The sequence below is a fragment of the Prionailurus viverrinus genome, chromosome C1 (assembly GCF_022837055.1).
Source record: "Prionailurus viverrinus isolate Anna chromosome C1, UM_Priviv_1.0, whole genome shotgun sequence".
Lineage (NCBI taxonomy): Eukaryota > Metazoa > Chordata > Mammalia > Carnivora > Felidae > Prionailurus > Prionailurus viverrinus.
The window spans coordinates 210,216,049-210,350,280 of NC_062568.1; the positions used below are offsets into that span (position 1 = coordinate 210,216,049).

Sequence of the window (134,232 nt, forward strand, 5' to 3'; positions counted from 1 at the left end):
GTCCTGAATTGTAAAAATCCTGTCTTTTGAGATCTGCCCGGCAATAAGGTTAACTAGCAACCCTCGGAACTAGTGGAATTCAAAACAAAATAAAAACAAAACAAGAAAAAGGTACTGTAGCGAGCCGCCCAGGGGCTCAGGGGCCGCCGACTGGGTAGGGAAGTCTGGCGCGAAAGGGGTGGCTCGGGTTCCGGGCGCCGAGCTCGCCCCCGCCGGCTTCGGCCCCGCAGCCCGGCCCGGTGCGTCGTGGGCGGGCCCTGGAGGCCCCCGACCCCGGACGGAGAGGACACACGTCGCCCGGCGGGCCCGGCTCGGGCGGGGGGCCGCGGGAAGCCCCGTAAGGGCGCGGGCGGGCGGTAGTGACTCAGCCTCGGGCGCTTGGGGCGGGCGGCGGCGCCGGGCTCGAAGGGGTTAAGTAGGCGGGGCCAGCGACGGCCCGCCCCTCCCGGCCCGCCCCCGAGGCCGCGGCGCCCGGCGGTACTTATAGCGGCGGCGCGGGACGCGCGGCGTTCCTCCCGCTGGCCCCGGCCGCGGCGCGCCCTAGTTACCCCAACGACGGCGCCATGGAGCGGCCGGCGCCCCTGGCCGTGCTGCCCTTCTCGGACCCCGCGCACGCGCTGAGCCTGCTGCGCGGCCTGAGCCAGCTCCGCGCCGAGCGCAAGTTCCTGGACGTGACGCTGGAGGCGGCGGGCGGGCGCGACTTCCCCGCGCACCGCGCCGTGCTGGCGGCCGCCAGCCCCTACTTCCGCGCCATGTTCGCCGGGCAGCTGCGCGAGAGCCGCGCCGAGCGGGTGCGACTGCACGGCGTGCCGCCCGACATGCTGCAGCTGCTGCTCGACTTCAGCTACACGGGCCGCGTGGCGGTGAGCGGCGACAACGCCGAGCCGCTGCTGCGGGCCGCCGACTTGCTGCAGTTCCCGGCCGTGAAGGAGGCGTGCGGCGCCTTCCTGCAGCAGCAGCTCGACCTGGCCAACTGCCTGGACATGCAGGACTTCGCCGAGGCCTTCAGTTGCGCCGGGCTGGCGAGCGCGGCGCAGCGCTTCATCCTGCGCCACGTGGGCGAGCTGGGCCCCGAGCAGCTGGAGCGCCTGCCGCTGGCGCGCCTGCTGCGCTACCTGCGCGACGACGGGCTGTGCGTGCCCAAGGAGGAGGCCGCCTACCAGCTGGCGCTGCGCTGGGTGCGCGCGGACCCGCCGCGCCGCGCCGCGCACTGGCCGCAGCTGCTGGAGGCGGTGCGCCTGCCCTTCGTGCGCCGCTTCTACCTGCTGGCGCACGTCGAGGCCGAGCCGCTGGTGGCGCGCTGCCCGCCCTGCCTGCGCCTGCTGCGCGAGGCGCGCGACTTCCAGGCGGCGCGCTACGACCGCCACGACCGCGGGCCCTGCCCCCGCATGCGCCCGCGCCCCTCCACCGGCCTCGCCGAGATCCTCGTGCTCGTGGGTGGCTGCGACCAGGACTGCGACGAGCTGGTCACCGTCGACTGCTACAACCCACAGACGGGCCAGTGGCGCTACCTGGCCGAGTTCCCCGACCACCTGGGCGGGGGCTACAGCATCGTGGCGCTGGGCAACGACATCTACGTGACGGGTGAGGGGACCGGGGACCGGCCGGGAGGGCCCCGGGTGTTAGTCTCCTGCGGCCTTGGGAGAGTGCGTTTTCCGAACCTGGAATCCTAGAACCGCCCCACAGTGCGAGCGCCCCTTCCCTTCCCCCGCCCCTTCTTGGCCAGTGGGTACGCTTCGAGAGCTGGTGCTTTCGACCTGGAAGTCCGTTGTGTGAGCTGCGACAAGCAGCTCCTTGTGGTCTCTGTGTTCCCCGATGTTGGGGGGGGGTGGGAAGTGTAGGCAGCCTAGATGACAGATGAGCCCACTCCTTGCCCGGGAGGTGCCCCCACCCCCATTTGGTTAGAGGATACTGGGGCATTCACCCCGCACAATGGGCGCTTTCTTCTTCTCCCTAAGGAATCCAGGGACAGGCGGGGGACTGGCGCTCGATGAGACACCCATTTCCCGTCCTGGGGATTTCCCCCACACAGCTGAGCCCCACAGGCCCCTTGACACGCTCATTTTGTCACCAGTGACAGGGTTTCCTCAAGCTTGCACCTAGGCTTGTCACTGGGGGGTCACATGGTGTTTAGGCTGCTCCCTAGTCAGCGACTGTAAACATGGTCACATGCTAAGAGGTTTTCTTCCAGTTACTTGGCTCAAACCCCAAAACACTGCCGAGTCATGCTGGGCGGGTCCCATCCTGCCCCGGTCCTGGGCATCTCCCACATTTTTCATTAAAGATAAATCCCAGTTCAGACATGGGGCTACCTCCTTCCCTGGGGTGAGGAGGGGCGGTCTCAGTGACAGCTATATAAGGAAAGAACCCAACTCTCTCGGCAAGCAGCCCTGGGCCCTGCGGAAGGCTGTTATCAGTGAACTGAGGCTGTGCCCCTCATGGCACCTTCAGGAGAACGCCAGCTCTGAGCTCTGGTGTTCCCACCCCCCAGCCCCACACACACCACCAGTTGGCGAGTGGAGAAATCTTGGGTTAAGGATGTGCTCAGCTCTTGGCCTGCTGCTCTGTTCCAGCGTTTGCTGGAATATGCTGGAATTGGTCGCTTTCCAGTTTGGGGTTGGTTGGCCCTGTGTTTGGGAACTGTGTGCCCTCCCAACACATGAAAGTCTGGCCAGTGCACTCCCTCCCAGAACTGGTTAGACTCGCCCCAACTTTGTACACCCTTCCATAAACGTCTCAGTTGAGCAGCTAATCCTTCGGGGTTAGACAGGTGGCTGGGTCATTCCATACAGCTGCCTGGAGGGAATTTCACAGGGGCAAGAAAGCTGGTTTCAGCTGCCTTGGACGCAGTTATCCTTTAGGAGGAAGAAAGCAGGCAGAGTGCACTTTGTAAGAGCTTTGTGTTTTAAAAAGCTCAAGGCTGTGAGACAGGATGTCATGCGTGCTTTGCCCTGTGGCGCCAGCTCTGGGGAGGGGGGATGTGACCCCGCCCCTGGATTCTGGGGATCCCTTCAGGCTGTGGGAATTCTAATGTGCTGGGTTTAACTTATGATTACAGCCAGCACCCCGGGGGGCAGTGAGTGGTTGGCTCTTTTTTTGAAAGAAATATAGAAAGCACTTGATTGATTTTTTTTTTTTTTTCCCCTGGACGAGGCACATGTCGGTAACTTGTGCCTAAATCAAGAACTGGATCCCCAGGATTCCCCCCGTAGAGTTTCTTTTCATGCTGGGCTCTTGCTTGCAGTGTGAGGTAGATTTCCTATCGGGTTGTGCTGGCCCTGCCTTGTTTGTGGCTGCCCAGAAAGGCCAGAATTCCACAAACAAGGCCGTGTGTGCCCTGCCACATGCTTTGTGGCCCCCCAGAAGTTTTGGCTCTGAGACCCAGGCCCTGGTGCAGTTGGGGTGTTGGACAGTGTTTGTGGGTGTCCAGACCGCGATTGCTGTTTACTTAGAATTCTGGCTCCAGGGCCCTTGTTTGACCCACACGGACTGGCGGTGTTCTTGTGGCAGGAAGCTCTTACACCCCTGGGCGGCACCTGCACTGCACTGCCTCAGCCCCCCCCCCCCCCCCCCCATGGAGCCCCTCTAGCCAGGGCTTTGGTGAGAGAACCCATGTGTTGACGCTGAAACCCAGTGAGGCTACTTCCTGCCCTGGGAGGCTCCCTCTGGGAAGTTCATCGAGGCCCGCGTGGGTGCCTCACCCCCGAGTCCGCACGGGCTGACCTGTGCGATGCACGTCCTGGCAGGTGGGTCTGACGGCTCCCGGCTCTATGACTGCGTGTGGAGGTACAATTCCAGCGTGAACGAGTGGACGGAGGTGGCGCCCATGCTGAAGGCCCGTGAGTACCACAGCTCCTCCGTGCTCGACGGGCTGCTGTACGTGGTGGCCGCGGACAGCACGGAGCGCTACGACCACACCACCGACTCCTGGGAGGCCCTGCAGCCCATGACCTACCCCATGGACAACTGCTCCACCACCGCCTGCCGCGGCCGCCTCTACGCCATTGGCTCGCTGGCCGGCAAGGAGACCATGGTGATGCAGTGCTACCACCCGGACACGGACCTGTGGTCGCTGGTGGACTGTGGCCCGCTCCCGCCCTGGTCCTTTGCCCCCAAGACGGTGACTCTGAACGGACTTATGTACTTCATCAGGTGAGTATCCTGAAGCCGAGGCCCCTCCGCAGCCTTTCTTACCAGGCCCCGTGCTAAAGCGCATCATCACTGTGCTCCCATTTCACAGATGAGGAGGCAGGCCAAGCTGGCATCCGAGGCTAGGTCTTTCTCACCTGTTAGAACAGTTTCTGTGGGCTTCTAGGTTTTCTTGATCAAGGGATCCTGACTGATGGAGTTAGATCCTTGGATTATTGATTGAGTGGAGTTAGGGCCTTTTAGAGAGCTGTCTGAGACTCTAGAAGCTAAACCACATGTTGCTTTGTCTGTCCTCCACCCTGAGGATCCCGCTGTATAGACCCTGGTGGTTCCCATGTGGCATTTATTAAGAAAGGAATCTGTCCTGGGGCGCCTGGGTGGCGCAGTCGGTTAAGCGTCCGACTTCAGCCAGGTCACGATCTCGCGGTCTGTGAGTTCGAGCCCCGCGTCGGGCTCTGGGCTGATGGCTCAGAGCCTGGAGCCTGTTTCTGATTCTGTGTCTCCCTCTCTCTCTGCCCCTCCCCCGTTCATGCTCTGTCTCTCTCTGTCCCAAAAATAAATAAACTTTGAAAAAAAAAAAATTAAAAAAAAAAAAAGAAAGGAATCTGTCCTATGTAAGGGGGGTTTTGCATCTTAAGAAGACTAGAGGAGGGGCATGTGGGTGGCTCAGGTGGTTGGGCGTCCGACTCTTGGTTTTGGCTCAGGTCCCAATCAAGCCCCACATCGGGCTCTGCGCTGACAGCGTGGAGCCTGCTTGGGATTCTCTGTCTCCCTCTCTCTCTGCCCATCCCCTGATTGCACTCTCAAAATAAATAAACATTTAAAAAAAAAAAAAAAGACTAGGGGAGGCTTTTTGGAGACTTTGGGTCTTTGGGGAAGTGTTGCTTTGTCAGAGGGACCCTTTGCTCACCCAGCAGTATGTCTTCACCCTGCCGCTGGGTGCAAGAGCCGGGGGTGGGGGGATCAGCTCCACCCCCCCTTATTTATTTATTTATTTATTTTTTTTTTTTCTCAACGTTTATTTATTTTTGGGACAGAGAGAGACAGAACATGAACGGGGGAGGGGCAGTGAGAGAGGGAGACACAGAATTGGAAACAGGCTCCAGGCTCTGAGCCATCAGCCCAGAGCCTGACGCGGGGCTCGAACTCCCAGACCGTGAGATCGTGACCTGGCTGAAGTCGGCGCTTAACCGACTGCGCCACCCAGGCGCCCCTATTATTTTTAATGTTTACTTGTTTTTGAGAGAGAGTGTGTGAGCAGGGGGAGGGGCAGAGAGCGAGGGACACACAGAATTGGAAGCAGGCTCCAGGCTCTGAGCTGTCAGCAGAGCCCAACGTGGGGTTCGAACCCACAGACCGTGAGATCATAACCTGAGCTGAAGTTGGATGCTTAACCAACTAAGCCACCTGGGGGGCCCCACCCTCTCTGTTTAAAAAAAATTTTTTTTTTTAACGTTTATTTTTGGGACAGAGAGAGACAGAGCATGAACGGGGGAGGGTCAGAGAGAGGGAGACACAGAATCCGAAACAGGCTCCAGGCTCTGAGCTGTCAGCCCAGAGCCCGACACGGGGCTCGAACTCACGGACCGCGAGATCATGACCTGAGCCGAAGTCGGTCGCCCAACCGACTGAGCCACCCAGGCGCCCCGCACCCTCTCTGTTTAAAGCAATACTTGGGCATTCAGCACATGTCTCTGCAGGTCCCATCTATGCCTTTCCCGCCTGAGCTGCACAGGAAGGGCCCACGGCCCTGGGATCTAAGGATCCCACAGCCACTCGGGACCAGGGACCACTCCTAGCAGGGAGCCGGCCCTAAAGCTGTCTGGGGGGGAATGATGAGGATGATAGTTAGCATGCGTCAGGGCCCCCGAGCTGGGTGTGGTCTGCCTCCTGGGCAGGAGTCCATCTCTATGACTGTGTGACTCTCGAGATGGGCACCACTGTCATCCCTAATTCATAGACGGCAGCAGAGGCTTAGAGGGGTAAGGAATTTATGGGACGGCACGGGGTTTGAGTCCAGGATATCCAGCCCAGGGCCCAGTGCGGTGTTGCTATATCGTGGTCTCCCTGGGCCAGGCTGTGGCCTTGGGAGCATGGGGCAGACATGGAGTGGCCAGGGAGTCACCATGCATCTGTGTGTCTTGACTTGCCACAGCCAAATATCCCCTCCTGATGGGCCAGCAGTCATTCAGGGAAGTAGGAGCTCCTGTCTGCTGTGCACAGCCTGTGTGTGTGTGTGTGTGTGTGTACATTCATGTGCACTTGTAGGTGTGTGTCCCAGTTCCTCCCTTCCTGGCCTAGAGCCTGTCTGAAGCTGTGGGATCAGGAGGGAAGAGTAAGAGCTGTACTGTGGTTTCCTCTGTCCCCTCTTAGGAGCCTCAGAGGACATATGCACTTGGCTTCTCAGCCCTTCTCTTGCGTCCTCAACTGCCCTGGCCTTTGTCTGCTCCCTCCACTCTGCTCCCCCAGACTAGAGGCTCCTTCCCAGGCTTTCTTGGTGAGCACATGCAGGGCAGAGGTAGCACATCATTGTATGTCAGGAAACCTCTGGAGTGCTCAGAGAAAGCCCTGGAATCTCGGCCAGCTCCTGGTCCTGTTATAAAACATCATCTGACCCTTCGCCCAGCTCCCCCTCCCCCAAGTCAAGGTAGATGTCTTCAGAGAGGGGGTGGAGACAGCTATAAATACTTCTCTCAAGAGTGCCAGAACCTTGGCTTCAGCCCCTCAGAGTCCGTTCCAAGTTGAGCGCCTTTGAGAATGTCCTCCCCGCCCTGTGGTCCTAGAATAAGACGTGCGAAAAGGCCAGCCTGTCCACAGAAGGCCCCCTGTGCTTTCCTCATCCATGTCGGGGTCTCTTGTCAGGTGCTAAGCCCCCGCAGCTGGAAGCATCGGGGTGCCCCCCACACCCCGTGTTAGCCTTTGTGTGGGTTCAGCTAAGCCATGGGAGGCTGGGGGTGGGGGGTGGGCCCAGCTCTGCCCTATCCCAGCCCCCAACCACGTGGAGATAGTGAAGGGTGGGGAAAGGCGTCCCGATTGACCTCCAGGGGGGTGGTGTGGGCAAGACCTGGGGTCTGGTTCAGATGCACTTTCACGTTTGTCCCAGAGTCACTCATTTCATGCCTAGTAAGCCTCGTGTCTAGTAAGCCCCGTCGCACCCTGCTCGAATGCCACCTGTCAGGGCAGCTCCTGTCCACAAGCTGCTGTTTGCAGGGGCACCTGGCACTGGGTGGAGGCCTCAGCCTCTCAACCGCTGCGGCCCTGACAGTTTATACGTCTGTGCTGGGGGAGGGCAACCCAACGGCCTCTGGCACTGTCATCCTCACATGGGCCATGAACTAAGATAGGTTTTTACACCTTGAAATTGTTGGAGGGGGGAAAAAAAAACCCAAAGCAGGAGCCGCATTATGTGGTATGAAAAGTTACACGAGATTCAAATTCTGTCCACAAATAAGGTCTTTTCGGAATGCAGCCAGCCCGTTTCCGAACATCGGTGGCTGCTTTTGCGCTACAGCAGTCACGTTGGGGAGTAGGTACAGAGCAGGCTCTGGGGGCCTGAGATGTTCACTGACTGGCCCTTCTGCTGACCCCGGACTCCTTACTCTCACTGCCATCTGGGGCTAGTGTCTGTGCTTTTCAAGGCTGTGCCTTTGAGCCTTTCCTTGCAGGGATCCAGAGCGTGTCAAACAAGGTGGAAAGACCCTGACCCCAAAGGGAGGGGCAGTGCTGGTGCCTTCTTTCCTATGACTGTGCCTATCCTGCTGGGCACCCAGGACACAGCAGTGAGCGGGAAGAGACTGGGGGGCTGACAGCGGTGGGGAGGGCCCAGGAATAGTCAGGGCGCGTCAGGGAGTGCAGGGGGGCAGGAGGGCTGGCCTGGACTGGTCAGCCGTGGAAGGCTGTTGTGAGGAGAAGACACACAAGTGCAAGTCGGAAGATGGAGAGGAGACTGGTGGGCAGGGATGTGGGAAGTTCAGATCTGGAGCCAGCCAGGGGGGCCGTGCTGGTGTAGAGCAGCGTGTGTGTGTGGGGGGGGGGGGGGGGGGTAGGGTGGTTAAACCTGAAGGTGTTTGATCTTCAGGTTTGAGAAGTAAAGTCTGCTTCTGGCCTCAGAGCCCAGGCCGGATAGGTGTGCGGGCCTGTGGCCCCTACAAACCAGGGATGAGGGCTCACTGGCCTGTGGACTCCAAATGACATCAGAGACATTCCCAGAGGAGAGGGGCCTGTGTGGCCCTTCTCTCCACACAAGGATGCTTCCTCCTGCCTCTGATACGTTCCCCCCCTCCCATTCACAGGGATGATTCTGCGGAGGTGGACGTATATAATCCCACAAAGAACGAGTGGGACAAGATCCCATCTATGAATCAGGTAAATATGCGGCTGTGTCGGCATTGGTAGCACAGGCTGGTCCTGTTTTCTGGCCAGAGTGTAGTCATGACGTGTTTGGGAGATGGTCCTGGTGGGCAGGGCCCATGCTGAGCCCTTTCCTGGTGTTATTGCACTTAATAGAGGGCTGGGTTTTCCCTCGGTTTGTACTTCAGGGGCACTGAGACCTTAAATAAATCCCAGGGTTAGACAGTTTAGTGAGTTCATCCATTTGGACCAGCATTTGATGAGTACCTGCTGTAAGCCAGAGAGCATAGGGAGAAGAATATTCCCCAGAGGGACAGCAAATGCAAAGGCCCTGCGGCAGAGTATGCCTGGTATGGTCGCAGAACAAACCTCACAGTCCAGGGTGGCTGGAGCAGAGTGAACAAGGGGACAGCGGAGGCAATGAAGTCAGACAGAAGGTCTTTGGGGATTGACCCTGGGGAATACAGTTATTTATTGAGTGCCTACTGTGTGCTCTGAACAGGACACTGCTACCACTACCTGATCAGGGTGTCTCCCCTCTGCTTGTCGAGAAGAGAGGTGCTGAGTCTGACCCTGTGATGGAGCTGGGAAGGCTCGGTGGCATTTGGCCACGTGAGCAATCTCCTTAGTCCTAGTAGTTGTATATCTCCTCAACATCTTTTTTCTTCCTTAAAGTTCCCAAACCTGCTCCCATGATACCTCTGCATGGCAATTGTCACAACTTACAACATCCCAGTTTAACATTTGCACTTAACAGATGGGACTTCTCTTCTCCCCGTGATGACCTACACGTTACAGCAAATTTGGGCAAGAGGAGAAAGTCCAGGGGTGTGGTTCAGAGCCCAGATGTGAGTCAAGTCCTGGCTCAGCCACCGTCAGCCACATGAGGCACTGCTTTCCCACCTGTACGATGGGAGGACAGCCGGGCCCGCCCCAGGGCTGGTGCTCCTCACCGGGAGAGTCGCTGCTTCAGCAGCCTCCCGGCCACCCTAGGAACCAGGCACAGTGTGTGGCGCGCACCACCCCCCCCCCCCCCCCCCCCCCCCCAGCCCTGGTTCTGGAGCCGGGGTGGAGGAGGGCATTGGCCTGGCCTGGGGAGCGTGCAGAGGGCCGCTCTCATTTCTCCAGGAAGTGGCGAGGGTCCCAGGCACCTTCTCCATGGAGAGAGGCCGTAGGGTTTCTGCGCTGGCCTGGCTGCCGGCCTCCACTTGCCTGTCTCCCTTGACCCGCAGGTGCACGTGGGGGGCAGCCTGGCCGTCCTTGGAGGGAAGCTCTACGTCTCAGGTGGTTACGACAATACGTTTGAACTCTCTGACGTGGTGGAGGCCTATGACCCAGAGACTCGGGCATGGAGCATAGTGGGACGGCTCCCGGAGCCCACCTTCTGGCACGGCAGCGTCAGCATCTTCCGCCAGTTCATGCCCCAGATGCCCTCTGGTGGGCGCGGCTTCGAGCTGGACAGTGGCAGCAGTGACATGGATGTGGCCCGACCCCGGCGGCCACAGAACCCTGACGAGCTGCACTAGCCCTGGCCTGGCCCGGGGAGGGCCTCGGTGCAGGTAACACAGCAGGTCTGGGGGCGGGGCAGTGAGCCCCTCCTTCGTGCACAAGGACGGGTTGGGTTCACCAGGTGGAGCTCTTGGGTCGCCGAGTGAGCCTCAGGATGTGACACCAGGAGAGCCTCTGCATTTAGAGCCGGACTCACAGCTGCTGGGAGCTGCCTCCCTGCCAGCACAGGGCTCTGGCTCTAGCAGGTGATCCCTCATGCTGCCTCTGCCTATGCCTACTTGCTTCCATGTCAGAGAGGACGGCCTCTTGCGGGGACAAGTCCTCCCACGAGAGTCTGAGAGTGGTCCAGGCCTGCTTTCCTAGGCCCGCGGGCTCTGCTGGCCTGGACCATCGGGAATTTGGCAGACGATGGCTGCAGTGGGGTCCCCAACTCCACGTCCGGTGCTGGACATCCCAGGGGCCAGCTCCCTGGATGGAGGCGGTCTGCCTGCCTGGCTCCTCACACCTGCTGGGATGTCCCACCAAAACGTGCCTCACAGGCGCAGGGCAGTGTGAGTGGACGGGAGTGTGGCCTTGAAGTGGGCCCCAAGGGACGTGCTGAGTAAATCCTGTCTCCAGTGAACCTGGGTTGAGGCAAATGCTGGGTGCTCCATCCGCCTACCCCACCAGCTGGTGTTGCCACCTGACTTGGAGGCCTCCAGGACCGTCCCAGGTGGATGCACGAGAGGGCAAAAGCCTGCAGGTGCAAGGTCGTGGCTCCTCCCTGGGAGGCCCTAGGAGTTTCTCATTGAAGCCCAGCCAGGCTGATGGTTGCGGATGCCCTTCTCTCCCCTAGGAACAAAGAATCCTGCTGCTTCCAAAGGAAGCCCTGGACGGGGTGGCCCCCCGTGATTGGCTGCAAGGTAAATGCAGTCTGGCCCTTCCTTAGAAGAAGGGTAGGGTGGCCAGGGATGCAGCCAGAAAAGAGTCTCTTACGGTGCCATTGCTGAAGGTCTCTGCAGGGCAGGGGGACAGCCACGCTCCTCCCAAGCCTGGGGCATCCCCGGGAGGGTGGCGGGAGGAGCTCCCAGGAAACTGGGGCTCAGGGGTCCCCGGTTCCCTGTTTTCTCTGGGGAGTGAGTGGTCTGGCCTCCTCAAGGTCCCCAAGGATCCCTTGGCTGGATGTGTCTCTCTTCCAAAGAGGAGGATGCTTGCATTTCCCTCACTAGAAAGCTGGAAAGCAAATGTTTGTTGAGTTGCCTTTCCCAGTGAACCGCCTTGGAGATGTGTTCTTAGCAGGAGAAGAAAAGTTCTAGATGTCGCTTCACAAACAACACTTTTTTAAACACTTTCTTTGGCCAGGTGGCAAGGGTTGTTCTGGGGGAGGAAGTCTTGAGGCCTAAAGAGCTGTTGGCTGGGGCCCCCACCTTCTCTGCCATATGCCATCACTGTCTGGTTAGACCTGTTGCAGGAGCAGCTCCGGTCCACAGCCAGCCCTTCCCATCCCCTCAACTGTCACTCACTGGGTCACTCCCGCACACCCACTGCGCCAGGCGCTGCCAGACAGCCGGCCGGGTGGTGGTCCTGCCTGGGGCTCCCCCGCCAGGCGGGCCTGGCCGTGGGATCCCTTGGGCCCCGGGGGACTCCTTCATGCCCCAGGTCCCACCTTCACCCCTCCTGGCGTGCGTGTTCCCCCTCGATCGGGACTTGCTGCCCCTGTCCCCCAGCGATGGTCTGACCTCCCCTCCTCGGGGCTGGTGCTGCCTCCTCCTGCTCTGGTGCCTTCCCAGCAGGCTCACTCCGCGGGGGTTTTCCATGCCCTTTGGTCCCTGTAGGTAGAGGGTGTCCTGCCACAGTGGCTTGTCTCCTGTCAGTGGCAGTGGGGAGGGCAGGGCAGCGCTGCACAGGACCGAGGGAGCCCTGATGTGCACCAGGCACGGAGCTCTGCGCCAGCAGCTGCGGCCTGCCCGCTCGGTGTGGGGACAGGCCACGCAGATAGGTGTCACGATGCCTGCTGACACGTCACCTGCAGCCACCCCCCCACCCCTCCCCGGAGCAAGAGTGCAGGCCTTGATCTCGTGAGGAAGGCTTTGGCGCCCTTCCTGAGGGCCGCCTCCGTGGAGGGTCCCTTTGGCAGCCGGAGAAGGTGGGGTGAGGAGGTGCCAAGGCTGCTGGAGCTCTCCCCACCTCCCTCCAGTGGGGCTGGGCGCTGTCAGGGTCAAGGACTTCCCGTGGTCAGCGACTTCCAGGGAGAGGTATCGTGTAACACTTTTTTGTCGGGACGGGGCGCTGCAAACATGTTTTTCTGACAAAACCAGCCTCTGTGGACCGTACAGCAGGCCTGGTCCGTGCTGAGGGCTAGCGACCACTCTGGCCTTCACCTGGCCTTCCCTGCAGATGCTCCCTTGTGGCAGGGGGCCCTGAGTCCTGGGTTCCTGCCCTTGGTTCTTCACCGTGACCAGCTGGCACACCACTGGCAGCTGTTGGTTGGCTGGTTCAGTGTGCACCCGTGACGTCCTCCTCCACACTCGCTCTCTAGAACTACGCGGGTCTCCTCCACCCGGGCCCCATCCTCTGTCGGGAGCACCAGGGCGGGGAAGGGGAAGCAGCAGCCTCAGCAGCAGCGGGTTCCTGCAGACCGCAGCCGGGGGTCCACGGTCAGGGACGGCCCTTCGGCAGCACCTGCTGCCCTGCCCAGCCCTCCCCGCTTCCCCCGGTGGGGGCTCTCGCCTGGGGACACCCCCCCACCCCCACCTTAGGAATGTCTATACACTGACCAGGGTCAGAGATGGGCCAGCTGGAGGTGGAACTGTGTTTGGATATACGGAACTTTTTAGTCTACGAGACAGTTTAAGTTATGAAAATTCAGTGACTCATATTTAATGCTGATTTGCTATAAAGTATTCTATATTTATATGACTTCAGAGACTCTTATGTACTAAAGGACACGCCCCTTTCAGTGTCCCAGCTATCTAGTTCCAACCCCAGACGGTGGGGCAGATTTGCCTATTTATTTGTCCTATAGGCCTAGGTGTCCAGAATCCTGTTGAGAGATTTTAGGATGCCTTCGATGTATACTTTTTGAAATAAAACTATTTCCTATACACTTGGTGTCCTGGTCTTCATCCTGCCGCTGCTGTCTTGGAGACCAGGCAGAGGCGAGGCGGGGCAGCGGAGGGCTGCCCCCGTGCCCACAGAGGAAGAGGACAGACCGGGGTGCCCAGGGCTTGTGCGAACGGTCTTGGAGCAAAGCTTCTGAGGCCCTTTCTTGTCTCCGATCGTTACAAGGTGGCAAGTAGTGGGAAGCGGAGGCTGAGCCCAGGGCATGAGGAACACGGGAGTCCTAGCCCCACGTGCTGCCCCACGGCCAGTTTGGCCTCCCTGCCTCCACCCCTTCACCCGGTCCCCTGCCTCGCTCCCCCCACCTCCTGAAGGTGGGCTCTCCGGTGGTGAGGAGACCCCCATCTGCAGGGGGTAAACCTCAGACCTGGGGCGGGGAGTGGGCCCTTAAAGGAGGATCCTGGAAGAGGCCGTGAAGTTCAGAAAGGTTCCTCGCGTATAACCCAAGGCATAGGCCGGTTTCTTTGTGGGGCAGGGAGCATTTTGAGGCCATAGTTTATTGTTTAATAACCTCACTGAAATAGAGCTGAGGCAGTTCGTAGTCTGGGCATCGGCTGTTGTGCCTGAATATGGGCCTTACCTCTAAGCACCCCAGTGGTCGAGGAATACAAGGAAAGACGGTTAGATGGGTTCTGGGTGTAAAACAGATCGTTTCCTTCCTCAGACTCCAGGAGGAATTGGGCAGTGTGGAGCTCGTGTTTCAGGAGTCTTCCAGTGATAAGATTTAGGTGGTGCCCGACTTGAGCACTTGCTCGTGACTGTCACTGCCCCAATTCAGAGCTCGTTCTGTGCCGGGCACTAAGCAGAGCACCTCTGCTGTGTGTCAGGCGGTTGTAGAATGTGTGTGCAGAGCTGGACACCCATCAGCGGGTGGGGCCTATATCCCCTGCCCTTGAACCTGGGCAGTGAGGTTCTGGTGTCTGCCTGGACCAGCACCACGTGGCAAAGGGGACACTGTGACTGGAGGGCTAGGTCATAAGGCCTCACAGCTCTGGCTGGAACATGGGTCCTTGGCACACAGCCACCATGCTGTGAGGAAGCCTGGGCGGCCCGTGGAGAGGGACCCAGGCCCACAGCCAGCACCGCCTTCCCAGGCACAGACACCCTCCTCCCCCCAACCGCGCCCTCGCCAGCCTCCAGGGAAATACTGGGGCGGCTTGCCATCTGGCGGGAGGTAACCGCGGGCTCTCTCACTGAATCCTTGTCTACAAAGCGGGTGCTATTACTAATTCCGTTGAAGGGGAGGACACGAAGGAGTCGCCTGCCTCGGGCAACAGGGCTGTCAGTGAAGAAGCTGAGGGGGAACGTGGGCGCCGGCACCCACACGCTTTTCCTGCAGGATGCGCACCCGGCCCTGCCGGCCCTGCAGAACCCGGGGACCAGCAAGGCCTCTTGTCATTCTAAACTTGGCCTTGCCGGCACTCCGGGCCACCTGCACCGGCAAAGCAAGTGAGGACCCTCCCGAGGGAAGGATCCTGTCGGCCGTCATCTGCCAGCCAGGGTCCAGAGCCCGCTGACCACCAGCCCTACCTCAGGCTCCCCGCTGGGATCCGCAACAGGCTGGCGGGGCGAGGTCATCGTCGGGGGCCCTGAATCCCATCCCCACTAGCTGGCAGCACCACAGCTGTGAAACAGCAACGCCATGGCTCCCAGTCCTAGAACCCTGACAGTGAGACAAGAGCACCCGGGCCAGGGCCTGGCCCCTAAAGACACCCGCCTAGAGTCTGCCTCTGCTGAGGTCTCCCAACAAGGTGGGGAAGCGGCTGGCCGAGCAGCACCCTGAGGCGCAGAGATGGCCGGGCGAGGCACCGTTTCTCCTAGAAGATTCAACGGGAAAGCAGCACACCCCGGACACCAGGTTACTGGGGAACAGACCGCCAGATAGGCTGAAACGATGGAGTCCCAAACCGTGTGATTTATTGGGGGCTGGGGCCAAGTGGGCTGTGGTGGCAGGGGTGCTACGTGTCACAGTCCTCAGGGATGGCTGCCGTGATGATGAGCGAGGGCTCCATGACCCCGGAGCTCACCAGGCTCTCTTCCGCACAGAGTCTCTGGCTGGGCAGCTGGGAGGTCAGGCCGCCCTGCGCCAGGGATGCCACGATGACCTCGGCCGAGCCCACCTCCAGCTCAGCGGGTGGCTGAAGTGCCACCACCACCATCTTCTCGTCCTCAATGACCAGGTTCCGGAGTTTGCGCTGCCGCGGGTTATAGTTCTCCACCCGGTCGTGGATCTCCATGTGCCTCCGGAGGTGGGCCTGGGGGGCGAGGGGACTCAGGGCTGGGCAGGGAGGGGCCCGGGGTGGGGGGCAGGAGGAGGGACCCCGGCCGGCCCCAGGCCTACCTGCCGGGTGAACTTGTAGCCGCACTCGGTGCATTCGAACTTCCTGACGCCCTTGTGCCTTCGGACGTGCACGCGCAGCTGCTCCACGGCTGTGGGAGGGAGGGGACCCCGGTGTTGAGGGGAGGCAGGAAGTGGGCACCACGGTGCCCAGATGAGGGCGGTCCGTGGTCTGCAGCTGCTCCGAGGGCCCTGCCAGGCTCCAATGCCACCCTGAGGGTGCCACTGCACGAGACCCTCCAGGGCTCCCGCCCTGCCCTGTCACCGCAGCTCCAAGCTCCAGTCTTTAACGCACAGGGAGAAGAGATTCTCTGGTAGGAAGACTGGCACCAAGAAGGAGCGTGCGACAGCCACCGCCACGCCTGACCTCTCCCCGCGGACGCTCTCTGGCCCCGGTCAGCGGGATATGGCCCACCCTCCACCCCACGCAGGGCGTGCCTGGGGAAGGGTGAGCGCCAGGGGCCTCCCGCAGGCCCAGGTACCTTTGAAGGTCTTCCCACAGATCTGGCAGAAGTGGGGCCGGCCTTCCTGGTGGCGGCTGGCCACGTGCCTCAGCAGGGGCCCCTTCTCGGTGAAGCGCTGCTCGCAGAACTCACAGCCGAAGGGCCTCTCGCCAGTGTGAGTACGGTTGTGCTTGTCCAGGCTGGCTGTGGGGACAAGGCGGGGGCTCAGCCGCTGCGCCGCGGCCTGGGACGGGGAGAGGACAGGCTTGCCTCACCTTGGGTGCGGAAGGTCTTGCCGCAGAGGTGGCACTGGAAGGGCTTCTCGCCCGTGTGCGTACGCAGGTGCATGTTGAGATTAGCTTTCTGGGTGAAGGCGTGGCTGCAGAACTCACACACGTACGGCCTCTCATTCCTGTCCGGGGCAGGGGGCGGGGCAGGAGCATCACCACGGGAAGCAGCCCCCTTCACCCCGCGACAGCGGGGAGCACGGCTGGCCCCGGAGCCAGGGAAACCGGCCAGGCCGAGGCAAACCCGCCTGAGCCGTGGGACCGGGCGCAGGCCGAGACCAGCCGTGCGGCACAAGGGCCCGGGCAGTGACAGGAGGGGCACCGGCGCCATCCCGGGAACCACAAAACTAAGAATCTGCCATCATGTTACCCTGAGATCCTCTCCTTCAGCCTTTCTGCCTGGCAAGCCTACTCCCCCCTCAGGCGCCCCCACCGAAGAGGCTACAGGCACCGGACTCGGGGTGGAGAACGCTCTGTCCCACGAGAGCATCACCTAGCTGCCTTCTGGACCCTCCCGGCCGGCAGTGAGACCAGGCCCCGGTGAAGCCCGGCCAGCCCGCACCTGTGCTTGGCCTTGATGTGCATCTGCAGGCCGTTTCGGCTTGAGGCCCTGTGCCCACACTCCTCACATACGAACAGTTTCTCCCCTCGGTGCTTGAAGGCCTCGTGCAGCTGCAGTTCTGTTCGGGACAGGAAGCACTTGGCACAGGTGGGACACTGTGGGGCAGAGGGAGTGAGACCAGGCTGAGAACGGGGAGGGGTTCCCTGGCCCCCCGCACGACAGGAACCACACAGCCTGCCGGGTCTGACGCGGCTGTGGCCACCTCTCTACGGCCAGCTCCCAGTTCTCAGCACAGCCTGGCACTTACGGCGTGGGGCTTGGGGGCTCCGTGGAGTTTGATCAGGTGGCTCTGCAAGTCCTTCTTCTGCATGAACTGCTGGGAGCAGGAGGAGCACTGGAAAACAGGCCCGAGGTCACCTCGGAGGCCACCCACACCAATGGGATCCTGGCCACCCCTAGGCTATCGGGGCAGCAACCCACAGGCAGGGCCCAGCCCGAGACGACAGGAGGCTCCTTGGTGTGAAGGACGCTCCAGAGAGGACCCCCCCCCCCCCCCCCGCCCCGTGCCGTGCCCACGGAGATGCCGAGCCTGCCCTCCACAGAAAGAAAAAGGACCCAGAGAGGGCCAGGGGCACTGCCTGAAGGGAGGGGACGCTGGATGGGTCCAGAAGGCTGGGCGTCTTGACAGCTGGCGAGAGGGAGGTGCCTAACATCACCCCACGTACAGGGCTTGGCAAGAGGGATCTAGGGGCTGTCCCTCCACCCACGGCCCCGGGGACAGGCCGAGCCTGACCTTGTAGGGCATCTCCCCTGTGTGGGACACCATGTGCACCCGCAGCTCCATCCTCCGGCGGAAGGTCTCCTGGCACACGGAGCACGTGAAGACCTGGCAGTGTGAGGGGCAAGCAGGGCCGGCATCAGGGGGGGGCCTCTGCCTGTGACGGCAGCCTCTGACCGGGCTTCCACTCGCTGCTGGGAGGAGTCTGCCCGAGGGGGGGATCGCTAGGGTGGGAGAGGGCAACACGTGACCTGCCTGCCCTGACCCTGACCGTGGCTGAGCACTGCAAACCCACCACACAGGCTGGGGGCAGGAGCCGGGAGACCTCACCCGCAGACCCCACACTGGCGACAGGCCTCCAGGAGGAGAGGGTGGGGTTCAGCCGGCCACGTCACGTGGGCCGGCCAGCAGGGTGGGGGCAGCAGCCCGTCCCCACCAAGGCGCCCCTTCTCCAGAGTCCAGGGACCCAAGCAGGCAAACTCAAAATGCTTTCCAAAAAGTCCCTCTGGGGCCGGTCCCTTCCACCCTCGGGACCAGTGTCCCCACCTGTAATACCAGGAAGCGGACTCAATGGCATCCGCTGGAGCGGACACTCCAGCTCTCTTGAGTTTACAGTCCTAAGACGTCTTCCTGAGGGCCCCTCTCAGATGGCAGGAAGACGAAGGCCAGCGTCCCCTGCCCACAGAGTCCTGGGCCAGTGCCCGCAAGTACCTGTTCCGAGCGGTTCATGCAGTTCCGGGCTTCGTGCTCCAGGAGGTTCTCCTTCCGAAAGTAGCACTTGCCACACTTGGGACATTCAAAGGGTTTCTCCCCAGTGTGTTTCCTGCCAGGAAAAGCCACGGCGGGCGCGGGAGACTGAGTAACTGCCCGCCTCCCCCTCACCCGGTGTCCCTCTGGCTCCCCCACCGACAGCGCCGTGCTGCACAGTGCAGCGCAAGAGCGGTCCTGAGGCCGGCCACGGCTCACCACGAGGCTTGTTCGGGCCTGGCCGATGCACCTGCACGGGGCAACCCAGAAACCCTCCTCTTGTGGGAGCCCGCACAGCTCCCTACAGCGGGGCCACCGCAGGGCCACACAGGCCCAGCTGGCTAGCATCTCTGCAAAGACAGAAATGATCCCTGGGTCCTGACTTCCTAGAGAAAGCACCCGGTCTGCCTGGAAGTTCTGCGGGCTTTACCTTCAAAACCGTAGCCAGAATCTGAGCACTTCACCTCACCTCCACTGCTATCACGGAGCGCAGCCATGCCACCCCTGGGTTCCCGCCAAGTCTGCCTCCCGACAGACGTGAAATTCAGCGGCCAGAGGCGCCCTCAGATATAGTCAGACCTCATCGCCTCTTTGCTCCCAACCCCGCGATGGTGCCTGTTTCACCGAGAAGGCCGGGGGCCTAGCCGGCCTGCTCCTGACCGCGGGGCTTCGCTCCCCAGGTCTGGTCTCCCTGACACTCACCGGCCCCTGGCTCACCCCAAGCTCTCTGCTCTGGCTCTCCTGGACCCACAACCCCCCTCCCCTTCGCCCCCCCCCCCCCCCCCCCCCCCGCTGCCATGCGCTTGGTGGAAGTCCTCATCTCCTTGGAGTCTGCTCAAAATTCCTTCCTTTAAAACTGCAACCCCACCCCACCCCTAGGTGGGACTCTCCTCCTTTCTTCCGTGGCACTTCCCACCTTCCAGCACCCTGTCAAGTCGCTGTCAGTTCCAGTCTGCTCTGCCCCGCTGAGAGGAAGGCCCCACGAGGCCCCTGCTCTATCCGCTAAGGTACACCAAGCGCCCAGAACAGTCTTGTCAGCCACCCAGCAGAAGACCGGAAGAGCTCTTACGACTTCGCAGAGGCCATCCTCCGCCACTCAATTAACTGTCCTTGTCCTCATCCCAATGACCTCACGAGGGCACTATCCCCTCACAGTTCTCAAGGCCAGTCCAGCGGCCTGCACCAGTGTCTTCTGCCGGGGGAGCATCCAGGCTGACGTGGGTCACTCCAGGGTGCCTCCCACACGGGTCTTCCCCAGACCCCACTGGCCGCAGGTGCCTCACAGCAAGGCGAGCAAACAGGCATCCCCCAGCTCCCGTCACTACTAGCTTCCCAGAGCGTCGCACTGAGAACATGTGTGTGGCCCAACCTGGCCTGGCGAGAAATCAGACTGGTGACATCTTGGACTATGAAGTGGCAGGACTGGAAGGCATGTCACCTGGCTGCCACCCCCAGAGGCCTTGCAGAGACCTGGAGCGGCACTGTTAAGAGAACTCTCTGTAACCAGGGAAGTGTCCTGTCTGTGCCGAGTCAGCTGCCGGGGCCCACGGGTGACTACCGAGCACTTACAACGTGACTACTAATCTGAAAAGCCAACTGTACTTTTATTTTAAGTTAACGTAGCTTCATACGGCACCTGGTTACCTTTTCGGACAATGCGGTTTTAAACAAATAGTCCTTTAGGCTCCACTGACACCATGGGGCTAACGTTTCCCCCAGAATCACAGGAGGCACCGACCCTAAAGACTGACACCTTGGCCCAAAGCCCACCTTGCTGGGCTTTAGAAATACCTAAGGTGGCGCCTCAGCCACAGCACAGAGCCATGGGTTTCTCTCATCCCCTTGGCAAAAGGCAGCTAGCGGTCAAGGTCCACAGTGGGTGGAACTTATTGACAAGGTGTCTACAGACCCACTCCAGAAGCTCAGAGTAAGAGAGAGACGAAGAAAGAATCTGTTCCACCACTAGATTCTTACTCCCTGATGATGAGAGGCATGTCAACATCGGGCACTACGAGTGTGAGACAAAGCCCTCAGCCCCCACGTGGCCCAGAAGCAGGGAGTGCAGGCCCCCTCCCCCAACAAAGGAATAGCAGACAGGAAAAAAAAAAAAAGAAAAGAAAAACAGAACGTTTACCTGTTGTGGACTTTTAGATAATATTTGCTGAGGAACTTTTTATGACATGTGGGGCATTCAACCGGCACCGCTGTACCTTTTCTGCTCTCAGCCGGCTCGGCTGCCAGGGAACCTGTGCTCAGGGCTGGCTCTGCAGCACAGGGCTTTCTGATCATGTTTGATTTCCTCCTGGTTGGCAAGGCCTCACTCTCAGAAACATAATCACCATCCCCGTCGTCCTCAACTTGAACCACCACTTCCCACTAGAGCAGAAAAGGCAGCAGGAGGCAAGGTCACCAAATGAACCATTAGGAGTTCTGGGAGCAGATCTACAGGGCAGTCGGCTCATTCCAGTTCCATCCCAAGATGACTCCCTTTATCGGTGACTGTTCCCATCAAGCTCCTAGGGCAGGCCTCCTCGGAATCTTGGATTTGGAGGGCAGTGACTCTGTGGTGAACTGGAAGTTTGGCTGGACTTCACTACCCTGGGGAAACACCTGTAACCCTGAAGCCAGCTGCCCAACCCCAAGAAGCTGCCAACCCTGGACAGCTGTGACTCACAGGAAGGTTAGCCGGAGGCTGCAGGATGGAGCCGGATTCCTACGTTTGGAGGAAACCTATTCCAGCCCCACCTAACAAAGATTGTATCTTGGGGTCCAGACTATCCCAGAAAAGTGTCAGTGTCTCCACCACCACCCCCAACTCCTACCTCCCCATTCCCAGCACCCTGGGCACAGTACCTCATTATTCCCGCCCTGCAGCTGGACACCTTCAGCCTCAAAGGGTCTTGGAGGTGCTTTGCAATCCTCAGGCTCCTTGTCTTCTGGGGGACAAAGCTTCAAGGCTTGCTTGAGTTTCCCACGGTGGAAGGAGGGGCCCTCACTCGGGGCCGGGAGACCAAGCTGGGGCCTTTCGGGGCTGTGGCTGCCACTGATCTCCTGGTCTCTGGGGACTTGACCCAGTGTCTTCGAAACTTCCTCTTCCTCCAAGCCTGCCGGCTCCTTGAGGTGGCTGTTTACATTCCGGGGGGTAGGTTTCCCCAGCCCACTCTGGCCACTTGATGCCTGCCCCACTGAGGCTTTGGGCTTGAAGCTCTGGCAAAGCTCCACAGCCTCTGGCACTCGCAACTCCCTTGCTGCCAAAAGGACCTGATCCCGGTTTCCGGAGGTGAGAGCAAGGTGACCAGTATAGAAAAAGTCCAACAGGAGACCAAAGATCTCAGCAAAGCCGGCAGGGAGGACAACACTGCCCCCTGAGCCATCCCCATAGAGGCTCTGGAAGAAGTGGCTGCAGCAGGCAAGGACACTCCAGTGTGCCTTGAACACCAGGCCTCCCACGTCCAGGGTGGCATCGCAGTACTGGCCCTTCTCTCGCTGCTTGTTGAGCTCCTGCAGAACCCTCACACTGTGCTGGATGAAGGAGCCGTCCATGGTCTGTCTGGAGGAGAGGAAGGTAGAAGTGACATCCTGGCAAGCCTAACCCAGGAGGAGCAAGGGGAAGCCCCTGGACTGGGGAGAACAAAAGGGGAGGTGGACGGTACTCGGTTATGTTTATCTCAACGAGGGCTTAGGTCAACGTTAGAGGAAGTCAGCTCAGACAGGAATGGACTGAACACCTCCCTGGGAGTGGGAGCCAGGTGAGCAGGCCATACTGGGTGGGCCAGAGACAGTGTGTGGCGGGGGCACAGACGGACTACGTTGGGGACGGAAGCATGGCTTGGCGGAGAACAGGACAGGATCGTGAAGAGGTGCGGGTGGAAGGAATCAGTGTGGGGGAAAGAGACGGAGAATCAGAGCGAACTGATCGGCCTGGCAGAGCGAGAGGACCCGTGGCAGGGAAGCTGCGGGTGCGGACAGGTGAGCAGAACCCACGCCGTGCCCACACGTCCGGGGCGGCCGGGCGGAAGGCGGTCGCAGTCACACTCCAGTTGGCGGCCACGGCGGCCCGCAGCCCTTCCCTCCCACACCCTGCTGCCTCCGAACTCCTCACCCGGGCCTGTCCTCCCTGCGACGGCCCCACAGACCCCGGACCTCGTCGCCTCCAGAGCCCCACTGACCAACTGCCCGGGCGGTACGTGCCCGGCCGACCGTACAGAGACGCCGCCGCCGCCGCCGCCGCCGCCGCCGCCGCCGGACGTGACGTCAGGGAGCGCCGGACGCGCTGGGAAACCAGGAGGTACAGGGCTTCTAGCTCCGCCCCTGGGGCGGGACCAGGCAGAGAACGGCCAATGGTATGGGGAGAGGGGGCTTGGCCCAGATCGCTCGGCCAGGGCTGACGTCCCCGAGTTGCTTAGCAACGTCAAGCTGCGCCCTCGGGGCTGGGGCCGAGTGCCGGGGTTCCGGCTGCGGTCGGCTCCCGCGGCGTCCGCAGTTGAGGAGGCAGCGCCCCACCCTCGCTTCAGACAGCTAGAGCAGCCAGGACGCATGTTTCACCGCTTTATTGGCAGCTCGGAGCCTGGACTGGACTCCCGTGAGCGTACACTACCCGAGCCAAGACAGGAGTCCAAAAGGCCTCCCGGAGGGCGCGGGGCCCGCTCGCCTCGCTCGACCTTCGACCCTCAGGGCAGGGGAGGCGCCCCTACCCCACCTTCTACCCCTTCACCCCCCCACCCCCCACCTCCCCGGCTAGGCCCTGCCCGCCCCACTGGTCAGGTGGAGCCGCAGCGCCTCGTGTACTCCTGGATGGAGGCCTGGAAGTGCTCTGTGCGGTTGAGATCTGGGCGGCACAGGATCACGTAGCACTTGGGGAGGAAATAACCGCTGAAGCCGCCACTCAGGCTGCTCAGCGCCGCCAGCACGTTGACCGCGGGCAAGTACTTGCCCTGGTAGACGCTGGCCGTGGTGAAGAAGGCAATCCAGGACACGAAGTTGAGCAGCAGACTAAAAGTGACACATTTGGCCTCGTTGTAGTTCTCTGGCAGGTCCTTGCCCAGGTAGCTGCAGGCAAAGGCGCTGACGGACAGGAGGCCATTGTAGGCGAAAGCCAACATGAAGCCCGGTGAGTTGGCCTCTGTGCAATCAAGCACCACCAGCTGAGGGAAGCGCTGGTACTCCCTGGTGGGCAGTGGGGTCCACACCGCCAGCCAAGTTAGACAGATGAGCAGCTGGGCCATTGAGCTGATCACCACAAATAGGCCAGGACCGTGGTTTTGGACCCAGGCACGGTAGAAGGTGGGTACCTTGGCAGAAAACTTGAAGATGAAGACCAGTTGGAAGGAGCGGATGGTCAGGCAGGACAGGAAGATGGCAAAACCCAGGGCAAGGAGGCTTTGGCGCAACAAGCATGTGGGCAGCGTGGGCTCCCCAAAAAAGCCATAGAGCCCACAGCTGCCCCCTGCCAGGGAGCCCAGCATGAAGAAGCACAGTCGGCCCCCAGCAGACTTCACCACAGGGGTGTCTAAGTGCCAGGCAAACAGGCCAGCAGTCCCAGTCACCAGCAGCAGCAGCAACGTATTAGCTGCCAGCAGCACCCAAGAGATGGTCTCGTGCCAAGTCAAAAACACCACGGTGCGTGGAAAGCAGGTTTCACTTCCCGCAGGTGCCCACTCTTCTTTCCCACAAGGCTGGCAGCTGTGGAGGTCTGGAAGAAAAGGGGGAGGGGGCTCCTGAGAGCTAGATGAGCAGAGCAGGAATGAGGAAGAGAAGCCATGTAGGCCTGCAAGGTGCTGGGAGCGCTGTACCACAGAAGCCGGGCTCCTACTGCACACCGCGAGATGGGGGTAGCCCTGAGTGGGGCCCCGCGGCCAAGTGTCTCCTCCAGATGCCTGTGTTAATTGCAGATTCTGGAGACCCTTGGGTAGGTTCTGTATGGCTTATGATCCCAGAAGGGGCTTGCAAACCAAGAGATCCTTAGAGAGGGCCTTACTCTGGTAGCTCTGCCCACATGCCAGTGAGGCTATGATCCAATAGGAGCAACCAGCCCCAAAGGAAGGGCATTTTCATCTCCCCGGCACTTCCATTACCCAAAGCCCCCTATCTGTGCTGCCATTCTGTGGTTTCTCTGACTCTCTGACAACAGAAGAGATGTGTTCTCACGCCCATAGAGATAGTAAAAGGAAAGAACGTGGCTCACAGAGTCCAGCTCTGGGCTGAGCCCTTAGCTACCTGAGTTTGCTCTCTGATCTTGACCTTGCATCATCACTGGGTGGAGTATGCTATGTTTCTTGTCTGCGGATACAATAGTATCTGCATCAAGGCCAAGCTGTCCAAGGTGCTGGCTGTCTTTGGCAGGGGCAACGGAAGGGACTTCACACAGACAGCATGGGAGGGGACAAGGGAACATAACTACATCTGTTTGCATAAAAAGGTTGAATTTAGGATAAGATTGCGTCTGCAGGGATTGCATCAGGAGCCCTCTAGTAAAAGACATAGGGGACCTGAGGATTTCAACTGGTTGTTGGTTTCTGCTTCATCAGAACTCAGTCTGGTGGCAAATATTCTACAACCTGTACCTCAACTGGCAACAGAGGGAGCAAGGCTCTGGTTCTGCACATGCGTGGCCCAAGGGAGATCCCCTCATCTGCCATACAGACCCTGGGAGTGCCCAGTCATTCTCCCACTCATTTGGACACTCACCGCTCTTGTTGAGGAAGCTCCCGGCCTCACAGGGCACACACTCAAAGCAACAGTGGTAGAAACCTGAAATCACTCGCTGGTGCCCTTCGAGGCAGTCGCTGGAGCACACAGACTTTGGCACCTGCAAGAAGCCACAGGTGTTCTGGAACCACACGGAGTGGCCCAAGTCAAGGGATGCTCACATGGCGAATGGGAATCTCCGTGCATCTGCCTTCACAGCTCACTCCCAGGGCACAGCCCCTGGTTGTGTATACCAGCTGCAGCCGGCCATCTGTGTGCGGTCTGTGGGGCTTCCCTGGCAGGGCTGGATAGAGCCACGTTGGCCTGGCACCCGGGGCCCCCTCCTGCTCCGTGTGAGCTGCGTCGACAGTGACTTCAGGCTCCAGGCTGCCCGTAAGGCGGTGACTTGGTGAGTGACCATGGCTCCATTACCTGGTTGTCCTTCCCGTGCCACCGGATTTTGGTTTTATTTACGTCCAGCTGAACTGGAGGCCACATGGAGGAGCCAATGACCCTGAAGTTCCACTTGGGGCCACTCCAGTCCCAGGCAATTATGTCGTAGCCACTGAGAGGGTCCCCGTTGTCATTAAAGCTCACGGTGTCCTTGTGGAGGAGGAAATTCACCTTGCGGATCTGCTCCAGAAGCTGAGATAAACGGGGACCATGGAGCAGCCACAGATGACGCAGGCTGCTCCTCCTCAACTCTCCCAGACCCGGAAGGCTTAGGAAGCAAATGCTTCCATTTGGGTGGTTTCAGTCTGTCTGGAAATTCAGAGCCCCCTCCCTTCCAAGGAAGCCCCTCAACCCTCCCAACTGGCCTCCTGAGTGAGAGGAAGCTTCTAAAAAGGCCCCTTTCTCAGAGATTTTTAGCCCTGGGTCTGGAGCATGGTGGTGGGAGGGGCCGAGGTCAGAGAAGCGAAGCCCAAGAGAAGGAATTAGCCTTCTGATGGGTGGCCTTTGTCCCCCACCCCCGGCACTCAGTTGGCCAGAGAGGGATCACTCTGTTTGCCTTAGGAAAGCACCCCGTTTCAGGGTGCCGGGGTCTGGGCTACCTTACCTGCCAGGGGTAGACTCGGTCCCTGGAACAGGCTCCAGAGGCACAGCCCAGGAGCTGGTGGAGGCCATGGGCCACTGCGTAGACTGCCCGGTAGGCGTTATAAGCAGAGCTCATGGAGAATGCCCCGAGCGTGGGCATCTGCTCTGCCGTGAAAGCCCGACACTCTCTACAGAGCTGGTTGCTGCTGCACTCGGAGGTCCTGGAGCAAGGCCCAGGGGCCCCCTTATCTGCCTGGACATAGGCCTCTTCAAACTCCTTCAGGCCAGGGACAAGCCTCTGCTGGATGGCCACACCCAGCACCGTGCCAATGCCCTGGATCCCGGGCACATTGCTGATGTGTCTAGAGATGGCCCAGTCTTCTGAGGCGATCCACACCTTGGCAGTCAGGTTGGCCAGCACCACGGACTCAAAGAACACCCTGGCCAGCTGTCTGCTGGAGAAAACGACCACAACGGTGGTCCTCGCTCGGGCCAGGTGGTGCATGATGCCCTGCATCCTCTCGTCGCCCGGCCGGGCAGAGAAGGGGATGATGTCCTTGAAGGCAACGCAGATGCCCTGCTGGGTGGCCTGCTCCTCCAGCGCCTGCACTCCCAGCTGCCCGTAGTCGCCGTCGCTGCCGACCACCGAGATCCAGACCCACCCGAAGCTCTGCAGCAGCAGCACCATGGTCTTCACCTGGTGCTTGTCGCTGGGGATGGTGCGCAGAAACGAGGGGTAATGCCGCTTCACTCCGAGCGTCACGCTGCTGGCCTCGTAGCTGATCTGCGGAGGGGGCCCGGGGGGGGGGGGGGTTCGGTTCAGCGACTTCAGTGGCCTTGGCCTCAACTCAGGGCCTCCAAGTGCTGGCCCTGTGCTGGGCGCGGGGACTCGAGGAGGAGGGAGACATGGTCCCAGCCCTGGCTCTCAAGGAGAGCTCTGGTGGACTAGGAGGCTGACCAGCTACATCTAAAGAAGAGGCAGAAACCCAGGGGGAGGTTTGTGGGAGAAGAAGGGGAAGAGAACAAAAGCTACACCCAGTGAGAGAACTGACCCAGGAGGTTGGAAGCCGGAAGAAGGAGCACAAAAGTAGGCGTGTCTGGTCAGGGCAGGAGGCCTTACTCCTGGCACTAAGGTAGCTAAGATACTTGGTCTTTATCTGCAGGCCCTGGGGAGCCCCTTAAATGTCTAGGCAGAGAGGTAATCTGCCCAGACTTGTGTTTCAGGGGTGTATCTGATTTCAGTGAAGAATGTGTTAGAAAAGGCTCAAGACCAGAGTCAGGAAGAACTCCCTAGGAGACTGCTGGAATCATCCCGAAGAGACAGCTTGGCAGCCTGAGTTTGAGCCGTGGCAGCGGTGACGGAGAAGAGGGATGGGCCCGGCAGCTCATAGAAGGTAAAAGCAGAGGCCGTGGTGGTGGGCTAACTGTGGGGGTGGGGGAAGGAGGAATGTAGGTGGCCCACCGGGTTCCTGGCTTGAGTGGAGGTGGTCACTCTTAAGGCAAGTGGGCAGGAAGCAGAGAGGCTTGAGTTGTATAGGGAGGTAGGTTCAGCTGGGGGGTCCGCTGGATGCATGAAGTGGAGACCCCGGAAGAGCAGCCAGAAATGAGGCTCAGTGCTTAGAACTCAGGACAGAAGCTAGGGAACGGGCGATGGAGCCGTGGGGCCACGGCCTGTGAAGAGGTTCTGAATGAACTGCCCCAAGATCTGCCACCTTGGCGTGTGGGTTAATTTCCAGTTGAAAATCATTAAGGCGCAAAAGACCCAGGGGGAAACTTTGTCCTTTCCCCTAACTGCCCAAAAGAATTTAGAGAGCTAAGCTGCCCCAGGTTCAGGAGCTTCACCATAGAGAATTACATCACAATAGGAACTAGGCGAGGTAAGCAGGGGTGGGGGTGGGGGGAACCTAGCAAAGTCCGATTTGTTAAAATTCCTCTCCATGTCCCATAGTTTCTGGATGGCCCAGCAAACATTGTGTAATACACATTCACTCTCTCTTCTCCTATGAATTGTCTTCCTTTCCTTTGAAGTCTGACCCCTACCCGCTTCTCCATAGTTCAGGATAGCAGATAAGCCTCACTTTGCCTGTCTTTGAACCTCTCGTGTTTATGTAGATTCCCTGTACATACGTGATTTTGACTTTCTCCTGTTCATCTGTGTCACATCAACTTAATCTTTAGACCAGCCAGAAGAATCTTGAAGAGTAAGGAAAGTTGTTTGCTCCCAGCACCTGCCTGGGAAAGGGAGCGGTCCTGCACTCTGGGAATGATCCACTTTTTCAGAAGAGGCGGGGAGGAGATTCTCCAAAGGAGACTGAGAAGGAGGAGGAGGAGAAGGAGGTGCCACAAATGAGAGGGAGGTGGCAGGTCATAAATGCCGAGGCAAGAGCGTCACTGAAGGACTGGTCAAATTTGTCACAAAGTCGTCATGTCAAGCAAAGAAGGGCTGAAAAGCATTTGCTGGACCTGGAGATCTAGAAAGCCCTGGAGATCACAAGAGCAGGAGTGGTGGTGCAGCAGTCAGGGCAGGGGCCCGGGAAGCAAGTGATGAGAGGGAGAAGCAAACAAGAAGAGAGAGCTCAGTGCACAAGTTTCCACGGAACGAGGGCAGAGAGAGGGCAGGGCTAAGACCACAGGTGCCTGGAAGACAGAGAAGGGTAAAGCCAGCTTATAGGCGGAGGAGGAAGCCTAGGACAGGCCTACGAGCAGAGGAGAGGGTGAGGCCCAGGAGGACAGCATTGGAGGGGGAGGGGGACCACACCTCTGAGCCTGAGCTGGGAGGGAGGGAAGGAAGACCGGAAGGAGGAGGGCGGAGAGAAGTGGACAAGTGTGTGAGGTGGGAAACAAAGGGTGTTCCATTCTTCACAGAGGAGATGGAACGGAGAGGGCAGAGCAAAGGGCAGCAGTTTCAAAGGAGACGGTTTTTCTCAGGACATTGAGGCAGGGAGGTCTGGATGCAGCACTTGGGGAGGAAGGGATGCTGGGGCGGGGACTGTGAAGGGGGCAGGACCCCCTGCAATGTGACCATCCAGGAGACTCAGAGTGGGCATGGCAGCTCTTGCCCACCCCCCACCCCCCCCCCCCCCCAGCCCACGCTGGACCTGCCGGCAGGGGAGATGGACAGGCCCCCGGGCTCCAGCTCACCAGGGGCACCAGGAAGGGGCTCAGCAGGGCTGCAGTGGTGGCTGCGTGGTTGGTGGTGTCAGGCCCAATGACAGCCAGGGCGGCAGGCGAATAGTGGGAAGGGTCTGCTCGGATCTCTATGTGATGTGTCCCCAGCAGGGAGAGCACGTTTAGTGTGGCATACACGTTGGCAGACTCCGAGCACACGTCGTACAGCTGGTATCCCAGGGTGATGTTCGGCAGGAGGGCCGTGGAGTTGTTTATCTCCTCGATGCCAAACCGCATGGCCTGGAAGAGGTGGTAGCCGTGACCGTTGAAGCTGTCGGGCCTGTAGAGAAAGCCAAGCTGAGAGCTCAGAAGAGCAAGGCCTTGCCGAGACCCTCTTGGCGTCGGGGCTGGGGGGAAGGGTAGAAAGGAAACTCTGAGGGCATCTGTCCCGTCCCCTACCACCACGACCTCACTGTGGGCCCTGTACCATACACTCAGCTGTGTTAACAGGCCTTTGGGTGGGTGGGGGTGGGGGGGGTGGGGAGGGGCGGTTACAACTTGGAGAAACCACAAACCATTCCTCCCTGGGTGAGCATATTAGTGTTGAAAGGCTGATGAAGTCCTGTAGCAGGGAAACCTGCTGCGTGAGTCAGGGTTCTGCAGAGAAACAGAACCAGTTGGATAGAGAGAGAGAAAGAGAAGTTTATTTTAAGGAATTGGTTCACATGATTGTGGGGCTGGCAAGTCTGGCGTTTGCAGGGCAGGCTGGAAATGCCCTCAGTGGTCAAAGCTGCAGTGTTGAGTTCGAAGGCAGAATTTCTTCCTTTTTGGGGGGACCTCAATCTTTTCTTTTAAGGTCTTCAACTGACTGGATGAGGCCCACCCACACAATGGAAAGCGATCTGCTTTACTCACCCTGTTGGTTTAAATGTTAACCTTCACAGCCCCATCTAGACTGGTGTTTGGCCAAACAACTGGGCACCATACCCTAGCCAGGTTGATGTATAAAATTAACCACACACCTGTCGAACCTCGTTTACTTAGTATCTCTCTCATCAGGACACTTGTGAATGTGGTGAGGGTCTGTGTTCCTCAGTGCCTCTCGGGAGCTGCTGACTGGATCCCAACAGGAACACGGTTCGGCTCTGCTTGAAGAGTGTGCTAGCACGTTTCACTTTCCAGCCCTTCTGCTTGTTAGAAGGGTCGTCCATCATTTCTATCACTTGTGTCCATGAGTCCCTCAGAGGGTGCTCATTGCCTCCCACGGTGACACCTTCAGAAGCGGACATCCATGTGTCTCCTCTTCCCCAAGTCTCCTCTACCTGGGCTCCTATCTGTAGCTCTTTGGACCAGTCCTCATGCGCCAGACTCTCCAGAACCTTCTTCCTCGAACCCTGGCTGTTTGCCTTGGCCTTCCGGGCCTGCGGTCCTACTCAGGAACTGGGCAGGGTGAAGGCACAGGTGCAAGCCAGGTGGCGGCCGCTGCCCCTCCCTCTGGATGGTTGTGGGTTCTGCTCTCGCTCTGGTGCCTGCGGCTTCACCTGGCTCAGAAAGGGAGCCCAGGCGTCTTGAGGGTAGAGGTGACTGTCAGATGTGCGTCATGTTTAAGGCATCCTGCCACTGAGTCCCAATGCGTCCTCGAGCCTCCCAAGCCTGTGACTCGCACAGATGGCAAATAACTATCTTCTTTAGGAGGGAAACATATTTTTCTCTATTAGGCTGTCAACTTCCCAAAGGCAAGGCACCAATCTCAGGTATCTTTGCTAGGTTCCCAAAGCATGCTCCCAGTGCCTTCCCTCTCCTCCTCACTTGGCATCGGGGAGACACAGGAGTTTGAACCTGGAGAGGAGTGGGGAGGACACGAAAGCAGGGGAAAACCTAACTGCCTATTTACGTCCCAAAGCCCAGAAATGACCGGAATGGGATTATAATACAAAGCACTCGAACAGCCAGGACAAAATCACGTATTACAAAGCAGAACCTGGGCAGAAGTGCCAGGGAAAGTCCAGCCAAGGCTTGAAGGTGGTGACCATAGGATGGGGAGGGATGGGAGGTGGCTCGGGAGGCAGAAAGGGCAAGATCCTCACTGAGGAGGACAGAGGATGGGCAGAGGTCCTAGAGGCACAGGACCCCTCACTCACCTGTCACAGAGGGTCACCGTGGGCCGGTGCCTCACGCCCGGACAGTCAGAGTGCAGAGGGAACAGACCTGCGAGGAGGTAATCCCCAGGGAGGCTGAAGTCGGCAGACGTCTCTGTGCTGTGGCAGCTGAGAGCCCAGCAGCAGGAGAGGGAGAGCTGCAGGCCGACCAGGTGAGCCGCCGGGAGTGACATGCTGGCCAGTCCGTCCTGTGCCTGGCATGGCCAGCCAGCACCCTCTGACCAGCTCGGCTGTTTAAATAGAATAGACAGCGGCTGCCCAGATGCTTCCCAACTTCACGCCTGTGCCAGGGGTGGGGCTGGAACCCAGTCGTAGGAACCAGGCTGTTTGCCTTGGCCTTCCGGGCCTGTGGTCCTACTCAGGAACTGGGCAGGGTGAAGGCACAGGTGCAAACCAGGTGGCGGCCGCTGCCCCTCCCTCTGGATGGTTGTGGGTTCTGCTCTCGCTCTGGTGCCTGCGGCTTCACCTGGCTCAGAAAGGGAGCCCAGGCGTCTTGAGGGGTAGGGGTCAGAGGAAGGCAGGGACACTGCTTCTCTGGGGGACAGAATGTGGAGGGAGCTGTGGGTTTTAGAACTTTTTACCTGGGCCTCAGTTTACCAAATGAGACTGACTTTAAGTTGACCTCCTCCCAGTCCTCAGTTTTCTGACCCTGAAATTTTGGGTGAATCATCCTGGGTTCGCCTTCTTTTCCAGGGTGTCCCCCTTCAGCCCAAAGACAACTGCATGCAAACACGGTATGCAAATAGACTGGTTTTGTTTAAACTGCCAATCTTGGCTCTTTTTCTGCCAGAAAAAAAAAACAAAACAATTCCAAGTGGATTTCCGGAGATGTGGCCCTGGACTCCGAGTGGGGTATCTGGCCGGGGTGGGGCTTTTGCATAATGTAAATAGGGCCCTCGGTGGGACGGCCCCACTAGGTGTGACCTAGGCTGCCGCCCCTGCCGCTCCAGGTCGGCAGGAGCCTCCCGGGGGCCTGCGGGAGCCCACGTGCGCTGCCGCGGGCGGCCGGCAGAGGGCGCCCACCCCCCCCCGGCCTCTACTTTCCGCCTCACGACGGGCCGAGGGGCGGAGCGACCGGATCTCGGGAGATTCTCGCGCGGCAGGCGCCCGTGGCCAACATGGCGGACGCCCAGTTGCTTCTCAAGCGGGGTCCTTCCCGCTCCACGTGGCTGCGGGCCCGCAAGGCTCGGCCCCAGCTCGTCCTCAGCCGCCGGCCCCGCCGCCGGCTCGGGACCTTGCGCTGGTGCGGCCGGAGGCGCCTGCGGCGGCGGCTGCTACAAGCCCAGGCGGCCGGCGCGGACTGGCGGGAGAGCGGCTGCCTGGTGTCGCGCTCGGCCGCCCGGAGGCCCAAGACCGCGGCCCCCAGCCCGGCCCCGGCCGCGGCCCCCGCCCCGAGTTGCCCCACGACCCTCCCCATCCCGCCAGTGCGGCCGGCCGGCCCGGGCCGCGCCTTGCTGCTGCTGCCGCGGGACCAGGTGGGTCGCACCGGTGGGGGGAGGCTGGCCAGCCGGGATCGGGGGGGGGGGGCGGGGGAGGGAATGGGGAGCAGCTCCGGGACCCGCGGGCTGGGAGAAGACCGTGCGGGCTCTGCGGCCCCGGGTCGAGAGCGTTCCTCCTGGCGGCGGTGCTGAGCAGGGGGTGACTAGGGACCTGTTGTGGAGCTCTAGGCTTTGAGAGCCGAAGGGAATCTAATAGCAGGAAATAACAGAACCAGCTCACGTTTACGGGGTGCTTAGAGATGCCGGGCTCTACGTTCTAAGTGTTTTAGGTTTATGAACCCTTTTAATACTCTCAGCTCTATGGAGTCATTACCTTCATTTCCGTAAATGTTTACGGACGAAGAAACTGAGGTATAGTTTGGGTAACTTGCTGAAAGGCGTAGAGTAGGGGCAGAGCTAAGACTCAAACCGAGGCAGCTTAATTTCAGGACCTGGGCTCTTTGGATGCTGGTGTGGGAGGTCTTCCTGCAGTGCCGGGGGGATGTGAAAACCCAGGAACGGGAGAAACTTGGCAGGCAGTGGGCCTTGGTAGAGATAGGTCTGTGACAGCTGCAGAGCCCAGTTCATGGGACCCGCTTGTTTTTCATGTGTCTGTATACACCAGCCATCTCTGTAGCTGTGGTGGGATATGAAATTAGGTTAAGGATAATCAGTACCCGATGGCCACCTATTACAACGTGTTGTTACTTAGAAGTTACTTGTTATGTGAATAGCAACTAAGAGTTTAGAATTTTATTTTATTTTGGAGAGAGTGAGTGAGCACGAGCAGGGGAGAGGGGCAGAGGTAGAAAGAGAGAGAATCCCAACCCAAGCAGGCTCTACACGAAGTACAGAGCCTGATGCTGGGCTCGATCTCCCGAATTGTGAGATCATGACCTGACCCAAAATCAAGAGTCAGAGGCTGAAACCAACTGAGACACCCAGGCACCTCTAGACGTATTTTTTATTTTTTATGTTTTTCAAATTTTTTTTTAATGTTTATTTTTGAGAGAGAGAGCCCGTGCGCAGGGAAGGGGCAGAGAGAGGGAGACCCAAAATCCGAAACAGGCTCCAGGCTCTGAGCTGTCAGCACAGAGCCCGACGCGGGGCTTGCATTTACAAACCGTGAGATCATGACCTGAGCTGAAGTCTGATGCTTGACCAACTGAGCCACCCAGGTGCCCCAACACATTTTTTTTTTTTTTTTAAGAGGAAGGGGATGCCTTCCTTAGTGGGTGGTGCATGCTACTCTTGGTCTCAGGGTCATCAGTTTGAGGCCCATGTTCAGCACAGAGTTTAGTTAAAAAAAAAAAAAAAAAGTTTTGAAAATTTCAGTCATGGGGACACCTGGATGGCTCAGTCGGTTCAGCGTCCAACTCTTGATTTAGGCTCAGGTCATAACCTCACGGTTCATGGGATCAAGCCCTGCGTGGGGCTCAGCACTGACAGGGTAGAGCCTGCTTGGGATTCTCTCTCCCTCTCTCTGTACCCTTCCCCTGCTCATGCTCTTATGAGTATGCTCTCAAAATTAATTAATTAAAAAATTTTTTGCAGTCATTAGTAACAGGATTTGTCATGTTATTTCTTCTTTTTTGCCCGCCCCCCTTTCCTTGTAGGGTTTTACTTTTAGCGGAATCTGCCGTGTGACGTGCCTCTATGGCCAGGTGCAGGTGTTAGGTTATACCATCAGCCAAGGCCACCCCGCCCAAGATGTCTTCTCTACCTACACTCATTCTCGCCTTACTATCAACGCAGTTCATTATTCTGTGCCTGAGAAAAGCAAGAAGGAGGTGAAAAGGGAAGCCCGAGCTTTGCTCAGATCTCATCTTAACCGGGGTAAGGAAAGTAAATGGATAATTTACTGAGGGTATACTATAATAAGGCTAGTGTTATTATTTTTATCTTTTTGTAATGTTTATTTTTGAGAGAGAGACAGAGCGCAGGCGGGGGAGGGGCAGAGAGAGAGGGAGACACAGAATCGGAAGCAGGCTCCAGGCTCTGAGTCCTCAGCACAGAGCCCGACGCGGGGCTCGAACCCATGAAGCGTGAGATCATGACCTGAGCTGAAGTCAGACTCCCAACCGACTGAGCCATCCATGCGCCCCCAGTAATATTTGTATTTTTGTTTTTACTTTTGTTTATTTTGAGAGACAGCACGAGTGGGGGAGGGGCAGAGAGAGAGGGAAAGAGAGAGAATCCCAAGCAGGCTCCACATTGCTGGCCCAGAGCCCAGCACGGGGCTCAAACTCACAAAACTGTGAGATCATGACCTGGACCTAAACGCTTAACCAACTGCGACACCCAGGTGCCCCCAAGGCTAATATTTTTAGATGCTTCCTGTTGCCTAGATATTGTACACTTTTCTGTGTCTATTTAAACCTTCACATGGGTCCTGTGAGTGAAACTTATTTTCACCATTTTTCAGATGAGAAAAGTTACCCAAGGCCACACAGCTAGAGTGTGGCCAAAGCAATCCTGGATTGACTTCTCTCTCCATCCAGGTGTGTTCTTATTATGCAGTATGGTTTCTTGAAGAAGGCCCTTAACGTAATTACTGCTCTCAAAAAGTTGACAATTCAGCTGAGGAGAAGGTGGTCCTAAACAGTGTAGAATTTAACGAAGTTACTATTTTTTCTTTTTCTTTTTCTTTCTTTCTTTTCTTTTCTTTTCTTTTCTTTTCTTTTCTTTTCTTTTTATTTTCTTTTTATTTGTTTATTTTAATTTATTTTTAAAATTTTCATCCAAGTTAGTTAGCATATAGTGCAACAGTGATTTCAGGAGTAGATTCCTTAATGCCCCTTACTCATTTAGCCCATCCCCCCTCCCACAACCCCTCCAGTAACCCTCTGTTTGTTCTCCATATTTAAGAGTCTCTTATGTTTTGATCCCTTCCTGTTTTTATATTCTTTTTGCTTCCCTTCCCTTACGTTCATCTGTTTTGTATTTTAAAGCCTTCATATGAGTAAAGTCATATGATGTTTGTCTTTCTCTGACCGACTAATTTCGCTTAGCATAATACCCTCCAGTTCCATCCACGTAGTTGCAAATGGCAAGATTTCATTCTTTTTGACTGCCGAGTAATATCCCATTGTATGTATGTATGTATGTGTATATATATATACCACATCTTCCTTTTTTTTTTAAATTTTTTAAAATTTATTTTTGAGAGAGAGAGAGAACACGTGCAAGCATGAGTGGTAGAGGGGCAGAAAGAGGAGACACAGAATCTGAAGCATGCTCCAGGCTCTGAGCTGTCAGCACAAAGCCTGATGATACGGGGTTTGAACTCACCAACCGCGAGACCATGACCTGAGTCAAAGTCGAACGCTTAACCCACAAAGCCACCAGGCACCCCAATATACCACGTCTTCTTTATCCATTCATCCATCGATGGACATTTGGGCTCTTTCCATACTTTGGCTATTGTTGATAGTGCTGCTATAAACATTGGGGTGCACGTGCCCCTTCGAAACAGCATACCTGTATCCCTTGGATAGATACCTAGTAGTACGGTTGCTGGGCCCTTCAGTAGTCCTGTTTTTAGTTTTTTGAGGAACCTCCATACTGTTTTCCAGAGTGGCTACACCAGTTTGCATTCCCATCTTTTTTTTTTTTTTTTTTTTTATCCTAGTGTTTGTTTATTTTTGGGAGAGAGATAGAGTGCATGCCTGCTTGCACAGGGGAAAGGCACAGAGAGAAGGAGCCAGAATCCCAAGCAGGGTCTGTGCTGTCAGCGCAGAGTCCAACTCAGGGCTCGATCCCATGAACTGAACCATGAGATCGTGACCTGAGCTGAAATCGAGAGCCAGTCGCTTAACCAACTGAGCCCCCCAGGCACCCCTGGAGTTACTATTTCTAAGGTACTTAATTTTTCTTTTTGCAGATGACAGATGCTGGTTGATGAAGAATTTTTCTCCTCTGTGTTCCATTGTGATGTTGGAACAGCTGAGAACCTCCACCGTAAACTTCTTAGTCAGCCACCCGGGTTTATCTTATGTCTTTGTACAAGAGGTATGACCAGTTTTTTTTGTTTTTTGTTTTTTGTTTTTAAATTTTTTAATGTTTATTTATTTTGGGGACAGAGAGAGACAGAGCATGAATGGGGGAGGGGCAGAGAGAGAGGGAGACACAGAATCGGAAGCAGGCTCCAGGCTCTGAGCCATCAGTCCAGAGCCTGACGCGGGGCTCGAACTCATGGACTGCGAGATCGTGACCTGAGCTGAAGTCGGACGCTTAACTGACTGCGCCACCCAGGCGCCCCACGACCAGTTTTCATTCAGTTGTGCTCGTTAGTTTCACCAGAACAGTCCTATCAGATGACTGTAGGATGCTCGCTTAGAGAGCAGCGTGGCTGTTGTGCTGTGCTGCGGGTTGTACAAAATGTCATACGTGTGTATGGTGAAAAGGTTTGTGTAGAACAGTCTGTCATGAAAAATGTCTCCCCTTCCCCGTGTTGTTCCCTAACGAAAGCCGTTCTTTCATATTGTAAGTGGTTAAATGCCTTTTGGAGTTGTTATTTATTTTTTCGAAGTTTTGTTTTAACCTCCCTCTCAACGTGGGGCTCAAACACAGAACCTGAGGGTCAGGAGTTGCATGCTTTACCGACTGAGCCAGCCAGGTGCCCCGACTTCTGGAATTTTTTAAATGGCTTTCTTTTTTTTTTTTCTTTTTAAATGATTATTTTTGAGGGGGTGGAGAGAGAAAGAGAGGGAGACAAAGCACATGCGGGGAGGGGTGGCAGAGACAGAGAGAGAGACAGAATCCGAAGCAGGGTCCAGGCTCCGAGCTGTCAGCACAGAGCCCGACGTAGGGCTCAGACTCACGAACCGTGAGATCGTGACCTGAGCTGAAGTTGGAAGCTTAACCGACTGAGCCCCCCAGGCACCTCAGGATGGTTATCTTTTTATCTTAATTCATTCACTTGAGACAGTGAATAAACTTTTCTCTGTGAATGTACGTTGATGCACTTATACTTTCTGTCATCTCCCTGTCGTCTCCAAAGTTTTGCTGGTCACGTTCTTAATTTCTTAACAGTCAGGCTCTGTTTCTATAATTGTTTCCCATGAGCCATAAATTGAGCCTAACCTGCAGGATTTTTATCAGGCTGACTGGATGTGAGGCATGGGGAAGAATCAGGGATGACATCAAGCTCAAGCTTGTTAGCCTAACCGCCCGGGTGCGTGGAGTTACTGACCGGGGTGTGTGTGGGGGGGGGGGGTGGTGGGGGGGGTGGTGTAGGGGTTGCAGATTGAGATGTTAGCTTTGAGGTGCCTGTTAGACCATTGGAGATGTCAAGTGGCCAGTTGCATGTGTGATTCTGGAGTTGGGAGCTTTCAGCAGAATGGTCTCTGGGCCGTGAGACGGGATAACAACACCAAGGGAGTGGATACAGAGAGGCAGAGAGGTTCGAAGTCTGAGCCCTTAGGCGCTGAGACCAGAAGAGGTGTGGATGAGGGAACAGCAGAGGCTGAGACAGAGTGGTCACTGATGGTAGAGAAAAACCAGAGTGTGGTCAAGAGGTGTTCAGAGGAGCTGGACGTGGGCGGTTGTGGCAGATGCTGATGGTAGGTGAGGCCTGAGAAGGGAGCTTGCGTGTAGGCGTGTGGTCTGGACTAGCGTGTCTGCAGTAGACCGCTGGGGCGCGGTGGGGCAGACTGATTGGAATAAGGTCGGGAGCCTGGGCAGAGAGCAACTCTCAGGTTTAATAGTAAGAGATTTTGCCTTTGTAGAGTTAAGTGGTACGGGGAAGGAGAGAAATGACACAGTATTTGGAGGAGTGTGGTCAGAGTTTTGTTTTTTGTTAAGATGGATGAAAAAGCCCCAACAGGTTTGGACACAGCAGGCGCGAATGATCTAGAGCAGGGAGGGTGCCGAAGATGCGGCAGAGAGAGGTGAGGACACTCAAAGTGAGGCGTCCCGAAGGAAGGCTTCTGGTTCTGGTGTCTGCAGGCCTGGGGCAGTGGCCTTGGGAGCACAGGCAGCTGACCTAGAGTAGGAGTAGCAGGAGGATATGGCGGGATGGGCTGCAGGGGTGTGGGGGGGGGGAGGGGGGGGCGCCAAGTAGAAGTTCTCTTCTGAGTGGTTCGTTTTGCTCCAGGAAGCAGATCAGGATCATCACTGAGTGGGAGCAGAGCTAGTAAGTAGGTGTTGGAGGTTTGAGTGACAGAAGGTATGAAATGGGGGCAGGACAGCGAATGCACTGTTGTGGTTGCATCAGTTTAATCTAGTGCAGAAGCCAGTAGCTTGGTGAGGACCGTGGAGAAGGAGGTGGAGGCCCCGTGTTACCGAGCTTTGCTTCTTGTAAGCGAAGATTCTAAACGCCTTGATTTTTTTTTTTTTCCATTTATTTTTAACTTTATTTATTTATTTTTTTCTGGGACTTCACCACCACCGTTTATATTCCTCATGCTCTTTCTTGGGTAACTTTCCTCCCCCAATGTGTGTTACTACCTTCTAGCCTTATTTCTTCATATCCGGCAGATGGTGAACTTTATATGATCTCATAAGATGTTCTTTTTTTTTTCTCCCCAGGAGTTACTCTTATTTTGCTCTCCGTGACTGATAGTTGAGCAGAGTATAGAGTCTTTTCCTCAAAACCTTGAAGGCCTTGCTCCATTGTTCTCTAGAATTCAGAGTTGCTGATAGGAAGTCACACACCAGACTGATTCTCGTGCCTTCTACGATGTCTTTATCTTGGGGGTGGTGAATTGCACGAGGATATGATCATGCATGGGGGGCTCTTCCTGGATCTTCTTCACCTTCACCCCAGAGGCCTTATTCCCTCCGAACCCCACCTGCGTCCGCGAGGGTCTGCTCTTGATGCTGTGGGTTGCTTCCGTGGTTTCCTGTTGCTTCCGCTGGAGCACCAGTGGGTTAGCGGGCCTGTCTTCCGCGTGCTCTCAGCTCTGTGCATGTTCTTTGTCTTTTTACTTTATGTTTTTGGAGACTGCCTTGATGTTACTCTAAATCACCAACCTGTTGGACAGCTGTGGTCTTCTGTTGAATTGTTCTTGGGGCAATCACTTTTATATTTGCACAGGTTTTCCTTTCCTGGGGGGGCCTCCTGCAGAGGTGACAGCAGCCTGGAAGTATGTGTGAGCTAGGAGGACAGGTAGGGGTGACTGCAGGGACAGCTGATGAGCATTACGGAAGAGTTGGCTTTGGGCGTGAGAGAAAGGAGGGGCCAGGTTTATCTTTTGTAGCTCACAACTGTTTGAGGTTTACTAGCCTAGAGCTAGACGAAGAAATGTGCACTGTGTTCATCTTTTCTTAAAGCTTGCATTGTTAATTTCAGAGCCCAACCTTCCAGATTAACTCTGAACATTTAGCCCTGAGGTCTGTTGGCATCAAAAGAGAGAAGAAGAAGAACGGCCTTCGTTTAACTGAGAGTGCCCTGTCTGCCATGGAAGAGCTAGTCACTGTGTCCTGTGGTGAGTGGCGCGCAGTGATAAACGGAGTGTTCGTCCACCAGAGCCTCAGAGGGTTATGATTTGCGATTAGAGCCCTAAAGAAGGTGGCTAATCCTGGGCGTCGATGTTTCTTTTGCCTCCAGAAGAAGTAGACGGCTGCCCTGTCATTCTGGTTTGTGGCTCTCAGGACGTTGGAAAGTCAACATTTAATAGATACCTGATTAACCAGTTGCTAAATAGGTAAGAGTGGGGTTTTTTTTTTGTTTTTATTTTTTGTTTGTTTCTTAATTTTTTTTTGTTTAGACACGTTATTAGATTTGGGGCATGAAATAGGATTTTTGACTTAAGAAACTAGACAGGAACGCATCTTGACGTCTAAGTAGAGATTGTCTACAAGTCTGTGCAAAGCCGCTCAGCTGAGCGATGACCGTCTCTGTTCTGCTGTGTTTGGGAGCGAGACAGTGACTGACCTCACTTATCAGCGAGGGGGCAAGAGGGGCTGCCTGTCTTAGATTCTGTATTTGTCCATACCCAGAGGCTCAGAGTAGGGGAAATTCCGTTGTATTTCGAAAGTAAGATTTTAGGTAGTACCAAGTTGTATCCATATTGTGAGTGGACACTGTGACCGTGCCTGCACATTTTCTTTTCGTTGATTGTCATGTTTGGAGCATCCAACCTAAAAGACTCTAAAAGGGTGGATTATGCCTGTGTGTTGCATAAAATCTATGAGATCTTATGTATTCATTTGACATAGTAAAGCTAGCTAAGGTTTTCTTTATTCCTTTCAAATTTTCAGTATTTCCTGTGTTGACTATTTGGAATGTGATCTGGGACAGACAGAATTTACGCCTCCAGGTTGCATTTCCTTACTTAATATTACAGAACCAATTCTAGGTATGTATTACACGTTTCTTTTTTTTTTTTTTTTTAATGTTTGTTTATATTTGAGAGAGAGACTGAACACAAACAGGGGAGGGGCAGAGAGAGAGGGAGACACAGAATCTGAAGCAGGCTCCAGGCTTTGAGCTGTCGGTACGAACCCAACAAAGGGCTTGAACTCACGAGCTATGAGATAATGACCTGAGCTAACGTAGGATGCTTCACCGACTGAGCCACCCAGCCTCCCCCCCGCCTTTTTTTAATGTTTGTTTATATTAGCGAGAAAGCGTGTTGTATATTTCTTAAATGTCTTGGTTTTATAAAACTCAAACATAATGATAGAAAAAACTAAAAAAAAGTATAAATATGAGAAAAAAAAGGGTAAAAGTGAATATTCCCCCTTCCACCCAAACTCCTGGTCTTCTTATAACAGTTCTCCTAGCTTCCAAAAAACAAAACTATGGTAATTTTCTAGAGTTCCATTTTGGTAAATGGAACTAATACCCACTTTGTTGTGTGTAAATCAGAAACATACCTTCCTATAGTATTTACATTTTATGTAACCATATATAATGATTTAAACCTAGAAATTACATTGACACAGTACTGTTAACTACAGGTTTTAATCAAATCCATCAGTTATCTTACTAACATCCTTTTTATGGTTCAGAATCCAACCCAGAATCCCATGTTGCTTTTTTTTAATGGTAAAATATACAAAATGTGATACTATTTACTGTTTTAACCACTGATAAGCATACAGTTCAGTGACATTCAGTACATTCACAGTGTTCCGTAGCCATCACCACCTACATCCAGAATTTTTTCGTCATCCCAAACTGAAATGCTGTCCCTGTTAAATAGCACCTGTCCTCCTTCCTGCTCCTGGTGACCTCTATTTTGCTTTCTGTCCCTGTGAGTTCACCTACTCCAAGCCCCTCCTGTAGGCGAGACCTTAACAATATCTGTCCTTGGGTGACTGTTTTTTTCACTAAGCATAATTTTTTTTTTCTTTTTGCTGATTTTAAAAGATTTATTCATTTATTTGGGGGGGGGGGTGTGGAGAGAATATAAGTGGGGAAGGGGCAGAGAGAAAGGGAGACACAGAATCCGAAGCAGGCTCCAGGCTCTGAGCTGTCGGTGCAAAGCCCAACACGGGGCTCAGACCTACAAACTGTGAGATTATGACCTGAGCCGAAGTCGGACGCTTAACCGACTGAGCCACCCAGAGGCCCCAATGATCAGTCTTCTTTTTAAAAATAATTTTTTTCTTAATGTTTTTATTTATTTTTGAGACAGAGAGAGAGCATGAGCAGGGAAGGGGCAGAGAGAGAGGGAGACACAGAATCAGAAGCAGGCTCCAGGCTCTGAGCCATCAGCACAGAGCTCGATATGGGGCTCGAACTCACAGACTGAGATCATGACCTGAGCCGAAGTCGGACGCTCAACCGACTGAGCCACCCAGGCGCCCCATGATCAGTCTTCTTACGAACACAGGGTGCCTTTCCAGTTTTTTAGCTCTTTAATTTCTTTCAGCAAAATTTTGTGATTTTCGGTGTGGAAGTCTTTCACTTCCTTGGTTAGATTTGTTCCTAAGGATTGGATTCTTCTAGCTAATACTGTAAGTGGAATTGCTTTCCTAATTTCCTTTCCAGATTCTTCACTACTGGTATATTGAAACACACGTGATTTTTGTGTGTTGACCACATACCTTGCAACTTTGCTGAATTCCCGTATTACCTCCAGTAGGTTTCCTACGGATTTCTTTGGATTTTCTAGATAGAAGATCATCATCTGTGGATAGAAATAGTTTTACGTCTTCCTTCCAGTTTGGATGCCTTCAATTCCTTCTTCCTGTCTAAGAAAAGGCTAGGACCTCCAGTACAGTGTTGAATAGGAGGAAACATTTCTTACTCCTCATCTTAGAGGGAATGCGCTTCACCATGCTGTCCATGCTGTCAGCTGTGGGTTTTCATTGTCAGTTGCGTTCCTTCTTTAGGGTGAAGAAGCTGCCTCTTTTCCTAGCGTGTGGAATGTTTGTTGTCGTGAAAGGGCGTTAGGTTTTCGTCAAGTGCTTTTTCTGTGTCTGTCAAGATAGTTGTGTGATTTTTGTTTGGTTGACTTTTAAATTTTATTTATTTAAAAAATGTTTTTTTAAGTTTATTTATTTTGAGAGAGAGAGAGAGAGAGTGAGCATGCACATGAGCAGGAGAGGAGGCAGAGAGAGAATCCCAAGCAGTCTCCAAGCATGGAGCCCAACATGGAGCTTGATCCCACGAACTTTGAGATCGTGACCTGAGCTGAAATCAAAAGTCAGACGCTTAACTGACTGAGACACCCAGGCACCCCTGTTTAGTTGACTTTTAACAGGTTTAAGATTTGAGTTTTAAAGTGATCTCTGTACCCCATGTGGGGTTTGAACTTGTAACCCTGAGATCAAGAGTTTCACTCTCTATTGACTGAGCCAGCCAGGCATCCCTGTTTAGTTGACTTTTAAGAGAAGCAGATGATATATCAGGTGGCTGGATATGTTCTAGATTTAACAGACTTTTTGACAATGAGAATAAGTAGAGCATTCACGTTGCTTTTACAGTTTTATCAAAACTAATTGTTTGGACTTCGCTCTTTAGCTGGTTTCATTGTTCCTTTGTTTCTTTTATGTTTTCCCCAGTGCATTTACTTTTCTTTTTTACCCCTTAATATTTCAGTAGGTGTTTCCCCAAACAAGGACACTCCACTGTATAATCCTAATGCAGCCACCAAATCAGAGCAGCTGAACTGCTGGAGTACTGTCCCTCGTCCATCATCCAGCTGCCTGCCCCGGCCCAGCGTATATTTGCAAATCTTTAGTCCTCGGTCTGGAGCAGTTCCTCCAGCTTTCCTTATCGTTCATGACCTTGGCAATTTGGAAGAGTACCTGTCGAGTGCCCCTCATGGCTTGATTGAGATGTGGTGCTGTGTTCTCAGTGCATCATGTCAGCAAGCTGTCAGTTGGCCCTGTCACCAGAGAGGTTGCCTCTGATCATTTGGTTTAGATAAGTGTTTGCCAGGGTATTCCACTCTGTCTGTAACTAGGTGTATTATTTGTTACTTCTTCTGGGGTGTCACTGCTTGTAGATCCCCTCGGTGGACAGAGCTAGGAAATACATGCACGTTTAAACCCATACGTGTATATTACGTGCGTACATATTCATACATACATATACACTACGTTTACACTTCTGTGTACGTGTTTTCTATTTATTAAGAGCCACAAGTTTACTGCAGTCATTCTGATTCTGGTCTGACACCCTGGGTTTATTCTAGTTAGCCTTCCTCCTCCCTCCCGTATCTATAAGTTCCATATCTGATGATAAGAACTCTGGCTGTGATTGTTGTCAGTGTATTTACATATTTACTCAGTCTCTTTGTATTTGTTCAATCCCTCTGCTATGCAGGCCACTTCCTCAGCTGTGGGCTGCCCCAAGTCTCCTTACTCCACCTTTGAGGGGAGCCTTGCCAGCCCTGTCCCAGGTGGCCTGGCACCAACCACATTAACCAAGGCCCTCACCCTGCTGACCGTGGTGCCATGTGGTCCTGGTGACCAGCCAGATAAGGGAAGTAGGTCAGTTTTGACGGACTGGTGCTACAGTTAGGAATGTTTGCTCTGGGGGCACCTGGGTGGCTCAGTTGGTTAAGCAAGCGTCCAACTCTTGATTTCAGCTCAGGTCATGATCTCGCAGTTCATAGGTTTGAGCCCTGTGTGGGGCTGTGTTGACAGCACGGAGACTTGTTGGGTTTCTCTGTCTTCTCTCTATCTCTGCCCGTCCCCCATTCACGTTCTCCCTCCCCCTCCCCCTCTTTCTCAAAAAATAAATAAATAAACATTAAAAAAAAAAAAGAAAAAAGGAACGTTTTCTCTGGAGCTGAATCATCTGAGTTCAAGTGCAGTTGGTATCTACTAGCTGTATGACCTTGGTCAGTTAATCTGTGTCCTCCTCTATAAAAATGGGTGTAGTAACACTACCTACCTCATAGGATTTTTATGAAAATTAGAGACTACTTGTGAAATAACATGGGGCATAGGAAGTGCTACGTGCTAGTGAGTGATTGCTGCTTACTTGTCCGAGGATGGGGACATGGTTTTGTTCACATGTGTATCCTGAGTATCTAGAAAGATAACTGACTTGGCTCACTGAGCATCAGTGTCTTGTTGGTGCTCAGTAAATGAATGGCCATATTAGGACATAATAAGAATTGGGATTAATTATATGTGACAATGAGGGGGCGTGCCTGGGTGGCTCCTTTGGGTAAGTATCCACCTTCAGCTCAGGTCATGATCTCACAGTTCGTGAGTTCGAGCCCCTGTCGGGCTCTGTGCTGACAGCTGGGAGCCTGGAGCCTGCTTCGGATTCTGTGTCTCCCTCTCGCTCTGCCCCTCCCCCACTTCCACTCTGTCTCTGTCTCTCTCAAAAATAAACATTAAAAGAACATGAAGATGTCTTTGTATTAAATTTAAAGCTAAGATCTTTTTTTTTTTTTTTTTTTTGAGAGAGAAGGCACAAGTGAGCGAGGGGCAGAGAGGGAGAGAAAGAGAAGTGGGGCTCGCACTCACCTGATGTGGGACCTGAACTCACCCTGAGATCATGACCTTAATGACTGAGCCCCCCAGACGCCCTGAAAGCTTAGAATTCTGAAAACGAGATACAGCTATTCCCAGTGGTAGGATAGATAATCTTGAACTTCTTGCGAATCTTTGTCACTGGCAATGGCCGACACGGAGCCCTCGCCTCTTTTTAAATAGCCCTGCAAACTCTCACCTTTATCTTCCTAGGACCACCTTTTACTCACCAGAGGACACCGCAGAAAATGGTATATTATGGGAAACCTTCTTGTAAAAACAACTATGAGAATTACATTGAGATAATACAGTACGTGTTCAGCTCCTACAAGAGAGAGGCCCCTCTCATCGTCAACACGATGGGCTGGGTGTCAGGTAAGCCTGCGGAGGTGCATCTCGCGGCAAAGGGTGGGCTATATGAGTAAGCTTTTGGCTTCAGGCAGTAACGCTGAAGCCCCGGTCTTGGGAAATCGTTCTTACTGATCTTTCTGTGTCGCAGACAGATGTGCCGTTTTCTCGTAGAAACGTGTCCTTGCATTTTAGTGTGCCAACTGCTCGTGTCCCCTTCCTCACAGACCAGGGGCTTCTGCTTCTCATCGATCTCATCCGGCTGCTGTCTCCCAGCCATGTGGTCCAGTTCAGTTCCGGGCGGAGTAAGTACATGCCAAACCTCACTCCTGACTATGTAGACGACATGGACGGCCTGTACACAAAGAGCAAGTCCAGAATCCGGAACAGAGGTTTCCAGCTGGCGGAGTTTACAGAGAGTTTGGAGTTTGCCGATGAAGAAAAGGAGAGTCCCGTCGTGTTCACTGGACATAAGCTGATTTGCGTCCAGTCAGACTTTGCATTTAGAAAAACGCCAAGAAATAGGTGAGTCAGCCACCGTGGATGGAGGATGGAGTTCTGTTCAGTGTAATAAGCCTCTCTGCTCTCATTTCCTTAAAGGGAAGAAGTTCTCTACAAATGTTCAAATCTCTGCCACAGCTACATGTTTATGAAGGAGAATCGGCTATTTTCTGAGCCATTATTTTCCCAATGGAAATACAGACAGTCCCTGATTTAAGATGGTTTGATTTCCAAAAAAAATTTTTAGGGGTGCCTGGGTGGCTCAGTCGGTTAAGCGTCCGACTTCGGCTCAGGTCATGATCTCACGGTTCATGGGTTCAGGCCCCGCGTCGGGCTCTGTGCTGACAGCTCGGAGCCTGGAGCCTGCTTCGGATTCTGTGTCTCCCTCTCTCTCTGACCCTCCCCTACTCATGCTCTGTTTCTCCTTCTCCCAAAAATAAACATTTAAAAATTTTAAAAAACTTTAATTTTTTTTTTTTTAAGTTTATTTATTTATTTTTGAGAGAGACAGAGTACAAGCAGGGGAGGGGCAGAAAGGTAGGGAGACACACAATCCGAAGCAGGCTCTGGGGTCTGACCTGTCAGTACAGAGCCCGATGCGGAGCTTGGACCCATGAATCCTGAGATCATGACCTGAGCCAAGTCAGATGCTCAACTGACTGAGCCCCTCAGTCGCCCCAGTGTGCGAGGTGTCTTAAAGGCGTTTTCATCCTTCCATATTTTCAGCTTCCGGTGGGTGTATGAGGATGAAACCACGTCATAGGTTGAGGAAGACCCATAGCCAGAAGCGGCCTCCAGCTCTGGTTGCCAAGAGCCTTTATTTAAAGGCGAGTCTTTAGGCGTCATGTTTTTCCAGTGGGTTTACAGAAAGGCAGGGTGTGCCAATGTCAAGGTGGGAGTGTGTGCTCGTGTATGTATAATCTGCGTAATGACCAACGTACTGTGTTGCTGAGCGCGAGGTGGATGTGTAAGGTTAAATCTCTATACTTCGTTCTGATTTACTTTTCAGAGAGTCGCATAACAAAGTTCTTCGTGATCTGGCGGTACTGGGTTACCTCGGCCAGCTGCAGCCCCCGGTGCCAAAACCACTTTATCCTTTACATGGTCTGACACCCTATCAGGTAACCTGAACTTGTACGAGGAATTGTCTTTGCTTACTTAGCCAACACTTGTATGGCTTCCTGTGAGCTGGGTGTTCTTCTGGCCTCTTACCCCAGAACAGCCCTGTTCTGTGGCTTCTGTAACTGCCTCACTTTACAGATGGGAGGTTGAAAGCTCTAGCTTGAGAGCCCACGCTCTTAGCTGCTGCCCTGTGCTGGGCATGACTGTGCTTCATGCTGGTTAAGAACGTTCTTCCTGGGGGTGCCTGGGTGGCTCAGTCATTTAAGTGACTCTGGATTTCGACTCAGGTCATGATCTCAAGGTTCATGAGTTCGAGCCCTTCATCAGGCTCTGCACTGACAGTACAGAGCCTGCTTGGGATATTCTCTCTCTTTCTCTGCCTCTCCCCTGCACACACTTGTGCTCGCTGTCTCTCTCTCTCTCTCTCTCTCTCTCTCTCTCTCTCTCTCTCTCAAGAATAAACATAAAAAAAAAAAAAAGAAGAAGAACGTTCTGCCTCATCCTGGAGGTGGCGCTGGGGAGCCCAGCTCTAGCATTTCTACTTTTGAGCTGCGTGTTTTGGTATCTTACGCGGAAAACAGAGGCTGGGCCCGACCTCCCAAGACGGTCATTTGGAAGCAGTGAGTCTTCACAGTGGTCAGAAGGGGAGGCTCACCCCGCTTGCATTTGCGTCTTGGAATCCCCCTAGACTTCACCCCATTCAGGTTATCTTGAGACTTGCTTGAGTCTTGTGTGTCTGTTCAGATAAGAAAGTTCTAGACATCAGTTTAGGTGTCTAGCAAGTGTTGGCTGGCAAAGAACTTCTTTTGAATTTCTCTGTGTTAAATATTTAGCCAATGTTTGTTAGTGTTTCCATTCTGTTTAGATACTTTTTGGTAAGCACTTTGGCCAACATAACTAACTTACTAATCTCCCTCTCTCCTTCCTTTTCTTTTCTTCTCTTTTCTTTTCTTTTCTTTTCTTTCTTTTTAATAGTTATTTTTGAGAAAGTAAGAGAAGGGAGAGACAGAGAGAGGGCGGACAGAGGATCCAAAGCAGGCTCTGTGCTGACAGCAGCGAGCCTGATGTGAGACTTGAACTCACGAACCGCAAGATCATGACCTGAGCCAAAGTCAGATGCTCAACCGACTGAGCCACCCAGGTGCCTCTGGCCAACGTAACTTTAGATAGCTGGTTAGTCAACTTTTAAAAATTAAAAGTAATCTTTCCAGTTGAATTAATTGAGGGAGATGCACATTTATTTTCCAGGTCCCTTTCAATGCAGTTGCTCTCCGAATTACTCATGCTGACGTCGCTCCTACCCATATATTGTATGCTGTGAATGCCAGCTGGGTTGGTCTTTGCAAGATCCTAGATGATGTTAGAGGGTACGCAAATGGACCAATCCTGCTCGCCCAGACTCCAATCTGTGATTGCTTGGGATTTGGTGAGTGAGAGTAAACCATGTCTGTATATCAACTGAAATTGATCCCCTTCTCCGCCTGTAAATGGCTGGTCTTGACCTTGTATCAGTCTCCCGGCTGGAGTGATCAGAGAGTGCCTCTGGCTTCTATACAGTGGGCCTGGGGGCTGGTGGGCAGGAAGGAAGCAGCATTTTCTCTGCTTCTCCTGCCAGCTCTACATCTAGGATTCTTGAGGGCCCGGTCATGACCTTCTTCTCACTTGACACATTTTCCCTAGGCCACCTGTCCCCATGCTGGGACCCTAGATCTACCTTTAGGCTGATCTCACTGGATCTCTGTAGCCTGACTGCGTGTCTGAGTTCCAAGCCCACGTTAGCAATGTGTGTCTTCACTTGGGTATCTCACTGGCATCTGAGTCCTAGGTCCATGACTCAGGTCCTAATGTTCTCCCCAGAACCCCTCCCACCCGGCATCCTCTCCTGTTCCCAGGCCTGTGAAGAATCCTTGGAAGATTCACCCTGCCCTGGGTCCACCTGCCCTGGGTCCACCTCTGCTCACCACATTCAACCTGCTAGCAGGTTTTGGTAGCTCGTTTCCCAGGGACGTCAGATTCCTCCGTCCGTCTCATTTCTTCTTACTCTGCCAAGAGTCTGGGCCACTGTTTCCGTGCCGGACTTCACGGTCGGGTGGTCTGAGGACAGACATGATCATGTCACATCCTGGTGGTCCCCATCACATGGGCCCAGGACCATTGGCCTCGTACTGCTTCGGGGCCCTTCCTCCTTCGCCAGGCCTACCTCATGTGATTGTCCCCCTGGCTCACTGAGGTCAATAAATGTCAGGGTATGATTCTAGAAGGGTGCTGGACTTACGTAACCCGAAATTAGCAAAACCCTTAAATAATCACAAATTTTTGCTTCATATACTACTGCTCCGCAGAAGTGTTTCCACAGAAACTGTGTCACCTGGTACCGAGCCTGAAGGAGGAATTGGTGATGGGGAAAGATTGTGTCGTCTGTCTGTTCCTCATGGTGGCTTTTCTCCCTCTGGTCTGTGTGCACCTTATTGAAGACAGTCCGGGACTCTGGCATATGGACCACTTTGGTTCCTCACAGCTAAACAAGGAGAAGGGGACTAAGAGTCGTCAGATACTCCTGTCTCTTGGAACTTTGTATTTTCAAAGCAAAACACAGTTGAAATGGAAATTAATTTTTTTTTTATTAAAAAAAAATTTTTTTTAATGTTTATTTATTTTTGAGGGAGAGACAGAACATGAGCGGGGGAGGGGCAGAGAGAGGGAGACACAGAATCTGAAGCAAGATCCAGGTTCTGAGCTGTCAGCACAGAGCCTGATGTGGGGCTCGAACCCACGAACCGTGAGATCGTGACCTGAGGTCAGATGCTCAACCGATTGAGCCACTCAGGCCCCCCTGAAATTCTTATTTTAAAAGCCATTCTTTGATCCTCAGTGGTAGGGAGATTTAATATTTTCCAGAAAGGATATCTTAGTGTTTTGTGTGTCTTCAAGGAATTTGTAGAGGGATCGACATGGAGAAGCGGCTGTACCACATCCTCACTCCTGTGCCCCCAGAAGAGCTAAGAAATGTGAATTGCCTATTGGTCGGAGCCATTTCCATTCCGCAGTGTGTCTTCAAGAGCCAGGTGAGCACTCACACTCCCAGGGGCAGCCCTGAAAGTTGCTGGTCGTGTCCATGGCGAAGAGAGTCACAGAAACACGTTATTGTGTGGGAAACTCACACTTGGTTGTAGAAGCTGGATGAGGCAGATAGAGTGTCAGGGTGGCCTCATGGTCCAAGACCATGAATTGCCGCCATTTGTGGTCAGGGGTCCAGTGGTAGAGCCATCATCCCAGGAGTAGCTTGTGGGAAAAGAGAGCAGAGGTGATCTCTCCAGAGTTACCCCGTCCTGAGGACAGTCTTTGGGCACATTGATGGGAAGGTCGTGTTGGCCAAGGACATCTGTGTGGTGGCCTGAAAGCCAGACTGCAAGGCCTTCTGGCGGCCTGGGGAGGCCATGGACGTCCCACCCCTCCTAGCTGCTTGTCCTAACTTGTGTGAGAGAGAAACACACCCACGCCCACTTACTCTCGGTTAATGTGTTTGTGGAGTTGAATTGGACAGAAAGAAGGCAGTGACCTTTGTGACTGGGCCAGTTGCATCAAGTGAGCTGTCTGGGGGGAGGGGGACCAGAGGCCTTAGGAGTGTGAGGGCCTTTCTCAGACTCTCACTTTTAACAGTATTTTCTGGAGAAGAAAAGAAACACTACAAATTCCGACTGGCAGGACTTGGGACTTTCCCTCATCCTCCTTGTGTTTGTTTCTGTTTCAGCGTGGGCTTGAAGGGACTATACCTTACGTCACAACAGATTATAATTCTAAACTTCCTGGAGCATCAGAGAAAATTGGAGCAAGAGAAACCGAGGAGACCCGTGAAGAGAAAGTACACCCAAAACCTAAGCTCTATCGAAAAATAAACTGATGCCGATGTGGTCCATAGGGGCAGGAGCTTTTCTACCAGAAAACTCGTCTCGGTCTGCAGCCTGACGTCAGCCTGACGGCGATGGCGGGAATTGTGTGGTGACGCAGCAAGCAGAGCTCCCTGGGTAACTCGTGGATCTGTTGTGTTGAGAGTAAATTTAACTCTTTTTTTTTTTTTTCCTTATGTTTTTCTTATTTATTTTTGAGACAGAGAGAGACAGAGCGTGAGCTGGGGAGGGGCAGAGAGAGAGGAAGACACAGAATCTGAAGCAGGCTCCAGGCTCCCAGTTGTCAGCACAGAGCCTGATCTGGGGCTCGAACTCACAAACCGTGAGGTCATGACCTGAGCCAGAGTCAGACACCCAACCAACTGAGCCACCCAGGCACCTCTAAATTTAACTCTTTTCCAAGCTACGTGATCTAGAGTTCTGCCCTAATGTACTGTATGGTTCATCGTACTTTTTTATTTTCTAAAGGGTTAAAACAACAGGAAAAAGGTTGAACATCATTAGAACAGAAAGAACACAGTTGATGCCTCAAAAAACTCTTTAACGTCCTGGTTTTGGGAATCTGAATAAAAATAGGGAAACTGGGGCCACAGAAATCTACCAAAGAGGAAGGAAGGCCGGCCAGCGGGGTCACAAGCATAACAGGATGTGGGGGCTCCCCTCGTCCTCGAGCAGCGATGGCAGACGGGCAGGAGGTCCAGCAGTGGGCTCCACTTGTGGACGGTCAGGGCCAGGCAGTCGTTCTTATCCCGTCATTTGGTGCTGTCCACGTTCTCTTCCATTCCTGTGGCCTGGTGTGTCCGGTGTTAAAAGATCATGTTTGGTCTGCTCAATTTAATCAAGGCTTAATAGTTAACAAAGTTTGGACTCAAAAACCCTTTGTATTTTGGGTTTTTTTTTTTTGTTTTGTTTTATCTGATGACTGTAAGCTGAAAAAGTTGCTTTGAAATCCAGGAAACCTTTCCTGTGGCCTCTTTACAACTCTGTCTGTCCTAATTGACTTCTCGTCTGAGGTTGAAGACCCAATGTGCACAGAGCTGCACACCAGGCTGTTGGAAGGACAGACAGGGCACCTGTGGGAAGCCCCATCTTGCCTTTGACAGCTGGACCTGAACTCGTATATAAGGACGGACAACTCTGTGTCATGAGCGCTTTCTCCTAGGGGCACTGGAGGCCGGCGATGACACCATTCTCCCAGGTGGCTTTGGGGAAGATGACGGGAATCCATCCTTTGCCTTTTTCCCGGTTATCCCGGTTCCTGATCCCCCGGGGTTGGAAGTGGTTTCAGTAAACAAGGGTGTCAGGTGGGATCACGTCATTTGTGCACTTAGATCAGTGAGAATCTGATGGAGGTAGCATTTCAAACTAGTCTTGTGAATTCCAGCTTCCTACGGCTCGTGTGGAAGGCAGGTCGTTCCGATGTGAGTTTTAACATCTGTGTTCATCTGTGTTCATCGGTTATCACCGTCCTACTTCCCCTGGTGGCCCCTCGCATCTCGGAGACCCGCACTCACAAATTCTCACTGGAACTCTGCCACCCTCCAGGATTGGTTTTGATTCCCTAGACTGTTTAAGGTCTAACTTAGTTGCCTCTTATTTGATTCTAAATTTACCTTGTGTGTGTTTTTCTATCTTGGCCTTGCCAAGAATTTGAACAGTCTGCCATCATCAGCTTTCTGCCTCCTTCCCTACTTCCTTGTGTCTTTACGGTGGGCCCCACTGTAGGTCATTGGCAGCAGGGGTCCAGAGGAAGGAAAGTGGGGCCCTGGCACTTGAGTTTTCATTCCATCTAGGCCTGCCTTTGGCCCGATTTCCCTTCTGCTCTTCAGGGCTGCCCACGAGTGACGTAAACAAGCGTTGCCGCTAGAGGGAGCTGCCAGCCACCGGTCAGATGGCCATCGGGCTAGCACGGGCCCAGGAACCTGCCTGGGACATTCTGGAGGCTGAGACCCTGGGGACTTGGCTCTCTGGCCAGCTCAGTGGGCCTGCTCAGACTGGCAGTGGTGCCATCTGCCCCGGATGTCAGTCCCTTTGTCAGTGTCAGCAGTATGGTAGGAAGTTCTATACTCGAGTTATTCTCAACAAAAACTCCGTGTGTGTGTGTGTGTGTGTGTGTGTGTGTGTGTGTGTGTGTGTGATTCCATGCTTATTTAAGAAAAAGAAATAATGTGACTCAGAACTTGAAACCCCTAGTTGCTCCTTTTGTGGTTGTTTTAATGAGATTCCTCTACAGGAAAGACAGATGTGAAAATAGATAACAAGATTCTTGGATCCTGGGGTTTTATTTTGTAAATAAAGTTCAGCTCCCAGCTGTCCTCTGTTAGGCCTGGGGGTGGAAGCGGTGACACCCCCGGAGAGCTGGCCATGGAAACGAGGTCTGAGAAAGGGGAGAGGGCCAGTTGAGCTGGCCCTTCAGGTGCCTTGAATGTTTGCGAAATCGGTCTGGAAGAGGCCTGCGGGGGTGGGGGGCCCTGGGCTGGGTGGACGGAGCCCAGCCCTCTGCTGGGACCCCTGTGACAGGTGGCTGCTTACCTGCTGGACTCGGGTTTCTGCCCAGCCATGTGAGCACCAGAGGACACGGGAGCAGGTTCCTTCCGTTGTGCCAGACGGTGATTTTTTTGTTTTTAATTGTCCGATTGCTAGCTTCCTTCCTTAGGCTTCTATGTGGCCGTATAGTGGGTAAGGCGGCAGGCTTTGATGTCCGAGCTGAGTTGGAATCCCAAGGGGCCACGGGCCAGCCGAGGAACTTTGCAAGAGATATTTGACCTCAGCCTGTTTACTTCTAAGATGGGTTGGTGGCTGTTCCCTCGGGTGCCTGTGCGTGGGGTACATGAGACTTGTCTATACGTGGCGGGGCAGTGTAGACGGGGACCAAGATCGTGTTCCTTACGGTCACACTGGGTCGAAGAAACTAAATGTTTAAATCCACAGCTGTCTTCCCTTTCTAGCCAAGTGTACTGTTGTCACAACCAGGGACGTGGGTTCCATACCCTCCACTGAGTCCCCGTTCCTAGAAGTTTTTCATAGACTTCCACTGAACTGCTTTTCAAGTTGTATGAACGCGTCACACGTGTGGTACGTGGCTTTAGCCACACCACGTGGGTGATCACTGTCTCGTCTGGTGTTTTTCTAAACGGCACGTGTGTTCTACAGAATTGGGGGTCCTGCCGTATGTATGGTTTTCTATGCAGCTCTTTTCAGTTAACACGTGAACTTCTGTATCATTAAAGATTTTTGAGAACATGAGTTTAATTGTGTACTTTTATTACGTATGCACAGATAGACCATTTTACTCCAGGGAGTTATTTGAACGCAGGAGATGTTGTGACGAACACTGGGGAGAATAAAGCATTGGGACGTGGGATCTGGATGCCAGAGCAGGGAAGACAGGAAATCCTAGCAGATGCCGGTGCCCTTTTCCGGCACGATATTGAGCGCAATGGGGAGTTTAAGTTTTGTTTGGGCCCGAGGATGTAAATTAAGAGAAAACGCTATGTCCTTTCCGCCCCATCTCCGAGAGTGTGTTGCTGCCAGAGAGGTTCGAATTAAAGAGGAAAACCAGCCTGGGGTCTGTGCCTGAGCGCAGTGATGCGAGCCCAACAACTCCCAACTCTGTCCTCGCTGTCCCCACGCTGGCCTGGCGGAGGGGAGGAGCCTGGGCCAACCAGCGGAGCCCGAACCAGGGAGCCAACTGCTGTAAGGGGGAAGGAGTCCTTTTCAGAAAGGCTTTGCCCGGGAAAGTGGGGCAGGGGGTAGCTGCGGGCAGTCAGCAAGACCCACGTGGAGGCGAGGGGCGGCAGGTCCGATCTGGGAATGCCGGGAGCTGAGGAAGCAAAGTCTTGGGAGTCAGCAGATAGAGCTGAGCCGGCAGATGATGTGTTGGGCTGGGAAGCCAAGGGTTGCCATGGCGACGGGCCCTGATGCCACTGTGGTGCTCAGCGGACCGTGGTGTGGGTTTTCCCCGAGGCTTTGGAAGGTGTCTGGGCTGTGAACATCTGTCGGGCGGGGAGAGGCCACCAAACTGAGAACTTCATCTCTCTCGAGGAGGCCGGCCAGCTGCTGGCTGTTGGGATTGCAGAGATGAGGGTCTTCGTGGAGTTGCTTTCCAGGAAAGGAGGGAAGGCACCTGCCGAGGCAGCCGGCACCGCGAGAGCCCTTTTCCAGGGAGCAGATGCGTACTTGGGAATGGGAAGGGAGAAAACCAGCAAGGAGCCGGTGTGAACCATGGCCACAAAGTCCATACCATCAAATATGCAGCTCCCAGGGGGCCTGCGTCCAAGGCGAAGCAGGTTGGCGGGGCTGAAAGCTCTGGTTTTCTGTGCAGACGATTCAGTTGGACGGATTCAGCCTGGGGCTGAGTCTGGGAGAAGCCCTCTGGTGTTGGGTCTAGGTGGGCAGAGACGTGTGTGTGTGTGTGTGTGTGTGTGCGTGCGTGTGCGTGTGTCTGACACGTGGCTCAAGGACCAGGCAAGGTGCCACCAGAGGGCAAGTGTGAATCCAGTCCTGCCAGAACGTGGGTTCTGGCTCAGCCTCCGCCCAGGAAGTGGTGAGTGCTTTCTGCCTCTTTGTCCAACAAGGAGGGTTGACGACCCAGAGCAAGAAGAGGAGGCTTTGAGGCTTTGCGGGTCTCAGAGGGGCCACCACCCCACGCTTGCGGAATTAGTCTGAGCCCTGGAAGAAGCTCTCGGGGCTGGGCACTTCTGTCCTTGTTAATTGGTGAGATGATGAACTGAGAACATGGAAGGCAGGGGTTGTCCAGCCAGTTTTAGCCGTCAGCTTTGATTTATGGCTGCAGGTAACGTCCTGTCTTCTGAGAAGGCGGGAAGGGGAGGCTTTCTGTCTCAGCCATCCAAATCCTGGCAGGGCGCCTTGGTGGCTCAGTCTGTCAAGCATCCGACTTTGGCTCAGGTCATGATCTCATGGTTCGTGGGTTCGAGACCCCCCCGCCCCGTCTGGCTCTGTACTGACAGCTCAGAGCCTGGAGCCTGCTTCGGATCCTGTGCCTCCCTCTCTCTCTCTCTCTTTCTGCCCCTCCCCTGATCATACTATGTCTCTCTCTCTCAAAAATAAATAAACATTAAAAAAAAATTACTCTAGTAGTGGGGCGCCTGGGTGGCTCAGTCGGTTAAGTGTCCAGACTCTTGGTTTTGGCTCAGGTCATGATCTCACAGTTTGTGAGTTCGAGCCCCGCATCTGGCTCTGCGCTGACAGTGTAGAGCCTGGTTGGGATTCTCTCCTCTCTCTCTGCCCCTCCCCTGCTTGCTCGCTCTCTCTCTCTTTCTCAAAAATAAGTAAACATGAAAAAAAAAAATGCTCTTGTGGCAGAACTGACAAGTTGCCTCAGAAGGGCCAACAGTGACGGATGGTTATCCAGCTTCCTCTGTGCGAGATGGAAGGTGGGGGGTAAACGTGCTCCAAGACCCTCCAAACTGCCACGTTTTGTGCATTACAGTTGTGTCCCCACTGCTAGAATGGTCTGGCCCAGGTTCCTGGGCCTGGTCTTTGAAGCTCTCAAGAAAGGCCTTGAAAGTCCTCTTAAACCATCAATATTTTTAAGTACTCTTTTGATACACGCCGTGACACATTTTGGCAGCGGGGTCAGGAATGTGAGCGTGGAATCAAATGGCATTCCAGCACCCCAGAGCCGGAGCCCTGGCCCGGGAAACACCCCGTTCCTGGCCAAAGAGAAATGGCTTGGGGATGCGTTGGCCACTGACTTCTGCGTGCTCAGATGAGAGCACCCATTCTGGCCCCCGACCCCTGTCACACCCTTGGCTGGCCCGAGGCAGGTTTATGAAGCGGGCAGTCGTGGAGAATTGCCCCTAATACCTACGTAGGCCCTTCATCGCAGGGTATCCCCTACTAGGAAGGGCTCTGCACTGTTGACGTTTCCTTCCTCCGGCTCAACCCCGCAGCAAAACTCCCCTATCGTGGCTGGTGTCTCGGGGCGGGGGGGGGGGGGCAGCCAGAGAGTAAAATACAAGTGTGCCGGCCACGTTATACTGATATACGAGTCCCCGTGACTGATGTCCAGTGAGCTCAAGGTCCATCACCGCCTTCTCATGAAGGAGATTATCTCCAGACATGAGTGAAATGTAGGCTACAGGCCATAGGCGGTGTCCCCCAGATCATACCTGCCACACATGGACGGCAGAGAACGGCCCCCTTTTCGGCCTCAGAGTACTCTCGATCGTGCCTTTAAGCCCTTTAACATGTTTTTCCCTTTGGGGAAACCCTTTGGGTCGCTCAGCCTCTTGGTCGCATCAGACTCTTGATGTCGGCTCAGGTCATGAGCTCGTGGTTTGTGGGTTTGAGCCCCACGTCACACTCTGTGCTGACAGTGCAGAGCCTGCTTGGGATTCTCCCTGGCCCTCTGTCTCTCTCTCTACACCTCCCCTCCTCGAAATAAATAAACTTAAAAAAAATGCTGATACATAAAAATTCTACCTCGTTCTTTTTAGTGGCGTCCTGATATGTATTGGCTACACCTTAATTTTTAAACTGGCCTTTTGTGAGAGGACATTTGGGGTGGTTTCCAATGTTTCACCCTTGTAAATGACACCATAGCGGATGTCCTTACACCTGTATCTCTGTGCGCTTGTGAAAGAATATGGCAGCTCCTGGAAGGGAATTGCTGGGTGGTAGGGTGTGAGCATTGGCACTGTAATGCCTGTTTCCAGACTGTCACCCAGAAAGCCACTTGTTCTCTCCTTGGTGGAGTATTTTGGTTCTTCATCTGCTCCCATGTGCGTTCATCATCCTCCAAGAACCTGTCCCTGACGCGTGAGGGCAGGTGGCTGGGCAGGTGTCCCTTTGTGTGATCCCGGGCACGTCTGTTCTTTGTTCCCTCCCATGATGGAGATGCTGTGGCTCTTAGCCGTGGCACAAGGTCAGCTTTAGGCTCTGTTCTTGTGCCTCTAGGACTCTCTGAGGAGAGCACAGAAGGCACATCAGGCATGATTCCTTTCTCCTCATTAGTTTTCCTTTCTTTTTTTTAAGATTTTATTTTAAAAAAATTTAATGTTTATTTTTGAGAGAGAGAGAGAGAGAGAGACTGTGGGCAGGGGTGGGGGAGGGGTAGAGAGGAAAACAGAATCCAAAGCAGCTCCAGGCTCTGAGCTGTCAGCACAGAGCCCGATGCCGGGCTCGAACTCACGAACCCTGAGATCGTGACCTGAACCAAAGTCGGACGCTTAACAGACTGTGCCACCCAGGTGCCCCTAAGATTTTATTTTAAAATGATCTCTGCACCCAATGTGGGGCTTGAGCCTACAACCCCAAGATCAAGAGTTGCAGACTCCACCGACTGAGGCAGCCAGGCACCCCTCATTAGTTTTCCCTTCTAAGGACCCTCTCGCGTGGTGAGTTTTTAGGGACACAGATGAGAGGCAACTGACCCGTGCTGAACTATACCCCTCTAGTGGGGTGATGACCTTCGGCAAGTCCCTAGCCTCCACACCTCCATTTCATGATCTTCAAAGTGGGGGTAATAGTTGTGTCTACCACCCAGAGCTATTGTGGAGATCAGATAAGGAGGTATTTGAGTCAGTGTCTGATAATTCCAGTATTTCGAGTTTTTGTGGGTTTCTGGTGGTTTTCAACCATGGAGCCTTTTTTACTTCTGTGCCTCGTTATCCTTGATTCTGTATTGGACATTGTATTTTTAAAATTATTTGTAGGAAAAATTTGAGGTCTAGGCGGATAGAGGATTTTCGTGCAATTCTGCTATATGCCTGCAGACAACGCCAGTCTGGGATGCCCTTACTCTAAATTCAAGTTGAAGATTCTCTTCAACTTTGTTCCCCAGACCCCATATGGCCGTTAAAAGTGAAGCGCAGTTCCCCAGCTTTTTTGTTTTTTTCATAAATAACCTGAGGGTAAGACCATCTGATTTGACTTCCCTAGATCTTCCTTCTCTTCTGAGTTTTAGCTGGGTTGATGTTTTTAAGATTAAAATATCTTAAAAAAAGTTTTTTTAATGTTTATTTTATTTGAGAGAGAGACACAGAGACAGAGCACGAGCAGGGGAGGGGCAGAGAGACAGGGAGACACAGAATCCGAAACAGGCTCCGGGATCTGAGCTGTCAGCACAGAGCCTGACGTGGGGCTCGAACTCACGAATGGCGAGATCATAACCTGAGCCGAAGTCAGTTGCTTAACCGACTGCGCCACCCAGGCGCCCCTAAAATGTCTTTGTTTTAATTCACCTTTTTCTTTGTCCCAAGTGGGAAGGATGATCTAATGTATCTAATCCACTGTTGTAGGAAGCAGAGTCCCCCCTGTAGCCCCTAGGGTCCCCACAATTACTTCTGTGACAACAGCTTTTTAACTAAGTCAGATCACATCCCTCCTCTGTTAAAGAACGAAAACAACAACACAACTCTTACGGCTTTTGTCTCATAATAAAAGACAAAGTCCTCACGGGTCTTCATGGGACCTGATGCCCCATCACGTGTCTGACTTTATCTCCTCCCCCCTCCCCTGCTCCAGCCACACCGGCCTCCCTGAGGCTCCCTAGCTAGGGTGACCAACTCATCCTGCTTTTAATACTCAAAGTGCAGGGAATCCTCTCCGCCTGGGGCAAACTGGAGGAGTTGGTCATTTTAGCTTGAACCCAGGATACGTCCCTACCTGGGGGCCTTTGGCTTGCTGTTTTCTCAGCCTGAGATGCTCCTTCCTCAATATCTGCATGGCTAGCTTGCTCATATCATTCCAATCTCTGCTCAAAGTCACCTTCCTCAGAGAGGGAGACTGTAAAATACTGTGCATGTACCCACCCCCCAACACTCTCTCCGTTACCTGCTTTGTATTTCTTAGATACCAGTGAACAGGACCCAGGCAGAACCTCGCCAGCTCCATATGGAAGGCTCTTGAACACCAGCGTCTGCTACAGAGCCATGACAGCCTAAGACCCAGCAGCTGCCCTGCCCAGAAATTGCCTGTGTAGGCTGGGCTCGTATCCTGGGCTCGGAGGAAGGAGGGGTCCTTAGCCTCCATGGGCCAAAAAGGAGACAAGGCCTGTCCGAGGCAGCCTGAGTCACTGGGGATGTGCAAGGGGGCAGTAATGATAGTCTCCAACCATCAGGATCGGTGTTTCAACGATGGACTAGATATTTTGAAATCCCAGCTGTCCTGGAAGTCTGGCCGGTCTTTTCTGTGGTTGGGAACCTGGCCCAGAAGCCTTTGTTCCTTGGACAGACTTGGCCCTTGAGGGGGCCCAGCCTCTCAGTCTGTCTGGCCAGGTTTAGCAGTCTGCAGTGGCCAGCGGCCGGCAGTGAGACTGGAATGTGGCCATCCTGCCAGGGCCACGGACAGCCGTGGCAATTCAGACCCCCAGCTCCTCCTCTTCCCCCTTCCCAGGCCGGGAAAACCCTGGCACCCCAGCTGCCCGAGCTCCTGGGTCCAGCAGGGTCTCAGCTCCTCCCAGGGGGTAGCCGGATCTGACCCCAGGCTGGGTGTCCCAAGCCTGCAGGCTGCCCTCTGAGCTGGGGTCTTCCTGTGAGGAGCCCTGCCGCCTTAACCTTGGAAGATGAGCTGGAGCCCAGCTGGACCAAACTTTGAGGAATTCAGATGTTGGCCCCAGAGAGAGAGATGGTTGACTGTGAATCGATCCAAGTCCCAATCAATAAGCATTTCCCTGGCACCTTTTCTGGGCCAGGCTGGGCCTGGGCCCTGCATTTGGGGGAGAAGGAAGCCAGTGGTTGCTTCAAGGGGCTCCCAGTCTAGATGGAGCCTGGTTTCCACCATTCTGGTGTGGTCACGTGCTACGGGGACAGGGGTAGGAGCCAGCCCGGCAGCCATCGGCTCAACAGGGAGCAGTGGGTGGGGTGGGTCTGGAGGGTCAGAGTGGCCATGTCAGGGAGGGTGGCCTCGCCCCACAGGTGAGAGGAGCAGGCTTTTAATCAAAGCAGTGACATTTTCAGATCTGCGGCGTGTTCTCATCGTGACTGAAAGTCAGTGTCCACAGAGCCCATACCAGGAATGGAGCCTGAGTGTGAAGGCCGCTCCCCTGGATTAACTCACTTAATGCCCACAGCAACCCCACGAGATAGTGCTATGAATACCCCTGCTATCTGGGGGAGGGAACTGAGGCCCAGAGAGGCTAAGCAACTTTCCCAACGTTCCACAGCTGCAGGAGCTGGGATCTGGAAGCCAACTAGGAGGGGGTAGAGTGAGGCAGGGAACCAAGACTGGATGGGGGGGCCTGAGGGGGGCCAGGGCATTCCAGGGGCAGAGCTTAGAGTGGTGTGGGCACCTGGTCCATGACCAGCCCGGACTGGGCTCGACGCCAGGCTGCAGTGGGCGGACAAGTGGGTGGTGACGGTTGGGCCAGATGCTGGACAGTGACTGGACCTCCCCTCCCATCACCTCTGGGGAGCGGCCCGGGTCAGAGAAGCCTGTTGTCTGCCTGTCTCCCCCACACTTGGGAGCTGAGTGAGGGACCCGCCTCTGTTCAGGCCTGTGGCCAGTGGGCTCAAAGGTCAGGGAGGCTTGTCCCAGCCTGAGGTCCTCCCAGAGTCCCGAGGCAGGGTGCATCCAGGGCAGGAAGGGCCTCAGGACTCAAGTCACCCAGGACAGGTCCACCGGAGTCCCCATGGCTTGGGGCTTGGCCTAGGGCGCTGAGCAGCAGTGGGCAGGAGGGGCCGTTAACTAGATCCTGGCAGCATGTGGAAATTGAATGTCTTGGCCATGGAGGGAGCAGCAGGTGGCATGGAAGGTCATAGGGAAATGGGTGGCATCCCCCATCCAGCCCCTGGCTGACCTGGGCAGGTCTCTAGGCCCCTCTGAGCCTTGGCTTCTTGCTCTGCAAAATGGGCGTGATGTTGGCACAATGACAGGATCCTTAGGCAGATTGAGGGGCACCCAGCCCCCGTGGCTCTCGTCCAGAGAGCCTAGCACACAGGTGTTCGCCAGGTGTTCGTGTCCCTGTGTGAGCCGGGCCCGGAGCTGGAGACAGAGGGACTGAAAGAGGGGCTCCAGCTGAGCAGGAGCCTCTGCTTCTGAGGGGTCTGTGTCGGAGCACCTGAGCGAGAGCAGCACAGGCTTCCCTGGCCCTGGCCACTCGGGTCCAGCCTCTCCCGTGCCTGGCACGGGGCTCCCTGACAGCAGAATCTGTCCCCAGGCCGTGGCAATGGGTCACGCCCATTCACATCCCTGAATGTCAGGGCCGCCCGGCTCAGGGGGTAGTGTTGACCATCAGCAGCCTGCCGTGCCCACCCTGGGGATGGAGTGGAGACCCCCTGCATTGTTCTGCCCGTCTCGGTGCTGGGCTCTGCAAACCCTCCTGGGCCTGGACAGCATCTCACGTGTCACAGTCCCAGCCGGGGATTGGAGAAAGGGGTGTGTGGGCAGCAAAAGAGGGTGGCAGTCACCTCTTAGAGCCCTCCTGTCACGGTGAGGGCAGCATGCCCTGGTGGGCAGTGTCCCACAGAGGCTGTGGGCCACGAGAAGGTGTTCTGGGAGAGGGCATGGGGCTGGGGCCGGGTCAAGGCTCAAGGGCAGGATTGGCTTGTGGCCAGGTGGCTGTGCCCCAGCTTTCCACCAGAACCTCCCACATCGACGGGACGTGGACGACTGAAGCTTCAGGCACATGTGTCCAGGCTTCGGAATGGTTTACTCTGCAGGGGAGGGTGTATGCCGCTCATGCCAGAGACCCCACTGTTTCACCCCTCCTGCAGCTGCCAGACTGGATGACGGGGGTGGGGCACTGCCTCCTGGCCAGGGGTTGGCTTCCATCATACCCTGGGGCCACCCCACCAGGGAGTGGTCCTGAAGGGTCCTTGGCCTGGGCCACCAGCAAGCGTGGACAGATTCTTGTCTTTACCTGGAGCTGGAGGTCGAGTGTGTGGGGGGGTGGTCATGCGAACCATCTCCTCTCAGAGCTGGCTGATGGGGCAGAAACAGAACGGCGGAGGGCCGGGAGGTGGCCAGCGCCAGCCCCCCACTGGGTTATGTAATGGGCCTCCGGCTGGCTGGCCTGACTTAATTCCTAACAGGCTCTGCAGCCCGAACTGAGAGCGCTTATGCAGGACACGGCCCACGAGGCTACTTCTCACGAGAGCCTTGTGGCTGGCCCTGGCACGGCCCCGGGGCACTAGCTCTATTCCCGGCCACCTCCACCAGCCCACACATCTGGCACTCACTCCTGGGCTGCCCTGGGGGTCCAGAGAGGCCTCCCCAAATGCCAGAAGAGGAGGAAGGGATGTGACCCCCTGCTTCTGGGGGGGCTTAAGGGACTACAGAGTGTCATAATGGATCTTGCCTGGGAAGGGGGAGAGGCAGGGCCCGTCGGCAGGATGCAGGGACCCTCCGTCCCTGTGGGGCTCTGTGCCATACTCCTTGCTTAGTCCTATGCGGGCAGGATGCCATGGAGACAACACTGTGGGGGCCTCTTTCCTTAACCCATTTCACAGATGTGGAATCTCAGGAAGTGTGTCTGGGGCTGCCTGGCTCTTGAGGCAGAGGCGGGACCTCGAACCAGTCCTACCTCTTAGGGAGCTGCCCTCAGGGAGCTGCAGGGCCTAGCACAGCGGGGAAAGGGATCAGCCGGGGTGGCTGAGGGGGAGGGGACATCTAGGGCCCAGGGACCACCCCTCCGCCCCCAGTCTGCTAGCTGAGGCAGGGAAGATAACTCCAAGGCCAAGGTGTCTGTTTGGCCAGGGCCTGCTGGGAGGTGGCCAGGGTGGGAGCTGATGGCTGGTTTGGACCACCTGCCCCTTTTCCTCTTTCACTCCCTTACTCAGCGGGCCTGCGGGCCACTCAGGCAGGGTTCCTGCTTGGATCCTCACGTGGCACTTCTGCTCTCAAGGGAACAGCTGCAGTTTGCAGAGGGCTTAACCCTTTCCCACATCCAAGGCCATTGCCAGGCACTGGATGGAGCAGCCCCCAAACCAGCAACTTGTCCCTCTGTCCATCCTGGCCCCTGCCCCTGGCCACGGGAGCCTCCCAGTGGTGGGGACAAGAGGCACACCTCTAGGTTCTCCCTGCCTGGGGCTGAGGCTCCAACCCCAACAGGGCATCTTGAGAGAAGAGCATGAACCATTGGTCTCCTGGCTCTCCTCGGGCTGTCCTGCCCAGAGGTCGTGAGGTTCCCGCAGGGTGGGCCTGGAGAGTAGGGCCTGGGACTTCGGGAGGACAGGCTTCCAGCTTGGGACTGTCCTGCCTCCCTCCGGGCCTCGGGCTGCCTGCCTATAACGTGCGGTAACCGTGTTGCCAAGGGCCAGGCCGAGCAGCCCAGGGGTGAGATGACAGCTCTGGGGCTCGTCCCCCTCCCACTTGACCTCTTCCAGCACCGTGTGACCCCTGGGCAAGTTACTGGCCCCTGGCCTCAGCTTCTCCAGCACCATTGTGGGGACAATGGCACCTGCCTCATGGGCGGCCGGGAGACCTAGGGGAGAGAGCATATGAGGGATGCTCAGCTCGGCATCTGGCCTACGGTCAGTGTGGCCGTCCTCACTCCTGACCTTCCTCGGGCTGGAACACAGCAGCATGCGAGACAGACGTGCTGTACCCCAGCTGTTTCAGAAGCCACAGAACCACCCCCCCCCACATTTATAAGTAGTGTCACCAGCCATCTATTGTCCTGGCTGCCCCCAGACTGAGTAAAAGGCCCAGGTGTGTTGGTCCACCGCTGCTACAGACACCGACTGCCCCTCGGAGGTGGGGGCTGGTGCGGCACCTGGAACACTGTGGGGGCTGTCTCCCCAGCCTGGGGCTCCCTCGTGCCCTCCTGCTTGGGGAGGATGGACGCAAGGCTGGGGATGCGGGCCTCTCGCCTGGACAGAAAGGGTGTCGATGGGGCGATGCTCCATGGGAGCCAGAGAGGACATCCAGGTGGAGAGGTGGGAAGCATGGACACATCTGGGGACAGAGAGAACCTGGAGAATGACGTTGAATGTGCCCTGGACAGCGGGAGAGGGAGGCCCAATCTCTCTGCAGCATCAGAGGCCTGAACACAAACAGCCGCCCAGTGGGGCCTCTGCAGGGAGTGGGGACTCCTTGAGCTGAGGGTGGGAAGAAATCCCCCCGCCCTGCCGGGTAGGGCCACTTTGAGGCTGCCTGTTCTGAAACCAGAACCAAGTGTGGCCCCCGCCAGGCCCGAAAGCAGAGGGATCTGGACCGGGTAACTGCTCTGTGACCATCCCCACTCTGTAGCCCTGGCCTCTGTCGGATGGTCCCTGAGACCCGCCATGGCTGCTGGGGACAGGTTGTTTCACTCCCCTGAGCTTGACCTGATACCCCACACCGGCCACCTGCTCATCAACACGAGCTGGGGCGGGCGCCCCCAACCTCCTGTGCACCCAGGCCTTGTGGGTGCCAGTGATAGAGGACCAAGGGGACCCAGATTTGTCTGTCCCTGGCCCTTTGCCAGAGAAGGAGGGGGTGCTGGGCAGGCAGGCAGGCAAGCATATGGTTTGGATTACTGGAACTGCCTCTTGGCACCTCAGCCCTCAGCTGGGGGCGTGCAGGCTGCTCGGACGGCCACCCCTACCACCCTCTCACCAGACACAGCCCTGGAGTGACACCCCCCACCCTCAAAAGCAGAGCCTTCTGCTGACAGCTGTGTTCCAGCTCTGCAGCCCCCCGGGGCTAGCTCCTTCTCCGTCCTGGCGGCCTGGGGAGCCAGGGGAGGCTCAGAAAGGGAGGCTCGGCAACACGGCAGAGGCAGGCTGGGGGGCCCAGCACCGTGTCCTTCCCCCTCCCGTCGGGATTTCCAAGGGGCTGCCCCACCCCCCCAGGTGGCCGTCCAGGTCCCTAAGCTGGCTCTGAAGCCATACAATCCTGGGTTCAAATCCAAGTTCTGCACCTTGTTAGCTGAGTCCCAGTCTCCTCATCTGGACCACGGGGTTTAATTCCACCTCCACGGGGAGAACCGAAATGACCAGGCAGGCACGGCTTTCCTGGATACGAGGGCAGAGGACTCTCCCCAGGAGGGCGACCATAGGTTTTGGTTTTGATTTTCTAACTAGATAAAAATGTACACGTTTCACGGGGCTCTAGAATAACTGGGCCGGGGACCTTCACCTTCTGCGTAGCTGGTTTTTTCTCCTTCTCATGGTTCTCCTTGCGGGTGGCTCGGTGCCCCCAGCTCCTCCAACCCCCCACCCCCCCACCCTTCCAACCTCCTCGATGCACCCACCCCGGAGCCCACCTGTGCCGGGGGCAGTGAAGCTCCGTGATGACAGCAAAGCCTCTTTGGGTTTGGCCCGCCCAGGGCTCCATGCGTGGTGCTGCCATTAGTGTGGGTGACCGACACATAGTCCAAGAAGGGAGACGGGGTGGGTAGGCAGCCTGGTGAAGTGTGGCCAGCCCAAGGAGGGGAGAGGCCCTTGGGGAGAGCCCAGAGGGCAGAGTTTGGGCCTCACTCGCACCCTGGGGCTCAGCTTGCCCAGCGGCTCCTGCTCTCTGGCCCCTGAATGCCCCCTTCAGGCCTTTGCTTGGTGGAGCTGGGAGACAGGCCTGGAGCTTCCTGGGGGAGGGGACCCAGTCGGGCAGCTGAAGCAGCTCTGGGAGCCGTCCCGTAGCACCCCCATGGGTGCTTGCACTCCTCGCTGAGAGACCCTACGGGCCCCAGCTAGGGCTGGGGGCTGGGGTCAGAAGTCAGGGGTGGGGGGGCTGGAATTGCTTCTGGGGCAGCACATTTTTCTCCTCTGAAAATTTATCTTCGCAAAGAGACCACGGAACAATTGCAGTCTTTTCCGGGCTTCTGCCGGCCCCACACGGCCTGCCCATCCCCTTGGTGGGGGCTCCGAGGGGGCCGGGAAGTTGAAATTTGTAAAATGTCTGTAGGAGGGGAAGAAAGGCGCTTTGTGTGGGGCCGGGGCCCCGGCCATTGGTCAGCTCCAAGGCCCCCAGATGCTCCCAGCATGCTCCCTTCCCAGGGGAGGGCCGTGCTTGCCGGCCCAAGGCCAGCCCAGGGTCCCTGCAGCCCCTCCACAGCCCCTGTACTCGCTGTGTCCAGGCCTCGGGGACCTGGGTCCCCGGGGCCACCCAGCCTCTGAGGGCACGGGCCTGGTGGGGGAGCCCCCTCGGGCCTCAGCATGTTTCTCTACTGGAAGAAGCGGGGCGCCTACGAGCTGGAGGCCCTGCCTGGTGCCCTGGCCGAGCTGGAGCTGGGGGCCGTGGAGCGTTTCTCCTGGAGCTCCACCCTGGACATCATTGAAGACCTCAGGGGTAGGTACGGGCCCACTTTCCCGGGAGGGCTTTCGGGAGCCTCTGACACCCGATCCACCTGGCCACCTCCCTCTGGTCAGGGCCTGTGGCCCGCTTACCACGTACATGTTACTCTTGGTCACGTACTCGGCAGTGGTGTGGAGGCCAGAGCCCCTCCTGAGAGCCGCTGCTGGTGGAGGAGAGGGGCCCGAGGACCCTGGGAGCCATAGGAGAGGTGAGGGCGGGCCAAGGAGCTTCTCCTTCCTGGGGGCTTGCCTGACAGGCATGTGGGCCCCACACCTGGGCCTGGAGCAGGGCAGCTAGAGCGGAGGACAGCAGCGACCAGTGCCGGCCTTCGAGCCTGGGTTCTGCTTCTGTCCTCTGCCTCCGAGATCAAGGCCATGTGGTAGGATGAATCCTTCTGGAATTTGTATGGTCAAGGCCCCGGGACATGTGTCCACGCAGACGAGGAAAAGAAGCAGAGAGAGATTAAGGTTCCCAAGAGACAGGACAGGTAGTGGGGGTGCTGGGCCCACAGCCCGCGCTTGGATGCCCACATGGCCACTTCCTTTCTCAGAAGTGAGATGTCAAGAAAGCCCTATGAGTGGGAGGATGATGCCAGTGGCACCGTGGAGTGGCCGACGGGTGGTACGCACGGAGCACTTCAAAGCTCTACGTGGCCCAGGTCAAGGGCACCGTTACCTGCTGTTATTACTGCCATTATTTCATCAGAGCTCAACTAATCAGAGGTCCAGAAGAATATTCAGCTTCCGGGTGGCAACTCCAGTTCTGTGGGGTCTGGCCTACAAAAGCCGGGCCTCATCTTGGGCCCCAGGTGGTGACCTCCCCAGGCCACGGGCCCAGAGGAGCATGGGGAGTGATGGGCAGGCCTGTGGTCCACCGCAGAAGACCACATGGGGCGTGGGTTCCACAAAGCTCTCTGGGAAATGCTCCTCTCAGAGAACGGATGTCTGGTGGGCATACATGACAGGTGTCTCGTGTGTTATCAGTCCCCTTATTGCTTCCAGTCCCACCAGCCAAAATGGATAGGAGCATGTGGCTGCTTGGAGGGGAGGGGCAAGGACTGCCCACCCAGACCCTGGGAGCACCGGGTACCTTCAGGGCACGTGCAGGAGACCGAGGGTGCAGGACAGTGTGAGGGAGAGCCTGTGCCACGAGGCAGGGTGTGGAGCAGGAGGTGGGGCAGGCAGTGTGTGGTTGTGGGCCAGCCTAGAGGCAAGCCTCCCTTTTCCTTCAGTCAGACACTGTTCTGGAGCCAGAGGGTAGGCTGGGTGGGGGGGGGGGAGTGAGCCTGGGGCGTGGGCTGTGGGAGTCCTGTTTGCTTGTACTGACTCACCTGGCAAGTTCCCATCCACCTGAGGCAGGTAAAGTGGCCGAGGTCCCAACAAGGGCTGGAGATGTGCCTGAGCTCATCCCACCTGTCCCGGCCACAAGCCAGGCAAACCCAGCAGGGGCTGTGTCCCCCACTCCTATTTGTTCTCTCTGTCCCCGTCTTCGAGAGGAGCCCAGACTTTGCTGCTGCTGGAGACCTCTGCCTGGGATGCCCTCGCCACTCAGCGTGGCTCCGGGGCACCGTCTGCGAAGCCCGCCCTCCCCGCGCCCTCCCCAGGCAGACCACCCCTCCCGCCTCTGGGATTCCATAGCCCACCACAGCGCCCATCTGCTTCCAGCTCTGAGCCCCAGCAGCTAACACTTAGAGGGGACCTTCTCCTGGCATCTTCATGAGTACCCTTTGGGGCAGGGATGATTCTTTTTTTTTTTTTTTTTTTTAACACTTATTTTTGAGAGACAGAGAGAGGCAGAGCATGAGCAGGGGAGGGAGAGAGAGACACACACAGAGAATCCGAAGGAGGCTCCAGGCTCTGAGCTGTTTGTTAACACAGAGCCCGATGAGGGGTCCGAACTCACAAACCGAACCGCAAGATCATGACCTGAGCCGAAGTCGGACGCTCAACCACCCAGGCGCCCCAGGGCAGGGAGGATTTTTGATGTCCCCTTTACTCTGGAAGCAGGGTCCTGAGTGGCGGGGGTGGGGGGGGGGGTGGGGGTGGGGGGGTGGCGGACACACAAGTCCCGCCCTCACACATGGCCTGCTCACAGCTGGGAGGGCGGCCCTGGCACACAGTGGGTGGTTCCAGGCGTGTGAGCAGACGTCAGGAGTGAGCCGAGGCAGGCTGGGTGGGTGAGCGGGCACACAGCTGTCTGTGTGGGCTCTGTCCTCTGCAGCCAGCTGGCCCCTGGCCTGGGCCCATTGGGGTGGGTGTTGAGCCGGGCGCCAGCACAGCCCCGTGATGGGGGTGGGGCTCAGGCACGGAGTGTGACCGTCCTGAATTGGAACCTCAAACGGGGTTCTGCAGCCCCGCTCCGATTTCTCCTCGGTCGCTCTCGGTTCCTCCAAGTCCGTGGTGGGCAAATGGGCAGGTGCCCACAGCAGCCTCAGCCGGAGGAAGTGGCTGGTGGCTCCAGGCCTGAGTGTTCTGTCCACATGGTTTCTCTGGCCCCAGAAAGGAATTCTGAGTGGGTCCTCCCACCCCTTCTCACTGAGCCTGAGGAGTGTGGGCACGCACGGCAACGGTTGGGGTCTCCGGACTCCAGGAGATGAGGCCATCGATGGTTCTGGGCTTCAGGCAGGGGCAGCGTCGGAGGCCACGGTCCATGTTCCTTCCTCTAGCTGGGTCCCCTCTTTACCGCCCGACACCAAAATGCTCCACGGGGCTTTGGGGAGGGTACCACATGTCTTTCCTGGGCCACCTGTGATGCTCTGACCAGGGTAGGGAGTGACAGATGGTTTCTGGGGCCAGAAGCCAGGTGCCCGGGACATGCCCTCTGGCTCTAAGCCAGCTTTGGGCCAGATCAGGCCCTTCCACAGGCTGCCTGGTGAGGGGGCTTTATGCAGCCTATGGCGGCTGCCCCAGCAAGGACAGGCTCCCAAGAGGGCTGGGTCTGCGTGGGAGCGGGCATTTAAGGTCACAGCTGCTTCCTGGGAGGGGCAGCCTCTGCAGGGCCAGGCCTGGGTTTGGGAGGTGGTGGGCAGGAAAGGCATGGCCTCCTCGGGGCCGAAGGGTTCATTGAAGTGGGGGCTCACAGTGAGGGGTGTCTCTGAGGAATGAAAAAAAGGTGGTTTCTTATATCCTCAGGCCAGCCTGGGGCCAGCTGGGAAAGGGGGCACTTATGTGACAACGGGGGCATGAATTCATGTGTGCCAGGTGCCATGGGGGCACCCTGGGGCAGTGCTGCCTAATGGTTAGGAGCCGAGACTTTGAGTCTTCAGCCTTACCACCCACACAGCTGTGTGACCTTGGGCGAGTCCCCCGATCCTCTGAGTCTTAGTTGCCCCGTCTGTAAAACAGGCAAATGATCGTACCTCCCTCTCCATTGTTTAGAACGGTGCTCTCCAGGGGCGCCTGGGTGGCTCAGTCCGTTAAGCGTCCAACTTCGGCTCAGGTCATGATCTCACAGTTTGTGAGTTCAAGCCCCATGTTGGGCTCTGTGCTGACAGCTTGAGCCTGCAGCCTGCTTTGGATTCTGTGTCTCCCTCCCTCTCTGGCCCTCCCCCACTCGTGCTCTGTCTCTCTCTCTCTCTCTCAAAAATAAATGAACATTAAAAAATTAAAAAAAAAAGAGCAGTGCTCTCCAATAGAGCTTCCATTGTTGCAATTTTCTTTTTTTTATTAAAAAAATCTCTTTTAATGTTTATTTATTTTTGAGAGAGAAAGAGAGACAGAGTGCGAGTAAGGGAGGGTCAGAGAGAGAGGGAGACACAGAACCCAAAGCAGGCTCCAGGCTCTGAGCTGTCAGCACAGAGGCCGACGTGGGGCTCAAACCCACGAACTGCAAGATCATGACCTCAGCCAAAGTCAGACACTTAACAGAGTGAGCCACAGAGGCGCCCCATCATTACAGTTTTCTAATAGCCACGCTAAAAAACAAAACAAAGACGAAAAACCAACAACCAAAATTAATTTTAATGATCTTTTCATTTAACCCGCTGCATTCCAAACATTACCATCACAACTTGTAATCAACGTAAAAAATCATCAATGAGATTTTACACTCTTTTTCTTCCCCCCGTGGAGTCTTCCAAGTCTGGTGTGTTTCACACGTACAGCGCATCTCAACCTGGACTGGCCTTGTTGCAGGTGCCCGGGAGGCACAGACCGTGTGGCTGCCATTTGGGGTTAGATCACACCGCAGAGGGTTGGACAGTGAAAGGAGACCAGGTCTGGAAAGCCAAGAGCGCTGAGCAAGTCAGAGAGCCCTGTGTGGGCAGTTGCTCCTAAAGCCATCGGGTGGGGAGGAGAGGTCAAAAGTAATAGGTCATTTCAGAAGCCCATCCCAGGATAGTAGGATCTAGCAGGCAGAGAGTCATCTGGAATTTGGATATGTTGAGACACAGAGGCCTTGGAGAGTGGGGGGGGGGGGGGGGGGGGGCATCAGTAGACAGTGATGTGAAGGACGTGGCAGGAGGCAGAGGGAAAGAACCAGGAAGGGCAGGGCTGGGGTCAAAGCTCAGTTCCCTTGGGGTGGGGGGTGGGGGGGTGCTGCTGTGAGGTCATAGGGAGTGGTAGCGATGGGGGTGGGGGGTGGAAGGGTGGGTGCCTGTTTAAGGCACACGCAGCTCGGGCCCTGGAACCGTCAGGGATATGGGTCCAGAGCTGCCAGGCTCCTCTGGTTTGTCCATAGAAGCCAGAAATCCGGATTTTTATGTGAAATCTGACTTTTCAAAGCTGGCAACCAATTCAAATTCTTTTGAGGCACCGTGCTTGGCCAAACAAAACATGTCTGCCGGCCGGCTTCTGCCCAGGCGCCCTGTCGGCCAGTTGTGGTAGAGATCATGTTGGGAGAGACGCAAAGGCGGCATCCCATGACTAAGATAGGAGGTGGGGGGAGGGCTGGAGGGTGGGCCTGTCTGCCTGGCCGAGGGGGCCCCTGGCTTTCCAGGACGGAGGGAGCTGGAGGGGCCAGGAGGGCTGCTGGGCTGTCTCACACCCAGGGGGGCAGCCTCTGGCACCCTGGGTGCGGGGGGCAAGTTCAGGGCTCCACGTCTGCCTGAGGTTTGGCTCAGGAGTCGCAGCCAGACACCCACTCAGGTTGACTCAAATCAGAGGGGGTCCTACAGGAGCAGGCGGTGGAGACAGGCCCCGGGAGCTGTCCCACGGTCACAGGGCTGTCTTCTCCCCTCCCTCTCTGCTCTAGGGCCCTCCCCACTGACCAGCTGCTTCTATGGGTCCCCTCATTCTTGCTCTTCAACAATCACAGGGCTCTGCACCCATGTACACTGACTTCCCATGATGGGAGGGCTGCAGGGCTGCAGGGCCCCATGGGTATTGCCCGTCTCGATTCAAATTCTCAAGAGAGCAAATCCAATTGAATGGGCTAGGCCAGGTGGCCACCTCTGGCCTGATCTATGTCCAGGGTATGATGTTACCTGGTACAGTGTCCCCCTCACCAGGCCCACCCTTCCTCCAGGTTGTAAGTGGGCTGGCTTGCTGGGAGAGGAGCTCCCGGCAAGCCTGTGGTGGGGATGGCCTATGCCTGTGCTGAGCCCTCTCCAGGCCCCAGAAGCCCCTCTTACCGGGACCTTCACTGATTTTCCTGTGTTTGGGGTCTCTGGGAGAGAGAAGCACACCCACAGACCCCAGGAGGTTGCAGCTTTAGCACGGAGAAAGCTAGCCCCCAGGTGGGTGAAGAGCAAGCAGTCCAGAGAGGGGGTCTAGAGAACAGATGGAGCATCTCGAGAGAGCTGAAACCGGGGGCTCAGAGGCTAGAGAGTTCAGCCAGGTAGAGCCCCAGCGCCTGGAAGAACCAGGACAAACAACTCCAGAACCACAAGTCAACAACTCAGCGGCAGCTGCGGGCGGATCAGGCTGTGCAGGGGCTGTGGCCTGACCCAGTCATGGCAGGACATAGAGAGCTGGGAAAGCAGTTCCAGAATGTTGTGGTGGAGGAAATAGCCCAGAGCCCCCAGAATTTAGAGCCAGAACCCAGAAGTCTTGGGGCAAAAGGTGTTAGAGCCTGACCCCAGGCCTGGAGTTATGACCCAGGGGACCTGAATTTGAGAACTCCCTTACAGGGCACACGGGAAATACCCTCCCAATCCCCAATATGGCTGAGGGCCCCAGGTCCCCATGGAAACCCAGAAGGCAGAGGGGGGTGGGCAGGGCCCTCGGGACCCCTGACCCCCAGGGACCCTGTCAGGACAGGCCTTACTGGCCCTTTGTACATCTGAGACCACAGAGCTTCTGATGGAGAAACCAGAATTGTGTGTTTCTGTGAACCGAGTGAGCAGCACAGGCCTCAGCGCCCTGAGAATTAAGGCAGGCGGGCCTGGCCCTCCTCAGAAGCCCCAGCTTCAACTGCACCAAGAGGAGACTGAGGCCCGTGTGTCATTGGCGCCCTCACCCAAAAGCCTCAGGGCACCATTTAAGCCCTCAGGATAGATGCTTCCCGTAATCCCTCAGCCTCTTCCGGGAGAGCCCCCTCCCCACTGCATGCAGATGTACTATCCCTCAAAGGGCCCACGGGAGCTCCCCAAGGCTTGTCAGGGTCACTGATGGGTCCCCAGTGCCCAGCCTGGGGCTTGGCACGTGGTGGCCCCTCAGGGGACTCTCGATGTGTATTTGCTGAGTGAATCTAGAGAACCCAGAAGACCTGGACCAATCACACTTCCCTCTGCCAGGAGTCCTCGAGGGCAGGGGCTGGGTTCTGGTCACCTGTGAGTCCCCAGGGCTGGCCCACGTAAGGGATACATGCAGGAAGGCAGTACCCCACTCTGGCTGAGATGAGATGAGATGAGGCTAGAGGCCAGGGGAGCCTTTGGGAGAGGGAATCCCAGCCCCACCAGAAACCGGATCTTCCACTCCTGGGTCGCATCCACGGAGGGCCTCCTGGCACTATCTAGCCCATGGGGTGGGGTCTAGACAGGCTTGGGAGCACCTTCAGTCCCTCGGGGCAGTGCTGGCCACCTCCCGAGGCTCCATTTCTGTAGTGCAAAGTGTTTTGTAACCATTAAAGTGCTGTCCGGGTATCGAGTGATGCCATTTACATAAAGTACAAGACCAGGCAAAACTAACCGATGCAGTTAGAAGTCAGGACAGTGTCCTCCCCTTGTGGGGAGTTCCTGGCAGCCCCGCGGGGTGGGGGGTTGGGGAAGGGATGGGACGTCTGGGGGGCTGGTGATGCTCTGCTTCTTGAACTGGGTATTGGTTATTTTGTGAAAATACATTTTGTGAACATTTATTGAGTTGTGCGCTCCTGCACTTTTCTGTACATGTTCATACTTCCCAAAAGTTTTTAAAATGTTGGGGCGCCTGGGTGGCGCAGTCGGTTAAGCGTCCGACTTCAGCCAGGTCACGATCTCGCGGTCCGTGAGTTCGAGCCCCGCGTCAGGCTCTGGGCTGATGGCTCAGAGCCTGGAGCCTGTTTCCGATTCTGTGTCTCCCTCTCTCTCTGCCCCTCCCCCGTTCATGCTCTGTCTCTCTCTGTCCCAAAAATAAATAAAAACAACGTTGAAAAAAAATAAAATGTTAACCAACAAAACAACAGTAGCCACCAAGCCCACTCCATTTGCGGAGTCCTACCCCTATCCGTGACAGCATTTCCCAATGCGGGTACTCTGCTGGGGGTGGGAGATGAAGGGCCAAAGAGCTGTTCCGACCTGCGTTCCTACCTACAGGAAGGTCCCATTTCCACTTAGATGGTAGCTTTCGGGCCAGGGGAAATGGCAAAGTTGTCTAAAATGCCTTCATTCCCACCTGCCAAGAGATTGAGAAAACGTCTCCTGAGCACCAGAGGTGTTTTCATGTGAAGTGTCTGGGAGGCTGAGGGTGTTGGGGAACGGGGGGGGGGGGGATCGCCTCGCACCCTCCCGGCGGACACCCCGCGTGGCAGGGTGCAGGCGCCGCTCAGCCAGGCGCGGAGTAAGCATCGCAGGGCGGGAGACGCGGGAGGTGGGGCGCGGCGCAGAGGGGCGGGGCGGCCCGCGGAGCCACGCCCCACGTAGGCGGGGTCTTCCATCGGGCTCCTCCTGCCGCCCACCTGCCCCGCCCCGCCTCCCGCCACCGAGGGTCCCGCGGCGGCGGCGCTCCGGCCTTTCCCCCGGCACCCGGCTGGCGCCCGTCCCCCGCCGCCGTCGCCCGCCCCGCCGGCCGGCCCGTGGCGCCCCCCGCCCCGCCCGCCTCCCCGGCCGCTCGGCGCCTCCTCCATGGGTGAGTGCGGGGCCCCGGCCCGGCCCCGCCGAGCAGGCCTGCCGGTCGGCTACCTCCGCGCCGGCTCGAGGAGGGGCGCGGGCGGGGGGCGCCGCGCGCAGGCGGGCCGGGCGGGGGGAGCGGGGGGGGGGGGGGCGGCAGGGCGCGCTCCTTCCCCTGCTCTGGGTAAGGCCTGCTCCCGGTGGGAGGTGGACGCCGGCCTCGGAATCAGGGCGGTGGGGTTCCAAACTCTGTCCCCTTGTTGGGGCCCGCTTTAGCAGCACCCCTTCCCCTGGCCCTGCACGCTGGCTGGCGCGGGCAGCCTGTCTGCCCCTTCCCAGCCCCCTCCGCTGCTGCACCCCAGCCCCTAGGAAGAGAGGCAGCTTGGAGGGGGCCAAATTCTGGGTCAAAGATGGACCGCGGGGTAAAGGGGACACCCCGGGCCTTTGAAGAGGAGTCCATCCACAGAGGCAGTGATGTGGAGGTCAGGGGGTCAGAAGGGACCGCGGACCCGGCAGCCCTCTGGGGATCCCCCAGGAAATCTGGAGCCCCGCAAGGTCACTGAGCTACCCCGCCCCCCACTAGTGGGACAGAGGGAGGGAGCAGCTCATTTCCAAAGACGTTTTCTCCCCGTGGAATCTGGATAATTTCCCTGGGGAACTGCAACAAGAAAAGGGCTCTGCAAACAGATTCCCGTGCAGATAAGTTGGCATTTAAAAGAGAAAGGGACACTGACCTCCTTTGAAGGGAGGATTGAGGAGACAGCTCCACCCATCCTCTAGTCTGGAGGCCACTGGGGCCCCAGGGCCCTCCTGGGTGCCCTGGCCTGGGGCGCAGCCTCCCTGGACCCCACCCGACTGATAACCCTCTGCTTCTCTCCTCTGCAGATGACCAGAGCCTGGCGGAGGAAAAGGGACTGCGCTGTCAGAACCCCAACTGCATGGACAAGGGGCGGGCAGCCAAGGTAGGGAGGCTGGAGGGCCTGGGTTGCCGGGGGCAGAGAGGACAGGGCTCCAACCCTCTCTCTATTCAGGCATGGATACCCACAGTGTCCTCTGGGTTCAAGGGTGGGCAGGGCCACAGGGCGGCTTGTTGAAGAGGCCAAGGGGCCGCCCTTGGCTCAGAAACAGCAAAATGGAGGGGACTTCTGTAAGAACAGGGGGCAGGGGTACACCAAAGCCCTTTCCTGCACTGCAGTCCTTGTGGCCACCCTGAGGTGACAGGAGCTGTGGCCCCATGTCACAGATGAGGAAGCTGAGACCCAGGAAGAGAAAGGACGCCCCGCCCCCCCCCCCCAGCTCAGGCTGTGCTCCAGTGCCCAGCTGGCCCCCTTCCTGGAGCACTGGATCACTCTTCAGGCCTGGGCATGGGTCAGGGACACTTTGAGACTTGGTGAGAGTGAGGGTGCCATGGGAATGACAGAGGGAAGAAGGGACAAATTGGTCCTGAAGCGCCAGGCCTTGGGAGCCAGCAGCAGGGCAGAACAAGAGGGAGAACGATAAATATCGTCGCCGGGCACCTCTGTCCATTATGCGCCGGGCTTTGTGCCACATGCTCTCTGTGCCTTATGTGCTGTTTGTGGCAGCTCTGTTGGGCCGGCCTGCGTGCCCCCTTTTCCAGATGAAGATACCAAGGTTCAGAGAGGTCCTGTGACTTGGCTCAGGCCCCACAGCTCATGAGAGACCAAGCCAGGGCTCAAACCCAAGCGTGGCCCCTTCCAGCACGCATTTGAGTGACCATGGTAATGACTGCCAGCTCTTACTGTGTCAAGCTGTGGAGCTGAGGACTCGCTGTCTCCTCCTTCTGGCCTTCTGAGATCTGTCCTGTCGTTATTATTTATAGATGAGGAAACTGAGGCTCAGGGAGCTAATGGCTCACCCAAGGACACATGGCCAGGATATAGTAGAGCTGGGATTCGAACCCAGAGCCCGGCTCTGTGTAATGTCAGAACCTGTGTTCCTAACCACCATGTAGCTCAGCTCTGCCAGCTGCAGGAAATTAAAAATGCCACCCTCCCACCCCCCCAGCTCCCTCTCCCACCCCCCTCCTCCCAGACACATGCTCATACATTCTGCACAGGAAGACCAGGTTAGAAGGAACACGGAGGACTGTTCTGGGGGCGGAGACAGGAGGGGGAGGCTTTCAGTTGCCGTGGTCACCGGGCAGGGGGGTGGCTGTGATGTCAGACACAATCTGCTGGCACGGATGGTGCCTGGCATTGGGGCTCTGGTGTTGGCTGGTTGCCTCTTTCCCAGATGGGGGCTCCTGGCAACAAACTGGCCTCAGCTACCCCCAACATACATCCTGCCAGGGGCCTGCAGAGCCCTGGGGCCCCTCCTTGGGTAGTTGCTCCTGGGGCAAGTCCCCGAGCTGCTGCAGGCAGGGGCAAGGGTAGGAGGGCTCGGACCACGTAGAGGTGAGGCCTGTGAGTTGAGAGCTGGTCTCAGCAAGTGGGGGGCCTCCGCAGCCTCCCGGTCCTAGCTCCAGCCCAGCCCCGGCCTGCCTGGAACTCGGCATGACTGCCATGGGCCAGAGGGTCACCCAGACTGCCGTGGGAGACACGAGGCCCTGGCACTCGTAGGACCCACTTTAGGACAAATGGCACAGACTCACTTTGGGGCCAAGGATGCCTGAGTGATCAGAGAGGCAGGGGGGCCAGTCTTGCCAAGGGGTCGAGCAGGCTGAAGCAGAGAGCGAGAGAAGAGGCAAATGACATCCTGCTTTGCTGAGGAAGAGGAACAAAGAATGTCCTTGATGGTGACAATTACCACCACCAACCAAACGCACTTGTGCCCTAGGTGGGGTGTCGGGCCCTGATGCTTGTGTCACTGAACCCTCGAGAGCTCAGGAGGAAAGTGTTATTCTCGCATGACGTGAGGGAAATGGGGCTCAGAGAGGAAAGAGCTTTTGCCCACCTTGTACAGCATGGCCGGCAGAGCTGTTTCCGGAGGGGGGATCAAGGGCCTAATTCTTGTTCTTCCCCAGCCACGCTCAGAAGGCTAGCAGGATAGGACTAGCTTTTTATTTATTTATTTATTTTATTTTTAAAGTTTTTTGATGTTTTTATTTATTTCTGAGACAGAGAGAGACAGAGCATGAGCAGGGGAGGGGCAGAGAGAGAGGGAGACACAGAATCCGAAGCAGGCTCCAGGCTCTGAGTTGTTGGCACAGAGCCCGACGTGGGGCTCGAACTCACGAGCTGTGAGATCATGACCTGAGCTGAAGTCGGACACCCAACCAACTGAGCTACCCAGGTGCCCCAGGACTAGCTTTTTAAAGGAGATGATGTCATTCATGCGTTCACCAAATGAGCTTGTAGCGTCTGCTGTGCAGGGCCCACTTCTAGGCCCAGGACCTCCTGGAGCGGACATCCTAGGAGGGGAGAAGTCAGCACTTGGGTTTGACAAGCCTGTCTCCAGGCTTTTTAAATTTCAGCCTGTCGTGGGTGCTGGGGCTTCTGAGATGAAGCAGCTGCCCTGCGCCTACCCCCTGCCCTGGAGGTTCCGGGGCACAGGCTCCTGGAGGAGGCTGCTGGTGTCCTGAGGAACGAGGAGGTGTGGAGATGGAGGGAAGCTGAGTGAGCAGAGGAGCAGGAGCCCCCCGAAATCAGGGCCTCGGAGATCACAGGAGAGAAGTTGTACCCCTGCCCCTGCTCTGGATGAGGATGTGTAGAGTGGCTCCAAGGTCAAAGCCTACTCCTTTCCAGCTGTGTTACCCTGGGCAAGTCACTATACCTCTCTGGTCTCCGTTTCTTCATCTGCAGACTGAGGCTTCTTGAGTTGTAGGTAGGATTAAACAGGGCTTAGATGTGAAGTGCTTGGCGTGGAGTGTGGCATGATGTAGGTTCAAGAGAATGCTAGCTGTTCATCCGCCATGGAAGGGGAGAGAAACCCCTAGGCTTTGGGCGTGCCCTCCTTCCCCTCCCTGAGATCTGAGACCTCCCCAGATTCCAGCCCAGACCCCAGCCAACCCCACCCAGCATGGCAAATGTTTATGGCACATCTGTCCTGTCCCCAGGGCAGGTGGAGCTTGGAGTCTTGGGAGGGGTGGAGATGAAGGGAGTGTTTGTTCCCTCTCTCAAGGGGGGCCTGGTGATGATATAGTGAGTATCCAGCCCTCCTGCAGATTAACCACAGGACAGATGGTGTCCGGACTCCCCAACTCCTCGCCGGGCCCCCTTGAGCTGGGTGATCTGGTCAAAGTCTGCAGGGCACTCCAGGTCACAAGGGGACATGGTGGAGGGCTTTCGCTGGCCCAGGGGACATTGGACCATCACTTCAGAGGGAACTGAAGACTCAAGGGTATTTATCCTGGAGATGGGACCCTCAGGGCATCATTCTCAAAGGTGATGCTTCTAGCAGCCACCGCTCATGTATTCAGCACCTACTGTGTGCCAGGCCCTGCTTTCTATGCCTCCCCAAAGGGACCTCCTCTTGTCCTCACACCCTCCCTATGCCATAGGGACCACCCCATCTCCACGTGAGCGATAGGATCCCATGAAGCAGGGGGGTAAGTGACTCACCAAGGCAAGGCCAGGACTTAAACCAGATCTGTCTGTCCTCAGAGCCTCCCATTTCTAAGGAGCTATCAGGAGGAAAGGGAGGTGACTTTTTCTGCTTGGCTCCAAGGGCCCAGGCAGGATGGGAAGTTTCCAACAGCTGAAGCTGCTCCCCAGTGTACAGGTTGTGAGCACCCCATTCCTAGAAGTATTCAAGCAGAGTGGACGTTGGATTTGATGACCTTAGAGTTCCCTGCCGGTTTAACAACAGGTTGTGAGCTGGCAGGGATGAGTCAGGGGGAGGTGTGTCTAGGGGAGTGGTGGCCAGCTGAAGACCAGCGGACACAGGGCAGAGGAAGGGGTGGATTTGAGATCCTTGTGGGGAAAGAATGGGCAGGATGTAGTGAATAATGGGAGAGGGAGTCACCTATTCTCCCGGGTGGTGCTCTGGGAGTGAGAGGTGGGAGGCCAGGGTGCCCTTGAGAACGGCCAGACTCTGGGGATTTCTGGGGGTGACTTTTAGATGCTGGTCAGCTGTAGGCAGGTGGCAGTCCAGTCTGCAGCTGGAGGAAGCGGCAGAACCAGAGTAGCAGGGCAAACAGAAGTCCTGGGCTTTGGCTAAGTCATTCTGGGGGCAGCGGGTGACGGCATGGGGCGCCAGGCCCAAGAGGCAGGGATAGAGGACCCACCATGTGTGATGTGGCCAAGATGAGCCGTCCTGGAGTGGACCCAGCCCCAGTGAGGTCAGTGCTGCCAAAGAGGGCAGAGCCTTCTAGGAAAGAGAACCGGCAGCCTAGAGGCCTTGGCCTGGTGACAGGCCTGTGGGAGGGGGTTCTAGGTTTGGAAAAACGATGGTGGGCCTGAGCCCAAGATCGGCCCCAGGCCCACCCCGTAGTGATAATTAGGGAAGGGGGTTGGTGTGCTGGGGCCAGTTCCTCTCGCAATACTCCTGTATCCTCCCCGGTATCCTCGTGCACTCCCCGAAACCCCCGTGCCCAGCGCGGAGTTATTCTGAACTTAGGCAACCGGGAGAGGGAAGCTGGGAAGCACCAAAGGGCCGAATGGCCCCCTTTTCAGCCATGCCAGGCACGGGCTAGGGAAAAGGAGGGGGCAGAGATAGGCGGCTCGTTTCTCAGGCGCCGTGGACGGCACAGTTCAGAATCCAGCGGAAGCGAGCCTGGCTTGGGGCGATGCCCGGCCGGGCTCGGCCTGCGGGTCTCCGCGCCTGGACCCCCCGGGGCCTCCCTCTCTCAGGCCGGGACTGCTTCCCGCCGCGGGCCCTCGCCGGGGACCGGCGACCTCCCGTCTTCAAGCCCAGGTTAAAGCCTAGGGACTTGGAACTTCCCGCACATTTGTGAAGAGCCAGCCCCCTCGGGGACAGTGACGACCCCTCCCTCCCGGCCCCGCAGCCCGGCCCCTAGATTACCCCCCAGCGCCGGCCGCGCTTCCTTCCCGGGCTCCCCGCGCTCCCCCTCGCCAGCCGGGCGCGCCGATGGTACGTCCCGGCCCGCCCAGGTGGTAGCGCCCGCGCCGGCCTACCGTAATTCCCCTACGTCCCGCGCCCCACGGCGGCTCAGAGCCGACTGAGCCCGCCCCGCGGCTCCGGTCTCCCTGGCTCTGCGCGCCCCTCGGGGCTTTGGCAGCCTTGGCCCGAGCCCCAGCCACAGGGGAGGAGACCCATGTCCCTAAGGTGAGTCTCAAGGGGAAGCTGGGGACGAGACGGGGCTGGGATCGGGACGGCTGTGGTTCCGGCGTCCAGGACTCCCCCCGAATTAATGGACAGAACCGGGAGTAAAGGGACCGACGCAGTCCCAGGGCTGCGGGGGGCGGGGGTGGGTATCGATGGGCTCCACTGGCTCTACCTCCATTTACCTGAGGGTGGAATGGGCTCAAGCTCCCGCCCCCACCCCAGTGATTCTAGGGTGGGGTTGGCTCGGCGCTAGGGCAGTGTGGAGCCAATGGGGACCCCTCTCCGGTGTGAGGATTGTTGACTGGGCGAGAGGATCCTGGAGTGGGGCTTGGCGCGGGGTGGCTGGGAGGCTCGGGCGACCCTGCCCAATCTGGGCGTCCGAGAGTTGGTCCGAGGCGGAAAGTCGTTTCGAGGCCGGCAGGGGGCGCGCGAGTCTGAGCCTCAGGCAGTCTGGGCCGGCCGGGACCCGATTGGGGGAGGGGAGAGGGAGAAGACCCATGGACCTGGAGAGTCCTTGGCTTGCCTTGATGAAAGACGAAGAAATGGAGACCGAGGGGGTCCTGGACCCTACAAATTCCCTAGTAACCTTCCCCAGGTTTGTGGGGCTGTAGGAGGATTTTACTGTTCTTCTGCCCCTTGGCCAGGGTCCAGGCACATATTAAGGCCCAGGAGCCATCCCTAGGTAGAATATTCTAGAGAACTGGCCAGTGCCCTCTTTGCACAGATGGGCAAGGGCAGGGGTAAGTGGGACCCAGAAGCAGGTCTTCTGTAGCCCAGGCATGTGCCTTCTTCCTCATTCCCTCTCAGGGAGACTTTTATACAGTGCTGGAGAGAGAGGTATCAGGAGAAGGCACTGGCTTCGATGCTGGCATCTGGGGCTCCAGGACCTGGCACATTAGTGCAGGGACTGGGCAGGAGGTGAGGTTCACTGACCACAGCTTCTGCCTCTGTCCCTAAAACTGGGTCCCAGCTGGACTGCTCCCTGGGGTGGTAGGGGCCTTGCTGACTTCTGGGGCCCACGTGGGTAGCTGGGCCTGCAGAGAGGTCCAGCACAGGGCAGGGCCTTAGGGCAGGCTCTGCCTCCAGGTGGGCCCCAGAATCCAAGGACAAGGGGTGAGGCCCAGGCCTAGGGGAAGGGAGGGACTGGGTGGGCTGTTTGGAGAGCAGCCTGGCAGAGTTGGCCCCACCCTGGCCGACCTGCTCAAACATGCAGCCTCCACCCTTGGATTTCCAAGGAGCTAGATGGGGCCTTGGGGCCAGTAGGCTCCCAGAGAAGCTCAGCCCGGATGGGGAGCCCCTGGGCAGTGGTGTCCCTCTAGCCAAGGTGCTCCAGGCTGGTTGTTGTGGGAAGAACATGGAGCTGGCCCCAGATCTATGGTCTCTCCTCCTAGACAGGGAGCTCCTCTGTCTTACCAAAGACCAGGCCGGGTCCCCCACCTGCTGTGGGGGTGGACTGCCCACAGTCCCCTGCTTTTCTGGGTTTGGGAGATGGTGCTGCGGCGGGGGAGCGGAAGGGGGGCTTCTGCCTTGGAGACTCCATTATTCATCAGCCCCAGCATCTGGTTTCTGGGTATCAGTTTCAACAAGCCAGTCCTGACTCATGAGCCTGGAGCTGGGGCTGGGCTGGAGAGGGGCCCCCTCCCCAGGGAACCAGGGCCGAGGACTTCTTTGTCCTGGGCATGGGCTATTTCAGTTCCCTCCTCTAGAGGAAGTGGGGACCCAGGAGTCTGCTGAGGCCTTCTCCCTCTCCTGGCGTGAGGGCCAGGGGCTCCTTTCCTCCCCTGACTCTGCAGCTTCCTTGACCCTCCTTCCCTCTCGGCCCTGGGGCACTAGGGCCCTGGCCTTCTGAGGAGCAGGCCCTCTGCCGTGGCTGGAGGAAGCAAGCAGCAGCATGACTGGGGAATGGCCAGGGCCTGGTCACTCAGGTGACCTCCGGTGACCTACCTGGCCCAGCCCCCGAGGTTTCTGCTTGATGTGACCTGCTAACCCCAGGCCAGTAGGATCCCCCTGAACTGGCTTTGGGACCTGCCCTGTTCCCAAGCCGGTAGAACTCAAGGCCCTGCTGTTAAACCACCACTTAGCTGGTCTCCATGCCCCCCACCCTGCCTGAGGCCCCTGGATAGTGGTCCAAAGCACAGGCATTCTTCTGTTTCCCCACTTTGCACCCGGGGCAAGCCACTTAACTTTTCCAAGCCTCAGTGTCCCCATCTGTTAAGTGGAGATGGTAACCGTGCCTCTTCCTTTGAGAGTAGTGAACAGGATACTGGCACAGGCCTGGCATTTGGGAGTGCTCAGCTGTCAGCCTGTAGGGCAGCAAGAACAGAGAATATGTGGTAGAAACCACCGCCCAGGCCAGCAGGCCCGAGGTCACGTTTGCTAGCAAAAAGAAGCAATCCTACGGTCAGGCAGTGGGGAAGGTTTTGTCGACCACTGGCAGCAGGAAGGGACACCCTGGCAGAGATCTTCCCTGCCGTCGTGGCCTTCTCTGGCATGAAGACCCTTCCTCTGCTTTCATCCATTTGTTCTCCTAGTCTACACTGAGCACCTGCTGGGTGGAGGGCACCGTGTGGGCCAGACAGCTAAGGACCCTGGCCTCTGGAGAGGATATTCAAGTGGGGAGGGGTGGTCATCAAGAAGTGAACAAGGAAGTCAAACAATTTCAGGTAGTTTTAAATGCTTAGGAGGAAAGAGTTTAGTTCAAGAGGATTGGAAGTGAGACATGTAAGGGGCTTATTTTGAGAGGAGGTTAAAGCCTTGTTGAGGAGGTGGCATTGAAGCCGGGATCCAGTGCCAGCCGTGGCAAGGTCAGGGGCACAGGGTTCCAGACAGAGAACACAGAGGTGTGGGTGCTGAGCTTGGTGAGTCGTGGGGATGGCGAGGCAGGCTAGCATGGAGACCACCATGAGGGACCTGCCGGGAGGTGAGGTCGGGGCTAGCCACGTTGGGATTTTATTCCAAATTCCTGGAAGGTTTTAAGGGAGGAGCGAGGTGTCCAGGTTTTAGTTTTCAAAAGATCTATCTGCCTGTGGTGTGGACAGTGGATGGCTTGGGCTTTGGGAGTGGAGGTGGTCCTTGAAACCTCCTGATTGGAGTAAACTGCTGCCTCCTCAGAGCCATCTTCAGAGACCCTGCCCTGTCCCTCCCCCCCCACCCCATGGAGGAGGAGCTGTGTAGGGGATGGGTAGGGTGATGACATCATGTCCCCCCTGCAGCACCAGAGGTACTGAGATGGGGTACCAAGGAGGCCATTCCAGAACAACAGAGTCCGAAGTCTGGGCTTCAGTCCTGCCTGTAGACTTTTGAGTCACTCCATAGTAGTGCCCGCCCCCCACCTCTTGGGAGTGAGTGTAATCTACAGCGGGGACCCCACCATCACCCCCCCCCCCCAATCCTGGTCCCTCTAATCTAGTGCTCTGAAGAGCGCCTCCCTGGCCGTGGGGCTGGTGGAAGGGACCCAGACCCAGCCTGGAGCAGCAGAGATCTGGGGGGAAAGCCGAGTTGGGCTCCCAGGTTTTCTCGATGCTCCGGCTCACCCAACTCCTGGGGGCTCCGGAAGATCTACCATCACTGCCCTTTGCACCCACGTGCCTGCCTATCGCCTGCCGCCTCCACCAGTGGTCGCCTGGAGCCCTCCGCTCCTCTGCCTTCACCGCTGGCCTGGGCAGTGGGAGCAGGGTCCCCCAGGCCCAGGCTCTGAGGCTGGGCTCTCCAGGACTGTGCGCGGGCGCCAGGGTGACGCTCCGGAGGGGCTCTGAGCGCTGGATGTGTGGCCCGGCCAGTTGGAGGTCAGAGCAGAGACAGGTGTCCCCGTTCTGCCCCCCACCCCCTTCTGCCACCAGCTTTCGGAGGGCTCCCTTGGGAGAGGGAGAAAGGGTCCCGGAGCTGAGGTTCTGAGGCGGGGTCTCCAGGACTGAAGGGAGGGGCCTTTGGGCCCCAGACGTCGGCGTTGGGGTTGGGGTGGAGGGCCGGGCGGAGCGGGGCGCCAGCGGGGCTGGGCGGGGGGTCGGGACTCCGCAGCCGGGGCGGGCTGGCCCGGGCGCCCTAGTCCTGGGAGCTCCCCGAGGCCCAGAGCAGGTCCGACGGGGACGCCCGAGCCCCCAACCTTTGCGCCGGGGGCGGGGCTGGGGTCGCAGCGGAGCCGCCCCGGGATGGCCGAGGCGGGCGGGGGCCCCGGGGTCCCGGCGCGCTCAGCCGGGGGCGGGCGCGGCCGCACAATGGCAGGAAGCGGAGCCCCGCGCTTTGTCCGGCGGGCGGCGCAGACCGCCGCTTCCTCCGGCCGCCATGGGGACGGGCCCCGGCGTCTCCGGGCGCCGCGCGGCCTCCAGGCCGGGCCCCGGGCTGCCCTGTCCGGCGGAGGGTCGCGCCCGCGACGGCGAAGGCCAGGTACGGGGTGTGGGCGGCGGGGCGGGGGTGCGCGCGACGGCCCGCCCCTGGGGATGTTTCCCCACCCTGCGACCGAAGGGCCCCGGGCGGCGAGGTGGCCCGCCAGCCCTTAGCCTTTTGTGTCTGGGGCTGCCTCCCGACTCACCTGTGGGTGCCAGGCCCTGCGCTGGGGCCCCAGCTCCCTGTCCTTCCTCCGCCCAGGCCCTGCCCACCCTCCCCCCATCCCCGCTCCAGCCTCTGGCTGGTGTGCGAGTGGGGAAGTCTGACTTCTGGTGCCCCATCCCCACCGTGCTCCCCAACGGGCCCCCTCTGTTATTCGTAAAGCTGGGGTCCGTTCGCTGCCTTTGGAGGTGCTGGGTGATCCGGCTGTTCCATCCGGTGGGCTCTCCTCTCGGTGGGTTGAGTCCCGGGAACTTTTTTCCTTGGACCCTGCTGCCCCTCCCCCACTGGCAGGGGTGGTGCCAGCTCTCAGAGGGTGGCCGTGGTGGGCAACAAGGAGGTGGAGAATAGGCACCTCGGTCTGAGAGAAGGTCCAAGAGTCTGGCTTTGGGAAGGGGCTGCCCTGTTTTAGCGCAGGGGAGACCCTCGCTCCCAGAGGGAGCTGCGGACATCCAGCAGTTTGGGGATGGAGGTACGAGAAGGGGTGGGGGAGCAGAGTCAGAGCAAGGGGCCTCTGCCCACCCCAGTCTGAGCCTCCCAGTTGGCCTTGAGGTTCTCTCTGGGGGCTCCTGGAAGCCATCATCAACCAGACTCGTTGAATTAAGTAAAGAAACACCCACCTGGTTCAGGTCCTGGGCCTGACCTTCACATGCCCCTGCTGTCCCTGAGCCTGGGGGCTGCTGGGGGGATGGAAGCAGAAGAGGTCACCACGGTGGAGGGGCGCTGGCTCCCGTCACCATTAGTAGTGGTAGTAGTTACGGGTAGTAACGGGAGGAGGAGCGGCGGTGGTGTTCACCAGAGCCCAGGACAGAGCTGGGAAGTGAGTCCTCCTGAGCGCCTCAGGGAGACCAGTGCCTCCACAGGGCGGGCGCCTAGTAGGTGCTCAATAAATGTTCGTGGAATGCTGAATCTGCTATCAGGAGTGACTCTGTGTACAATCTGCCGCCCGTACGTTAGATTGGTTTAAAAACAGGATTGTGGCAGAGAGCCAGGGACTTGGGCTGGAGGGGTCCCGGAGGCCCTCCGCAGGACCCTTCGAACCTAGCATGGCCCCTGCCATGTCACCTCCCACCCACTATGAGACTAGGGCCTGGGTAACCCGCAGGTCCGCAGTCCCACCGCTCTGTGCCTGGGCGCCAGCAAAATGAAGCCAGCGGGGAAATCACAAGAGGCCTGGAAGGGGTGGGAGGGGCCATCTGTGCCAGGCCGGCTGCCAGGCTGGATGCAGAGGCGGGGGATGGCCGCCTGGTTGGCAGACTGCGGGGCTCCTCGGGAAGAAGGGGCTGAAGTGGGGTGGGTGCCTTGCCCGGAGTCATTGTCAAGAGGAGATGCTTGCAGCTGGTGGGGGGAGGGGTGGGAGGAGGAGGGTCCAGAATCTGCAAAGCCAGGGCTGATGTCTGTCAGCCGGGCAGGCAGAGCCATGGTGGAGGATAGCGGTTTTCACACTGTTTGGGAGTAGGTGAAGTGAAGGTAGAAACAGCTGCGCTGGCTGAGGGGCGCCCCTCACCCCTGCCCAAAACCCCACGGACACACTTGAAGACCGCTGAGAAGGGTGTGGGAGTTGGGCGCATGTGGTGCTCAGGCTGCCTTCGGGAGTCTGGGCCATCGTGTCCACGCCCCGCCGCTCACCCAGGGCCCAGCCCTCGAAACGTCAGACCCCCTGGAGCCAGAGGAGTCCCCAGTCTGCCCCCTGCTGGCTGTCGTTTCTCTGCCCACGTTTTTGGGTGTTCTTGTTTTGTTTTGTTTTGTTTTGTTTTGTTTTGTTTTCTCTCTGACCGAGGCCTAGGAGGACACAGGAGCCCAAACAGGCAGCATCAAACTATGACTGCTTCCCCTTCTCACTATAGCACTCCCCCACCGGCCGCCCGACTGCTGCCCCCGGGCCGGCTTCCCCCGCTCCTCTCTCCCTTCTTAGCCACCCAAGAGATAGACGGCATGAATATGCTGGACATCTAGGCGCTGGAGCTACCCACGCTGGGTTCCAGTCCCGGCTCCGCTGGCTGTGTGAGGCCCAACAGGTTACTCGAAACCTCCCTGAGTCCCACTTTCCTCGTCTGTAAAATAGAGGCAGTCGTAGCTCCTGCCTCCTCGGGGGAGGGGCCCTCCGTGCGGCCCCAGGCACACGGTGACCCCGAGTTACAGCGATCAGACTTGTTCTTCCTCCCTTTGATTACTTTCTCTGCTGTCTGTCCTCACCCTGTCTGTCACCTTGAAAATCTCTGATGGGGCTCTCCCCAGACAAAACTCTTCAGTGACCCTGCATCACCCTGATTAGTAGACCGAACAAGTATTCGCTGAGTGGCTAGGACCTGAGCTAGGGCAGTGAGTCGGACAGACTAAAATCACTGTCCTTGCAGGGCTGGCGAGCTGGAGAGGCACCAAAGTGAAACAGGCTGGTCCACGCAGAAAGGACACCGAGGGGACAGAGAGTGTGGAGCGGCATTGACTTTAAAGCGTTGTTGTTGTTTTTTAAGTTTACTTATTTATTTTTGAGAGAGAGAGAGAGAGTGCAAGAGCATTCCAGCCAAGGGAGTGGCAGATGGTCAGGGCTCGGAGGCAGCGAGTCGGGGTCGCCAGGGGGCCGTGGGTGGAGCAGGGTGAGCCAGGACAGGAGGGCAGGGCAGGAGGGCCCCTGCAGTCACCATACGGGACTCTGCCCTTTCCTGGAGGGAGATGGGAAGCCATCGAGGGTTCTGAGGAGGTGAATGTGACTCCTGGTTGAACAGGGGCCACTCTGGCTGCTCACGGAGATGATGCTCAGGGCAGGTGGAAGCAGGGAGACCGGTTATGAGGTCACTGTTGGAATCCCACTGGGAGGTGACCGGGACGGCCACCAGGGGGCAGCAGTGGGCTAATGAGCCTGGCCGGGTTGAAGCCACAGCTATTGAAGGGAGAGCCGCAAGCGTCGTCCCATCATCCCATCGACTGGATGGGGGTGTAACAGAACGGTCAGAGGTGACCCCAGGGATTTGGGCCTAATGTATTCATTCCCTGGAGCTGCGGTGACAGTGAACCCCGATTGCGTGGGAAGTTTATTCTCCACATACGGAGAGCCACCCAGTGTAGTCTAAGCCGGTTGCCTCGTTCCCACGTGTCCCTGTTTCTGTCTCTCCTCTTCTTGTGTGAGGACCCCAGTCACAGGATTACCCCATACGCCACTTGGTGACAGACTCCAGCATGACCTCATCTTAACTAAAGGCATCTGCAATAACCCTATTTCTAAATAAGGTCACATCCTGAGGGACCCGGGGTTAGGCCTTGACCTGTCTGAGGGACGCAATTCAGCCCATACACCCACACAGCTGGAAGGCACTGCCATTGACTGAGGTGCAGGGAGCTGCAGGGGGCAGTCCGGCAGCACACCAGAGGACGTGGGCAGTGGGAGGTGCTTCTGGGAACCCAAGGGGGGCATGGAGAAGGTTGGTCTGGTGTCCTGGGTGAGGACCTGACTGAAGATTTACCTCCGGGACCCCTCGGCACGTAGATGGCTTTTCGGGTCACGAGACTGGCTGAGTCCCCAGGGGTATGGGATGCAGATAAACGTGGGCAGGAGGCAGGCAAGGGAGCCAAAAGCTGCGGGGAAAGCCGCAGAACATGGGGTCCTGGGGCCCACGGAGGAGACGGTGTGCAAGAGACCACCTGTGGCAGTGCTGGGTCCTACGCGTGGACTTAGAAACATGGTGGGAGGGAGGGAGTGCTCTTGGGTGTTGGTTAAGTGTCCAACTTCAGCTCAGGTCATGATCTCACGATGTGTGGGTTTGAGCCCCGCGTCAGGCTCTGCGCCTGCTTGGGGTTCTCTCTCAATCTCTCTCTCTCTCCCCCCCACCCCAAATAAATAAATAAACAAAACAAAACAAAACAAAACAGTTATTAAAAAAAAAGAAAACATGGTGGGGGCCCGAGATGGGAGAGGGTCTGCGAGAGAAGGGAAGAATTAGAAAATCTTCCGTTGCAACCGTCGTAGTCATGTTTGATTTAGGCAGACGTCACCAGTGGATGTGAAAACCCTGGAGTGTGAGATTGCCGGGAACAGGATGTCTCGAAGTTATCTCCCCACGGGCTACTTATTCATTACAAAGAGAAAAGGGGCCTTTACGCAGTACCGCGAGGCCCCCAAGGGAGCCAGCCGCGCTGACGGGCGCACTGAGGAGGGCACAGTCCACTCTCTCGTGTCGTTGCCCCAAATGCTCAGCCTGAAACCATCCAAGGACCTCCAGAAAGATCCCCGTGGAGGGGCTTTCTCCCAGACTGCTGGCTTGAATGCTTCAAAAACGTCAGTGTGATGAAAGAAAAAACAAAAAGGACAGAGAACTCTTTCTTAAAGGGATAAACAGATACAAACGAACGCATGCGCGAATCTTGAATTGGCTCCCGTATGGGGAAAAAAGCTATAAAGGCCATTGTTCAGACAGCGGACCTTAGACGGATCATATACCAGCGTTCGGTTCCCCGAGGGTGCCCATTGTTTTGGGGGTTTGTAGGAGAACGCCCACGCCCTTCTGCGCCAGGGGAGAGGTAGGTGACAGAGAAGGCCAGTGTGACAAAATGTTCGTGACGGGGGAAGGTAGAAGGTGTGTGGATGTCATTGTACCGTTCTTACAGTTTTCTGTAGGTTTGAAACGTTTAAAAATGGAAAGCCAGGGAAAATAAGGTAACGAGTACTGGGAGGGAAAAGTAGGAAGTGGTCAGGATGGAGACCTGTTTCACCGGGCTTCGCAGAAAGGGCTTCGCAGAAAGGGAACGGGGGAAAAGGGAGCCGCAGATGGGGAAGAACCTGTCTTGAGCCAATAGACGGGGAGCCTGACACTATAGGGGAGGGGAGGGCTCGCTGGGAGGTGGCTGGGACCGGAGCACGGTGACGCCCCCAGTGTGGGGCAGGCGGGTGGATGTGTTGTGCTGGGGTGGGGGCAGGGGACAAGGAAAGTAGGAAGCGGAGGGGTCAGAGGTAGGCTGTGGGAGCCGGAGGGCAGAGGAGAAAATGGGACAGTTATCCACAGGGATGGGGGAGAACGTGTACAGGGTGATACGGTAAATACAGTAAATACTGGTGTGTGTGGGGGGAAGGGTACTGCCTGATCACCCAGACTGCCAGCACCTGCCCCTAACTCCCCCAGAACCCCCTCCGTCCCATGCGAGTTTGGCCATGCAGGGGCCAGACAGGTCACAGAACTTAGAGCAGAGGGTCTGGAGGGGAGGACAGGAAGGGCTTGCCGGTTCCAACACTGAGCTGGCAGAAGCAAATGGCAGCGTTGAGCATTTTGGGGTGCCCTTCATGCCTGCACCCCAGGAAGAGACCCTGGTAGCAACAGCCTCGTGGTTCCTTACAGGAAGTCTCCCCTCCACCATCTGTTCCTCGAGGGCAGGGATCTGCTTTTCTCTGCACCCCTCAGAATGGAACCACGGTGGAGTTTGGGAAAGGTCTGCAGAGTGAATTCATCAGCACAGGGCACCCTGTGGGGAATGGGCGGTTGGAAAATGAAGAGCAGCCCTCGGACAGACCACAACCCCACTTGTGCACTGCAGTGGTCGGGCCACAGGCCCGCCTGCCTGACCCTCTATGGGGGCCCGGCCCGACCCACCTTTCCCTCCTTCCCCACAAGGTATGCCACCACGCTGACTGCCAGCAGCTGCACCGCCGGGGGCCCCTCAACCTCTGCGAGGCCTGTGACAGCAAGTTCCACAGCGCCATGCATTATGATGGGCACGTCCGCTTCGACCTGCCTCCCCAAGGTGAGCGTGGGTAGGGACCCCGGCTGGGCGCGTAGGGTTCCCAGAGCAGCTCTGAACTCCCTGTTTAGGGGCACGGTGTCTTGGTAGCTGTTGGAGCTGTGACGAGCCATCAGAAGGACAAGAGTTGGGGCACCTGGGTGGCTCAGTTGGTTAAGCGGCCGACTTGACTCAGGTCATGACCTCACGGCCTGTGAGTTTGAGCCCCGCGTCGGGCTCTGTGCTGATGGCTCAGAGCCTGGCGCCTGCTTTGGATTCTGTGCCTCCCTCTCTCTCCACACCTCCCCTGCTCGCACTCTCTCTCTCTCTCTCTCGAAAATAAATAAACATAAGAAGAAGAAGAACAAGAGTTAACTGTAAATCATGAAACCCAAGTACGTTGTGGCTCCTTCTGTGCTACAAGTTTTTAAACAAGAGAAAAGGTTGGGGGACTGTGCCCCGTGTTGAGAGCAGGCCTGTCTCTTCCGGGTTCTGGGTCCTTGTCGTTGGTTCTGCACATCCCATACCTGCTCCTGCCTTTCGCCCTGGGCCAGCATGGAAAAGGCCCCTTTCTTTTCCTCAGGGTAGGGGACTGCTGGGCAGATCCTCCAGCCAGGCTGCTGGCGAGCAGGGGCCGTAGGGGTGGGTGTGGGCAGGTCAGAAGGAGCTTGTAGAAAGGAACCAGAAACCCTCCTGCTGAGTGGGGACCTGGCCCGGGCCCAGCACCAACTGGCTGTGCTGGGGTGACTTACAGGCATCTGAGCCTGGCCAGAAATGCCAACCCTGTGTCTCCATTTTTAGCTGGTCAGATGGACAGAAGGACTCTCCCCCTCTACCAAGGCCTCCTGGGACTCCGGGTGTGTTCACAGTGGTGGGGGGGTTGTGTGGAGAGGAGGCCTGAGAGAAGGAGCCATAGACTTTGGTTCCTTCCTGCAACAATCCCAAAGGCAGAGCTTCCTTATCCCCATTTTATAGAAGGGTAAACTGAGGCCACAGGTTTGGGGGCAGGGCATCACCTGGGGTGTCATCCCAGGGTGCTTGTGTCTTTTTGAGTCTAGGGATGGATGGGTGATCAGCAGTGACTGAGCCCCTCTCTGCACAGACCTGAAGGGCCCTAGTTTGTTGGGGGTGGGGGGTTCCCAGGACTGGTAGCAGGCTAAGAAGGCAGCCAGGGAGGGAATAGGCATGACCTTTCCTCCCACTTTACCCCAAAGGCTCTGTTCTGGCCAGAAACGTGTCTACCCGGTCATGCCCCCCACGCACCAGCCCTGCAGCGGACTTGGAGGAGGAAGAGGAAAGCTCTCTGGATGGCAAAGGGTAGGTGGGCAAAGCGGACACCTGAGGGATCCCAAGGCTGGATCTCAGATCAGAGATCCAGGGACAAGAGGCTTCAGAACACCCGACTGGAGACCCCTCCATGTCCCTGTGGATGCCCTGATTCCTGGAGGAAGCTGCCCAGCCTGGGCCAGCCTCCAGCCTGGCGCAGGCAGACTCCTGTCTAGGTACCACTGGGTGTGGCTCCTGGGTTGGCCACCAGAGGGCACTCAGCCCCTTGTGGGCCCTGGCCTGCCTGAGCTGCACCTGAGTTAGTTATCTGATCGCCTGGGGTGAGCAAAGAGTGGGCAGCCGGGGCCTGTTCACATCCCGCCCTGGTGAGGGCCTACCCGTGCCTCCAGCCTCTGCCCTCTGTCCTGCAGGGACCGGAAGAGCACAGGCCTGAAACTCTCCAAGAAGGCAAGGAGGAGACACACAGATGTAAGGAGCCCCCGGGCTGTCAGGGGGGGCTCCTGTCAGCCCCTGCCCTTCCTGGGCCCTTTCCTTTCCATCCCCAAGACTGGGCCCGTCTGCTCTGAGCTCCAGGACCAGGAACGGGGCCTGGAGTGAATGGGTCCCTCCCTGCCCACCCTGCCCTGCCGCCCACTACCGGATGGGAGATGCCACAGGAACACCTCCCTTGGGCAAGAGGGACACTGGGCACCTCCTTGGGACCGAGGCAGGCTGGGGAGATCCCCGGGTTCACTCCCATGCTGGGGTTCCCATCCTGCACCCTGGTAGGCGGGGAGGCGCCGAGACAAGGGGTGCAGAAGCTGAGAACCACACCCTTTCAGGACCCCAGCAAGGAGTGCTTCACCCTGAAGTTTGACCTGAATGTAGACATTGAGACAGAGATCGTACCAGCCATGAAGAAGAAGTCGCTGGGGTAGGGCTTGGTGGGGCCGAGGCAGGGGGAGTGGGGCCGGGGGTGCGGGGGTTCCTTGCAGGCATAACTGTGTGTGTCTGTGTGGTGGCCGGTGAGTGAGCGGACCCACCCATGGATTCCAACACGTGTGTGCATGGCCCGGTTCCTGGATGTGGACCAGCACGTGACAGTGTCCACCCTGGTGGCAGACACGGAAGCGGGAGGGCATGGGAGCACTGGCTTGTGTGTCGACCCATGTGGGAGCGTGCGAACCTCTGTAGGCAGCTATGTGTGCACGCACACCTGTATGTCCTCGTACCTGTGTGTGATCCTGCGGGTGGCTCCCTTTCCCACTGGTAAGGTGGGGTGGAGCTGGGGCTGGGCATAGGGTGGGGGTTTGTGTGCCTGCCCCCTAACAGCCACCCCTCCCATCCTGGGGCAGGGAGGTGCTGCTGCCGGTATTTGAAAGGAAGGGCATCACGCTGGGCAAGGTGGATATCTACCTGGACCAATCCAACACGCCCCTGTCCCTCACCTTTGAGGCCTACAGGTTCGGGGGACACTACCTGCGGGTCAAAGGTGAGCAGTTAACCTGGCAGGTGGGGTGGCTGGGGCCTGACTGGGCCTCCCGGAGATGGCTGCTTCTTCCCAGGCTCAGATTCCCATTGGCCATGGCCCTGAGCTGGCTCATTACCATACAGGTGTCTCTGCTGGGCCCTGGCAATGGGTGCTGGCAGGGCGGGGCCTCACGGGAGGGCAGCTAGGCCTTGGTTGGGATCCAGGAGAGAGAGGTCTTAGGTTCCCTTCTCCACCGGGCCTGGATGCTGAGGACCTCTCCTTGCCCCCTACTGCTGCCCCAGCCAAACCGGGGGACGAGGGGAAGGTGGAACAGGGAGTGAAGGACTCCAAATCCCTGAGTCTGCCAATCCTGCGGCCAGCCAGGGCCGGGCCCCCCTCCTTGGAGCGTGTGGAACCCCAGAGCCGCCGGGAGAGCCTGGATATCCTGGTGAGGGGCTGTGTCAGGGCTGGGGGCGGGGAGGGACCTTAGAGGGGAGGTCAGCTGGGCCCCTCACCTCTTGGGATTTAATTTCCCCTTCTGGAAAATAGGGGTGGCTCTGAGGATAGGGAGCCCCAAGATAATGGGTCTTGTCTCTGAGAGTCTGCTAATGCCTGAGGAGTGTGTGTGTGTGTGTGTGTGTGTGTGTGTGTGTGTGTGTGTGTGTATCCATTTGGAGCTGTGCTTATAAGCTGTGCATCTAAGTGTGCCTGTGACTGTGTGGTGCTTGGGGCTGGGGGCTGGGCGGTGGTCCAGCTACACCTGTGCCTGGATCTTCAGCCTCCAGAGCATCTACGGGTCTTAGAAGAGGTGGCATCCCAGGGCGGGGGTGCAGAGACCCTCCCACGTCTCAGCTTCCCTGAGGTCCAGGAAACCCACCGTGGGGTAGGGGGGTGTGAGGGTCAGGGGGGCCCTGGCCTTGATCGCCCTCTCCCGGCCAGGCCCCTGGCCGCCGCCGAAAGAACATGTCGGAGTTCCTGGGGGAGACGAGCATCCCTGGGCAGGAGGCCCCCACGCCTTCCAGCTGCTCTCTGCCCAGTGGTAGCAGCGGTGGCAGCGACAGCTGGAAGAACCGGGCGGCCAGTCGCTTCAGTGGCTTCTTCAGCTCGGGCCCCAGCACCAGCGCTTTGGGCCGGGTATGTGGTCCCGTGGGCCCTGGGGCAGGGTGGCTGGCGGGCCCGTCCCCTGACCCCAGCTGTGGGTCTCCTTCCAGGAGGTGGACAAGATGGAGCAGCTGGAGGGCAAGCTGCACGCCTACAGCCTCTTCGGGCTGCCGCGGCTGCCCCGCAGGCTGCGCTTCGACCACGACTCGTGGGAGGAGGAGGGGGACGAGGAGGAGGAGGAGGAGGAGGAGGATGCCTGTCTGCGGCTGGAAGACAGCTGGCGGGAGCTCATTGATGGGCCTGAGGTGGGTACAGCCGCGGCCCTTCCTCCCTTCCCTTCAGGGAAAGGGGACACTTCCAAGGACCCAGTGACAAGGTGTTCCCCACCAGGCTGTGGGGAAACTGAGGCGAGGAACATGCGGTGTGCCGCTTGGCTGTTTTAGTGGTGGAAGAGGGTGCAGAACTTGGGGGACCTCATGTTTCCACGGGGAAAAGGAGGTTGCCTGCAAGGTGGCTCACCCCCTCCCGGGTCATCCTGGCACACTCTGGGACTCCTGGCCAACCTCCTGCACTTCCCGCAGAAGCTGTCCCGGAGGCAGTGCCACCAGCAGGAGGCGGTGTGGGAGCTCCTGCACACAGAAGCCTCCTACATTAAGAAACTGAGGGTGATCACCAACGTGAGTGTGGGTCCGCACCCTGCCTCCCTGCCCCCCAGGGCCTCCCTCTGGGGGCCCCTGAACAGAGTTTAGGGCTTTGCAGAAGAACAGGGAAAGAAAGCTTTGGGCAAGTTTGCCAAGTTAGCTGAGCACTAGGTTCACTCTTGGACTCGTTCATTCAGCCACTGTCTCTGAACACCTGCTGTGTGCCAGGTGCCCAGCAGCCCACGCCCAGCCTGTGGAAGTGGAGTGTGAGTGTGTGTGTGTGTGTGTGTGTGTGTGTGTGTGTGTACTTCACCCTGGGGAGAGCACCTATCTTTGGCTTGGGGTTCGGGAAGAACTCCTTAGCTGAAACTTGGGGCCGAGCCAGGACAAAGCTGGAGGAGAGAGTTCCAGGTGTCACTGCAAGGCCAGTCTCCCAGAGCTTTCCCTCTGGGGACGAGGCAGGATGAGCCCCCGGTGGGCCGTGGAGGTCGGGCCTTTTCTGAAGGGGTGAACCGTCTCTGTCCCAAGCTGCTTCAGGGCTTCCTGGGAGGGGTAAGGGGTAGAGGGGAGCCTAACAGCCTGGGGGTGGGGGGGCGTCGGGACTGGGACGCCCCCCCAGCTGCAGCGCCCCCTGCCCCCACAGCTGTTCCTCTGCTGCCTCCTGAACCTGCAAGAATCGGGGCTGCTGTGTGAGGTGAGGTGTGGCCCCGGGGGGCGGGGCCTGCCGCTGGGGGCGGGGCGGGGGGCGGGACACAAGGAGGAAGCCGGAGGGGCGGGGCCCGGTCGGGGGCGGGGCCGAGCGCACCTCCCGCCCCTTCAGGTGGAGGCCGAGCGCCTGTTCAGCAACATCCCCGAGATCGTGCGGCTGCACCGCGGACTGTGGGGCAGCGTGATGGTGCCGGTGCTGGAGAAGGCGCGGCGCACGCGGGCGCTGCTGCAGCCCGGGGACTTCCTCAGAGGCTTCAAGATGGTACGGGCCGGGACGGACACGGGGGGTGGGGGACACCGCGGCAGGGCTAGGGCGCCGATCCCGTCTGCCCACCACCCCGGCCTCCCTCCCGACCCTGGCGCCACGTGACCCCTAGTGGTCGGAGGCAAGGAATTCCGAGTTGGTCGCCAGGGTTTGAACCCCACCTGGCCATCTGCCCTTTCTGTCTGGCGGAAGTTCAGCCTGGGGTGGTCGCGAAAGTGCGGCGAGGGAGGGCTCGTGAGGCTCCCGGCGCAGGGCCTGGCCGGGGAGAGCGCGCAGTAACCGTGCCTGTTCCGTCCCGGGCCAGTTCGGCTCCCTCTTCAAGCCCTACATACGATACTGCATGGAGGAGGAGAGCTGCATGGAGTACATGCGCGGCCTGCTGCGCGACAACGACCTCTTCCGGGCATACGTCACGGTGAGGAAGGGCCGGGGCGCAGGACACTTGGGCCCACCGGGGCAGCAGGTGCACGGGGGGCGGGGGGGCGGGCGTGGCCTGGGGCCCGGGGGCGGGGCGCGCCCTGAGCCGAGTCCCCGCTTGCGCCTCAGTGGGCCGAGAAGCATCAGCAGTGCCAGCGGCTGAAGCTGAGCGACATGCTGGCCAAGCCCCACCAGCGGCTCACCAAGTACCCGCTGCTGCTCAAGTCTGTGTTGAGGAAGACCGACGAGCCGCGCGCCAAGGAGGCCGTCGTCACCATGGTAACCGGGGAGGCGCGCGGGGTCCCTCCGCAGCTCGCGGCCGCCCCCAGACCCTGGCCCTGAACCTGCCATCGCCTGCCCGCCCTGCAGATCGACTCGGTGGAGCGCTTCATCCACCACGTGAACGCGTGCATGCGGCAGCGGCAAGAGCGGCAGCGGCTGGCGGCCGTGGTGAGCCGCATCGACGCCTACGAGGTGGTGGAGGGCAGCAACGACGAGGTGGACAAGGTGGGAGGCTGCCTGTGCGGGGGACCCTGGCCCCGTGGGAATGGAGGAGGGGCCACCCTGGCAGACAGGCGCCTAGGCCGGGAATCTTTCGCGCGGACTTCCAGCGGAGAAGGGGAGTCAGACCGTGACCTCCCTACACGTGCCCCCCCCCCTGCCCCGCCCCCAATCACCAGCTCCTGAAGGAATTTCTGCATCTGGACCTGACAGCACCCATCCCTGGCGCCTCCCCCGAGGAGACACGACAGCTGCTGCTGGAGGGGAGCCTGAGGATGAAGGAGGGGAAGGACAGCAAGGTGAGTCTAGGGACCACCTCACGCCCGGGGCCCCTTCTGCACCCCCTCTTCCCCTGTGCGTTTGGACCACCCTTTCCTGGGGACCTTCTGGGCCCTATTTAGTGGTTCTCAGCTGCCCTGGCAGTTGGGTGGCAATTCAAGAAGGGATGACTTTGTGGTCACACGAGGGCTGATGATCTGCCTGCCGTTTACTCTTTACAGATACGGCAGCAACCACACAGCCCGTGGGATGCTGGTCTTGCCCACTTGCTGGTGCCATGTGGGTTCCTGGTGGGAGGGAGGGGGCCCATTCCAAGAGCAGGCCAGGAACAACCTGGAGCCTCGCTCCTGAGCTATTAATCCCAGGTGCTTAACCCAGAGCCTGCAAATTGTGGTTTTAAAATCACTTCCCTCTTTCTCTTTAATGTAAACCTTTTTTTTTTTATAACTAAGGTACAGTTTATTGTAATAACACCTATAAACAAAAATAAGAGACACATAGTATTGTTTTTGAGAACAAACTGAAATAATCTCTGAAAATACTTACAATCTAAACTACTACCATAGGAAATTCTAGAAAGTATAAAAATACACAAGCAGAAGTCCATTAGCCATCACAATGATATCATCACATGTCCTGTAGCCTCTGGAAAGCTCTGCTTTTTCACTTCTGAGGGGATCAAAGTGAAAAATACAAATATCTTAATATTATCATAAACATAATTTTTTTAAAGGAATTATTTGGTACACCTGAGTGGCTGAGTCGGTTGAGCGTCTGACTCTTGATTTCAGCTCAGATCTTGATCCCTGAGTTGTGAGATCGAGCCCTGCACGAGACTCTGGCTGACCCTGGAGCTTGCTTGGGATCCTCTCTCTTCCTCTGCCCCTCCCTGTTTTCTCTCACACAGGCACACACTTTTTCTCTAAAATAATAATTAATTAAAAAAAAGAATTTGTTTTTGTTACATTTCTTTATTTTTGAGAGGCAGAGAGAAATGGAGCGTGAGCGGGGGAGGGGCAGAGAGAAAGGGAGACACGGAATCCGAAGCAGGTTCCAGGCTCCGACCTGTTGGCACAGAGCCCGATGCGGGGCTCGAACCCGCAGACCGCGAGATCATGACCTGAGCTGAAGTCGGACGCTCAACCGACTGAGCCACCCAGGCGCCCCTTAAAAAGAATAATTTTTATATTGTGTACTATCTAAAAGTGAACACTTTCAGCACTGCTGCCCTGGACCCTTTAATTGTTGGCTGACAGTCACTTAAGCCTCAAAATCTTCAGACATGCTTTGAACCACCCAAATGGAAGCAGTCTTTGAGCCTCGTTCAGTTATTCTCTATCATTTGAGAATATTATAATTTCTTGTGGTTTACCAATTTCTGGAATTATTTTTAAATTATAATGTAAACCTTTAATTGAAATAAATGACAAGTATGTTAGCTCCACCTTGCTCTTCATCTTAATTGTATTCCCAGATTCATGGGGGGCAGGGAGCAGGGAAGGCGTTTGACCAAACCCGGGTGCCCCCAGCGACATCACCAAAGTGCAGGCAGGAAGGGGCCCAGCCCAGGAGAGGGCATCACGGCAGATAGGCTGAGGTCCCAAGACCCTGGCCCTGATCCCGGGCCTGGCCTGCTCCCCTTGCTCCCCCCACCCCCACTCCAGATGGACGTGTACTGCTTCCTCTTCACGGACCTACTCTTGGTGACCAAGGCGGTGAAGAAGGCCGAGAGGACCAAGGTCATCCGGCCACCGCTGCTGGTGGACAAGATTGTGTGCCGGGAGCTTCGAGACCCCGGTGAGGAGGCCGGCCCTGCTCCCGGTGGGGTGGGGAGGGGGCCGTGATGGGCAGGGGCTGTGGTCCTAGCTGGCACTGATGGGAGTCCCTCCTCACCAGGCTCCTTTCTCCTCATCTACCTGAATGAGTTCCACAGTGCTGTGGGGGCCTACACGTTCCAGGCCAGCGGCCAGGCTCTGTGCCGTGGCTGGGTGGACGCCATTTACAACGCCCAGGTGAGAGCCAAGTGGTGGGCGGGTGGGTGGCCAGGGTGGCCTGTCGGGGGGAGCCGCTCACCACCCCCTCCCCCACCTGCAGAACCAACTGCAGCAGCTGCGCACCCAGGAGCAGCCAGGCAGCCAGCCGCACCTGCAGAGCCTGGAAGAGGAGGAGGACGAAGAGGACGAGGACGAGGACGAGGAGGAAGCGGGGGAGAGTAGCACTTCTGCCGCCAGCTCCCCCACCATCCTGCGCAGGAGCAGCAACAGTCTCAACTCCCAGCACTGGTATGCTCGCCTGGGGCCGCTCAGCGGGCCAGAGCAGGGCAAGTGCTGCGGCCCAGCCCTCCTGACCCCGAGCAGGGCCCTCTTGACCCTGAGCAGGGCCCTCCTGACCCCAGGGCCGCTGACCCCGAGCGGGGCCCTCCTGACCCCAGGGCTGCTGACACCGGGTAGGGCCCAGACTCCCCACCTTCCTCCGAATGGCTTCGTGCTGTGACCACAACATGAGGGAGAGGGCTCTGTCTCCCACCAGAGTCCCGGCCGGGATGGCAAAAGGTTTTGAACTTGAGCGCTGACTCTGATCCCCCAGTGCCAGTGGGGTGGAGCTGAGCGGAAGATTCTTTTTTTTTTTTTTTTTTTAATTTATTCTTGAGAGAGAGAGAGAGAGAGCGTGAGCGAGCAAGTGGGGGAGAGGCAGAGAGAGATGAAGACAGAGAATCCCAAGCAGGCTCCGCATTGCCAGTGCAGAGCCCGACACGGGGCTCAAACTCACGAGCCATGAGATCATGACCTCAGCCGAGATCAAGAGTCAGACGCTCAACCAACTGACCCACCCGGGCGCCCCTGAGCTGAGGATTGTTGCACTGTGTCCAGCTGGAGGGAGGAGTGTGATGGTGACAGACATCATTATGGGTATCTGTGTTGTGGGCCCAGGGTTGGGAGCTCTGGCTCACAGGCCACATGCTTTTGCCATCTCTGAGCCTCAAGTCGGGAGGGCGGAGGCTGTGGACCTCTGCGTTGCCAAGCACTGGCTATACCAGGCCATCTGGGCTTCCTGAGGCTGGGCTGACTGTCCTCTCCCGGCCCCACAGTGCCTCAGATGGCTCCACGGAGACCCTGGCCATGGTTGTGGTGGAGCCTGGGGAGCCGCTGTCCTCTCCCGAGTTCGAGGGTGGCCCCTTCAGCTCCCAGTCGGACGAGACCTCTCTCAGTACCACTGCCTCATCTGTCACGCCCACCAGCGAGCTGCTGCCCCTGGGGCCCGTGGACGGCCGCTCCTGCTCCATGGACTCTGCCTACGGCACCCTCTCCCCCACCTCCCTGCAAGACTTTGTGGCCCCAGCCCCTGTGGTGGAGCCAGCGCCCCGGCCCCCAGAGTTACCACAGGCCCCTTCACCCCCACCCTCACCCCGTCTCCGCCGCCGCACCCCTGTCCAGCTGCTGCCCCGCCCGCCCCACCTGCTCAAGTCCAAATCTGAGGCTAGCCTCCTCCAGCTGCTATCAGGGGCCACTGCCCGTGGAGCGCCCCCGGCCCCCAGCCGCAGTCTGTCAGAACTCTGCTTGGCCGTTACGGTCTCTGGCACGAGGACTCAGGGCTCCCCTCAGGAAGCCGGGCCCAGCTGGGTTCACCGGGGGGCACCTAGCCCTGGTAGTGGCCCCAAGCTATCAGAGCTGGAGGGCAGAACCAGCTGCCCAGCTGGGGCGCCCGAAAGACCCACCAGGAGGAGCAGAGAGCTGTCCTTGGGGGCCTCACCCAGGGTGCAGCCCGAGCCCCACCCAGGGATCTCTGCCCAGCACCGGAAGCTGACGCTGGCCCAACTGTACCGAATCAGGACCACCCTGCTGCTTAACTCCACGCTCACTGCCTCGTGAGTGGCCTGGGGTAGAGGGCTTGTGGCCCAGTGTGTTGGCCTTGGGGGCACTGAGTCCCGGGATGGGTAGGGGCACTGTCATGGCTGGGAGCAGATGGCATTAGGAGGTGGGGATGGGAGAAGGGAGCCTGAGACCTGCTTCAGAGCCTGAATGGCAGTGTCTACAGTGGGTGGTGGGGAAGGGGCCTAAGGAGTCTGGTGGGGCAGGGAGGGTGACCAGAGCCCCCTCTGGAAGTGGCATCAATCAAGGAAGGACTGTCTGTCCCTTCCCTTCTCTTGCAGGGAGGTCTGAGCAGAGGGAGGCCCCCGAGGGTGCCACTGACCGAGAGACAGCAAACAGCATGCCTCCTGGGGCATCCGGGTCCCTGCTCCGGCTGCTGCCCGCACAGTAGCCAGAGCGCCGGGCAGGACCCCCGATTTGCACTTTGCCAGACTGGATGGAAGTGGAGGGGGGCTCAGCAGAGCTCCAGGCCCAGGCCGCAGTACTTCCTCAGGACTCCCCCCAAGGCCACCCCCACTAACCTGTCCACCCGACCCCCGCAGGGTCCCTTGTTCGCTGCTCCCTGAAGTCACCAGCTCCAATCCTGGGGTGGGCTCCAGGGCGGCCTTTCCCACCTCCACCCTCATCCGGCCCCAAACGGGATGTTTGCTCTCCTGTCCTTGCCTCCCTCTCTCCCAGGCCCACTGGCCACCCCAGGCTCGGGTTGGGCTCTGTGTAAAGTTGCATATTTATTGAGCTTTTGATTCTTTTATAAAGACTTGTATATACTACCAGAAGAAGTTCTTTGCTTTTGGAACCAGCCCCTTTCCTGACTCAGGTGCACTTGAGCCAGGGGGCAGGGGGCTCTCACTCCTGTCGCCCTCTGTCTGTGGTAGGGCACCCCCGGAGGAGACTGTGGAGAAGCATTAGTGAATTAACAGGGCAGAGGTGACCAGACCAGCACCCCCAAGATCACCCCCCATCCCCTGCCTCAGCCACAAGGGCTACCCAGGATACCCCATGAAGTTCTCCCTCCCACGAGGTCCCTCACGGGCCCTGCCCTGGGTGGTCCCCGTAAACTTATGCCAGGGCGGGCGATGCGTCTCAGGCTCTACTGAGAATGCCCGCTGGGACTCCCCTGCAGGGGCGGGGCCCCTGTACCCACACCCAGGCAGTATTGGGGAGGCTGGATCTCCCAGCTGCGTCGCTGTCGCTGTGGCCCAACCTCTCATGGCTGAGGGAGGGCTCTGAGGCCCGAAGGAGGGAAGTCACTTCACCTGGAAGTTGTAGTCTCAGGGCCGGGGCCAGAACCCAGGCGGGGGGGGCGGGGGACCTGGATGCTGCCCTGTCCTGTGTACGCCTTGCTGCCCCCAGGCCACCTCAGGTGAGCTCAGGTGCGCAGGGGCAGGCTGCGTGGGCTGGGGGCCCCGCCCTGGCCCCCACCCCTGAGGCGGGCTCCCCCGGGGCTGGCTTGGGGCAGAGCGGGCGGAGCGGGGGAAGCCCCCGGGCTGGCGCACGCCTGTCATCCGAGGGCCCAGCAAGGCGCCAGGAGCCATGGAGTTGCGGCTGGGGGGCTGCACGGCAGCGGTGGCTGCGGTGAGTGGGAGCACGGTGGAGGGGGGCGGGCAGCCTGGAGCCTGACCTCAGGCCTGGGTCGCTGCGCTAAGAACGATGGGGCCCCACTTCGCGGGGAAGTGTGCCAGCACCACCACCAACCCCTCTCCACTTAGAGACTCCGCTAGTTAGAGCCATAGCCGGGCGGGGCCCTTCCGCTGAGAGGAAACCCCCGCCCCGGGGGCCAGAAGGGTCTAGGGGCCCCAGGCAGAGAAGGATCCGGGTCCTCCACCTTACACAAACCAGGAGTGGGGACGGGGCCCCCCGGTGCCTGCCCTGGTGCCCTGGCAGAGGGAAACGTGTGGGGGGAGCTGGCTGGAGACCTCGCTCTGCCTCTCTCGAGCCTGCTCTGTGCACCGGGGGGAGGGAAGCTCATCTTACCCCACATCCATGGCACCTCCCGCCCAAGAACCTGAGAAGAGGGCCTCTCTGAGGGCAAACGCGGTGGGGGGCTCGGAAGGGGGGGAGGCCGGGGAGGGCCCGCACGGCCAGCCCTGTCACAACCAACAGCCACCTGTCTTCCAGGTCCTGCTCCTTGCGCTGCTGGGCGCCCAGGGCCAGGGCGGCACACCCAGTCCAAAGTGTGACTGTGCCTCCAACTTCCAGAAGAGGAGCGGTCTGTTCTGTTGCAAGGGCTGTCCAGCCGGTGAGCAGCCGAAGGGGTGGGAGGGATGTGGAGGGGAAGTGAGGGCAGACAGAGGGAGATGGGGTTCAGGCGGGGTCAGGAGACAGGGGAGGTGGGCAGGGGTGGGGAGGAAGTAGGGAGCCAGAGATAGGAGAGGAGGGAGGGGAAAGAAGGAACCCCCTTTGACTGTCTGACCCGGGTCTGGTTTCCACAGGGCACTACCTGAAGGCCCCCTGCCCAAAGCCTTGCGGTGCCTCTACCTGCCTCCCGTGCCCCCGCGGCACCTTCCTGGCCCGGGAGAACCACCATGAGACCCGCTGTACCCGCTGCCAGGCCTGTGATGAAGAGGGTGAGGGACCTAGTGCTCAGTGGGGGACTCCTGAGGACAGGCCATGGCCAGGCTGTTTCTGAAGGAGGTGGCTGGCTTGGGCTTAACCTCTGGTGCGACAGCCCTGTGTCCACCCATCCCAGGCCCCTCTCCCCTCGATCCCACCCTAGGATTCCCTTGCCCCCTCACTTCCTGATGACCCTCCCATCTCCATATATGCCTCAGCCTCTGATCTGGGGCGATCTCCATGCTCCTCTCCCTTTGGGGGTGGCCCCGTCTTGGGCTGCCCCCATCTCCATTCTCCAGGGGATCTGCCCGGGGTCCCCGCGGGGGGTCTCCGGCCCTGATGGCCTCCACTCTCCCCATCTCCCTGAACACTCTTGCCAGTTTCCCAGGTGGCCCTGACGAACTGCTCAGCAGTGGCAGATGCCCACTGTGGCTGTGACCCGGGCTGGTTCCCCGAGTGCTTGGTCAAGTCCTGCAGGGACGGCTCCCCCTTCCGCTGCCACCCGTGCTCAGACTGCAGGGCCCTGCACCGCCACACACGGGTGCCCTGTGAGTACTCCCGCTCTGGGCTGTCTACCCCTCCACACCCCCCCTCTCCCTAACTCCCGCTCTCCCTTCCTGACACACAAGCCATCTCCTGGACTGCAGGTTCCGTCAGAGACACCGACTGTGGGACCTGCCTGCCTGGCTTCTATGAATATGGCAACAGCTGTGTGTCCTGCCCCACGTAATGTCCTGGCTGCCCTGGGACAGGGAGGGGGTTCTGGGAGCAGAGTGGGGATCCCGGGAAGGTGGAGGGAGCTCGGTCCTGTGGTGGGTGGGTGCCATTTCAGGCAGACATTGGATACTGAAGGGAAATCTGCATTCACCTTATGCCAGATAAATAAGGGGTTGTGTCCTTTAGTAATCTTTCCAGCTGTAGGTTAAGGAAGCATAGGATTTGGCCGTTTATAGAGAGTCAAGTTGATACAATTTCAAAACTATGATCTGCCACTCATTCTCTGGGAGATCTTGGGCAAGTGACGTCACCACTCCGATCTGTGGCTTCTCCATGTGACGATGTTAGCAGGTTCTGCCCCCCCACCCCTGGGGCACAGGTTAAGGGGTAAAGCACTTTATCCATTCATTTGCTCTGCAAGTGTTTATTAAGCATCTACTATTTTCCAGAGATGTTCTAGGTGCTGGGGATCCAACAGGGAACAATGTAGGCAAATCCTGGTCCTCATGGAGCTGACATTCTAGTAACCCTCAATCTAGTCTAGAAAAAGCTCCATAAATAGCGGTTGCTGCTCTTGTTTCTGGGGACACCAGTGAAGTTTCAGCAGTCCTTTGGGAACATTCCAGGGTACTGTGGTGCCCAGGGAAGAGACCTGGGGAGGGCAGGGCCTCCAGGATGGAGAGGACGGGTAACCTCTCCTGGTGTCTACTCCCTCACGCCCCCCACCCCACCCCCTCTTCTTGCAGGAGCACCCTCGGGAGCTGTCCTGAGCCCTGTGTGACTGTCTGTGGCTGGAGGCAGAGTAGGTGGTGTGCTGGGAATTTGGGCAGGATTATTGGGATGGTTGGGGAGGCTGGGGTGTGGCTCCTATCCACCACTCACCGGCTGTTCTTTCAGTGTTCTGGGTGCAGGTGCTCCTGGCTGGCCTGGTGGTCCCACTCCTGCTCGGTGCCACCCTGACCTACACATACCACCGCTGCCAGCCTTGCAAGCCCACGGTTCCTAGTAAGTACACGCACGTGCACGCATGCACATTTCTAGGGGCATCGGGTTAGCATGGGTAGCCCAGAGCCCACTCACCCCTGATGCAGAGGGGGGAAACTGAGGGAGAGAGTGCTGGGGGCAGGGGTGGCACAGGAACCCAAGAGGAGCTGGACCAGCACCCAGGTCTAGGAGTCTTGCCTGGTTGCTGATGAGATGCTCTTGTCTCTCAGCAGATGAAGCTGGGTTGGAGGCCCTGACTCCCCTGCAGGTAAGAATATTAATAATATTCAGGGAAGAGAGTGAGCAAGAACCCAGGCCTCAGCCTTCTGGAGCTGAGAGGCTGGGCCGTATTATAACTCTTGGTCCCCCACACGGGGCACGGTGGCTGGCAGGCACAGAGTAGGCCTAATGAACACATGTGAATTCCCTGAGTAGTCGGTGAATGAGAGCAGCAAGGCACCTGTCTCTAAGTGGCTTTCAGTCTGGTGGGATCCAGACAGGTAAACAGAAGACAGTTCAGTGAGATGAGTGTCACCATAGGGAGGCCTCCGGCAGGGTTGGGGCCACAGGGGAGGGCAACCAGGACAGGGTTATTTCAGGCAGAGGAAATAGTTCTTCTGGGCCACCCAGTGAGAGATGAGGGGGGACTTCGGGAGGCAGCCTTCAAGAATGCTGACTGATCCAGGGAATGGCTACTCCCAGCCAGAGACCCCAGGAAGGGGTGACCCCAGGCTGACCTGGGGCCTCTCTTGGCTTCCAGGCCACCCACCTCTCACCCAGGGACAGCACCCTTCTAGCTCCAGCCAGCAGTATCGAGAAGGTCCGCGCCACGCATTTGGTAGGCAATGGCTGGGCCCTTGGCTCCCCTCAGAACCAGGAGGCGCCCTGCGCGGAGGTGACGTGGTCCTGGGACCAGCTGCGCAGCAGAGCCCTCGGTAAGAGACCTCACTGGCCTTCACCCCATTCTCCTGAGCCTAAGATGAGAAGTAATGGTTTCCTGAGGCACCACCTGCCCACTTCCCGTCCCAGGCGGACGGGGTGCACCCCCCTGGTCCCCCCGCTCTGCCCGTGGTCCCGCCTCTGGCCTCCGTTCTTGTTCCCCACCGACTCTCTCTGGCCCGTCCCCAGACCCGCCGCCGCCCATGCCCACGCCTTCGCCAGCGCCCCCTGCGGGCTCCGCGGCAGCCACGCTCCAGCCGGGCCCGCAGCTCTACGACGTGATGGACGCGGTGCCCGCGCGGCGCTGGAAGGAGTTCGTGCGCACACTGGGGCTGCGCGAAGCGGAGATCGAGGCCGTGGAGGTGGAAATCGGCCGCTTCCGCGACCAGCAGTACGAGATGCTCAAGCGCTGGCGTCAGCAACAGCCCGCCGGCTTGGGCGCCGTCTACGCGGCGCTGGAGCGCATGGGACTGGACGGCTGCGCCGAGGACCTGCGCAGCCGCCTGCAGCGCGGCCCGTGACGCGGGGGCGGGGAGGGGGGGCCCACCCCGGGCGCCTCTGGGCTCTGGCGGCCCTTGCAGAAGCCCTAAGTACGGTTACTTATGCGTGTAGACATCTTATGTCACTTAATAAGCTCCTGGCACGGCCCTGCGTAGCAGCGCCAGCCGCCCTCCCTGCCGCGCGCCCCCTGGGGTTCTGGTTGAGGCCAAGCGGCATCGACGGATATCGGGAGGGGGCAGGAGGTGGCTCAGCAGTGTCTTGGCCCGACTTTGGCCGAGGCCTGGGTATTAAATCTGTGAAGAAAAGCTACTGCTTGGTGTTTCCGAGGGGCTGTGGTGTTAAGTGGCCCCGGCTTCGTTTCCTGGGGGGCGTCGTCGAAAGGCCCGGAAGTCCTAGCGCCCCAGGGTCGGGGACCCACGGTGGAACCCAGTGTGGCCCCTGGCGCCCAGGCCGCCCCCGCGCCCCGCTCCCGCCCGGCCGCGGCCTAGTTACCCGACGGAGAGAGGAAGTCGTGGCGACAGCGCGAGAGAGTGCACGTCAGCCGCGGCGGCTGAGAGAGCTTTAATGGGGGTGCGGGATGGCGGGGACGGGGAGGAAGCAGGTGGAGACACAAGCGCAGGGACCCTTGCCTCGCACTCACGCCACCAGCGTCATGAAAGGGTCTGGGAATCGTGGGACCCGGGGGGGAGGGGGGCGCGGACTTCACCAGGGGGAGGGGCTGGGGGGGGAGGCAGAGGTTGGGCCCCCGGAGCGGCAACTCGGTCCCGACGGGCAGGTTGCCGGTTTCATCGTTTCTGGTAAACAAATGACTGAGAGGAAACCCTCGGCGGGGATGGGAAATGCGGGCCGGGTGCAGATCTGGGTCACGACGGGAGGAAAACCCCTTCCCCGAGCGCGGGGCCTGCCTCCGCCCAGGATGCGCCCGCCGCGTGGGTTCCGGGGTGCGGGGGAGGGGGCTGCGGCCGGGCGCGCGCCCCGCAGGAAAACAAGGTCGCCACCCACGGGGCTGGGGAGCGCTCTGCGCGACCTCCACCGAACATGCAAATATATGTAAATAGGCATGCAAATAAGCAGCATCTTTTTGCGTCAACAGCTTGCTTGGGCACTTTTCCTGGGCGACGGCGGCGGGCGCGTTCCAGCGGCGCCCCGGGCTGGGCATGCGGGGGCCGGAGCGGGGTCAGGGAGAGGTTCCAGCGCGGGAGGGGAAAGGCAGCGCGGCTCCCAGCCCTTTCCGCCGGAGCCGGGCAGGCCGGGGCGGAGACTGGGGCCCCCAGAGCTCACGAGGCTGCGAGCAGGAGGGCGGCACCTAGTACTTAGCGATGTCCCCCTTCTTCAGGATGATCTGTCGCTGCCAGGGCGCCAGCTTGCTCTCGTCGTAGCCCAGCGTCCGCAGCTTCTCCGACTGCTCTTTCTCTCGCTGCAACTCCTCCTGCTTCTGTCGCTCCTCCTCTTTCCTAGGCATGGGGCGGGGGGCAGAGCCGCGGGCAAGCGTGAGACGGTGGGCCAGGCACCGTGAGGGGCAAGTAAGGCGTTACTGGGGGCAGGGGCTGGGTGGCCAGGGCAATGGGTTCTAGGGGCAGAAGGGCTGGGGGACTGGGGACTGGGGTCGGGTCAGGAGCCACAAGGATAGGGTGGGAACAGGGAGGGGCTTGGTTGGGGGCAGACTGGAGTCACGGGGGCACACATAGGAGCTGGGTGAGGGAGAGGCTGTGGCTGAGTTATTTCTGGCTGGGGTATTACTGGAAACAGGGGTGCTGGGTCAGAAGTGTGGCAGAGGGTGAGCGGGGAGTGTCCTGGGGGCAGGACCCAAGTAGGAGGGACCACATTAGTGGGAGGCAGTGGTGGCTAATTAGGGACGGTTATTATAAAATAGGGGCTAGAGGGGCGCCTGGGTGGCTCAGTTGGTTAAGCGTCAGACTTCGGCTCAGGTCATGATCTCGCGGTCCGTGAGTTCGAGCCCCGCGTCCGGCTCTGTGCTGACAGCTCAGAGCCTGGAGCCTGTTTCAGATTCTGTGTCTCCCTCTCTCTCTGCCCCTACCCCGTTCATGCTCTGTCTCAAAAATAAATAAAAACGTTTAAAAAAATAAAATAAAAAATAAAATAGGGGCTAGAGCTGTGCTGCTGACAAGGCAGCCACTAAACTCAGGTGGTTACTAAGCATCTGAAGTGTCAGACCTGAGATGCAGGATACGTGTAAAATGCGCACGGCATCACGAAGACTGCTTTTTAAAAGTTGTGACACATCTCGCTAATGACTTTTACACTGGTTACATATTGAAATACTATTTGGATATTTTGGGCTAAGTAAAATGTAAATGTTAAATTCACCTTTACCTTTTTATTTTTTCAAAGTGCCTACTAGAAAACTTTGCACAGTGGCTCGTGTTATATTTCTGTAAGCACTGGGCTAGATTACTGGGCAGAAACCACGCTTTGCGGGACAGAGGTCAAGGTTATTGGTACTGAAGTTGGGTTATAACTGAAGGCTAGGTTAGTGGGAGACGAGGGGCTCGGTAATCCAGGCCGAGGTTATCAGGGCAGAAGATCTAGACTTTGGGGCAGGGGCTAAGTTGCTGGGGGAGAAGAGTCTGGTGGCATTAGTGGGAGCAGAGAGATTGTGCTACAAACCAGACAAGGGGGTGTGCTCAAGATGGGGCTGGATGAAGGGGCAAAAGGACTGTGCCTAAGCCAGGGAGGGGCAGCAGGTCGGCCCACACTCACCGCTTCTGCTCCCTAGAGGAAAAAGAGACAGCATTATTTGGTGCCACCACCTCAGGGGCGTGATCAAGACACCCTACCAGGCCCTGAAGCTTCCGGTCCCCCGGCTCACCTCTCCTCTTCTAGCTTCTTCCGCAGGAGGTCTCGCCTCCAGGCAGGCATGCTGGCCAGCCGGGCCTCCTCCTCTTCCTCCTGAAACACAAGCACAGAACTTCAGGACCAGCATGCGCTGGGAGGTGGGGTTTGGGGGGAGGTGCACCCCCAACCCCGGGGGACCCGCGCTAGTCAGGGACAATGGGATACAGACGTCCTTCTACAGAGCAAATAGATGAAGGTGCCTGGCCACGACCCCCTTAGAGGGGGCCTCCTGTGCTCTGCCCCCTCATAACTCAGGCCCCCTGTGTTCTAGAGGTGGTGCCAGACAGGTCAGAGCTAAGGTGCAGGAAAGGAGCAGAGAATGAGATTTCCCACTAGGGCAGGCTGACGGATGGCTCCAGGGCCCTGACCTCGACTCTCTGGGCAGACCCATACTTGGGCCCCCACAGATCCAGCCAGCTCGGAGGGGCTCAAGCTGGCCTCCACTGCGAAGGACCCCCTGGCCTATGCACGTCCTGTTCCCAAGTGGAGTAGACACTACCTCTACAACTGTGTGGCTGCATCGACTTGGCAGGGGCGGAGGCGGGCATCCAACACAGGCAGCTTACAGCAAAGAGTTTTATTACGTGGATGTTACACAGGAGAACACGTCACACGAACACTACACATGTGGCTCCCTTGACCTCAAAGAAGTAGCTGTGAATTCCAGTGCAAAACCAAAGAGAGGAGAGCCACACTGCCCCAGGGGGGACCCACGGTCCCTCACTCAGAGGGGCGGCTTCTTCTACCTGCCTCCCATGCAGAGCCGGGCGAGACTGTAGGCCCAGAGGGGAACACCTGGTTTGCCCTGTGCCCTGCCCACTGCAGCCACTGCCCCACATCTGGTCACAGTGGGCTTCAAAGGCTCTGGCAGACTGGTCCTGGATACTCCGGGTTTTCCAAGGCCACCCTGCTGGCTTCTGGGTTTTTCCTGTGGGCTTCTGGCCTCCAGAGGGCATCAGACGGGCATCCAAGCCTGGGTTAAGATGCTTGAGGGGGAAATTCCGATTTCTGCCGCTCAGATGTCAAAAAGCTCTGCCTCCTTCTCCTTCCAGAAGGAGAAGCTGCGGTCGATGTAGCGGCAGATGTCCTCGTTGCTGAACTCGCCCATCTCAGACACCAGCTCCAGGGGGTCTTCGACAGGGGCTTCGGAACCAGGAGGGTCCCACGTCGGGGGAGGCGCGGCTGGCGGAGGGGGGCTGGGGGGCTGCGGCGCAGGAGCTGGGGCCTCGGGCTGCCCCTCTGGCCAGTCCACCGTTTGACCCGGAGGGACCTTTTCTGCCGGCTCTCCCTCCTCCTCCGCCGCCTCCCCCTCCTCCTCCGCCGCCGCCTCCCCCTCCTCCTCCTCTTCTTTTTTCTCTTCTTGCTCCTTCTCCGCTTCTTCTTCCCGGGCTGGCTCAGCCTCCGGGCTGTCTCCAAAGAACTGGCGCCTGAGGTCCTCGAAGCCGTCGCTCCAGGTTCGTCGGCCAGCCTCCACCTCCTCGAGCACCACGCGGTGGAAGAGGCGGATGAGCTCCCACGGGTGGCTGCCCAGCCGGTCGAACATCTCGTAGCACAGCAGGTGGCGGAACTTGCGCTCCTCGCGGCTCAGGCCCATCTCCAGCAGCTGGAAGTAGCCGAGCATGAAGAGGTCGAGCGTGAGGCTGTCGTAGCGCGGGGGCGCGCCGCCGTCCAGGGGCGGCAGAAAGTGTTCGGGCCAGTACAGGCCGTGAGCCAGGCCCGAGCCACACGAAGGACGTACCGGCACCTGCCGCAGCAGGCTCCGCCAGTGGCCCAGCAGCTTGCCCACCACCTGCCGCTGCTTCAGCAGGCGCAGCAGCCGCGCATCCGGGCCGTCGCCGGCCGGCGGCTGGAGAGCGTCGGCGGCCTCGGGGCCGGGGCCCGTGCCGGCGGCCACCACGCGGGGCAGCAGTCTGCGCAGGCGCGCCTGGGCGTGGCGCCGGGGGCCGCGGAAGGTCCACTTGCGCCAGTGCTCCAGGAAGAGGTAGACGATGCGCTCCTTGCGCATATCTATGTAGTCCTGGACGCCGCGCAGCTCGGTGGAGAGCGACGGCTGGCGCGCCAGCTGCTGGGGCTCGGGCAGCGCCGCCTGGTGGTCCGGCGCGTCGGGCGGGCCCAGCGCGCCCACGGAGTCCCAGGGGGCCGGCAAGCCGTTGGCGACCGGGGCGCTTGGCTCCCCGGCGCCGGCGGCCACGTAGTCCTCCTCGAGGATGGGCTCTCGGCCCGAGGCGGCGGCGGGAAGCGAGAGCTTGCGGCGCGAGCCGCGCGCGGGCGCCGAGCCCTGGGCGCGTAGCTCGTAGACGGCGCGGAGATGCTGCACGGAGACGCCGCACTCGAGGATCTCGCGCGCCACGGCCTCGCGACACCAGCTGAGCGAGTGCGAGCGGCCGAGGCAGAGCGGACCCGGCCGCCAGGGCGCGTCGGGCAGCGGTGCCAGCGGCTGGCCGGTGTCGGCGGCCAGCAGCTCGGCCAGGTGCGCGGGCCGGCCGCCCAGCGCGGCCAGCAGCGTGGCCATGCTCTTGAGGAGCGTGGAGATCTTGCTGCACCAGGCAGGCAGACTGGCTGCGCGGCCGTGCATGCGGCGCGGATCGACGGTGAAGCGCGGCGCGGAAAGGGCGGCCGAAATCGGCAGCAGCTGCTCCAACTCCAGCTCCAGCTGCTCCAGGCGCGCCTCCAGCTTCTGCGCCTTGTGCAACACCTGCAGGTTCTCGATTTGCTGCTCGATGCGGAGGATGTCGGCTTCGGTCATGAGCTCGCCGAAGGGCCCGAGGATGGCGTTGTGCGCGCTGGAGTACCTCCAGCCCTCGCGGGGGTAGCAGCATGAGCTGGCGGACGTCAGCTAAGGCGGGGAAGACAAGAGAGGGGAGGGAGGCGCGTCTCCCTCTGGCCCGGCTCCCGCAGCGGCCGCCGGGGGGCGCCCTTTGCATGTCCTGGGTGGTGTAATGGCTCCGCGGGGCTCTGTTGGCAGGGATGGGCCACGCCCGGCCGGCGGGTGATTACACTGGGGCGAGACTTCGGCCCAGGCCGCTACTCCGGGCGCTGGGCAGTGTCCACTTTGGTCGCTGGCGGGGTCGTTGGGCGCTGTTGCAGAGACTGAGCGGGCAGAGGGAGTCTCCACACCTGGCTTGGTTGCTCATTACACCACCGAAGGAACATGCAAAAGGCGTTGAAGCTGCGACGCCAGGCTGCCCTTTCCCACCCCATCTCAGGGCTGCTGTTTGGAGGCCACATCCCAGAGGGACCTCGCGCATACTGATGACCTCTTGTCAGCTGTCCCCACAGCCCGAGCCCTCCCTGTGCACGCTGCCAGTGTTTTACTGCTGAACCAGCTTGAAGCCTCAGCTCTCACCCCTTGTCCCCGGCACTAGGGATGATAATTTTATGAGCTAGGTGTGCCAGGAACTTCTGAGAGTTTCATTCATTCCTCACTTTAGTGCTGGGCTTCTGCAGCCTGGGCTGGGGGGGGGGGGGGGTCGTCCTCACATCCTCCCGGTTCATCTTGACCCACTACAATCAATCCGTTCCCTCACAGACACACAGGATGATGCTAATTCCCTCACTTAACCCCTCTCCCAGGCTCTCTACTGCTGCAGGAGAAAGTCCATTTTCTTCAAGGCCAGGACTTGGTGATCTGCCCCCACTGATCTCTCCAGCTCCGCCCCTGTACTGACAGGACAGTCACTGAGCCTGCTCTTTGCCCCACTCTGTTCCCAGCCCACCTCTCGCTCATCTTCCAAGTCCACCTTGGACTTCACTTCCTCCTTCATAACACTGGCCCCACCCCAAATAGGACGGTGGGTGCAGGGCAGCCCCAGGCCTCTGCATGCCCCATCCCAGTGAGGGCAGTGTTGTTAACAGCCCCGTCCCTGGCTTCCCTGCTCACTCAGGCTCTCATGTTACCTTGTTTTGTATTCTTGGGGGCACTTATCTCTCTACTGAGATGCTGTGTTTGCTTGTTGGTTGACCCCCTCCCGCCCCACCCCCCAAAGCCACCTTTGAAAAGGCCTTGAGATATTCATCAAGAATCCCTAGAGGCTACAACAGCGCACAGAACACAGCACCCAGGAAACACGTGCTGAGCCGGTCAGTGGCAAACCACCCTGCCAGCCAAAGACGGTCAATCATCTGACAGATAAGAAAACTGAGGCTGGATGAGGCTCGGTCTCGAAGGCTGGAAAGTGGCGGTGCAGGAAAGGGCCCAGGCCAGTCTGACTGCAGCCCAAAGCCCGTTGGCCACGCAGAGGGCGGTCCCTGGACCAGCAGGTCAGTCTCACCAGGAGCTTCCCAGACACGCAGAGTCTCAACCCCACCCACAGCTCCTGAATCAGAATCGGCATTTTTACAAGATCCCGGGCGACGTGAAGCACATTCGCGTTTGATGAGCTTTGCCCGTCTCACGGAAGGACAGTCCCCAGGGCAGGGGAGGTCCTCCAACCCTGCTTCCCGCCCCCCAAGGACAACGGGAGCCGCCTGAGGTGGAAAGGCCCCCGCAGGCCGGGCGGCGATGTGGGGGATGGGCCCGGGCGCAGCAGCCCCGCCCCACCCACCTTCCGTCTCTGCTCCTCCTCCTCCTGCATCTTCAGCTGCAGCTTGCGCACCATCACTTGGCGCTTCCACTCGGGGATGGGCCGGCCCTGCTCATCGTGCGTGGGGATGAGCGCCTCCACGTCGAGCTGCACGCCTGGCGCCGGGGTGGCGGGCGGCGCCGGCGCCACGCTGCCGTTGAGCAGTGGCTGGGGCCCCACGGCCGGCGGGGTGGGGCTGCGGGCCCGGGACGGCGCGGGCGACGCCTGCGGCAGCGGCGCTTCGGGCTGCAGGGAGAGGCGGCGAGGCTGAGTGACCGGCCGGCACGGGGGAGGCGGGGGTGGGGCGGGGGGGGCGGGGCGGGGTACCTGTCGAGCCGCCTACCTGGGAGATCGGCTGCCCGCTGCCCGAGAACACCGTGGTCAGCCCCTTGCTCTGCGGCGTCGGCTTCAGACTCTTGCCGGCCTTGATCTCCGCCAGTAGCTCCGAGTTGTCACCCGTCGGGGACATCATGTTGAAAGACTTGGTGCCTGCACGGAGGCAGGAGAGGAGGTGCTGGCCAAGCGGGGGGGGGGGGGGGGGGGGGTGCGAGGTCTGCATCCCCGCCGCCCCTAGTCTGCCCCTCTGCCTCCCCCTCCCCAAGTCGGGAGGGGCCGGGCCCCAGATGACAGCTCTCCAGATCCCAGGCCCTGGGGGCGGCTCTTGGGTACCCCAGAGGCAGGCTCCCCGCTGACAGCTCACAGAGCCCCACCATCTTCCCGGCCCTACTCACGGGGCATGGGGGCCCTGCCTGGAGGCCCCTGGGAGTTCATGCTGGCTCTTGGGCCGGCCCTGGGGACTCCAGCGAATGTCTCCACCCAGGACACTGACTGACCAGCTCTAAGACACTACCTGTCTAAGGCCAGCCACCCGACCTTTGTCCTGGGTTCCCTGGCTCTGCCAGCCAGGGTGGAGTCTCCCTCCAGCCCTCTCTGCATCAGCAAAGCTCAGTGACCCTTGGACTGAGTTGCCTGGGGCCTCCGTGGCTATATGGGCTCAGGACCCTGGATACCAGAACCAAGCCAGTCCCCTCCCCACCTCCCACACAGACAGACAGACAGACATGGACGCAGACACACTGGTTGCAAGCCCGTCGTGTAGCAAAGCGCTGCTCAGCTCTGGGGGACCTAGGAAAGCGGAGCCTTTACTAAGGATACGGGGTGAAGTCACCCAGGAAGAAGGGCCAGGTGAAAAGCATGCAAATAGGCAGGTGCACGGAGTTTGCATTTTCTGACAAGGCCCGCGGAGGCGGCTGGGGTTTGGGAAGGGCTGTCTTTAGAGACCCAGGGAGGGGTGAGGGCTGGGTGAGGGGAACAAAACAGGCCAACAGCTCTTGGGTTCCCCAGGTTGGGGATCCCTGAGCGAGCAGCAGGAGGGGTAAAAGGGAAAGCTGCCAGGCAGGCACTGGCAACAGGCTCATTTATTTGGGCAAAACTGAAAGCCATGGGTAGAATTTGTGGGTGTGTGTGTGGGTGTGGTGGAGGTAGGAAGGTAGCTGTGGGGCCAGTGGCCCCACCTGTAGTGTGGAGGACCCCTGGCCTGCCGGCCCCTGGCCCTGCCCCCTCCTTTTTTTTTTTAAAGCCCCAGGTCCTTGGCCTTGCTTCCCCTGAGCGTGCCTTGTTCCCCGCCCCGCACCTCAGCCAGGAGCCCCGCACGCAGCTACTCACTCTTCCTGTGTCTCAGGACTCTCACTTCTAGGGATTGAGAGGAGAGAAGTGACAGCAAAGTTAGGACAAGGAGGAGGCCGGGGTGAGGCTAGGACAGTGGGGGGGGGGGTGTGTGTGGATAGAGAAGGGAGGGCAGGAAGAGGGGAGGGAGACACGCAGAGGAGGGGAGACAGGAGAGGAGGAATTTTCCAGCTCATCTGACCCTGGCTCAGGCTGCTCTGGGGCTCCACAAGGGTGGTCCACCCAGTTCCAGGCTTTACTGCTGTCCCTGAGGACTGGGTAGGGCTGCCACTGGCCCTGGTTCCCCCAGCAAGGGCCTCAAACTTGGCATTGGGTTGGGATAGGGCACCCAGCCCAGGCTCTGCTGAGAAGGGGTTTCTGGAGAAGCCCAAAGTCTATTTTTCTTCCGTTCCTAGCATCAGCCTTGCTCCAGAAAGAAAAAGCTAACCCCAGAGCTAGGGCCCTTTCTGGAGGCTCAGCTGGTGGTGGACAGGCTACAATGGGCCCTGGTCAGCAGGGGCTGAGGCTCCATAGGGATGTGAAGGGAACCCAGGCTGGCCCTACCCTGGACCCGGTTATACCCTTGCACGCCTAGTGAGGGACATGAAGCTTTGGATGTCACTAAACATGGTCCCTGCACTGAGTGGCTGGGTGAAGAAGGCGTGCGCGTGCACACGCACGCACACACACACGCACACGAGGCACCACCTCCTGGGCCTTGCAGGAGCCCTGGCATGCAAGAGACTGCCCCACCTCACAGAAGAGAAGCCAGGAATCTTGTTCACCAGCCTAGACCTTAAAAGGATGCCCATGGGGGTCATCAGGAGGGAAAGGGCAGAGCATGATGGGTCACTGGCCTCGTCCCCATAGCCGGGTCGTAGCTGGCCTGGGGCCTCTGGGGTATCTGGCCAGGAAGAGCCCCTGAAGCATCTGAGAAAAGCTAGCTAGCTTGGAGGAACAAGAGATAGGGGTGAGGAGCAGAAGAGAAGCTCAGGATAGAGAAGGGGCAGGACGAAGGTTGGGCCCTGCCTCTTTGAATCCAGTTCTACTTAGAGCTGCCCAGTTAGCACCAGCCCATTAGAAACACCAGCCGCCAGAGCTGGGAGACCTTCCCTGCTGCATGGGACGCGGGCCCAGAGAGGTCACTGAGGTGCGCTGAGATCACACTGAGGCAACCCAGAGCCTCCTCTTAGGGTGAGGTCCTCACTGGGGTAGGGGCTTGCCGCACGAAGAACGAGTCGGAACGGAGGGAGCACCAGGGCGGCAGCAGCAGCTGGGGAACGAGCGATGTCTAGGCTTCCCTCCCCTTCAGGGCCGGCACCGCCCCCACCCCTCAACCCGCCCCTACTCACTGCCAGTGGACGAGGAGGAGCGACGCTGCCCGCAGCCAGGGCCAGCGCCCTCGAAGGGCAGAGGTGGAGCCGGCGGCGGCGAGCTATGGGCCTCCGGCAGGGGCGGCGGCGGCGGCGGGGGCGGCGGGGGCAGCTCCCTGGACGCCTTGGGGTCCGCGGCGCAGCCGTTATGCACGTGGTTCCCGGGGAGCAGCGCCGCCTGCGGGGGAGCGGAGGGGCTGGCGAGTGAGAGGCGGGCGGCCGGGCCGGGTCCCGGGCGGCCGGCGGGCGCGGGCTGGCAGGCACGCACCTCCTCGCTGTGCGCCATGCCCGGGCGTGTGGCCAGCGGCTCCCCGGGACAGCGGCCCAGCTGGCGGTAGTAGTCCCCCGTGCTGGGCTGCTTGCTGAAAGCGCGGGGCTTGCGGCTGGAGTCCTGCCTCCGCAGCCCGTTGTGGCCGTCGCGGGAGCTCAGCTGCGGGAAGACAGCGGCGGAGGGGCTTCAGGCGCTGGTCCCCGGGGCCTCCCACGCCCCGCCCCCCCAGCTCTTCACTTTCCCGGGGCTCATGGCCAGCGGCCGTCGAGGGGTGCAGGCAGCCGGGTTCCCAGGCCCTCCGGTCCTCCGAGCGGGGATGGGGCGAGGGTCCCGGGGAAGGGCAGGCTCGGTCGCCCCCCCAGGGAGGGGTTCTGGGCGCAGGCCAAGGGCCACAAGGGCCCCCAGTGAGGCTAGAAGGGGCGGGACCAGGGGCGGGTTGACCCAGCCCAGTCGCCAGGGGGAGCCGGAGAAGGGGCAGCTCGCAGTTTAAGCCAGCGCGAAGGCCTCTGCCTCACCCCACGCCTGGCTACCCGGCCGTCCTGCGCGTCCCCAAGGCTCTGCCGAACCCTCTCTTTCAGGGACCCCGACCCCGAGGGAGCCCTCTCAGAGCCCTTGTCCTGTTGGGCTCCTGGTTGCCCAAGGCTCTAAGCCGCGCGGTCCCGGGGCTGCTCCTACCTGCGCCAGTGCCGGTGGCCCCCGCTGTGCACCTGGCGGCGGGGGCGGCATGGACCCGACACCTGCGCCACCTGATCCTTCCTCTCGGGTTACAGCCCAGCCCTTGCCCGCCCGCGCCCAAGAGCGCCTATGAGCTCTGTCGCCCTGACATCACCCAGGGCCAGCCAATCCCGCGCCGACCCACTCCCAGCAAGGGGGGATGCCACGGGGGCTCCACCTGCGTCGCCACGACCGGCCGCAGCACCTCGCCTGCCCCGTAAGCCAGATGTGGCCCCGCCCCTGCTCCGCTCTCCCTCCGCTAGGTGTCGAGCACTCCAGCCCTCACCCCCCCCCCCAACTTGTCCCCTCCATACCCCGTGGCCGGAGTGCGGGAGCCACCCGAGCAGTGGAGCCCCGGGTGTTTGGTACCCCCGGGTTCCGGGTCACGCCCCCGCCCTTCCCCTCCCGCATCTGGAAACCATCGACATCCGCGTAAGCGACACCGACACCCGCGCCTAAGCCTCGGGTTTCAGGGGCGGCAAGGCGGGCTCGGATGACAGCGCGGTGGCCCGCCCCATCGCAGCTGCCCCCTGCTAAGCCTAGCCCAGGGAAAAGGACATGGGGCGGCGGGGCCAAAGGCCGAGTCCCTGTGCGGGGGCTGTCGCCTGATCCACCCCCCCACCCCCCGCCCGTGCGTCCCCGCGGTGGCCCCGGACCTCCAAGCCCCACCCGAACCGGCTCTCGTTGCAGGAAACCCGACACCACAGGATTTGTTTTCTGGGCCAGCCCGCCCCTCGGCGCCCCCTGCAGCCCCAAGGCGCGGATGCCGCGACCCTGCTCCCGCGGCGGTCAAGCAACGGCCAGGCCCAGGGGGCGGAGGCGGGGGCGCCAGGCGCAGTGGGCACACAAAGGGCCCTTTGTGGAGCTGCCTGTCGCCTGCGGCCCTGCACGCACACAGCGGGTAGGGGCACGGGACCTCAAGATCCTGGGGCTCAGGGGAGTGGAGGGGGCACAGGCTGTGCTTTGGCCAGAGCCCACACGGCGGGCCAGGAAAGTCCGCCCGCCCTTGGCCCTCTGCAGTCCTCTCCTGGGCCCTCTCCACCTCACAGAGATGAAAGGGGAACCCGACTGACAGCCTGGCCACAGATGGCATGAGGGGAGGGTGGAGTCGCTGTGGAAATTGCCCCTCCCCTCCCCCACCCAGTGGCCTTGTGACCTGGAACACCTGTGGGCAAATTGGTTACTCAGCTTGGCTCTGGAGTGGTTTGCCTTGGGCTTGAGGGAGAACTACAGGTCAGGGCTCCCACAGGACCCTCCGGAGCCTAGACCCCATACTCAGCCACCTGTGGTCTCAGGCTGCCCTCCATGTCCCAGACCAGCGGGCTCTGCCCTGTTGGCCAGCACCCCCGGGGGCCCCCTGGGGGGCTCCCCGACTAGCATTCTCAGCCACCGAGACTAGTCCTCTGGCTCCAGAGCCTCAGCCAGGACCCCAGAGGCCCTGACATCCTGGGCACCTCACACTCAATGTGCCCACACTGGACACAGCCCCCCTCCCCACAGGCTGGCTTCTCCCCCACACGTCGCATCTCAGGACTGGCCCTTCCATCAGCCTGGGCAGTCAAGCCTCAGACTGGGTAGCCAACCTCAGCTTTACCCTCCCTCAGGCCCCACTGAGTGCTGGGTCCCTCTCTCCCTTCCTCCACCCTCCTCCTGGCCCTCACCTTCCCTGCCCCCTCATCTCCCACCTGGAAGACAGCCCCTTGGGAGCCATTCCCCACCTGAGCCTGGGGCTCTGGGCGCAGGTAGGTCTGCGGAGGGGGCAGTCTCTGCCAATTCCGTGACCACCCCACCACGCTGTGCAAGAGGTCGGGGAGGACCCAGCTCCCTGAGAGGCCCGGCTGTCTGATCATATGTTCCTTCACCCATCACCAGTTCCCGAGAGGGTAGTGGCTTCATCTGACTCATCTCCCTGTCCCCAGTGCCCAGCCCTGAGTCCCCCACAGGGCTAGCCAGGAGTTTATACTCTTGAATAGGCCACTGGCCTGGGCCCCCCCCCCCCCCTGCCCTGTGTCCATGAGCCAGGCAGTCTCTTGGCCTCAGCCCAGCGCTGGGAGGCAGGCAGCTGGGAGAAGGTTCACTACCTCCTTCTTGAAGGCCTCCTTCTCCACATGGCGGAGTTTGCTCTTGGTCTGCACATAGATGTCCGCGGCATGTGGCTCCACGGGGGGCTTGGGAGCCGGGTAGCCTGGTGGGGGTGGGGGCAGTTGGGTGCTTGGGGGTGGGGGCGGCGGAGGGAAGCTGGGTGGTGGTGGTGGTGTGGTTCTCCCCATCTTGCCCTGGGGTCGGCCCAGCTCGGGGCTCAGCATGTCCATGTAGCTTTGTATGTCTGCAGCTCTGGAGCTGGCAAGGCCTGGGGAGGGAGGGAAGGCGGGGTGTGGGAGTTTGCAGAGTCCCCAAGACTGAGACCCCCTTCCACCCAGAAGCAACGCGCCAAGGGGTGAGGTGGGCTTAGGGATACGGCTTCTACAGCTCACTGGGAGCCCCAGCAGCGCAGGGCCCAACCGGAGGGTGAAGGTGTAGCTCCTGAGCTCAGACCTGACAGGGCCGGGCGGCAGGAGTCCGCATGGCCATGCCCCAAACTGCAGGGCCACCCCACCATCTCTGCCGCCACCACCTGGCAGCAGGAAGCAGGTATCACAGGTGGATGGCCACCTAGGCTCAGCGTGTGGTCAGCGCGTGAATACCCGCGTGCCCGCCTCTGCCTAACATTTGCGCGTTGGTGTGTGCAGGTGTGCAAGCATCTGCGCATTTCTTTGTATTTACAAATGTGTTTGCATCGGTTTGTGGACGTGGGGTGTGCGTGTGTTAATGTGCACACGTGCCCGGATATGGGGACGGAAGGTTGTGTGTCTGTGCTGTAGTGTAGGTGTGTGCGTGCATCTGCACGGTGTGTATGCGCGTCCCTGTGTGCTGTGCAAACACGTGTGCCCTCTTGAGGGCACACAGGTGTGTGTCACGTCTGGTGAACATCTGTGTGTGTGAGCGAGTGAGTCATCTGGAGGGGGCACGTGGGGTTTGTCCCAGGGAGAGTACATGTGGGTGCACAGGTGTGCTTGCAAGCAGCACACACCAGGACAAGTGTCACCGGCCTCTCACCAGGACCAGCAGCCCTTCCTGGTGACCTGGGCAGCCTCCGGCGTCAGCGGTGGGCAGAGTGGGCCTGGGGCTGGCCCTCAGGGCCCGGTGGTCTGTCCCAGTCTGCGCCCCCTCCTCCCTCCTCCCTCCTCCCGGCCTGGCCCGCTCACCACGTGGGGGGCGCCGGCCCTTGATGCTGGAGTGGCTGGAGGAGCAGGAGTCGTAGTTGGAGAGGGTGCTGGTGGGTGAGCTGAGGTCAAAGTTCAGCGGCTGGACCGACACGGTGGTATCGGGTGAAGACATGCCCGAGTCGGGCTGTTTGGTCTCCAGCTCAGCAGACGGATCCCGGGACAGCACACGGTGCTCCACACTCTGAACAGGAGGGAAGGCAATGAGGTCGACAACGAAGACCGGTGCGCTCGGGCCAGGGTCCTGCTCCGGCATGTCCTTGCTGTGTGACCCGGGCCGAGCCGCTTCCCTTTCTGGGCTCCCACCCCATAATGAGAATGTCTGTTGGGTTCTTCCCAGGCTAAGATTCAAGCCCAGCCCCCTCGCAGCAGGACCCGGGCTTCTTGGGAAACTCCCACCCCAGCCCCTCTTTGCTCAAGGGGGTGGAGACATGGCCGGAAGAGGGGGCCCTGGTCTGGACCCCAAGGGCAAGACTGCCATGGCACCAGCCAGAGGGGTGGGCTCCAGTGTATCTGCGGGGAGGGGCTCAGGAGCTGCAGCTGATGGGAACACCTGGGGCAGGTGGGGTAGGGGAGGCGGGTGGGGCCCCACAACTTGCAGGGAAGACTGATTTCCCATTACCCGGCCAGCAGCCCTGGTCTCTCCCTGCCCTACTGGGGCGAATCCCAATACCAGCCCAGCCTGTCTCCTGATGGGGCCTTTGGAGAAAGGGCAGGGCCTGGGGTGGCCCGACTGAGTCTGGAGGGCAGCCGGGCTCAGGCCACAGGCATGCTGTCCCCACCACTGTCTATGCCCCGCCCATGGGCCTGACCCTCCCATGGGACGGGAGCGGGCTGGGGTGGGGGCTCGCTTACATTGCCCATGCTGGCCTTGCTGCTGGCAAGCCCGCTGGCTGGCTCCGTCTGCTGCCTCCTGCCCAGGCCTGCTCCTCCCTGCCCCGCGCCCCCTCCCCTGCCTGAGAAGTGTCACAGGCCCCCTGGGAGCAGGAGGCAAGCCTCGCACCAGGTAACAGCTCAGCAGCCCTGCTCATTGGCCCTGTAATTAGGGGCTCTGTGGGAGTGTTTGCCTTTTCTGGGCCAGCATTCTGCATGGCTTGGATCTGTCTCTGCTGCAGCTGGGCCTGTCTGGGTGAGGGGGCCGAGGGGCCCACAGCCCACCCAGTTCAGCGGGGCCGGGCCAGGCCCTGCTGCCTCTTCCATGAGCCAAGGGGAAGCATAGGGGCTGGGCTTCTGGTAGGGGGAAGATGAAAATGCTCTTTTCTTGGCCATCAGCAGTGGGCAATGGGGGTGCCCAGTCCTGACCCCACGGATAGCAGAGGTTAAGGGCCCAGGCTCTGCAGCCCGGAACGCTGGCTTCAATTTTCACCTCTCCCACCTACTAGCCAAGTGACTTTGGGCAAGTCACTTATCCTTCCTGTCGGTGGGGATAACAGTATCTCCTGCCCCCATTAAGGTATGAGGAAGATTTTAACAGTTACTGAAGGGCCAGAGTATGGTAGCCAGTACATGCTACACAATGTCAGCTGTTAGTATTAATTTACTGTGGAGGCTGAGATTACGCTAGAAAGTGCTGGCAGGCTGTGTCCCAGAGTGAGGATTCAAGGGATAGTGTTTATTGCTTATTTATTGCTTACTTAGAGACAGAAGGGCTGGGGCTTTGTGCCTCCTCCCACCCCACCCTCCAAACAGAATCGTACCCTCTCTCAGTGGGAAAGAGCCACCTGTGGTGCAGCATCCACAGCATCCACCCCTGTTTGTATACCCTGGTGACAGACCGTTACGCTCTCTGGGCGGCCGTTTTGGGGGGACATTCTTCCTTGGGTCCAGCTGCAGTTTCCGACCGCTGGGCCTAGCTGTGCTCTGGAGTACCCAGTACCAGGGTGCCCCTGTGTGCTTGCAGACAGGGCAGATGGTGCTGTGGGCAAAAGGCCATCCCACCTTCTCCCCCCCAGACCTCATTTCCTAGTCCCTCTTCTGGCCAGGCTGCCCCCTGGAGCTGAAAGGCACCTGGGAGGCCCACCCTCTGTCTTCCCTCCTGTCCCAAAGGCATTACACCAGATGAGGCAGTGCCCTGAACTTGGAACCAACCACACCTGAGCTCAAGTCCCAGTAGGTTACTTCCCAGCTGCACAACCATAATAAAATAATTTAAACAGAAGTTTCGTTATGAAGCAGCCATGAAGTGAGCAAACATACACTGTCGTGGTCGAGAGCAGTGGCTCCAGGCCATGCCTCTCAGACTCCACCACTTAACAGCTGTGTGACCTTGGGTGAGATGGAGACATTAACACCACCCACCTTAGAGGTGGTGGAGAGTTAAATGAGCTACTACTTATGGGCTGTGGGCAGGTGAATGGACTTGACCATTCCCATTGGTATGAAGTGTCTTGCGATTTCTCCAAGCCTTCCTTCTTACCAGGAGGACGCTGGTCCTCTTCCCCTTGACCCTTTTCCTTCGCCCCCTCCCGCCTCAAATGGTCAGTGGCTCTGGGCTGGGAAGGGTAATGGTCTAGGACACTTCCTCATTGTGTGACCTCGGACAAGGGACAAGGGGCTTCATGTCTGCGAACCTCAGCTTCCTCCACGGTAAAGGGGTAACAACACCTACCTCTGGGGGCAGGGAGAGGCGGGGTGCGGGACGAGATTAAGCAGGGGGCAGCGCCAAGGTCGTACCAGGTTCTCCACGGTGCGCAGGTAGCGGGTGCAGTGGCTGTGGCCATTGTAGTCCGAGAGGTCGGCCGCCGTGTATCCGTCACGGTCGCGGACGTCCAGCTCCGCGCCGTTCACTACCAGGATCTGGCAGCACTGCGGGGGTCGAGTACTGAGGACCCCGGTCGCCAGCCCGGACCCCCCGTCCCCGCTCACCGCCCCGCGCCGGGGCAGGGTTGTGCTGAGAGCTCGGCGCCAGCAGAGGGCGCCCGTCCCACCCTCCCCCCCCCCACCCCCCCCCCCCCCCGTCCGCTCCGGCCCCGTGCCCACCTCCAGCTCCCCGTTTTCAGCGGCGTCGTGCAGAGGGGTCCCGCCCCACAGGTCGGCCGTGATCTCGCCGCCGTGCAGCAGGAGCCAGCTGAGCACTTTGGCGTGGCCGCGGCTGGCCGCGAAGTGCATGGCCGTGGCGCCGTCATTGTCCTGCTCCGAGAGGCTCACGTCGGTGCAGCTCACCTGGGCGGGAGGGGGCGGGGGAAAGACGGGCGGGGGCTGGGCGCCGGGCCCCTCCAGGCCCCGCCCCCGTCGGTGCCGGCGGCTGGGCGTGCAGACCCCGCCCTTCCCCGGGCCCCGCCCCGCCCCGGAGCTCACCAGCCACACGATGACCGGGCAGTGGCCCATCTGCGCCGCGGCATGCAGCGGGGTCATGCCGTCTTGGGCTCTCACGTGCGGGTCCGCGCCGCACTCCTGCACCAGGTACTGCGTCACCTCCAGGTGGCCCTCCTGGCACGCCAGGTACAGGGGCGTGGCACCGTTCTTGGTTTGCGCATTCACTCCCCTGCGGAGACACAGCACCCACCTCGGGCTCTCAGCGCCCACCTGCCTCCAGAGCTTCTTAACGCCCCTCGCGCTCTTTTGGGGAGCTCTGGAGGGCGGGGGGCGTGGGTTGGAGGAGGTTTGGTTACCGGGTCGCGCTATACCTGACTCCTTCTGGACTCGGTCCTGTGCCAGCCTCCCTCAGGGGGGCCCCTCTGGCCTGGCCACTCCCCTCCAGCAGCCTCCCTGCTTCCGTGTGCATCTGACCGAGTTAGTCCCTGTCCTCAGTAAATAGCTCAACCTCTTCACCAAGGTCTACAAGGATGTGGCGAGCTGGCCTCTTCTTACCTTTTCAGCCACACTGAACCACTGTCACCGTGAGCCCCCAAGTCCCCAAACCTTCTGTCTTACCTTTATGCCTTTGATCAGGTCCCTCTCTATCTGGAATGCACTTCCTTCCTCCTCCCTAGGACTCAGTCCACATCCCTCCTCAGTGAGGCCTGCCCTGATTTCCCCAGGCAGAGCCTGCCTTTCCTACCTCTGTGCCCTGTACGGCCCTGGGCTCACTCCACGGACTGCCTATCATGCTTGATTGAACGTAACTGATTTTGGCCTCTGCCTCCCCTGGAAGACTTAACTCCCAGAGGGCAGAGTAGTAGGGTTGCCAGGTAAAACACAAGATGCCCTGTTAATTCTGAATTGCGAAACAAGAAATCATCTTCTAGCATAAGTATGTCCCAAACAAAGCATGGGGCATACTTATACTAACACATTATTTGCCATGTATCTAAAGTTAAACTGGATATCCTGTTGTTAATCTGGCAACTGTACAGGAGGCCACCATTCACCAAGCACCTCTGGTGTGCTCTATATTGGTGGGCGGGCTGGACCTCAAGCTGTATGACAAAGCTGTCATCATCAAGACAGTATGGGACCGGCCAAGAACAGACACTCAGATCAATGGAACAGAACAGAGAACCCAGAAATGGACCCACAGACGTATGGCCAACTAATCTTTGACAAAGGAGGAAAGACTATTCAATGGAATAAAAAGTCTCTTCAGCAAGGAAGAGGGAAAACCTGACAGCTACATGCAGCAGAATGAACCTGGACCACCTTCTTACACCATACACAAAAATAAACTCAAAATGGATGAAGGACCTAAATGTACGACAGGAAGCCATCAAAATCCTCGAGGAGACAGCAGGTCAACCTCTTTGACCTTGGCCGCAGCAACTTCTTACTCAACACGATATTGGTGGGCAGGTTCTCATCGAATGCCCCAGCTTAGGTCCTATTGTCATTCCTGTTTTGCATAAGGGCAATTGAGGCTCAGGGGCTTTGACTTGCCAAAGGTCGCATAACTGGTAAATGGCATTGGAGCGTATGTTTGTGATGCAGAGCCTGGTGCATGCAGTAGGCACACGGGGAGTGAAGAGGCCGCTCCCTGTGCTCACTCCTGGGGCTTCCCTGAGGCAGCTTGCGGGTGTCATTGCTCCTCGTGCCCGTTCCCCAGCTGCTGAAGAAGAGTCCTAACCGGGGAACTGGGAGTCAACCCCATGAGGTGGAGTGCTGCCGGGAAACAGGGAAGCTGGCCCTGCCACTGACGGAGTCTGGGTGTGGACAGCCCAGAGCACAGTTACCACAGCTGGGCACTAGGTGGAGCCACAACCCAGGACCAGACACAGGAGCTGTGTGCCCACCGCCCTCCCCAGCGAGTCTCAGAAGCTCCCTAGGGGCTGAGCCCCCCTGTGCTGGGTCAGCCCTCTGTGCCCCAGGAAGTGCAGTTCTTACCTGACTTCACATCTTCCCGCCCATCTGCCTCCCCAATCTATCTGCTGGCGACATCAGTCACACACTCCGCCAGTGTCCGTCCACGCCCTCCCTCCCTCATCCAAGTGCTCGCCCAGCTGTCCGTCAACATGGGCACCAGGCCACCCAGTCCTCTTCTCTCTGCCCTCTCACCCACCCTGTCATGACATGACTTGGTCCCTTTCCCAGCTGACTTCTCCCTGTCCCTAAAACCCTGGTGCCTGTCCACTTCCCGGACCCCTGACCCCAGGCCACCTGCAGCCCCACACTGGGCGCCTCCCTGCTCTCTCCTCACTCCTGGCCCGGGCACCTCCTCCCTAGATACAGAGCTGCCATTTTCTAGGGCTGATGCGGAGTGTGGCACTTCACACATTTGGGGTGGGACAGAGACCATGCCTGGCTGCCCTCCGTGACCCAACCCGTGCCAGGGCAACGGTGCTCACGAGCTGACAGGGCACACGGTGACAGAGACTCACCCACACGCCTCTCCCCAGGAACAGTCTGGCTTGCGGCCACCAGCCTCCACGCCCCAGTGCCATCGTCACCCCCCACACATGCATTCACATACTGATGTGACAGTAACAGCCTGTTTAATATTTCATGACCAACACTCAGTGGCCTGAATTATTCACCCCGTAACCAAGGCACAGTGAGTGCTGGGGTCCTGGGGATCAGAGGCTGAGGGGGCCACCACCCAGGACCCACTGAGGCCTACTCTGGGGAGGTCTGAGGCAATGGCGACACCATGGGGCGCCAGATACGCCAGGAGCCCTGCCCTCCCAGCACCCCCTGCTTGGCAGGTGTCCACCATCCAGGGGTGGCCAGCCAGCCTGGGAAGGTCTGAGAAGGTCTGAGAAGCTGGCACAGGGCAGGACCTCAGCAGGAGGGGGCAGTCCTGCGCACAACCTCCTGCCAGGCCAGTGGCCGACGCTCCCCGCTGGAGTCCCTGGGTCAGAGTAAACACTCAATAAACGTTCCTGCCTACCAGCCTTCCAATTAGCATTTCAGCCTCTCCCGTCCTGGAGCCACAGCCTCCAGCCCAGGAGGCCCCAGCACAATGAGGCAGATATGCTGATGGGCGAGGGTGAGGGCGAGGGCGGGGAAAGGGGGTCCCTGGCCTTGTCACCTTCTACTTCGGCCTGGAGGCAAGAAGGGCGGGGACACCCTCATGCTCACTGGGGGAAATCAGAAAAATATGGAGGAGCACAAGGAGCAAACTTAATTAATTTCCAGTGGAGAGCTGAATATATCATAGTGGCGACGATAATCGATACCAGTGAAAGCAGGTCTGTTTCAGGCACCGTGATGAGCACAGAGCTTTCTCACCACGTCCTCTCAGCGACGGATGGGGGAGGTGCTGGCATTGTTCCCATTTTCCAGATACTGTGCAAAGAAGCCTAGGACCGCTCGATGAGAGACAGGCAGAGAAAGACCTGGGCACAAGAGGGACTTAGGGGGACGCCTGGGTGGCTCAGTCGATTAAGCGTGTGACTTCGGCCCCCCCATCAGGCACGGAGCCTGCTTGGGATTCTCTCTCTCCCCCTCTCTCTGCCCCTCCCCCACTCACACTGTCTCTGTCTTTTTCAAAATAAATAAATAAACTTTAAAAAAAAAAAAAAGAGGAACTTGGGGTTTGAACCGCCCCAAGCTGTGTCAGCATCCTGCCTCTTGTCTCTTTGATCTCAAAGCTGTCTGCAGAGGGGTAGCAATCGCCAGGAAACATGCTTGGAGACCCCTCAGCACAGGCCTGTCACCTGGCATGAGCCTGAAACCGTTGTTATACTTTGGGATCCCTCCTCCCTGTACCTCTGTGGGGACGCGGCTGGGCTGGGGTGTCCGGGCTCAGCCCAACACAGGTCAGGCCAGGCATTGTTTCTGTTGTGGAGGGTCACCCAGAGGACGGGGCTAGGGTCTGGCGGGGGTACTTCTGGCCTCAGGATCCCACCTGCTCCAACCCATCGGGTTCTAGCCAAAGTGACACGAAGGGTAACCACTCCAGTCCTGGCCCCTGCCCTTGGCCCTGGCCTCCAGCCACCACCCTGACTCTGTAGCTCACTAAGGAGGACCCTAGTGGGTTATTAAGCTCCTGAGCCTCAGTTTCCAAATACGGCAAATGGGCATCATAATTGTCCGGCATCTCCTTGCCTCTTATGAGGGAATGGAAGAGGAAGCTTTGGAAGGTTGCACATTTCCTTGGAGGGAAGGCGGCTCTTTGCCTCCTGGTGTGGCAGTCGCATCCTGACCAGCCACCCCCCTCCCCCACCCACTGGGTCTCAACTGTCACTCCCTGTGACCAACCCCAGGGGTTTCCTCATGCTCCTCTGACTTGGCCATTCCCTAGCACGTGCCCCTCCTCCCTCTCCGGAACACCTGCTCCTCCTGGCTTCCTGTACCAGCAGCCGACTCCCACGCCAAGCCTCCTAAGTCTTCTTTGCTGGGCCCTGGCCTTCACCTGACCTCCAAATGTGGGGATGCCCCAGGGCCCCCTTTCTGAACACAGTCTTCCCCCCCCCCCCCGTAAGGTCATCCGCTTCCCAGGGTCAAAGGCCACCTGCACCCCCATGCTGTTCCTCTCTCTAGCTTGGACCTGGAGTCTCTCTATCCGGCCCTCACCTCCGCCCACCGGTCCTTGTGTGCATTGCCCAGGCCTCTGGAACTTTACGTGCCTAGAACAGATCTCTTGCCTTTCTCCCTCAAACCCTCCCCGACCTGCCAACCCCATTTTGGCAAAGGACACCACACTACCCTCCCTTGAGCCCAAGCTCTAGGAGTCTTTGGAGACCCCCAACCCTTGACCTCTTTATACGCCTGAAACTCCCTAGCAACAATCACACGAACCATATTTTTCTCCCTCTTTGGAAAAAAGAGGACATGAGTGAACTGCGACAACACAGAAAAAGTGGAATGCTTGCTGGAAATCTCCGTCCAAGACCGGTGCCGGCTTGCTGTTGCCACTGCTGCGGGCAGCAAGGAGCGACCCGCCCACAGAACCAGATTCAGGTCAAAGAACAGCATTTCTGGTGGCCAACAATTTCTGCTCCAAGGGAGGTCGGGAAGGAGCTGATCCTATGAGGATCAGGGGTAAGGCCGCCTTGGATAAAATCATGGGTCCTTTGGTGGCTCTACGTCTCTTAGCCTCCACTCACGCCTCCTGGCTCATTTGAAAAGATCCCAAATTCGGCTTGATGCAGGGAAGAAATGCAGTGATGATTTCAGGGAGGTTCTAGGACGCTTTACGCCCAATCCATCCGGGCTGAATACCCTTCCCTGCAACTCCCCCAGCCTCCCAGGCCTTCCTTCTGGTCCTCAGCAAAGCCAAACTTGATCCCACCTCAGCACCTGCCTCTGCTGGTTCTTCTCCCTGTGATGCTGCCACGCCAGGTTTCTGCAGGGCCGGCCCTTCTTTTTATCCAGGTCTCTGATGAGCTCTCACCTGCTCTAGGAGGGCTTCCTTGACTCCCTCAATTTATTTCTTGTGTGTGTGTGTGTGTGTGTGTGTGTGTGTGTGTGTGTGTGTGTGTTTTGAGATTTTTGTCTTTAAGTAATCTCTATTCCCAACGTGGGGGCTCAAACTCACAACCGAGATCAAGAGTCACACACTCCACTGACTGAGCCAGCCAGGTGCCCCTTGACCCCTGAATTTAAAGACAACCCCATTGGTTTCTACCAAACTACCCTGTTTTGCTTCATGGCACTGGTCACTGGAGACGTCTTGTGTGCCTATTTGGTTCACTCCAGGGACACATGTCACCAGGCTGCCACATGCCAGGATGGGGCAGCGCCACGCAAAGAGCAGACCCCTGCCGTCAGAGTTTGGTTCCCCTGCAGCTCCCAGATGGCAAGCCAACACACATGCAAATACATTTCTGTGAATGAGGCACGTGCTGTCCACCTGTCCCCTTGTTTGCCCTGGAGCCTCCCGGAAAGTGGGCTCCAAGAAGCTGCGAGGGCTCATGACACCCCAAGCTCTGACGGCGTGCCTAGTTGCTCGTTGTTGAGTAACTGGGGGGGGGGTGAGTGAGACGGGCAGTCAGACGGGGAGCTCTGTGATGTCCCCTCGCACAGGGCCTCAGCTGGTCTGTTTGCCAGGTGGGCCCAGGGACGCCCAGCTCGGAGTGCCATCTGAGGTCACTCAGTGAGCTGCACGCGGGGCCGGACAAGCCCCAGGGCTTCCGGCCTCCTCATGCTTTCGACCAATGTTTAGTGCGCGTCAGGCACTGGGCCTCCAGGATGGGGAAGACGAGGTCCACTCTCCCTGGCTGGGGAGCGGCGGCAAGAGAACGCCCCAAGATGCACAGAACGTAATGTCAGGTGGTTACGAGGGTGCGAGGGAAAATAAAGCAGGCGAGGAATGTGCTGCTGGGCAAGTGACAACCTAAAGGAGGCCGTGGGCAGGCCTTGCGGAGGAGTGGGGGTGGAGGAGAGACTGCAAGTTAGGGAGAGGGTTCCAGGCGGCAGGAACAGCCAGTGCGAGGCTGGAGCGTACCAGCCTGGTGGAGGAGCAGCAAGGAGGCCCGGGAGGTGGAACGGGGTGTGGAGGGGGGAGCGGCTGGCGGTGGGGCGTGTGGGCTGGGCCAGGGTGAGGAGGGCCCCTGGGCCGTTGTGGGCAAATGGCCTTCTCTATCAGTGATCAGGGAGACTGTGGCCAGTCCGGGCATCTGACTTGCATTCCCAAAGGCAGAAGAGCTGGACAGCAAGAGGGCCAGGGTGGGGAGACCTGAGAGATTAGGGACTGGACCAGGAGTGGGAGACAGACCTGGAAAGGGGATGTGGTTTGATCAAGGCCATACAGGGAACCGGGGAACTGGTGGGGCCTCGGCTGCTCAATTAGCCTCTCTGAGACGCCATGTCTGATTCTGTCAACACTGTGTAGCAGGGACATTTGTTTAATTCACTGATGTATCCCTGGCACGTTAAAATATTACCTCGCACGGGGGCCCTGGGTGGCTCAGTCGGTTGAGCATCCAACTCTTGATTTAGGCTTAGGTCATGACCTCATGGTTCATGGGATCGAGCCCTGTGTTGGGCTCCATGCTGAACATGGACTTTGCTTAGGATCCTCTGTCTCTCTCTCTCTCTCTTTCTCCGTCTGCCCCTCTCCTCCACTTGCATTCCCTCTCACTCTAGAAAGAAAGAGAGAGAGGGAGAGAGAGGGAGAGGGAGAGGGGGAAAGGGAGAAAGAAAGAAAGAAAGAAAGAAAGAAAGAGAAAGAAAAAGGAATGAAGGGAGGGAGGAAAGAAGAAAGAAAGAAAGAAAGAAAGAAAGAAAGAAGAAAGAAAGAAAGAAAGAAAGAGGGAGGGAAGGAAGTAAGGAGGGAAGGAGAAAGAGAAAGAAAGAAAGGGAGGGAGGAAGGAAGGAAGGGAGGAAGGGGGAAAGAAGGAAGGAAGGAGAAAGATGAATGAAGAGAGGGGGGAAGGAAGAAAAGAAGAAAGAAAGAAAGAAAGAAAGAAAGAAAGAAAGAAAGAAAAGAAAGGAGGAGAGAAGGGAGGAAGGAGAAAGAGGAATGAAGGGAGGGAGGAAGGAAGGAAGAAAAGAAAAGAAAAGAAAAGAAAAGAAAAGAAAAGAAAAGAAAGAAGGAAGAAAGAAAAAGAAAGAGAAAGAAAGGGAGGGAGGAAGGAAGGAAGGAAGGAAAGAAGAAAGGAAAGAAGGAAGGAAAGGATATTGCCTGGCACAGAGTAGATACTCAATGAACATTAGCTGAATAACTCAATCTGCAGTCAAATGCTCTACCACTGAGCTCAATCTGAATCT

The 134,232-nt window shown here is 58.2% G+C and overlaps 7 protein-coding genes across 25 annotated transcripts in view; 4 read left to right on the forward strand and 3 right to left on the reverse strand.

Annotated features, from left to right (window-relative positions):
* The first annotated feature begins 502 nt into the window (after nt 1–502).
* On the forward strand, nt 503–13,091 carry KLHL21 (kelch like family member 21). 3 transcript variants are annotated; one of them, XR_007155185.1, is made up of 5 exons: nt 503–1,584; nt 3,747–4,152; nt 8,442–8,514; nt 9,257–9,347; nt 9,732–9,871. XR_007155185.1 is itself a non-coding variant. In XM_047873554.1 (4 exons), exons 1-4 carry the CDS (start codon nt 564–566, stop codon nt 10,023–10,025), a joined length of 1,794 nt encoding a protein of 597 aa, XP_047729510.1. In that variant the 5' UTR covers nt 503–563; the 3' UTR covers nt 10,026–13,091. The 3 variants fall into 3 exon arrangements, 1 of the variants encoding a protein (XP_047729510.1); XR_007155184.1 differs by having other exon boundaries at nt 9,257–9,504; nt 9,732–9,841; XM_047873554.1 differs by lacking the exon at nt 9,257–9,347 and having other exon boundaries at nt 9,732–13,091.
* Nucleotides 13,092–15,002: 1,911 nt separating this feature from the next.
* ZBTB48 (zinc finger and BTB domain containing 48) lies at nt 15,003–22,528 on the reverse strand. Of its 3 annotated transcripts, none has more exons than XM_047870098.1 (11): nt 22,432–22,528; nt 21,116–21,812; nt 20,397–20,638; nt 18,227–18,338; nt 17,531–17,623; nt 17,045–17,131; nt 16,738–16,892; nt 16,164–16,300; nt 15,928–16,092; nt 15,449–15,537; nt 15,003–15,362 (listed from the first exon to the last, which is right to left on the reverse strand). In XM_047870098.1, the coding sequence occupies exons 2-11, from the start codon at nt 21,803–21,805 to the stop codon at nt 15,066–15,068; spliced, it is 2,067 nt and encodes a 688-aa protein (XP_047726054.1). In that variant the 5' UTR covers nt 21,806–21,812; nt 22,432–22,528; the 3' UTR covers nt 15,003–15,065. The 3 variants fall into 3 exon arrangements, with proteins under 3 accessions (XP_047726054.1, XP_047726053.1, XP_047726052.1); XM_047870097.1 differs by having other exon boundaries at nt 21,116–21,808; nt 22,365–22,520; XM_047870096.1 differs by having other exon boundaries at nt 22,365–22,520.
* Nucleotides 22,529–23,022: 494 nt separating this feature from the next.
* On the reverse strand, nt 23,023–31,775 carry TAS1R1 (taste 1 receptor member 1). The gene is made up of 6 exons (XM_047870093.1): nt 31,234–31,775; nt 29,126–29,432; nt 26,007–26,768; nt 25,382–25,594; nt 24,950–25,070; nt 23,023–23,954 (listed from the first exon to the last, which is right to left on the reverse strand). The coding sequence occupies exons 1-6, from the start codon at nt 31,422–31,424 to the stop codon at nt 23,023–23,025; spliced, it is 2,526 nt and encodes an 841-aa protein (XP_047726049.1). The 5' UTR covers nt 31,425–31,775.
* Nucleotides 31,776–32,337: 562 nt separating this feature from the next.
* On the forward strand, nt 32,338–54,742 carry NOL9 (nucleolar protein 9). Of its 2 annotated transcripts, none has more exons than XM_047870095.1 (12): nt 32,338–32,726; nt 34,346–34,565; nt 36,613–36,740; nt 40,024–40,159; nt 40,285–40,378; nt 40,935–41,032; nt 45,831–45,992; nt 46,193–46,490; nt 47,476–47,587; nt 48,837–49,014; nt 50,520–50,653; nt 51,340–54,742. In XM_047870095.1, exons 1-12 carry the CDS (start codon nt 32,370–32,372, stop codon nt 51,487–51,489), a joined length of 2,067 nt encoding a protein of 688 aa, XP_047726051.1. In that variant the 5' UTR covers nt 32,338–32,369; the 3' UTR covers nt 51,490–54,742. The 2 variants fall into 2 exon arrangements, with proteins under 2 accessions (XP_047726051.1, XP_047726050.1); XM_047870094.1 differs by having other exon boundaries at nt 32,339–32,726; nt 40,282–40,378.
* Nucleotides 54,743–75,848: 21,106 nt separating this feature from the next.
* On the forward strand, nt 75,849–103,585 carry PLEKHG5 (pleckstrin homology and RhoGEF domain containing G5). Of its 6 annotated transcripts, XM_047871663.1 has the most exons (22): nt 75,850–75,876; nt 76,743–76,819; nt 92,186–92,315; nt 93,506–93,608; nt 93,989–94,046; nt 94,400–94,491; nt 94,913–95,049; nt 95,331–95,476; nt 95,968–96,162; nt 96,240–96,434; nt 96,711–96,806; nt 97,414–97,464; nt 97,591–97,740; nt 98,048–98,158; nt 98,290–98,439; nt 98,530–98,667; nt 98,841–98,960; nt 100,605–100,737; nt 100,837–100,952; nt 101,035–101,222; nt 102,029–102,805; nt 103,091–103,585. In XM_047871663.1, the coding sequence occupies exons 1-22, from the start codon at nt 75,873–75,875 to the stop codon at nt 103,098–103,100; spliced, it is 3,177 nt and encodes a 1,058-aa protein (XP_047727619.1). In that variant the 5' UTR covers nt 75,850–75,872; the 3' UTR covers nt 103,101–103,585. The 6 variants fall into 6 exon arrangements, with proteins under 6 accessions (XP_047727622.1, XP_047727619.1, XP_047727621.1 ...); XM_047871666.1 differs by lacking the exon at nt 103,091–103,585 and having other exon boundaries at nt 75,849–75,876; nt 102,029–102,809; XM_047871665.1 differs by lacking the exons at nt 75,850–75,876; nt 76,743–76,819 and adding an exon at nt 80,972–81,096.
* A 1-nt stretch (nt 103,586) lies between these two features.
* On the forward strand, nt 103,587–108,808 carry TNFRSF25 (TNF receptor superfamily member 25). Of its 3 annotated transcripts, none has more exons than XM_047871668.1 (10): nt 103,587–104,172; nt 104,928–105,048; nt 105,242–105,376; nt 105,743–105,910; nt 106,010–106,088; nt 106,826–106,881; nt 106,977–107,084; nt 107,294–107,331; nt 107,824–107,998; nt 108,192–108,808. In XM_047871668.1, exons 1-10 carry the CDS (start codon nt 103,909–103,911, stop codon nt 108,521–108,523), a joined length of 1,476 nt encoding a protein of 491 aa, XP_047727624.1. In that variant the 5' UTR covers nt 103,587–103,908; the 3' UTR covers nt 108,524–108,808. The 3 variants fall into 3 exon arrangements, with proteins under 3 accessions (XP_047727624.1, XP_047727625.1, XP_047727626.1); XM_047871669.1 differs by having other exon boundaries at nt 103,731–104,172; nt 107,297–107,331; XM_047871670.1 differs by lacking the exon at nt 103,587–104,172 and adding an exon at nt 104,183–104,384.
* A 240-nt stretch (nt 108,809–109,048) lies between these two features.
* ESPN (espin) overlaps nt 109,049–134,232 on the reverse strand; it is a 31,818-nt gene continuing 6,634 nt past the window's right edge. The window contains exons 3-15 of one of the 7 annotated variants that reach the window (XM_047871659.1): nt 126,505–126,691; nt 126,187–126,369; nt 125,881–126,012; nt 123,190–123,391; nt 122,026–122,294; nt 119,228–119,389; nt 118,939–119,137; nt 117,587–117,613; nt 116,265–116,410; nt 115,904–116,167; nt 111,334–111,413; nt 111,225–111,236; nt 109,049–109,957 (exon numbers count right to left, since the gene is read on the reverse strand). In XM_047871659.1, coding sequence (XP_047727615.1) covers nt 109,810–109,957; nt 111,225–111,236; nt 111,334–111,413; nt 115,904–116,167; nt 116,265–116,410; nt 117,587–117,613; nt 118,939–119,137; nt 119,228–119,389; nt 122,026–122,294; nt 123,190–123,391; nt 125,881–126,012; nt 126,187–126,369; nt 126,505–126,691 — 2,011 coding nt within the window. In that variant the 3' untranslated portion in view covers nt 109,049–109,809. Of the gene's footprint in view, nt 109,958–111,224; nt 111,237–111,333; nt 111,414–111,921; nt 114,196–115,903; nt 116,168–116,264; nt 116,411–117,586; nt 117,614–118,938; nt 119,390–122,025; nt 122,295–123,189; nt 123,392–125,880; nt 126,013–126,186; nt 126,406–126,504; nt 126,692–134,232 lie in introns of those variants that run through there. The other 6 variants (XM_047871660.1, XM_047871658.1, XM_047871656.1 and 3 more) reach the window with 6 other exon arrangements.

Bases quoted from the DNA above. Each gene is read 5' to 3' on its own strand.
- PLEKHG5 (XM_047871661.1), top strand. From the start codon at position 86,325: ATGGGGACGGGCCCCGGCGTCTCCGGGCGCCGCGCGGCCTCCAGGCCG. The intron at 92,316-93,505 runs GTGAGCGTGGGT...TTTACCCCAAAG, and splicing joins CTTCGACCTGCCTCCCCAAG to GCTCTGTTCTGGCCAGAAAC. The intron at 97,465-97,590 runs GTGAGGTGTGGC...CCGCCCCTTCAG, and splicing joins AATCGGGGCTGCTGTGTGAG to GTGGAGGCCGAGCGCCTGTT.
- KLHL21 (XM_047873554.1), top strand. From the start codon at position 564: ATGGAGCGGCCGGCGCCCCTGGCCGTGCTGCCCTTCTCGGACCCCGCG. The intron at 1,585-3,746 runs GTGAGGGGACCG...ACGTCCTGGCAG, and splicing joins CAACGACATCTACGTGACGG to GTGGGTCTGACGGCTCCCGG. The intron at 8,515-9,731 runs GTAAATATGCGG...CTTGACCCGCAG, and splicing joins AGATCCCATCTATGAATCAG to GTGCACGTGGGGGGCAGCCT.
- ZBTB48 (XM_047870098.1), bottom strand. From the start codon at position 21,805: ATGGACGGCTCCTTCATCCAGCACAGTGTGAGGGTTCTGCAGGAGCTC. The intron at 15,538-15,927 runs GTACCTGGGCCT...TCCCTCCCACAG, and splicing joins CTGTGGGAAGACCTTCAAAG to CCGTGGAGCAGCTGCGCGTG. The intron at 15,363-15,448 runs GTAGGCCTGGGG...CTCGCCCCCCAG, and splicing joins GCTACAAGTTCACCCGGCAG to GCCCACCTCCGGAGGCACAT.
- NOL9 (XM_047870094.1), top strand. From the start codon at position 32,370: ATGGCGGACGCCCAGTTGCTTCTCAAGCGGGGTCCTTCCCGCTCCACG. The intron at 36,741-40,023 runs GTATGACCAGTT...TGTTAATTTCAG, and splicing joins CTTATGTCTTTGTACAAGAG to AGCCCAACCTTCCAGATTAA. The intron at 40,160-40,281 runs GTGAGTGGCGCG...TTTTGCCTCCAG, and splicing joins GCTAGTCACTGTGTCCTGTG to AAGAAGTAGACGGCTGCCCT.
- TAS1R1 (XM_047870093.1), bottom strand. From the start codon at position 31,424: ATGTCACTCCCGGCGGCTCACCTGGTCGGCCTGCAGCTCTCCCTCTCC. The intron at 26,769-29,125 runs GTGAGCTGGAGC...CCCCCTCCGCAG, and splicing joins GCCCCTTCCTGGTGCCCCTG to ATCAGCTACGAGGCCAGCAG. The intron at 23,955-24,949 runs GTGAGTGTCCAA...CTTTTCTTCCAG, and splicing joins GAGCTTCCTCAACAAGAGCG to ACCTCCACAGCTGCCAGCCT.
- TNFRSF25 (XM_047871668.1), top strand. From the start codon at position 103,909: ATGCCCGCTGGGACTCCCCTGCAGGGGCGGGGCCCCTGTACCCACACC. The intron at 104,173-104,927 runs GTGAGCTCAGGT...CCTGTCTTCCAG, and splicing joins CTGCCCCCAGGCCACCTCAG to GTCCTGCTCCTTGCGCTGCT. The intron at 106,882-106,976 runs GTAGGTGGTGTG...CTGTTCTTTCAG, and splicing joins TGTCTGTGGCTGGAGGCAGA to TGTTCTGGGTGCAGGTGCTC.